Genomic DNA, 103,076 nt, shown 5'->3' on the forward strand with positions numbered 1-103,076 from the left:
CCACTTTAAGGATTCATGTTACCACTTTAAGGACTAATATTATTATTTTGAGGACTCATTTTTCCACTTTAAGGTAATTATATGCATGTCATACATTAACATATTGTAGAATTTCTATAATATATGATGAGGTTTAATTTAAGGAAGGAATAAAACATGTTACTTGTAAAAGTTAAAAAAAAAAAATTTAAAACATTAGAGCAAGTCCACCGGTCTGGTATTGACCGGGCAAAGGCATGGATTTCTGACGTGGTGACCGGGCATGTGGAGATTCATCCCTCCACCGGTTGGTTTTTGCCCAGCTATACTTTGCCTTTCGATGACCCAGGGCAAGAAAAAAGCCAACTGCATGACTAATTTCTTGACCCAGGGCATGACTAAAGCCAACTGACGACAGCGACTGAAAGCAGAAGCAGACAGAGAGCAGCAGACGCGTGGAGGCAACGCACCAATGAGAGAGGAGAAGACGCGCCGCAATTGCTGACCCCATCTGCAATTGGTTGTCGCCTAGCGATAAGAAATGGCGGAAGAGAAAGGCCACGTGGAACCTAGCCGTTGGGCAAATAGTAAATTTGAAAGCAACGGTCAAGTCATCTCAGCCGTCTGTTTCAATTAACTTGCAGATCTGACGGCAACCAATTAATATGTATATATATTAAATCAAACGGTAACAAAACGGTAAGAAAAAAAATTCTAAATTTTTTTCTATAAATACCTACAATTTTTTCTAACATCTCACACCCAAAAAATTTCAGTAAAATGAACAGTGAATTTAAATAGTGAAACCCACGATGAACAGTGAATTACGTGAACAGTAGTATAAACAGTGCTGTGAACAGTGACAGGGTGAACAGTGTTGGCCGGGCGAGAAAAACAACGGGTGCAAACCCATGTCCAGTGGCAGTGAATAGTAGCTTGACTGGTCGAATTCTTGACTTCTCGACTTTGCCTTTTCTTGACTACGGGTGGACTTGCTCTTAGTAAACTTTTATTAAATTTTTTTTTTTTAGCCCACCCCATTTTAAAAACCTAACTCCACTATATATATATGGTAACATTCTGGAAATATTTATAAAACTCTGAGCTCTTATTGGTAGTTCCAGAGATACATATGTATATATTAGAGCAAAATAAGATATTGCTCACCTATTCAAAAAAAAAAAAAAAAAAAAAGATATTGCTCACTTATTTGATTACCCTAATCAAATAGAAAACAATAAAACCCTTCCCTACCTAGCTAGTCACCGGTTTAGGGGTCATTTGTGTTTCATATTGACTTCCGGTGACGCCATTGCTACCGTTGCCGCCATCCTCTCCAGAGATCTCCTCCAAGGATCTGCCTTTGGTCTCGGTGACCAAGAACGTGAAGAAAAACCCTAACATGTTGGTGAACGCCAGGAACAACATAGCCTTCTTAATTTTGTTCTGGTTTCCATCCAAAGTATAGGTTTGCACCCCAAATGCACCAACCATCGCACCTGCCTTCCCGCACGCTGCGCTTATCGCGTGACACGTGGACCTCACCCTGGTCGGGAACAGCTCGGCGGGAAGCACAAACGTGGTGCTGTTGGGGCCAAAGTTGGCGAAGAAAAATGTCAAACCGTATAAAATGGCAAACCAGTACTTGTGGCCCTTGAGTTCAACATACTTGACCCCTATGATGAACATGAACAAGGACATCATGAAAAACCCGACGAGTTGGATTTTGAACCGTCCGAGCTTCTCAATGAGGAGGACGGTGACCCAGTAACCCGGAAAAGTTCCGAACATTGCAACTATAAACATGGCTTTGGAGGTTTGGAAGACTTCCATAAGAGCATTGACATTTTCAGCTTTGTCAGTGAGACCCATAAGAGGGAAGATATCCTTCTGAGTAAGGTTTTGGCTGTAGAATGCGATGTCCAACAAGAACCAAGTAGTCGTTGTTCCGATGAGATGCTTCCCGTGCCGCCTGAAGAACTCTCCGGAGAGCAAAGTGTACTCGTTTGCTGCTTTGAACTGCGCCACCTTGTCCTGTTCGGCTTGGATTTCGATCTCCAGGACCTGACCCATGTCAGTCGCTGCTTGCTTGGCGTTGCCTTCGATCAACGCCGTGTAACGCGCCGTTTCCGGCATTTTCATCCGCCAGTAAAACGTGACAATAGCCGGCAAAGCCCCGATCATGAGGACAATCCTCCACATGTAGTCGGCCTCCGGCTGCGTGGAGAACACGTCAGAATACTCTACAGGGGGTTTTGTTTTGAATGCAGGAGCGTCGTAGTAGTGGAGGAAGAGTGCTGAGAGTGTCATGGAAACCAAACCCGCAAAGATAATCCCTACTCCTTGCATGGCAAACACGGCCGCTATAAAAGCACCACGTGTTGATTTGTTGGCATATTCCGACATGATGGTGGCGGAGAGGGGATAATCTCCTCCGATGCCAAAACCAAGCCAAAACCTAAAGAAACAAAGTGTTGTCATCACGGAACCCGCTGTAGACCCGAAGGATAGGCCGGAGCAAATGGCGCAGAAGACCATCATGATGAGGGTGATGCCGTACACTTTCTTGCGGCCAAGCTTGTCTCCAAGGTAGCCAAAGAATAGTTGGCCCGATAGGGTTCCGACTAGGGCAACTCCGGTCACCAAGTTGTTGACGCTTACGGGGAGCTTTCCGGGCTTTCCGGTACTGGGGTCATAATAGTACAGTCGGCCGAGGAGTTTTGAAACGGTGGATATGCAGAAGAGGTCATAGGCGTCGGTGAAGAAGCCCATTCCGGCAATGACAATGGCCGTCATGTGGTACCATTGTGTTCGAGCAGTATCCAAAGCATTCAACACGGCAATCGCCATCTTGCTCTAGCTTGGTGCCTTGAATTCTAGTCTGTTTTGTGTTTATTATTTCATTGGTTTAGCTCCTGATCGACTCTATATATATTGTAGGAAGTGATTATGGATCATTATCAGCTAACACAACGAAGGACGTTTATACCTATGCTTCGGGGGAACTACAAGAAAATCTCAAAGGGTATCCCATCAAGGATATGCTGTGTATATACTTTGTGGGTGATTAGAAGCCTTATATTATGGTCTAATAAGTTAGTAACACCATCTGCTTGTTCCCTCAAATACAAATATACAATATATTAGCTGACAGCTAGCTATTTTACTATAGCTACAGATTGACCTTAACATTTCTCTGTTGACATGCAAGGGTAGTGAAATAAAAGGTTAATAATTGGTCGATCATTAATTGGATGGTGGTGACATACTAGGAGATGGAGTTTTATCTCGATCCTATTAGACAAACATATCGATCAGTTTCTGGGTCTTGTTTGTATGCTAGCAGTTAATATTAATTGGTCGAATCCCGGAATAACTTTAGGGTTTAGAAGCTAGCTTTCCTTTAGTTAAAATCATTTTTTGTTTCCTCCTAGTTTTGGCATGGGGTAACTATCTTGACATCACAGGGTAAGGTTTAATCGACCTTAATATGTCAATGTGAGTTTCATTTCGGAGATTCTTGTTGTGACAAGGTTTTGTCTTGTAGGTAATTTGCTCTTAATATTTTGGTCGAATATGCTTAATATATTCGCATATATCATTTAAACCTAGGTCTCATCCCCAAAGAACAAAGGTCATATTCCTTCATACTGATATAGGAGTTCTAATTTGAGCACTATGGACCTTTCACACTTCGTTGTCGTATGAAGTAAAAGGTCAATTAACTAAATAAGTAAGTGATTTTGATGCCTAATTCGGCTTTGAAATTTGTTAGGGCATTATCAATTTCTAGGGATGGTTGCCATCATAGATTGGTTCAGTTGGTAAGGTTGGAGCTAACAGATGGTGAGTTGGTGACACGCACCCTACTAGTTTTCAAGTCCCATTGCCAGCAATCTTGTGTTTGGTGAGTAATCTGTAAAATTTCTCTGTAAATCTTAGGTAGGTTAGGAGGGGAAGGTGCTTAGGAGAGGATCCTGATCCTATTTGCATATGTCATTCCTGATAAAGATTTGGAGTTTGTTCTGAGCCTCTGACCTTGGTGGTGGCGGTAGCCTCTCTCTCCTAAACTTTATGTAACCAAAAAAAAAAACACTAGGGATGGCTATTCAGGCCTCAGGCTTACACTTTTGCCTTTCTTTGGGCTTTAATCAAATGACATCCCTAAATAGCTCAAATGGAATGTAGTGTCAATGTCTGACTTATAGAAACTAACCCAGAACCAAAGGATGAGTGAGAGTAAGGTTCTAAATCTCTGCGATATTTCCGATATATCCCCCGATATCTCCTTTTTTCGACGGACCGATATATTTATGGGGGTAAATATCTTATCTGTCACCGTTTCTGCGAAATTTCTCCGACATCGTCAAATATCCCCGATATATTAGATATTTGCGATATATCCCGATAAAGTGAAGAAATATCTGTAAAATTTGAGGTAAAAATAAAAAAAAAACTCAGTAATTCTCTACAGACGGTTAAATAGTTAAATGTAATTCATCTTTTTCATTGATTTTATTTTATTAAGTGCAATGTTTATAAAACTATACAAAGGGCCCCAAATTGATCAGGGAAGGAAATTTCCTACCAATTTCCCATAGAAATTATTGGTGGGAGACTTGAATAATAATTTGGTCGTCAAGTTACTCTTTCTTGGTTGGTGATACATTTGTGGATGAGGTAACTTCTTATTGATGACAACCTTAAAAAATTTTGGGATTAGAAATGACTAATTTTCAAATGGTTAATGCAGATTGTATGCTTTAGAGATGCAAAGGAATCATTTGGGTCAACTATAGCAAGAAAAACAAAAGAAACCAGAAATACAGGTTTGTGGTATATCCGTATATGTATACATTAAAACACACACATACACACACATATAATTTCTTTAATAGAAAATGTTGATCTATTATAGCAGTAACTCATTGTAGTAGCTTTACAGCTGATTTGTGGACACAATGTGGGTATTCTGCACCAAACATGCAGAAAATTGCAATGTGTATTTTGGCACAAACGGCTTCTTCTTCTGCGTGTGAGAGAAATTGGAGTACATTTGCTATTATTCATACCAAGCAAAGGAACCGTTTGGCATATCAGAAGTTGGAAAAGCTTGTATACTGCTACTACAACATGAAGCTGAGGCTGCGAGATAAACAGGCAAAGAATAATGTGGTCAATGAAAACAACTATATAGATCTACTTCATGTTGCAAGCGAGCCGCTTCATAATGGCATTGATCCACTTCATGATTGGATTATGCCTGCACACCTCGATGATGAAGCTGGAAGACCTCTTCCATAAGTTGTAGAAACTGCAACTAATGCTGGAATCAATGTAGAGAGAATCTTATCTGAAGAAGTTGTTAAAAACCCAGAAGATAATTCAGATAGTGATGATGCGTGGGGTGGTACAGCAACTCCAGATAGTTCTGATGATGGTGGAGAGGGTGGAAGCGGAACAGGTGGTGGAGGTGAAAGATATGAATATGGACAATCTTCTGTGGATGGAGGATTCCAATTTACCTGTGAAGGTAATTTTGATCATGCCACCCAAGATGAAGACCACGGAGTGAGAACAGCTGGTCATGGTGCTCAAGAGAAGACCCGATATGGGAGAAGGACTAGAGGTGCAACTGATGATCAAAGTACCCCATCTGATGTTTCTTCAATTGCCTTAAGTTTTGACTTTATCAGTTTAGGCACAGAGCGCAGTGGGATCTCAAATGAATCTCATGAAGGCAACAATCAATTTGGTTATGATGCTTATGGATATAATCAATATGGAGAAGTATATGATCAGTCATCTAGTTGGGTTCATCCTTATTATCCCCTTATAGGGGAAACAGTCGGCAGCTCTAAAGAGATCTATAACTATCATGTTCATCACTACAATTCGCACTATATGGGTCATATGTCTTGGTCTGATTATTGCATTTTCGTAGACCAGCGAGCGGCTTTTCAACCGCCTAGAGTCTCTTTTTGGATGTAGATGAAGTTGACATTCATATGTATTTATATGTAGTTCTAAATTTCTAATAAATTGACTTTTTTCAAAAACGATATTTTCGTACACTGTATCCCCGATATATCCCCGATATATCCGATATCTCCCTTTTTCAAAGTACCGATAGATATGAAAATACCGATATTTAAAACCTTGAGTGAGACTAGGCTGAAGGTCCATAATGTAGTACTGTAATGACATAACATGTATAGAAACTGAAGGAGAAATTTTGAAAAATGACCAACTTTGAGGGTCCAAGATGATTTTTAACCTTCTTTTTTAAAACAGTTGAAAAATAACCACAAATAGATGGAAATGTCATACTTACCCTTAATGATCTCAAAATCTCCTCTTTCTCTTCCTCTTTTCTCTTTCCACGGTTCGTTCTCTTCTTCTCCTCTTTCTCCCCATTTTCCCGTTCCACTCTCTTCTTCTCCTCTTTCTCCTTCTTCACGTCTCTGCTACCTCCGCTTCTGTTTATGACGACTTTGTTCAATGCCTCAACACCCACCCAAACTCCTCAGCCACCAAGATAGTCATCCCCCAAAACAACCCTTCTTTCACTTCAACTCTCAGAGCCTACATCCGCAACGCTCGCTTCAACACCTCCACGACTCCCAAACCAGTCCTCATCCTCATGCCGACGACCGAGTCCCACGTCCAGGCCTCAAGATCGGAAAGTAAGGAAACACCCACTCTTGCTCTTTGATTTTACATTTCTTTTAAGTCATAATCTGGTTTTCACACTCGCAACTATATCTGTTCCCTTTTATTATCTTCATCTATTTTTCAACACTTATTGTCAGTTTACATTTCATTCTAGTAAGAGCAGTGGATGGCTGAAAGGGGAACATAATTAGTGCAAGAAATGACTATATCTTCTGACATGTTTTTAAGTTGTTCGTTCAAAGCTTTCTTCTTATAAGTCGTCTGTGGAAATCATTGCAGATGAGAGAAGCATTTCTGGAGAAGCATTTCATTTATTAATGTCAGAAGAATTTTTTTTTTAGTCCTCCTTACTTAAAAGAATTTCTGGAGAATTCCTAGAATGGCAGTGTAGACTCGAGATTGACTAGTGAACTCAACAATGTGCCGGCATTTGTTTGCGATTTTATGGTTCAGTGAGCCATTTGGAGAATCATAATATATGTGTCTGTGCATCTCCACACACTTTATGTATAGAAAAGAAAGCATTTTAGACAGAATCATGTGGTGTTTATGATTCTCATTAATATTCCAGATGCAAATATGTAATATCAAAATCAGTGCCAGCTTGGCGTGAACTTTCAGTACATGGCTTTTGATTATATTAGAAACTACCACCCTTACCTGGTTTGTTAATTGGTCTCCTACGGACACTGTGGTCCAATGCAATACCCATCAAACATATGCTTATCTTTCCCAATACATATAGTAACTATGGTGCATATTGATATACACAACAACCACAGAAGAGATAAATTAAAAAATACATGTAATCATACCTGGTTTATATCTCACTGATATGAATCAGTTTGTCCTCCATTGAGACATATTTGGATATTGTGCAGATAATAACAAGAATCGGAGCTGGGACTTGCCTTTGGTTCTTACTTATCTTGGTAATTACTTTGAATCATCTTTGCCTTTGCCTTTCTGCCAGAAAATCTGACACTCAATGATCTCCCAGAGCCCAAAATTTGTGTTCAGTTTAACCTAAGTAGCACTTGGTAAAACTTAAATCACTAGTCGTCATAAACAGAAGCGGAGGTAGCAGAGACGTGAAGAAGGAGAAAGAGGAGAAGAAGAGAGTGGAACGGGAAAATGGGGAGAAAGAGGAGAAGAAGAGAACGAACCGTGGAAAGAGAAAAGAGGAAGAGAAAGAGGAGATTTTGAGATCATTAAGAGTAAGTATGACATTTCCATCTATTTGTGGTTATTTTTCAACTGTTTTAAAAAAGAAGGTTAAAAATCATCTTGGACCCTCAAAGTTGGTCATTTTTCAAAATTTCTCAAACTGAAGCCCAGAACCAAAGGGCGAGTGAGACTAGGCCGAAGGTCCACACTGTAGTACTGTAATGCCAAAAAAAAAAAAGACATACTTTAAAGATTTCGATCTCAACTATTGATATAAAATCGAAGAATACACAACTACTAATTTCTCAGTCACACCTAGTGATCCGCTAAGAATTAACTACTAATACATAACACACATATAACAACATTATAATTTAGTGAATGGTTGTACACGGTGAATCATGACTAGACCAACACCATATAAACATAGAATTAAATCCTACTTGCTTGACTATTTAGTCGACATGCCACCTGTCAGTCTATCCCACACAATCGAAATCTCTAGAAAAGGCCACTCCGCTGATGTAGGATTTTCTCATACCAAAGCACGGCTGCGTTTGCATCCACTAATTCAGGAACTCCATCTTTACGGGGTTTGCATTAATGACTAATCAAAATCTCAACCAGACCTTTCAAACTTGACCTCTTGCTTCTGACCAACCTTAAAAAAAAAAAAAAAAAAAAAAAAAAACTCAAAACCTATACCTTTCTAAAATACTAATAATAAAAATCCAACCTAGACTATTTGAATAATAATAATAATAATAATAAAAGTACCATCTGGTGTGGTAAGGTTGGTCGACCAGCTAACATGAAACTCCACGTACAATGTGAATCCCAACTCCCACCAATTTGTAGCCAGCAAATTTGAGGGCTTTTGGGTTCGTGTCTCTGCGACGGGAGATTAGTCTGATTTTTATCTTTGTAGATCTCGTTCTGAATATTATCCAAGTGAGTGTGTTACTAACTCACTAATATCACCGAGGTGGCTTGTTACCTCATCCCTGATGAAAAAATACATTCGCGCATCTCGGGTTCGAATACTGGGTGGGCGTGTGTTACTATTTCGCTAACATAACCGAGATAATTTGTTACCTCACCCGATCAGAAATAATAATAATAATAAAATCGTTAATGGGGAAAATATATATTCCGTAGGTTTTAGGCGAAATAGTCTCTTCAAGAAGCGCGAACAAACGTGGCCCTCAGAATCACACACAGAAGCTCTCTGATTCGCCTTTCCCTCTCCGTCGCTCTGTTTCAGGTAAACCCTAACCTCTCTCTCTCTTCTCTTCTCCTCCATCAATCGGTGGGTAAACATTCTCGTTTTTTTTTTTTTTGCTTTCCAAAAATAACCGGTTTATTTTTAGGTCGGCGTGATCGGAATATTCTAGAGCCGAGCGAACATGGTGGAGTTGGAGAGGGCGCAGAATCCTTGGGTGAGTAGTAGTGACGAGCAGCAAATCGACCGAGTTGAAATCGACGGTAGAGATTTGTCCATCATGCCGGAGCTGTCGGTTTTGGACAGAGGCGACGCCGGATTCGCAAGGCCGGACGGCGAGAGGTGTAAAACGACGTCGGATTGGAAGCTAGGGGTTGCGGAGCGAGCTTTCTCGGCCGCCGGCGCCGCGTTTTTGTCTGCCATTATTGTTAATCCACTTGATGTGGCCAAGGTGTGTGTACATAGCTTTCGCTTTGGTTTTGGTGTTGCTAGGTTTCATTTCCGAGCGAAATGAAGCCATTGATAGTGTTCTAGGGTTTATGCTGTAGCAATTTGGAATTTTAGAACTGTGGAGTTTGTTAATATGATACAATTTTTGTTGTATATAGAAGAATGGTTAGCCTATTGGATTTTGTGTTAGTTGATGTAATAGTGATGCTTTTTCGCCAATTTTGTGAATAAAATTCGAATGTGATGATCGAATTCGGGGTAGTTTTGTTAAATGTGCTCTTAATGTTTAGCTTCTGGCTACTTACTGGTGGATTTGCAAGTCTTAGCTTTGCATTGAACTGTGTTCTTACTTTTTATGTTATTTAACAGACGAGGTTGCAAGCTCAGGCAGCTGGTGTGCCTTACTCGCATCCGCTAAGTAATATCACGAGTCGCATGGCTTTTTTCGGCCCTACCATGGTATGAACTCAATGCTTCTGTGTCATGGTTTACGTAGGCAATGAGAGATTTGGAAAACCTTTAATGTGGTTGCTTATATTGTTGTATACTATGCAAGCCTACACGAGGTTGCTTTATTTGCTTACTGTTTAGATGGATATTTCTGAAATTGTAATATGAGTGGAAATGAAATGGTGTCATACAGAGGTTGCGAATCTGTTTTGGTAGAGCATGCTGTTCGACCATGAGACAATGTGGTATTGCTCCATAGATTATCATATTATTCATGACTAGACACAAATAACTGAAGTTGCGGTTACTTGAACTAGCTTATAATTTCGAATTTAGTGGGACTAGAATTTAGGATAGTGGGGAGTTACAGATATGCATTGCGCCCAACATATGTAAGGCGTCTATTTCATTGCATGTGGTTGTTGTTTCTTCTTTAAGTCATTGTGGTTTGGTTTTCTAATACATATAAATGATACAGAGTTATTCATTACATGCTCTATAAATTTCTCCTTCTGTCATGGCATATTGGGGCTTTGATGTTTAACATATTCCTGTTCTCTGTCCAAGTTGAGGCAATTCATTTTGTTTTTCTTTATCTGTGCTCAGCTGTTTGCGGATCTAAGGTGTTCACCATCGTGCACACGTGCTGGAATTCATGGTACTGTATCAATATGCCCACCAGATTGTTTTCAGTACAAAGGCACACTGGATGTTTTCTACAAAATCATTCGACAGGTTGGTGGGTTTGTGTCGAGATTTACTTCTCATTGTGCAACTGTTCATTTAATTTCTGGTTATGTTGCTTTGTTATTCGCCTGCTCTACATTCTGTTCTCTAGTAATGCAAAAGGTCTGAAGTAGGGTTTTGTGTGCTGTTAAGATGCCAAGTTTATCTACTGCTTGTCTATCATTTGATTAGGAATTTGATATTGCAGGAAGGGTTTGCAAGGTTATGGAGAGGCACAAATGCAGGATTGGCACTGGCTATTCCAACAGTGGGTTTCTGAATTCATTCAGTTCTTAGTTCAGTTTCCATTCATTTCATTGATATTTCATTTATGTGACTCACCTTTTTGTTAATCAGGTGGGAATCTATCTACCATGCTATGACATATTTCGCAACTGGTTAGAAGAATTCACTGCCCATAATGCTCCCAGCACGAGTATATATGTTCCTTTAGTTGCTGGCTCTTTGGCACGCTCATTAGCTTGTGCAACTTGCTATCCTATTGAACTTGCTAGAACTCGCATGCAGGTAGTTTGGAGGCTTATACTTCATTCTATGTGTGATTTTGTTCTGGTTTCATAAATTAATTTGTTTTGTTGCCTTAGAAGTTGTTTCCTATTTGTTTGTTAGAATATGCTAAGAGCAGAGTGATGGTGGTTATTCATTCTTTTTTTAATTATTGTTTATTGAATATTATTAGGCATTTAAAGTGATACAAAATGGTGCAAAGCCTCCTGGTGTTTTGAGGACTCTATTGGATGTTGTCTCTCATGTCAAGACCACAAGTAATGCTGAAAGCAACTGTAAGTCCATTGTTTCTGATGATGATTTGAGTTTGGCATGATCTTCTTTTTGAATGGATAGCACTTCAGTACTCCTTTTCTTATTGTGTCTTCTGTATTACTCCAGAATAATGTCTGTGCAAGTTAAATGACTTTAATCTTCTTTTCATTTTAACAGTAAGAGGCTATCGTGTCCTCTGGACCGGCATGGGAGCACAACTTGCTCGTGATGTTCCCTACTCTGCAATCTGTTGGTCGACTCTCGAGCCAGTAAGGATTGACTCTTCTGATTGTTTTGACTGCATGGATGTTACTTGAATCTAACATATATTTTTATCCTGAACAGATCAGAAGAAGACTTCTTACTCTTGTGGGTGATGAAGCAAATGCAGTCAGTATCTTTGGGGCAAATTTTTCTGCTGGTTTTGTTGCAGGAACCATTGCGGCTGCAGCTACATGTCCATTGGATGTTGCAAAGACCCGAAGACAGATAGAGGTGTTTTCTTCTTTCTGTTCTGAATTTTTTTTTTCTACATATTATCTCGTCCTGCTTCTGAAAGTTTGAAAACCAAGAATGGTAAGAACACAAAATAAATGATTTCAATCTTTTTTTCAAACTTTTTCAAAAAATAGCAGTATCAGAGTGATGTCTTTTGTTGATGAGTAGCGTTCCTACCAAAAATTCTTGTTTAGTGCTGCTGTGCTTATTTGAATATGTTTACTCTATCTTATGTGTGTTCCTTTACTTTTGAAAACAAATTCAGAACGATCCAGTCAGGCAAATGAAAATGACGACAAGGCAAACACTAATGGAGGTTTGGAGGTATACATCTCATCTTAAAACTTTAGTGGTATGCATTATCATCATTTAGATCTTTCCTACTAACACACCTTATTATTTACTTGGCGCAGGGGTGGAGGACTAAAGGGACTATTCACAGGGGTCGGTCCTCGTGTTGGTCGTGCAGGTCCTTCAGTAGGGATTGTTGTTTCCTTCTATGAAGTCGTGAAGTATGCTCTTCATCAACGGTATGCAACTTCATGACAGGGGGATTCTGTGGTTTTTTTTTTCCTCCTGTTTTTGATCTTCGAAGGTGTCATTTGATGCGGTGTTTGGTGACTTAGGAAGGCCACCTACAAGTTTTGTAGATACAGTAGATTGAAGATGACAATTTTTCATCCTTTTTAGGCTGCAAGTGCAGGATGTAACCTTCTTTCCTACAGTTTTAGCTGTTCTTTACGTTGTTGCTCAATGACGAGCAAAGTTTTGTCCGTTTACATTGTTTCTTTGGGCCAACTTTATTCTGAGACTCGATCTCAGTTAATAAATTATGTCTGAAGGGACTAGATGAATCTTCAATTCAAATTTAATGACAATTTACACTGTTCTTTTTCTTTAACTCCTAAAGATCAGCTGAGTTTACATGATAATGTCTGACAGGCCCGAAGCATTTACTTTGTTGCTATTGAATTGTTCTTGAAATTAAATTGACATTCTTCGTTTGTTTGTATTGTGAATTTGTGAGAATCTTAATTCTTTTATTGTGAACATTTTGTTTCCAAGTCACTGTTGCAATTTAAGAACAAAGCTCCAAGACGGAATCTTTTTTTTCTCTGGTTGCCAAAAATCTATTCTGCAAAAGACAAGCTGGCCTGACCAGGAATAGTGTTGATGATCAATTCAAGTGAAGAAAAAGAAGCAAGCAAGGAGAACCAATTCAGTACTTTGATTTATTCAATCTGAAACTTCTGCCCAAAATAATGAATTTCTCCCTAGCATACACCAATCCAAAATGCTAATCCAAACGAATTTACAACCCCATTACGTCACACCCACCCTAAGGACCCAGTTATATGCATGTTCTTGCTTTAATATATAACTTGAATCATCGATCAGATGGATGGTTCAGTGGATCAGGTATGTGAGAACCAACGCCAGCAGCATTAGAATGTATGCTATCCCTTGGTCTATTGCCGTGCCTGCAATCACATAGCAAACATTTCCGGCAGGTTAACATCAACAGCGAAATCGACAATTTCGACCAAAACACAGAAGCCTAAACATGATTTCACTCGTAATGAAATGGGAAACATCTAAAACAACACCTCAGGCGTTTCTATTATCAAAAATGACGCTTCACATGTGAAATATCTAGAATTTCTTCTAGTTAAAGAATCAAGCTCCAAAAAGTTCTTAACTACTCATGCGATACATAATGGATTCATAATGCTCATTATGATTCAATATATGAACGTTTGCAGGGTATGAAATGTGCACATTTCATACGTTAAAAGTTGCATTCTATCAACAATTTTACAAGTACAAAACTAACAATCCAAGCTATTTCCGGAAGTTCCCCTAACTTAAACATCATACAGAAACATTTATTTTTCTCTAAGAAAAGCAAAGAAAGCTTACCATCGCTTGTCGGAGCCGGAGCCAGGCCGGTTGCATGAATCATGGGCAAAATGACGGCGAAAATGAGAGCAACGACGCCAACCATTCCGTTAAATGGTGCAGCATTAACAGCCATTTTTGTCCCTTCCTCTCTCCTTGTTACGTTAGAAGCTCTCTTCTTGGAAACAAGAAGAGCACGTAACGTAGAGAGAGAGAGGAAGAAGTTTAACAATTCAGAGACGAATGGCTTTTGATTTTTAGAGGTCGACAGGATGAGGGGGTTGAGGATGAAAACCACAAAGCTTTTATAGTACCAGAAATGGTGGTTAACCATGTAGGGTTAACCCGCATGTTTAGGGACGCATAAATCCATGTAACCCTTCAAATTTATTGTTTTTAATTTTTATTTTTCATTTTATTACAAAAATGGGTTTTCATGTTCTGTCTTTTTGGTCGGTGCTTGATTGCCAGTTATTGACAACATGGATTCTCTTATTGTGGTTCTGGAAGATGATGATTCTTCCTAATTATGAGTTGGAGTGGGCAGTGTTCTGTTCTTGTTCACAAACCACCTCTCTTTTAGAAGCAAATGCAAGGTGTTTATTTATAGCAGCAACAATAATCAAAGCATGACAGAGTTGATATATGGGGTCCTGAAATCCCCAATAATATCATCTTTTAGTGAGCATGAAGGAGGCCAAAGAAAAGCTCCCATGGCAAATTCTGCTGCACATTTCCGACAACTAGAAGGCGGTCCATCTCGATGAATTTTATCTAAGCAAACTCATCATTTCGTATATCAAATTTTGTGAGATTGGACTCCTGGAGATCAATAAGATCTATTTTTGCTGTATAACTAGGGGAGGAAACCCATCAGGGCATATATCTACATGTAGTATAACTAAAGTACGAATTTTAAAAGCATATATATACACATAAGACATTCATAGGAGTGATAGGACTATATAATACAAGTGACCTAATTTTTCTGATGTTCCTACTTGCATGTTTTATATACAAATCTGAAACCAAGAAGAGACACACTTGGCAACCAAAATGGAAACCCTTCTCTCATCTCTGATAGGACTTTCTGGCAGAGGTTTTGGGTTATATATGCATATCATTACGTTGGCAAGTTGCTTGCACCGTCAAGATGGCAGAAAGAGAGGATCCTCTTTGTTTTTGTAGATCTCAAATAGTTGCTTAGAGTAACGAGTCGCAAATGTTCTACATGTTTCAATGGCCTTGGGGTCATGCTCCTCCAACTCCTCTACGGTTTTTCTCAGATCACAATATGGGTCTCCATCAGTGAGAAAGCTAGCCAATTTAGAACCCCTGACAAAAGGGAGAGAACCAATTAGCAAAGAGTATGGGCTGAGAAAGGAATAGAATGCTATTATATAGTCCAAATATTCACTAATTCACATATCAACAACACGTAAAATGTTCCCTAAAGTATGCATTCATTGTACCTAGAAGCATCAAACTTGCTAAAGCCTCGAGAATTGGAGCAGAAAGCCTCCCTATACATCTTTTCCTCAGAAGTTTGCTGTCTATAAAGAGCACATACAGCTTTCATGCACAGCTCTGGATCCTTAGCAAATGCAGAAAGCATGTCTGCCTCATACTCCCACCTTGTGTTGTGATCTTTGTTCCTTTGAAATGTTGATAGAACCTCCTCTAAGTTCACATCATCATCTGACACACTATTTGACTCACTAGAAGCATCATTACTTTCTGAAACATCAGAGCTATGTACAATAAACCCACCCAAGCTTTCACCTTCACTTTCTGACCCAACCTCTTCGGGCTCATCTTCTTCAACACCCTTGTTTGGTCCTCGATCATTTTTAGTTTCACTTGTCTGACTTGAATTCCTTTGCGCCCGACCTCTTCCCCCACATTTTCTCAACCTAACTAAACGTCGCTTTGGAGAGGTAACACTAACATCATCAACCACAGAAGCAGTAGCAGTCTCTAAGCTGCCACTCACATCAGATCCTACTTGATCATGTATTCTTTTCTGAAGATGCATTCTCTTGACCGCATTGATAGGAACATTATCATCACTACTCTCAGAATGTTCATGTATTCTTTTCTGAAGATGCATTCTCTTGACTGCATTGATAGGAATATTATCATCACTGCTCTCAGAGTCACTGGTCACAACATTAGAAGCTCGTTTTCTTTTGGGTGTTGAGAAAGCCAGTAATTCCTCATTGTAATTATCGAGATCTTCCTGATCATGACTGTCAGTATGTGCCTGCTTTAAAAAGCTTTTGGTAGCCAGACCTCCTATTACAGAATCCGATGATATGCAAATCTTTCTGCTTCCCTGATTCTCAGTAGGCAAAACTTTTTGGTTATCGGCAATAGTAACTTCATCATCGCTGTCACTAATATCAATGACACTGAGAGAGAAAGGTCTGCCACCACCAGGCGTAGGAGGAGCCATCTTCTTGCAAGGACTCCTATCTTCCTTGAATTCCAGCTGTTTTCTTGCTCGACTAACGTTACCATATTCCATACCAGATCTCTTTTCTACCTTAGTACCACTGCGATGCTCATGAAGTGTAACATTAGGAGGTGTACCTGCCAAAACCAAGGTAATCGAAACAACTTTTTAAGGGACTATGCATTTTTTGAGCACAAATATATAATATGAGATATCTTCCAAGATCATGATGCTTTGCGTTAAGATCATGCATCAATTAAGAACTAATGATTAAACAGAAGCCTCCCTTCAAGAACACCAAAGATGGTAACACAGGAGATGTCAGGCGCCACATACTCAAAAATATGAGTCAAACCTAACCAATATCCACATTCGCTGCAGCTAATACCCATATTCATCTAGACTTTTGTCCAAAATTTGGTAATAACGCAAACACTAAGATATTTCCTCAAACCAATTTGTTCAGGACATCAGGGGACAAGACAACATATTAATATAGATTATTAGAGTACCCTAGTACATAAGTAACTTATACCTGCTTCTTGCAGATGGCAGATCCCTTTACCAGGGGAGTGATATGTAGAGCTAAGATCAATAACATTCACAGCTATATCTTTGCTCCTTGAACTTTCCATGCCAACTCCAACATTCAACCCATCCTCAAGTTCAATCCTTTCATTCGGTTGTGTTCTCCTGCTCGCTTCAACGGAATCCCCAGTTAAGTTCCACGGAAACTCCCCACCTTTCAAGACTAAATCCTTGTCCAACTTCAAGACCCACGTCTTCAATTCTTTGAACTTCTGCTTCCAAGCCTCAACCTCACTTTCAGCAGTCTTCTTCTCACACTCCAACACCTTGTTCTCAAGCATAAGCTGAAAGACCCCATCTCCCTCCAAGTTATCCTCATTAAAATCAACTATTATCTCCGTCCCATCTCCACCCCCATTAACTTGCCCCCTAATTTCATCACTTCCTCTCTTCAATGCCCTAATCTCTTCTTCCATAGCAAGCTTTTCGCCTTCCAAAGCCCGAAACTTATCCTCAAGAGCTTCATACTCACTCTTTCTCTTCACAATCTCCAACTCTAACTCCTCACACCTCTCTTCAGCTCTCCTCCTATTTTCTACCTCAGCCCCACAATCTTCCACCACCTCCATTTTACCCTAAACCCAATTCAAAAAACCCTACTCTCTAACATCAAGCATTTCAAAAACCCTAGCATTTCCCACTTCAAAATCACCTGGAAAATTCACTATTTATAAAAAAAAAAATTAAAAAAATCAAGCATATTAGTAAAAGCATCGATCTTGAATGTACCAAAAAATTAAAAAAAAAAAAAAAAAAGCATCAATCTTTGAAGCTAAAAAGAGAAGAATCATGTTCTTTCTTTTCTGGGAAACAAACCGGAGAAGCAGCAACTTACAGCAGAAAAAGTCCACCGTCGCCTCAAAACGTCGCCGTTTCAGTCGTTTTAGGGTTTTCTACTTTTCTTTTCTTAATCAGAGTTTGAGAGACAAAAGCCGCCGTATTTCGTTTTGGGGAAGAAATATAACTGCCGCCTGTTACCCGCCAAAAACCGCCACGTGTCAGCCATGTTCCTCAAAACGCAGCGTTTAAATGTAAAGTAAAACTGTGCGTTTCGCCTTTAGGCTATGACTCGTCTCCTTTCAGTTTTCAGTTTGCACAGAATGAAATTTCTCAAGCTTTTCCGGCAATGCTCCGTCATTACTAACCGGACGGGCCCAATTGCCTCAGTTCGGGTCGGGTTATTGGGTAATGCGGGGCCCAAAAGAGGGTTTTGCTCGAGCACAGAGGATTCGGAGCTGAAGGACTTGATGGAGTACATGGACTCACTCAAGAACTACGAGAAATCTGGGGTTCCGGTCGGGGCGGGTACGGATTCTGACGACGGGTTCGATCTGGGTCGGATGCGGACGTTGATGGAGCTTCTGGGTCGTCCTCATTTCAAGTTCAAGGTTCGAACTTTAACTCTAATTTCATTGCTTGAAGGGTTTAGGGTTTATGTTATAAAGTTATAGTCTTTTGGGTTTTGATTGCTCAAATTGCTTTACTTGCTTAAGACCCAAGAAAGAAATCCATGGATGGTATGAATTAGTTAGGAAAGTTTTTTTTTTTTTTTTTTTTTTTGGGGGGGGTGTGTGTTATGTTTGTGGGTTTTATATTGTGTAATTAACTAGAGTGACAGCAATTATAGGCGGTTCACATTGCCGGAACGAAAGGAAAAGGATCAACAGCTGCGTTTCTGTGCAACATTTTGAGGGCAGAAGGGTATTCAGTTGGTTGTTATACTAGGTGCGGTTTCATTCCTTTATGGCTGTGTTGATGTTACTGTTTTTGTTTGTTGCTATTCTGAGAAGAGGCTTTGTTTTGTGTGTATGCAGCCCACATATTCGAACTATCAGGGAGCGAATAACTTTGGGAAGGTCTGGTGAGCCGGTGTCGGCAAAGGCTTTGAATTCTCTGTTTCAAGAGAATAAGGAGACTCTGGATCGTGCAATGAAAGTTGAAAATGGATATATTAGTCACTTTGAGGTATGCCCTGTGTACAATGTGTTTTAAAAGTATTGATATGGTTGAGAAACTTTGTATATCTCCAATGTTATGTTCAGATATTATCAATGAGAATTCAATGTTTAGTATTTGCTGATGTGTTGTATATTAGGTTCTTACTGCTCTGGCATTCACACTATTTGCTAAAGAGAAGGTTGATATTGCAGTGATTGAGGTTATTCACTTTCCCTTCTGAGATATTTTTCTATCTATTTCCTTGTCATATGCAAATTGGTAGAAGGATATACTAAACAATTAAAAAAAGGTTATGATAGTACTAAGTTTATATACCTGAAATGAACAGGCTGGCTTGGGGGGTTCACGGGATGCAACTAATGTCATTCCTAGCTCTGGACTTGCCACATCGGTCATTACTACAATAGGAGAGGAACATTTGGGTGCACTTGGAGGTTCTTTGGAAAGCATTGCAATGGCGAAGTCTGGAATCATGAAACATGGCCGCCCAGTTAGGTGGTTCTGCCTTGGAGATTATTGTAGAAGTTGATGCCATGCACAAATAAGCTAATAGTGTTCCTGCATTGTGTTCCATCTAACATACTCTTATCTCCTATTTCATGTCACAAATATCATAATTCCCTTGGTAGGTCATATTGAATGATAGTAATCATATAATCCGTTCTCCTCTGTCATCATTCTCATTATTTCACGTTCATACTGCTGCTTATTTGTCATCAGACTGCTGTTGCCGACTGCAGGATATATACTTCTCTTTTTGATCATGTTAATTTTTTTGACTTTTTGAGTGGTATATATTTCAGGTGGTTTTGGGCGGTCCATTTCTTCCACATATTGAGTGCATTCTTCGTGATAAAGCTCTGTTGATGAGTTCTCCTGTAGTATTAGCGTCTGATACTAGAAATAGAAGCAAGATAAATGGTTTTAGCATGCATGATGGTAGACCCTTCCAATCTTGTGATATAGTGCTACAACTTGAGAGTGACTTAAAGCTGGTATGCATTTGAGTCATTATTTTAGGATATATCGAATCTTTCATTTTCATATCGGACTGTATTCTAAATGGTCATTATTTCAGTTATTCAGAGTTTTGTGATAACTTCTAGTTGTGGTATTCTTGCAGTCAATTGAATTATTGGATTTGAAACTATACATGCTTGGAAGTCACCAACTGCAGAATGCTGCAACTGCTACTTGTGCAGCACTATGTCTCCGAAACTTAGGTTAGTGATTAACTTTTTACTCTGCTCCTTCAAGCTTTAACGTAGCAATACTGGAAACCTACAGGTTTTATCTTATTAGTCAAAGAGCTTTCTTTTGCTGTAAGTCTAGTAATTTGCTTCAACATAGCATTCTGTTTAACAAACTATTTTGCTGTACGTCTAGTAATGTGCTTCAACATAGCATTCTGTTTAGCAGTAAATAGGATAGATTGCTTGTTACATACCTGTAGTTTTGCTGATTCACTTAAGTAGGATCATAAATTCTACAAGTCATCTTTACTTAGATTGAGTACTCATTAATGTAGTCATCTTTGAGTCAGCTTGCTCTATTTTGTCCATGTTACCTGAGTTCAGAGTCACTTCACTGTTATTGTACATAGTTGGTAGAATTACCCGGCTTGTTTTATTTGGTCATGGTCTTTGAGTTTAATCACTATTGCTTCGATGGTTACTTCAGGATGGAGAATTTCAGATGCATCCATTAGAACTGGTTTACAGCAGACACATCTTCTTGGAAGAAGTCAATTTCTAACATCGAAGGAAGCTCAGGCATTGGGATTGTATGGAGCAACAATATTGCTTGATGGAGGTTTGTTTTCCATTGAATGTTATTGTACATTCCCATTCGCATCTATGAATTATTTACTGTATGTACCATCAGAAAAAAGGTTATATAGAATATATTAAGGGTATTGCTGAAGGGATTTCAACATAAATGGTTATTTTGATTTTCTTATTTTGGATCTATTCTTTATGTACCAACATATAACAGCATCGCTAATAGTTTCCGAAATACTCTTCAGCCCACACCAAAGAATCTGCTAAAGCGCTGATGGACACTATAAAGATGACTTTCCCAGAGTCGCGATTGACTCTTGTGGTTGCAATGGCAAACGACAAAGATCATCTAGGTTTCGCAAGAGAGTTTCTTTCAGGTCCAGTTACTACTCGGTTACTTTTTCCAGTACTCCCCTTATGTCATAATGTTCAATGCGGACGAGTCAAAAAGATTAAACCTTCATATATAGATTTTAGGATAGCATACAAATCTAACAGACTTGGCCGCTTCTCTTCAGGTGGGCATCTAGAGGGTGTCCTCTGTACAGAAGCTAACATTGCTGGGGGGAAATCTCGGACAACTGCAGCGTCAGTGCTAAGAAATTGCTGGATCCAAGCTTCCAAAGAATTGGGCCTAGATATTGTTCATGATCAAATGACAGAATGTCAAAACTTTTCAATGGACCAATTAGTTGGCTTAAGCACGTCGGAAAAGAGACCATCATTGGCTGCTGTGCCTTCATTTCCGGATTCCATCAAGATTGCAAATCAGATTTCCAGAGGAAGAACTAGGGATCAATCTCATATTACTGTAATCACTGGCTCTCTACATATAGTTTCATTGACATTAGCCACCCTCAATAGAAAAGGTTTTGTCACTATGAACTAGCACGGTAAGATTTGAATTCTATTATTGCTTTCAATCCTTCTTTTACATTATCTACTAATTAAAAGCTTTTAGATTTCGCTTACATGCATGCATGCAGAATAGCTGCCACAGGAGGACCACATTTTGTTCAAATCAAGTGCACCATGCTACTTGTTAATAAATTTTCTGTTCAAATCATATGCTTCTCTTTGTCGAAAATTACTATTCTGCAGAAAAGCATGAGGATTTTCATTGGGTCATCATCCTCTATAATTAAATTTTGCATTATACATGTCAATGGCATGCACAATCATAGCCTTTGGGAGGAGGACCACATATTCAGATTGTTCAAAGTTCATGACATGTTGGTTAATTTTCTCTTCCATAATTATATTGTTTTGTTGTCAAATAAATTATTTCTTGAATCCCTTTTGCATGTCGCAATATAAATTATCCTGCAGGGAAGGATGAGACGGTTCATTCGGCTTATACGTTTTATTTTACTCTTTAATAGAATGGACCGTTTACGTCTGATCCATCAGTCTGCTGTGTCAAAACTTATAATTTCAGCAACTTATGTACTTCCAGTAAGTACTGGGATGCATGTATTTTGATGGATCGAAAGAGTGAGTTCTCAGATTTTAATGCCCGCACATATCAACAGGTTTCATAGGGATGGTAAACATATGACTATTACCAAATTCAATCTCCCAATATTCATGGTGAACTCATGAATTAAACTGTCATTCATTAATTCTATTTTCTGGATTCCGCCGGAGGAATAAAAAGGACAACGGAAACGTTACTATACCCCGATCTAAGCGTATCAAAGTTGAAAGCCGAGATAGCTCTCCATGGTTATATTTTGCCTACAGCCTATACTTCCACACACATTTTAGCTCGCCCAACTCGAGCTATATTCTCCCACACTTACCTTGTATTAATCACGAGACCCTTCAAGTGATCCTTCAACCTGGAAAACTAATTAATCTTAGATTAATGTTAAATAACTTATCAACAAGGACACTCGAACTGGATCATTATGCTGGAAAGTAGGAGGCTGCTGTTGTTACAGACATTCCGGTAGAACAGTTTGGAGCCAAGCGCCAACAGTCGGCATCAATTGACCTACAACCTGCATATCTCTCCTTCTCAGTCGTCGCCATCACAGAAAACACATAGAAAGCCCATGATTCGAATTTTTTGTTTTATGTAAGTATACAAATAAAAGAGGCAGCAACCCAACAATGGCATTCAAGGCTCATCTTCCTTCTGAGGGTTGATTAATATTGGATGTTTTAACACCAATGGAGGAATCCCCACATGCCCTCAATATCATTTTGAATCTCATGTCAGACCCAACTTTGTTAGCCATACGTACGTCCGAGAGGTAGATCACATTCATTTTTCTTAATTTAATTTTCATATTTCATCTAAGTATTTTGTAGAAAAACTTAAGCTCAAGAGCCTCAAATTAAAGGAGAAGGAATGGAGACAAATCAGACAATGATAGATCGATAGGAAGGATCTCCTCCTTACCTATCCAAGCCTTCACAAAAAACAAAAAAAAAATACAAAAAATCAGACAATGATAGATCGATCGATCGTGGATTCAAATATGTTTTGCAAGCAAAATAAAAGAATATATGTTTCTTAAAATAATAGCTAGCTAGCTAGCCATTGCACCATCTTGGCCTGACAAGTTGTGCTGGGTCCTAGACCAACCCTACCCCGACTGAGAATTTTGTTGCCCTAGCTAATAACTTTTATTATGTACCGGCCGGGATCGAGTTGGTTGCATTGCAGCTCGTTATAAATTAGTTTGTCTCAAAATCATCAATACAGTTAATCCAATATAAAAACAGTATTCCTTCTTGCGTGTCTCTATGTATGCAGCAATAAGAGAGAGAATGATGAGGATGGTTTCTCCACATGTTCATCGGAGACTTGTATCAATAATGCTGAGAATTTCATAATTATATTCAAAACTAAGAATGATATGGCATCTCATCGATTTCAAGATATAATGTTTTTTATTATATCATTTTTCCGTTTAGTTGCATCATTTCAATACCCTCGAATAAGGTCCATTTTCTAAAAGACTTGCATGACAATACTTATGATGAAGATGCTAAATTTGAGACATATAATTTGCTATATGCATGATTAAATTTGAAAACCCTAGTAAATTGAATTAAGAGAGTAGCATGGGAAGGGGGAGCTGCACCAAATTCTGGCACCCAACTGTTATGGGTCAGAGATGGGGACATGACCTCCCAAACATACAAGGGAATGGGGCACCAAGTCTAATGCCATATATATTTGCATTGTATTGCAATATTGCATTTCATTGTATAGAATCCAAGATCAATTTAAGGTCCCACCTTACGTCTGAATTCCGACATCCCATATCCATCGGATGGTGACCCACAACAATTCCATCCCAACAGGTTTGTACTACACCTCCCGGAGATCTCGAACTTCTTACTTAAATATGCAGCACTCTTTCCGGCGTAGCAGTAGATGGGAGAAAATGGGGGGATGTAAGGGTGTTGTGGTTATAACTTCATCATGATGACGACGACGAGGAGTTCATGGATCAAACAGGATCACACAGAAAACGAAAGAAAGGAAAAGAAAGTTGATAAGGTTCATCATGATGACGACGAGGACGACGACGAGTTCATGGATCAACAGGATTACACAGAAAACGAAAGAAAGGAAAAGAAAATTAATAAGGTTGGAGCTGTAATAAAGTCTGTCTCAGACATTTCGTGGGTGGTATTGAATGAGGTTTTCAGATTTGGAAGTGAATCAAGTTTGAGAAGAAGAGCTAGGTCCCATGGTATTTACTCTTAGCTATAGCTAGCAATATTCATTAACTTTGTCTTAAAATTTTGTTCTGCATTCTCATTCATTGATCTGTAAGGAGAGTGAAGGAGGGCTATAAATGATAAACAGTCGTAATAGTTCCGATCATATTCATTCATTTACCAAAACCAAAACTGCGCGCATAGTTTTTTGTATATCTAGATCTGGCTAAATCTATATGATACCTACCCAGAAAGCCACGCTTTTGTTTCTCTGGGAATTGAGCACAGAGAAATGAAAGAGTAGTACCGCGTCTAAGGGATCTATGCCTGTATGTGTGTCACTCTTAAGGTGGTTATGCGATAAATGCCAACCCGAAGTAATTTAAAGCAATAGGGTTTATGTTGCGAATATTAATGCTAGAAGAAACATGTGGTTGAATTATTGTAAATAGCTAGGCAGCTAGTAATATATCCGAATTTGTGGACTTCTACGGTTGTATAGGCTGCAGTCTGGTGTAGATTCTAGCTAGAAGCTAGCCTAGAAGCAGTGGCCGGGTACTATCATGCATATAGGAATTGCAGTCTTTTATAGACCATTATTGGAGGAGTAGACTGAGAAAGTTAAATTAGGTAGGCCAAGTAATACAACCAGTGCTCATAGTTTGGTTCTAGAATATACGTTACTCTACTACTTCAATGCTTCCTTCAAACCTTAATGACACAAGGTTGTTTGGTGTATAATTTACAGATCTTTAAAGATTTTTTATGCATAAGCCATTGTAATTAATAATCAAAAGATTACAAGCCTTAACCACATTGCTAGAGAGAACACGAGTTACCGGCCCCTATTATGTTCAATGCTTAATCACATTGTCGCAATACGCCGGTTACCACACTAGGAAAGAGACTAAACGGCTCTACATGAAAGCAACAAATTATGAAAATTATAGTACCAATATTAGCTATTGCTTATGATCCAACTAATTTTGAAACTAGGAGTGTACATACCATATCAAGATATATTCATATTCAAAACTACGAAAAAATTTAAATTTTGATAATATAATTGATGACAGAGAGAGGGAGGTTGTTGAGGGTGGTAAATATGAAAATTGATGTGTGATAACCTAGAATTGGACTGATATGGAGGGAAGTAAATGTGATAAAAACAAGTATAGATTATATGGTACACAAACACTACCTTCACTTTAAATGAAACGCGTACACTCCCATGCTTTTGCTAGCTAAACCAAAAATACGAGATACAATTTGCAATTACTCCCCTTAGGGTTTGTCACTCAACTGCACCAGTACTCCTCTCTGCTCGCTATTTGCCAAAACCAGCCACCATGAAAATATTGCAATTTGCAGCAGTAGCTTTAGTAATTCACACTGATCGAAGAGAGAGGGGAGAGAGAAAGGGAGGGATCCTCTAGTCTTTATCTAATAACTTGAAATTGATTTCATCGTAGGCACGGAGATGCCGTGGACCTGCAAATTGAAAGCACATACCTTTCATAATTTTCATATATTTTAAGCATGAAAGTCGTAAATATATAATAAATAACGGGAAACAAGTTGCAGAATCTGAGCAAGTAGTACCCTACCGGCCGTCGTCATCATCTTCATTTGAAACTCTATGGACCCCCGTCTCCTCATTCATTAATGTTCATTCATTCATTTCTACTGATCCTTTCTTGCTCAAACACATGTATTTCTAGAATTTGTCCCACATACAGATACTTCATACACTTAAAAGCCATAGTTAAGCATCATCCTGAATATACTTTGTATACATTGGAACCATAAATGGTGGGATGGGGTGCTTTTTGTGTGTGCTTGGTCGATCTCCTCCCACTTGTTTTCGACTGGGAGAGGATACCACACTCATCCGTTCAATCGCTTAATCCTCTGTTTGCTTTAAAAAGAAATTATTTATTTTTTGGTGTTTGGACCTTTTATGCGCCTAAAGATAGGTTAGTAGCGTTGGTTCCTAATTTGCACCCGTAATCAATGGCTCATCTACTTTGTTACTCAACCAAAACAGACAGAGTATCAAGTAGCTTTCTAATGTTGCTGGTAGCTAGGTTTTCGTCCGGCTAATGATCCTTGTTGGACGTACTATGAGTTTTAAGAATCTGTCCCATCAACGTTAGTGCAAAATAATTATTCAATTTAAGTTTCAGTGCTAGTCTCGATCTCCTAGATGATCCATGATGGTGATCTTGCATGATCGACAAACATATGCAGAAAGATATACAAGGGAAAAGGTAATATCTACATGGTTTTACTCCGTTTACAGCAAAGCAATAGCGATTGATGATCAGCTAGCTAGATCTGACTAAGAGTACTGTTGGTTTTTGGTACGGAGATTAGCAAAGAGGAGCATTCCCCAGTAGTAGTCATGGCAATGCTAGCTAGCTCTTCCTTTTCTTTTCTTTTTCTTTTTCTTTAAAGGTATTGCTAGCTCCTGTATTAACTATCAACTAGTAGAGAGGTCATCCATGGCATTCATGAATGCGTAATTGCGTCTTCACTTTCTCCGGCCCCTATAAATGAGTAGAACTGTAGAAGCCCTTAATTTATTCCTCCTCACTTTTTAGAATTTTCCCACTGTCACCTCTGATTCTGATGATCTTTAATCAAACATCAAACTTTTCAACTGCATGCATGATGCATCTAGCAGTGAAAACTATGAGAGGATTCAGAGCACCGACGTGCACTTAGATCAACATAAATGGACGGTTGGATAACATCAAATACACTTTATAGTTATTAAAAAAAATTACTATAAATATCAAGGACTGAAATACCTAATAATTAAGTGCTGGGTCATTTGTATCGCCAGTGCATAGAAGGATTTTCAATGAAAACCTAAGAAAATGAATGTATTCTAGACAAACCTAATAATGAACTAGGAAATGAAAGAAAATTTTACTAAATATACGCCTACACGTGGTGTTGAAAATATTACTATGGATTATTATGATTTTTTTATTTTTTATTTTTATTTTTATTTCGATTTGATCTCTCATTACAATTGACATGAATGTTGAACAAACTAGTAAACAACTCAAATTTGTAAATTATTGTTTACCATTTACAAAGTTAAATAATATAATTATTTTTTTCGAGAACTTTTATCATATATCTTGCAGTATTGAATGCTTCAAATTCTTTTATCATTAAATTTTTATTTTTCTTTACCAAATACAAAATGGTGAAAACACAACAAGTGTGCATTAGATTTCATTTTTGTAATTTTATACGTCAAGAGATAATTTGTACATTTATAAAGTATTAATTACCCTCTAATAATAAGTTTTTTTGTGCTTGAAAATAGTATATTAAGGGGATTGAGATTGACACCTATTTTGTTAAAATGAACAATTTTGCAATCGACATATGCATGGAGAGGGGGTGTGGTTTGAACAAAAGTGGGTGTCAATTTCACCCATATATTAAGGGTGCGGCTATTTCCACCCCACCATTTTCTTTGTTCACCCTACTTGTTCATTACACCCTACATTTTAATTTAAATTTAGTAATTGACTTATGTAACCCATTTCTATTTCCAATAACATCCTTATATGACATATCCAATTAAAAGAGATTTTTTTTAATGAAAATCTCGCATTTAATTTATATACAAATAAAAAAACTATAATATATTAAAGTTTCCTAACAAAATCATAATCTAATTTATTTCATTTTTTTTTAATTTTTTCTTTCTGCTTCAATGTTCATCTATTTCAATCTATGTCAAAAGATTAGTTAGTTAACAACTATGAACAATGAATCTTCTAGATTTTTCTTTCGTGTTTTAAATTTTTACTTTCGGTGTTCACAAAAGGTATTACAAAGATTTTGATGTAGTTAACATTAATGATTTTGTGAATTAAATAACGAATTCATGATGAAGAGGTAACAAAAAGACAAAAAAATAGTAATAAATGCAAATTTGGGTGGAGAAGATGAAGATTAATGTTATCCAATGAGAAATTAAGTAATCTTTCTATTTAATTCATTGGTTATTTATTTATTTTTCCTTACAAATTTGGATTTTAGAAAATTAATATACTTAGTAGTCATTTTACACTTTGGTAATATAGTCTTTCAATAGGGTGAACTAAGAAAATGATAGGATGGTAATAGACGCACCCGAAAAATGTCAAATAGAGTGTCCACTTCCAATTTTGTATCGGTAAAAATTCAAGCCACGTTAAATCTACATTCTCACATCTCTGTAGCTCTCTCTTTGTATATATATTTCTTCCAAGTCTTAATGTTCGCTCTCTATATCACACACAAACAGCTCCCCTCTTTTGTTTTTGAATTTTCTTGGGACTGTGTGCTCCACTGCCCTCTCTGATTCCTGATTCCTGTACAAGAAAGATCCCGGAGACAGTTATAATCCAACGGCTAAATTAAAAACCAACCAACAAAGTTCATCAAAAATAGGTGATGGTGATGGTTTAGTCCCTTTCACCAGAGTCCCTCTTATTTACTCCTTCTCGCATCCATCTCAATACACACTTTTCTTGATCTCGACAATTAACGTCATATCTCCCTAACTTTTCGTGCTATCCTTTCTAAGCTTTGGCCACTATGGATGATCATCTTTTGTCTGAATTTTTCGAAGAACACGATCACTGCTACGGTGGCGGCGATGCTAGCGGCTTGGCTCCCGGTGATGATCTTTTTAGCATATTGGAGAGCTTAGATGCAGGAGCACTCATGGATAGTTTTCCTCCGCCAACACCGTGCAATGAATTCGTGTTTAGCTCATCAAAAGAAGGAGGGATAGAAGTGTCACCGGAGCTCGAAACTTCACCAAAATCATCCAAGAGAGTGAAGCTTTCAAAAGAGGCTTCCCCCGGCGGGACAGGTTCTAATTCTGACGATGGACAGCAAAGGATGTCGCATATAACGGTGGAGCGCAACCGGAGGAAGCAAATGAACGAGCACTTGACAGTCTTACGCTCTCTCATGCCTTGTTTCTATGTCAAAAGAGTCCGTACTCACTACTTTTTCAGTTACAATACGTTTATTTACGTTGTGATGTTTAGAATTTCATAATTAAGAAGCGAAAAAGGGTCTATTTTCGGGTAGGCTTCCACAATAGCCTCACATATGTGGATGGACTTGTTTGAGTCATCCATCCTCTCTTATTTCCTTTTGAGCCTCGTTTTCCTTTCCGTCCCACTTTAATTAGTTTCTTTGTTTTTTTTTTTTTTTTGAATAAATTAGTTTCTTTGTTTTTAATATGTATTGATTGCAATTATGTTTGATAAAACAGGGGGATCAAGCATCAATTATTGGAGGGGTGGTTGACTACATCAATGAATTGCAGCAAGTTCTTCAATCACTAGAGGCCAAGAAGCAACGAAAGGCATACAGTGAAGTGTTAAGCCCTAGGCTACCAGTTTCAAGTAGTCCCAGATTACCTTCATCACCACTAGTACTTAGCCCTAGAAAACCCCCAATAAGTCCTTTAGCTAGTCCCAGAATCAGCTGCAGCAGCTTGCCTATTAGTCCAAGAACCCCACAGCCAACCAGCCCTTACAAGCCTCCCAGGACGACGTCGTTACAACAGTTGCAACAACCAGTATACCTCTCTAGTCCAACCATAACTGCAGCTAGCTCATCACTTGAACCATCTCCTTCAAATTCGTCTACTACTAATTTTCCCTCCGTTAATCATGTTATTGACAATCTCAATGAGCTTTTTGCCAATTCTAAGTCCGCCATTGCCCATGTGGAAGTGAAGTTTTCAGGTGCAAATGTTCTTTTAAACACGGTGTCTCCTCGGATACCAGGACAAGCTCTCAAAATCATTTCGGCTCTCGAAGATCTTTCCCTCGAGATTCTCCACGTCGAAATAAAGACGGAAGACAAAAAGTTGCTTAATTCCTTCACCATCAAGGTACTTATGTTAACCAATTGTTTTTATCACGTACTTTCTTTAGAAAACAGATTTCTGATGCTGAGAGAAAATTATAGAAAACTACTTCATCTTTAACCACTTAACATGCAGTACCTAAAATGAACATATTTGTGATTTAATTTTTTTTGTAATTATTTATCGATCATAGTGGCTCGATATACAGTGCATGTTTTAAAACTCTGTATAATACATCACAAACTGGTACACGTTTTGTTTGTGTCAGACACTCAGTACCTTCAACATATCTAGAAAAGAGTTCATCGTTTAATATACTGGTAATCAATAATGAAAATGATAGATACATGACACTCGCTCAGTACCTTCAACATATCTAGAAAAGAGTCCATCGTTTAATTTACTGGTAATCAATAGTGAAAATGATAAATACATGCATAGTGGGGACTCATCGTGAACTTCTAGTTTCTCTTCCTTGGTTAATTGGGAGGTACAGTATTAACTGTTTCCTTTTGAAGGTAATATATGATCTATTACTATCTCTGAATGCAGTAACTTCATTCCTCCCAGTTGTAAATAAAATTTGAGTTCTAGACATGCACTGTACTGATAAGGACCGTTGATTTTAAATGCTAGGGTCACTATGAAGTGCTGAAATCTATGTCTGCAGGCATTGATAGCTACTACGGATGAACTGTGATTAATAATAGTAGATTAATTGAATTGAGTTTGTTCTTTGCTAATGATTGGTAAATCTGCTTTTCTTTTTCTTGCCAGATTGGAATTGAATGCCAACTTAGTGCTGAGGAACTCGCTCACCAAATTCAGCAAACATTCCGCTAAGTACATTAGGGTTGAGGATATATAACCCTAACAACTACGTACTTCAATCTCAATCTCTGAAGTACTGGTGCTGCTAATAAAAGAGAATGTGGGAATTAGGCATATGCTTTAGTTTCTCACCATATTCTTATTAGTTTACGTACAATTGTAATTGTAGATCGTCATAAGTCATAATTAGTTTAGCTAGCTAGGGTAACCAATGTAATTTAGCATTCCTAATATCTAGTTTGATGTATGCATGCATATATATGCATTTCAAATTTCAATTCACAACATCTCCTCGGATCTGACCGGCCATTAATTTTTGTAACAATGGAGTGTAACAATTTCTCTTTCAGAAATTAATTTGAATAAGAGACAAGAACATGCAAGAAATATCTTCTTCGGATTACATATGTATTATATACTTCTTGAAAAACAGTTAATTTTTGTATTCGTACTATTGGAGAAAGAGGTTTGTCGACCATAATTAAACTTTTTGCCATGGATGACTCTAGTATACATTGGAAACCATTTAACCCATTTAGTGGACGGGGATTTCTTGTTATTAATCAATGAAAAGAAAAGTCTTCCTATTTTATTGTACCTTTTGTAACTTCAACCATCTGAAATACTTCATTGCATTCGGAATTTCGGATGCATGAGTAGTGATGTTGCATGTGATGATGTGAATATATAGTGAGCAATCGATAGAAAACCATTTTTCTTCTCCTTTTTTAATTACTATCTCCAAAATCACTAATTAAATTCATATGAGCAATGACTGCTCGATCGAAATGATCATTAGGACTTGTAAATCACAAGTTGATAGTTCTAACTCATAGCTAGTAGTAGCCAGGACCAAAACATATATAATAGGTGGGGATAGTAGTTAGGCAGCTGAGTGAGAGCATTGTTGTCGTTCTTGGGACCAATAATATTGGGTGCATGTCCTACAATTATTGGGTATATATAGGGGGTAGTTCTAAATTAAATGGCATAAATGATGGCAAACCTTCATGTAATATCCCTGCTAACCTAGCATGGCGAATATAGTCGTAGCTAGCTCATGATCACCTACAATTCTTAGCCAGACCAAACTCTAAGAATAGACATGCAAGAGACAGATCTAGCTGAGAGGGAGAGTGGGGGGCCAAAATTGCTTTTGTTACAAAATTCGTTGGTATATTGTGGACTTTTAGTATATCAATTAAGCGACATGTTTGACCCTATGAAACATATATAGATCGATGGACCACGGTAGCCCTCAACCAAATTCCTCTTTCTAACCATCTAGCTAAATTTCTTTTCTCATCTTTGCCTCTCAATTGTTGGATCATCTTGTAAATATCTAAAAAAAAAAAAACTGTAAGAACCACGGTGATAATCAAAAACAGGATTAAAGTTGATTAATTATTGCCAGTGGCGGAGCCAGAAACTTAGGGTTACTGGGGCACAAAAATAAAATAATAATATCTTAACACAAAAAATCTTGGAAAATAACAAGAAATTTGTGATCGAGTTAAGAGTTGATACATGTTGCAACTATACTTTTCTATTTTAAAGAGTTTTCCAAATCACCAAAAAGTAACAATTAGTGATGGAGCTAGAACTTCATCTTAGGTGGACTTTTAGAAATTGAAAAGAAAAAATTTAGAACTCAATTTATATATCAAAATAACCACGTGGTGTGGTGTGTTGGTCGAATGGCCTAGTCTGGAACCCCCAGGTCTAGCGTTCGAATCCCAGCTCCATCCCGTGGCCAGCAGATTTGAGGGACCCTTTGGGTTCGTGCGTCTGCGGTGCAGTGGATTAGTCTGGCTTTGCCAGGCTTTCGCCGCAATGTCGGTGCAGGTGTCCTGGCGCTGGGATACCACTACATGGGTGTGTGAGTTACTAACAACTAACCCGATCAAAAAAAAAAAAAAAATTATATATCAAAATTGTAATGAAATCCTATAAAAAAATTTGATAGAAATATTATAATCTAGAAATAAGATTAATTTAAGATAAGAATATTATAAAAATTATGTCAAGTTTATAATAGCAAGCAACTTGAAAAAATAATAATACTAATAATAATTAATTCTGCAAGCTCTAATTAAACCTTGGAAGAAAATGCAAGCTCTAATTAAACCTTGGAAGAAAAAAAAAATACTTAAGTTAGCAAGAATCAAACCCTAGACCTGCAATGTAGGTAAAAGGTGCCAGACCACTGCACTATGCAAGCCAATTGTATTACTTGCTAACTCTAACTGCTTATAAAATGAAAAGTTTACTAGTTCACAGGACCTAGTGTGCCCCTATGTGGCTCCGCCACTGATTATTGCTATGGACATGCCAAATCAAAGAAAAATTGTTAGAAGAAAATCTTTGACCTAGCGCTCTGCTAGGGTTTTGAGAAATTCTCTCCTTTGGGTACTATCTCTTGTATCTTCCCCGTTGATTTCTCAATGGTGGCCATAGCAGACTTAGGCATGTTCATCTTGTGTGTGTATGGTGCGATCAGTGTTGGCGACGGTCTACGTGATTCCGTTTTAAATGAAGGCATGGTCGATCTGATGGTTGTGGGTGAAGGGAATGCTTTTGGGGCTCCATACGAGATAAGTGGCTTGGGTGGTGGCTTCCGGATCCGATTCTGACGGGTCAGAGGCTTGTATGCACGATCGGCCAAGGCGATTAGAGGACTGGTGGTGCGACTAGAGTACTCGGCGGTGCCGGAGACGAGTCACATCGGCGATCGAAGGATTTCTGGCTGGATTTTTCTCTTGCTGCTGTTGGTGGTGTGAGAACGAGTTTAGCTTCATTTACTGGGCTCGAGTTCACGGTGTTAAAGATGGTTATGACGTTGCTCGTGGTGGTGGTGACGCGTATTGCGGCGGTGGTCGGAAGCTGGTGATGGATGAGGATCGAGGGCGACTTATCTCCATATGGGGCTGGACTTCTTCGATGGCGGCGGGATTTGCTACCTTCAGAGATCTGCAAGCTTCTGGGTGCAGTGGGGTGCCCCTAGTAATCATGGGGGTGTCCTTTGTAATTGCCATATGCGCTATAGCTTGGTGGGCTGGTGTTTACTGGTGGGTCTGCTGGGCTTGCCTAACTTTAGAGGGGATGGAAGGTGACTTGTCATCTTCCATTCCTAGTATTTAGTTTCTTTTTTCAGGTCACAAAAACCAGATGCTTTGAGGGATCATTTTAATTTACTGCTTCAGAGTTTCTTGGTTTTTGTTTGAAATAATGGTGCATGGACTTCCTAAAAGGTGGGTGTACTGGGGGTATATTGGGTTCTTGTTCTTGTTTTAAAATAGGAGTCTCATGGTAGTCTGAGAAACGATTCTTTCTGTCGACCCCATAGGGGTGTTTCGTTTTTGTACTGCTTGCTGAATCTATATAATGGGCTGACCTCTTTTTTTTTTTTTTTTTTGAAAAGAAAAGTTCATTGAATTAGCGATTGAAATCGCTTAAGAGGGCATCCCAATGGGGAGCATACAAAGGCCAAACAACAATAAGTAGAACAAACTAGAAGATGTACTACATCAATAAGTTGTTCTTGTACAATAAGGCTCAGTTCTGAAACTTTTCTAGAAGCACTAGCAAATTCTAAAGGTAAATCTTCATTATCCACAAGATAATTACCAACAACAGAACCATTGTCATGATCTTGAGAATTGTAGACCCAACAGTCAGAATTTGCGATTTAGGAATGCAAAAAATCGGCAGACCAATCAACTCTAGACTCGTCCCCGCTTTCACCACACTGCTCGCCAAGGCACACAATTGTGGTACTCACAGTGTGATTACACCGAGGCTCTTCATAGAATATAGAGATCATCACTCTACCAGAAATTAAGAACAACACACCCAAACAAGTAACACCTGTGACATTGAAAAGAAGATCTAGCAAACCTCCTGGATCCCAAATCCAAATCCCTGGAGACATCTGGGAGAAGCCATCTTCTGATCTGGACACCCATCTGCAAGCACTTGATCTGGGCACCCAAGCGATGCAGACTGCCAAACCTATCCAGATATGCACCTTTGCCGCCAACAGCGTCTGCGCCGCCAGTAGCATCCATAGCGCCACTATCCGCCTCAACCAGTCCATCTGAGTTCCGCCCCATCCGAACCGAAGACCATCCTTCAGTCGCGCTCTTCGTGGGCGTCCTCGCTAGCCAAAAGGAAGCCAAAAGAGATCTGCCATGGCAGATCCGTACCCATCAGGAAACCAACAAAAAGGAGAGGTCAACACACGTGATCGTTTTAGGAGATCGCAAAAGGGAGGAGCGCAACCGAGATCGTGCGCCAAGTGCTCGACACCGGTGACGGCGTTGCTAAGGTTTGCAAGAGCAAGAGCAAGAGACGACATCCCTTTTTAGAATTAAGTTTGTCTCACATGGGCTGACCTCTCTTGATCAAAAAAAAAAAAAAAAAAAAGCTTTTCATAGCAAATAGTCAGTTCTATTATTTTTTTTCTTTAATGAAACGTTACATTTTGCAAATGTCTTCCTAAGAGGTTATGAATGATTTAGTATGCAGATGATATATTAAATAATGTCATTTTATACATTACAAAATTTTCTAGATGGAATACGAATAACACAACAAGTCAACAAGTATTCAATTTAAGGCTTGTGTATACATGGGAAAGGCCTGTTAATACGCACGGATTGACTAAAACTTTTATAATTTGTACGTAATATGACAGCTCATTTGGAACATACCAATTTCAGCAAGATTGTATCATTTAGAGAATAGCTTGTCATTTGATTTTAGATCATAATTTTTTTTGTCCTTTGTTTTTTCTTTCTTGTCAATCTCGACGGAACAAGGATAATTTTTTGTGTGTCTTGATTCAAAAAGAAGAATGATATATAATAGTTCTGGTATGAACAATTAGAAAACCAAGGATGAATATCGATAATATTTTTGGTCCCAACAATTATACAATGAGGGACGAATATCTAAAATATGTTTAGTTTTTAACAAAAAGGTTATAAATATTAACAAAAAGTAAGAGCCCATAAATAATGTATTTCCTCGATATTAAGGCATGTTGATGGGTAGCTTGTGAATTTTTATGTTACTTAGAGCATCTTTAGCAATGATAGCCATTTTTGAGTCAAAATAGCTAAAAAGTCATTTTAGCTAGCCACGTTAGAAATAGGTCTGTATCAATGCTCTCTATTTTAGCTAATTTTGAGTTTATATTATTTTTCAAATGAAGATTAAATAGTTTAAATGTATTTATAAATTACATAAAATAACCCAAAAGGAATGCTTTAAATTATAGAGAGCCTCATCTCGCTCTCTATATTTAGGAGCGAGATAGCTAAAAGTTATAATAGAGAGTCATTTAGGAGTCTGGTGCAGCACTAAGCACTTGTGCAAATTTTGAACCAAATTGATAATCGCTAAGGATTAACTAAAGAAAACATGGCCAAATAGAGATCGAGGTTCCTGACCTAGCGCTCTGCTAGGGTTGAGAGCGGCCGCCCTCGCGGTTTGCTTCTGAAACTTCCTCCATGAATATGGAGGACTTGGGTGACTCCGGTGGCGTGGTGGGGATCTGGTGTAACGGCGAAGGTTGTTTGCCTCGTTTCTCTTCCTTGCGGCAGAGTTATTACTGTGATTCTCGAAGCCATTGGAGGATCGGATGGTGGAATAGCTTTCCAATTCTGGTGGTGGATAGGGGTAGTACGGTGGACGCGGTGGTGAGCAGGTCGAGCGGTTGTCAGCCAGCAATGGAGGCAGGGAACCTCGTCTCTGGTCGTGGTCGTGTACGGCGGATCTGGATTTGCGTCTGGAAGGTTGATATGGGCGGCATATGGAGGCGTGCGAAGGGCGACAGATCGCCGGATGTTGAGCCGATGGTCGGAAGCTTTTCTGGGCTGAAGACGCCGTGCGACGGCATGGTGCAGGCTGGTTTGAATATCCGGATTTGGGATCCGGGTCGGATCCATATTTGGGTCTGGATCACGGGTCGGGTTTGGGTTTGGACTTGGTACTGGGCCTGGATGTGGGCTTTGAGGTTGATTTTTATTTGGTTTTCATCTTTTTGTTTCATAGGTCACTTTGGTGGAAGATTGATCTATATTTGGCGTACTTTTTACGTGGAAGATGTTTGGATGGTCACATCACCAGTTATATTGTTAGAAGATTGCCCTTTAGTGGTCCGTCACACTATCGATAACTTAGGTGGAAGATTGTTCTCTTTTCGACGTAAGATGTACGAGGAATCTGCTTGGTCGGTCATACCACCGGTTGCTTTGATAGAAGATTGCCCTTTTATGGTCGGTCATACATTAGTAACTTTTCACATAGCACGGTTTACACCCGATGCGTCCTCAGATGCATTTTTGCATCCAATCGTATCTTTGTTAGGTTTTATGTTCATTGTTTTATTTTCGTACTTTTCATTTATGATGTAGTTTCTACATTTGTCTTTTGTAATCTTTCTTATTATTAATGGAGTTAACATTTATTCTCAAAAAAAAAAAAAAAGTCTAGTGCAGCTGCTAAAATATATAAAAAATTAAACATGCTCTCCAAAATAGCTAAGGAGCCAAAATAGAGAGTCTGCTAAAGATGCTATTAATAAGTTAATAATAACCATCCTACACTCATCAAATTAACGTACGGCCCGTTATTATACAATTAGGCTATTATGTACCGAAAATAAACTTCACATAATACAAACACATAACGTCACTTTACAAAATCTTATTAGATAAAATGATGTTGCTTGGATCCTAGATACAGCGTCATTTCATTTCATAGTTCATGACAAGAATATTTGGGGGGCAAGGCTGTCTATTGATTTCGCCTTGAGCCGCAGGAGGGAAATTTTATTTGAAAATAGAAATGTATGGAAAGTCAACACATGAAGAGCATGCATGGAAAGTCTCCAGAATCCATATATATAGATAAGGAAAACCGCGGCGAATTTATGATTTCCTATAAATTGTTGTTCTTTTTGGTAAGAAACGAAAATCCTTGAATGATGAAAAAAATAATAATTAAATGAGCTTCTAGAGAAAGAGAGTAGAAATATCCAAATTGGAATCTGCTAAAATGAATTTAATTTCTATTCATGATGAAGGTTTTCTACATTCCTTATTAATCCTTTGACGTAGAATGGAAGGCATATCTCACTCTTATCTAATTTATATGCCTCCTTTTTTCTTCTATAAAATGACTCACATTCCACCCTACTTCAAGTACTCCTGACTTTCTCATTTTCTTCTTCTGCCTGAATTTCTGTTCCCCCCCCCCCCCCCCTGTTGATTATGGAGGAGTTGGGTTCTATATGGACTACTACATATCAAGAGGTGAGCCAGTTATTTTTTGTTATATATGTGATGGTTTTGCTGTTACATCTCAATTCAATTTTTGTTCTTGGATTTTCTTCACTGTTCTTTCAATTTGTGTTTCAGTGCTTTAATATGAATGTAAGATTTTGTCATTGATAGATCTTCCCAATCTAACCGATTCACCACCATTAAGCTTTGTTGGTTTTAACATTCGATTTCTCCCTTATCTGATAAATACTACTAAGATTATCAAATTTATGATTATATATCTGCTGAGGTTTTCTTTTTTCTGCAAAGGCCTATGTGCTTCCATAATTTTGTAAGCATTTACAAGTCCTGGCTTTCATCTCATTAAGAGCTAGGGTTTTGTGAATGTAAATATTGTTTTCAAATTCTGACCAAATTGATATGTTTTCTGCAAGTGTCCTAGGCCAATATATCTTTAACTATCATCAATTAATTGAATCTTTGAGTAACACATACATATGAATTGTGGTATATATATATTGGTCAAAGCTTGTGATATGCCATGGCAACAATAAATTTAGTTTTATGGCCGATTGCTGATTTAGCAGTAGATTTTAATGGTGATTCATTCTTGTTTTGACCATTAATGGTGAATCTTTAATTTAATCTTTTTGCCCTCTTTCTCTTTTATTCAAATAAGTTCTTTTTATTTTTTATTTTTTTTTATTTAGGAATTTAATTCATTAACTTACTAGGTGTTTAAGATTCTTCAGAATCATTTGTTCTATTCAATTTTTTTTCTTTCAATTTTATGATCAAGTACTCGATGGAAAGTACCCTTTTATTATATTTTTTTTTTGAGAATGCCTTTTATTATATTTAACCAATTACTTGTTTGGAATTGACATGCAGAGCACTGACGAGTTAAAGAACGAGCTTATGTACTCCAGTCTTGAACTTGAATCAGTAAAATGCAAAGTTACCGAGAGTCAAGAAAATGTGACCAACTTGCTCAATCTGTTAGAGGTTGCATACAAAGAAAGAGATGAAGCCAGAGACCAGTTGAAGAAAATCTTTGAGAAGATGAACCCCAATTGTACTCCAATTGATCAACTGCCAAATCATGTAGTCCAGTCTGTTAGCCCCCAAATTTTGATGCCGACGACAAAAGAAAACTTAAGCTTAACTGAATCCAACAGTCCCTCTTCTGTTGATTCCTTATTCGATCATGCAGTTTCTTCACCAGAGTTTCCAAGCATCATTATGCCTGATTCAAGCACCATGGGTTTTGTTAATGTGAAGCAGCATAATGCGGTTCAACAATTTAATTTGGGCACTACTAATGTTACCATGAGTGCCCAAACTGATACAGCTTCTGAAATAGTTAACGATTTTGCTAAAGGAAAGACTTTACCTCAGAAAGGGAAACTCATGCAAGCTGTGAAGGAAGCTGGTCCATTGCTTCGGACGCTTCTTATTGCTGGTCCCCCATTGCCCCAGTGGCGAAACCCCCCTCCTCCTTTGCAGCAGCCTTTCAAAATCCCACCCGTTGCTCCGATCAACGGTTGTACTACAGCTTCTCCTCTAAGCTTTAATCAGAAACCATTTGCCATTTCAAATCCTACAACTAGCTATTTCAATGTGGCTCATACATCTTCAGCTGCCAATGCCATGTTGAGTTTCAACACTGTCCTTCCTTCTGCTGGTGTTTCATGCTTCAATAACTCAAGAATGATGGAGACTTCAAACTCTGGTTTCGACCACCAAATCCCATTTGCCAAGCGGCGAAGGCTTCAATGAAATTGTTAGCGAAAAACACTGAACAGCTTTCTTGGGGTTTAGGTTTTAGCTACTACTTTCAATTGGGCCAATTGGGCCTTGTTTCAAATGGTGTGTAGAACAATTCAAGGTGTAATAAAAGGGCCCTTCTTTCTTGGGGTGTGCCCCCAATTCACTTGTTGTAAAGGGCCTTTCTTTCTTGGAATGAATAAATATAGAAATTTGCTATTCAATTGGAAAAAGATTACACACATTTTAGTACTCTTTGCCTCTTTGGCACAACATATCCGCAACTACAAGCTAAAGCCTACGGTAGGGAATTAGAAAGTGCTTCCTTAATTAAGCACATTTGGAAGTCCTAATTTTGCTGCTTCTTCATTTTACAGCAAAAAAATACGACCTAGCTACCTCAAATGCTTTTACAAGCTAATTTGCTTCGATTTATATGTTACTTTTGGGAAGCTATGTGTAGGAGATTAGGGAAAAAATCCAGGATCATCAAAAGTGAAGTTGGGGTATAATATCTGATGATCAGCTTCAGCAAATGGAAAATCTAAACCAACAGTCGGAGAGTTGGAAGCTGAAGTAGCAGCTGAGATTATATCATGAGACTCGGCCGCAGCGCTGATCTGCAGATTTTGGTTACCACCAAAGTCCTGCTGAGACAGTACAGAGAAATAGTTTGTCCCAGAAGTTGAAGCAGTAGGCATAGTTAATGAAGGAGAAAAGTTCCCCACATAATTGTTGTTGTTGAATGAGGGAACTAATAATTCGCCACGACGATCATGACTAGTGTCTAGGCCTTCGGTTATGACCCTGAGGCCTTCAGGGAGGCTTAAGAGCATATTATGTTGAGGCTGCTGATTGATCTGTGGTGGTTCTGGTGTTTGATCAGGCAATGGTGACATTGGTTTTGGAGGAGGACTAGCTACGGAGGTGGAGGCTGCTTGAGTACAAGTGTGCCTTCCTCGGTAAGTAATTTCGAGGATCATTGGGTCCTCATCGGAGCGTTGCACTTGTTTTGTGGCCAAACAACCTTGAACATTTCGATGAGTGCATCTGTAATACCCTCTGCAACCCAACAGAAACACTAACTAATGTTAAGGGAAGAAACATAGATTAGTTTCGTATGAAGAACATGTTCTAAATATAGGTACCTCGGATATTTGGCTCCGAGGATGTCCTTTTGGCCATACTTCCTCCAGCTAAAGCCATCATCAAGAGGCCCTTCAAGCCCCATACCTGATGTTACTCTTACTTGTTTTGTCCACCTTGCCAGACCTTTCCTGCATCCATTTAGAAATTTAACATCGATCAGATTTACACAGCTATAATATGTCTTGTATGTACCAAGTTGACAAGGACTGTACGAAGCACATTTTTGTCCTTCGATCAAAAAAATTGAAATGAGGGCCGGGACTAACCTTTTTCTAGAGGGATCTTTGTGGTCATCGGAGTCTTCACTCCGAGGACTCCCATTTAGCGAAGGTGGGGAGTCAGCCATTCGAATCGTAACAACAGCCGTGGAAGCAGCTACTGTAAATGTAGGTTGTTGTTGGTGTAGTTGCTCTACTGCTACTGCCATTGGGGCTGAGCTGCAAGAATTGAGCATCGAAAGTGCCTTTTCGTAGGAAGATATGATCTTTTGGATCAGCATCTGGCGAGTTAACGCTGTTTGAGAGCTCGTGGAAGGATTCAAAGTTGATGTAGCATTGAGATGGATCTGGAGCTGCCTAGCAAGCTCCCTGCCACGTGTTAGCTCATTTACAATACCACTCTTTTGCTCCCAATTCACTCTCATGTCCATTTCTATATTATTAATTAGCAAGCTAGAGCATGGATTGTGCAATTTTGACCTCAGCTGACATAAACAAGCAGCAAACTAAGATCTGAATCTAGCTAAATCACGAAGGATTGGATGCTAAAATATGCATGCTAAGCATGATTTTGTGATGAAAGGGTCCAAAGGCAAGAAGGAAAAAGACTCGAAAGAATGGGAATTTAAGCCAAAATTGGAACTGGGTATTCAAAAGTTTCTACCTTTGAGGACTTGGAAGCAGTGTAATTGATTCAAAGTTGGAAAATTTCAAGTTTTCAAGAATGCCCAAATCACAGACAAAACTGAGTAACCCAATAAGGAAGAAAAAGAGGACAGAATACTGAGAATGGTGTTTTCTGTTTTGGGATGTTTTTGAAGCTTTTGAATTGGTAAAGGCTAAGACTTGAGGAAAGAGGAGAGGTGGTTATGGGGATTTAAGGGAAGGCTTTAGCTTGTATTTGAATGTTTAGAAAGTGAGGGAATGTAATTAAGAGAGAGATGAAGTTTGACTGAGAGAAAATCAAATCAAAATCCTAGTGGAGTTGATTTTCTTCATGAAGACCAGTCTTTGGTCATAGGAATTGGAAGGGGTTGTGAGATTTCATAGAGTAGTAAGAGGTCCAATTGCTGACCAATTCAGCCCCCCCCCCCCCCCCCCCCCCCCTCTCTGTCTCTCTCTCTTAAAAACTAGAGCTCCAATCAAAGCTACGTACACGCTACACATATGCAAAGATCAACAAGATTTCTGTATCTCGCTTTTTTATTTTAAGCAAGCAAAAGAAGAAAGTCAGCGAGATAGAGGCGGAGGAGGCCAAGAATCTTCAAACTCAGTTCCGCGTTATTACTACTAAGTACTATATATCCTCTACCAAATTTTATAGGGAGAAAGTGATGGCGTCACCCTAAAACCTTTGCTTACGTTCACGGCAGAAACTTGGGTTGGCTCTGCCCAAAACCCAATAATGAAAAACATGATCATTAATCGGTAATACAAAGAGTATTCGGTAGTATTTCATTTTCTAACGCGTAGAGACTCGAGCTTGGCTAAGGCGTCTTGAAACTTGAAAGTGGAAACATGCCGATATATGCATGCATGGTGCTTCGTTTATGATTTGAACATGTTTGAACTCTTATGGTCTCAGTTCTAACTTCTAAATAATAAGGTTCACAACAAACAAACCCACTCAGTTTTCTCAAAGTTAAAGCATATTTGAGAACTAATTGGGGCAGATAGAACCTAGATTCATGGGATATATTAGTCGATCGAGTTGAATTAACAAAGACCAAGTAGATTCTATCAATTAGTATATGTACGTTTTCTATGAGGTTTTGGTCTGATACATACATAAGCTACTCTCTGACGACATTATTTTAAGGTTTTGGAACCCTCATCCTCAGTCCAAGTCCTCCGAAATGAATTAACTATTTCCAACTAATTGGTAACGGGTAAAAAGAAACCCTAAAATATAAGGCCCCCGTCCCTTTCTTTTGTTAAAATAGCAAGAAGCTGTGAAGAAACTATGTATCGTGCATACGGCCCCGTTAGCCTTGCTTACATGGGCGTGGGTACTTGCATGACTAAAGACATAATTAGCCTCTCTTACATGGACGTATGTGATATCATTACCCTCGCTTTAATGATCATTGACGTGTACATCCTTAACCTCGTTCTTATGGGTGAGAGCAAGCATGTCAGTGTAGACATCGTTAGTTTCGCTTCCATGAACATGGGCTAACTTTTTAGATAGTTAAAAATCCAGCTGAGTATTATTTTGACATGATGATATAATTTGAGGGTGGCAATCTAGTTAAATAAACAGAAAACATAAGACCTTAAACAATTGTTTATCTCGGTATGTAATCCAATGAGGGTCTAGATTTTTCCTCAGTTGATAGGGACAAAGATCAAAACTACCCTATGGTCCTGATCGGTCTTAATAAACTCTGTTATATATATGAGAGTGATTTACCATACTTAACTACGAACAGAAAACTCGGTCTTAATAAACTTTGTTAATTTGGACCAGTTCAAAGTTCAAACTAAGTCGTTAACTTTCCATGTGGAAAGTGAAATAGCAAACTGGGACAATGGAAAAAAATTTCAAGGTAATGTAACAGCTGCAACATACTATATATATATATATAACCTTCTAGATGATATTGATATGTTGTTCTTGTCCATTCTACATAGTCAGTCCCAGTGGTTGACCGGCCGCGTGGAATTGAAACAAATAGCACGTACCAGTGGTCACAACATTGATCATTCTCCTTTCCTCCGACCAAATCAAAGAAATGATTTCTTTTCTAATTTGGAGACAGACAATAAGAACATTAATTGCTGGTTTGAGGGATTAATTAGAAGTCATTTGCACTAATACGTTTACATGATATATTGAAGTTTGTTCTCGTCAAAGTACTTCCTGGTTATGTTATGTGTCCAAATTAACTTGAAATTTTGAGACCCATATGACCATATGTATTACAACAAACTAAGGCATAAAAGAGATGGTACGAGTGTTTTCAAACATTGAATGTACGTAATATAAGACAACACTGCAGTTGTAATCACCCTCATATCTCATCCACTTAATTACAAATCAATTGCACTTATATATACCTTACTTTGACTTGATAATTCGATCCGTTTTAAAATTGAAATTTGCTCAGTCTCCCTCATACCTAATTCTAATCTTGCTATTAAAGATGCAAATGAGAAGTAACTAATTTCTACCAAATTGACTTTGTACAAAATAAGCTCTATTTACACAGAACCACTGCAAGTGGCCTTAGTGGTTCTTGACTAGTTGGGTGTGCTCCTCAACCTAGGTTCGAACTCCGAAGCTGTCAAAGTGGCCAGACACTGTGCTGCAATGCACAGTTGGAGCATTTCACATGCGCCGAAGGGGTTTATCTTGGGCCTAGGAAGCATTTGGGTTCCCCGTGACAAAGTAAAAAAAAAAAAAAAAAAAAAAAAAAAAAAAAAAAACTCTATTTACACAGAAGAATGAGTAAATATAGAGAGTTCATGATTCTAATATAGAATTCACTTCATTCTCATTCAATATCTTCATATACACAATTAATGTAATGTAAATTTAATAGCTGCTTATATCAGCCGGATCTTTAGTTGTAGTTTTTATTTTTGATATTAAAAGGGAAGTGTTAGTAAACATAGAAGACTATAAGAAATTATTCTCATCAATGAAATTATTCTTGATCCAACTAATGACATCTTTTTTTTCCTATAATATGAGACGTTCTCGATCTTGGCAATCTCGGCCACCAGGCCTTGCAAGTGTTGGACTCTCAACAGGCTAGGTGACGCAACCAAAATCAAGCCCAATTCTTAATCTTGGGCCTGTCATACCAGTCAAGTTTGGGCCATTTCTATATTCTATCAGTTGGCCCATTCAAAAACCTAACTTTGAAAATATTAAAAGTAGCACCCAAATTAACCTAAAAACAAAGAAACAAAGAAACAAGGTGACAAACATGCAGAAAAATTTTCAGTTTCAACCACCCCAGTAATTAGGTTATAAAAAAAAAATTATAAGGATTAAATTTTTTTTTTAAAGAAAAATTATAAGGATTAATTACCGAGGAGTTTTAAATACACACCCCTATTTTCTTAATACACACCCTACACTCAATACACCATCTATTTAATTTTTCATTCTAATATTAGACTAGATACACCACCCAAATGACCTAAAATACCCTTAATCTCTAAAACCATGAAATATCATATTATTTGACTTTATTAAGATTATTATTTAATATGATTATTATATATTAGTATATTGAGATTTCATAATTTTCTTTTACATATTTTCTTCTATTTTTTGCTGGAAATTTTGGCCTATCCCAACTCCATTACGACATCAATCAATTGGAATTTGAAAATATAAAATTTCGAACATTTGCAAGTCCTTCAAAATTTAAACTTTCAATATAGTCTGCAAAATTTACACTTTCATGCACTACATGTTCAATATGTTACGCAAGATGAAAACTAAAAACTGATAGGAAAAAAAAAACCCAAATGCTTTGCTTTATTACTCTACTCACTCTCACAACTTACTGGCTACCACCTCCAAAACGACGGTGGATCTCAATGAAATAGCTCTCGAGATTACGTTGAATTATATTCAATACAAGATGAAGAATACATATCTCAATTGAAGATTGTTGAACGAGGTCTTCAAATTCATGTCCATAGTCGAAATTCAGGTGATGAAATGCGGAGAAGAAAGATGTATTGCAACGTATAAGGTTTAGAAAAAGAGACATAGAAATGCGCGATTCAATTTTTTTTCTTCTTCTAATATATAGATGTCTATTTTGGTCATTTAACCTATTTATAAAATCTAATTTGAAATATAAAATAAAAGAGATGTGTATTAAGTAGTTAGGAGTGTGTATTTAAAACTTCTCTTAATTACCTAAAAAAAAAAAAAATGGAAAAAATGGAAATGAAGAAGAAGAAAAAGAAAATGTAATATTTTTTTTTTCAAACTTAATGGCTGTTATTGAGCAACGTAACCTCCACACTCAGCTAGGTCCCAATAACACAAATGCCACGTGTCAAAAACATAGTCCACTCGTTTACCAAAAATCCTCCCGTCCAAGAAGAAACCTCCACGCCGCACCTTCACACAGACTCTTCTCTGTTCGAGCACCACCCACGTCACCCTCCCTTACTCCAAAACCAGTCCTCTACAGTCTACGTGGGCAACTCCTCCCCGTCGGATCAACATACCAACAGTACGGACCGTCCGTATTTCGGAGTTTATTGTGGTCACCGTAATTCCCATATTTACGTGCCTTGTATTAAAGTCCCAAACTTTTGTGTACCAAAACAAAATAAGGAATCGAACTTTCATTTTCCTAGTCCCAGATTCTTCGAGATTTTCTTGGCGTCTGATCGAGCAGTTGGACATTGGTTAAGGTATGATTCTCTGCAACCGAGCTCTTGTTTGACATGAAGAAAGTCAGTTACGTTCTTGAACTTGTTCTTGATGAATGAATCAATAATGATCAGTAATGTTCTGAATGTTTGGTTTCTGTTACTGTAAGATTGTTATGTATTGTGTAGTTTGAATTATGAAGGATCTAAAGGGTTTTGAGGGTTTATGGTGGTGAAGACAATGAGAGTTTGGTTAACTGGGAGGTTTTGTATTGATCTGAACTTATATGAGTTGTGATTTAGAGTTTTGATGATCAGATAATAATAAAAAATGAAGATTTAATTTCTAAGCTGTGTGTTTTTGAAGTATCTATAGTGTTGTTGGACAAGGTTGAGCTTAAATGGGTGCATTTCTTTATGTTTTGTTGCAGAGTTTGTGTATAAATAAAGCTCTTGTTTAGCAATTAGAACTTTGCTGTGGGAATTGGCATGGGAGTTGTGACAGTTTCTAGCTCAGTTTCTAGGACTCCGTTAGGATTGAGCCCAAAATTGGCATCAAGTCAGAGATCAACGTTGAGAAAGCCATTGATTGTTGCCTTTAGAACAGATAAATCCAATAAGAACGCATTGGTTGCGCCTCAGGAGAAAGTACCTTTGCCAATAGAAACACGAAAGAAGGTCCAAAAACTAGGGAAAACTCGAAAGCTCCCCGAAAGTGTAAAAGCTGCATTGATAGAGGAGGCTCCTACTTGTAATTTGGAACTGGATTACAATGAAGCTGCTGCCAAGCTGGAAAACCTGTACAAGCGCAGCCCCGAGACTGAAGCTTCGGATTTGGAAAATGTAGATGGATTGATGATCAAGAGAAGTCGCAAAAGGAGGAAGAAGATCAGTGAAGTTGATGACAAAGTAGAGAAGACAAAAAGCGATGACATTGTGGTTGGGAGCAGGACAAAGAAGGCTAAAAGATTGAGTCTTGATAAAAGGGTTGCGTTGAAATGGAATAAGGACGAGAAAGTGGCTGCTCCAGTAGTTCGAAAGAGAAAAGATAGAAAGAGTGAGAATCAGATGATTGAGGAGCTTGTAAGGGAGTATTCGGCTTCAACTGATCTCGTCAGTTTCGACTGGAAAAAGATGAGGATTCCTCCAGTTCTTACTTCTTCTGAGCATACTTGGTTGTTCAAGCTAATGCAACCTATGAAGGTGAGTCTTCTCAATTTTCTAATTTGTGGCAACTGTGATTCTGAAATTTGGCTAGTCCATGTGTTTGTGTGTAGTATTTTGCTGCTGACTTATGTTACGTTGTCGTGATTCAGGCTCTTCTTCAAGTGAAAGAGACTCTGCAGAAAGATTTGGGAAGAGAACCAAATAAGGGTGAACTAGCTGAGGCGACAAGTATGAGTGTGGTTCAAGTGAAAAAACACTTGGAGGTTGGTCGAGCTGCAAGAAACAAACTCATCAAGGTATGTAATACTTAATTTGCTTACGTATTGGTTTTACTAATTTGGCTTGAAATGTGAAAAAGAGAAACTAACTGGTGATTGTTATTTTCACCTATTGCAGCATAATCTCCGGCTTGTGTTATTTGTCATTAACAAATACTTTCAAGACTTTGCAAATGGTCCAAAATTTCAAGACCTTTGTCAGGCAGGAGTGAAGGGACTTATCACGGCAATTGATCGCTTTGAACCACAAAGAAGATTCCGGCTTTCCACATATGGTCTTTTCTGGATCAGGCATGCCATCATACGTTCCATGACACTATCAAGCTTTACTCGTGTCTCCTTTGGCCTTGAGTCTGTAAGCTCTCTTGCTCCTTAAGTCCCTAAGCTATGTTACTGACATTTTTGTTCACAGTAGCATAGTGGTTGATATGAGTCCCTTGATAGTAATTGTAATGAGAAATATGTAGTAACATGCACCTGGTCTTTTATGCAGGTTAGGGCGGAAATCCAGAAAGCCAAGCTTGAAATGTTGGTTCAGCTTAAAAGAATGCCAACAGAGGACGAGATAATTGAAAAGGTTGGAATTTCCCCTGAGAGGTATCATGAAGTAATGAGGGCCTCAAAACCTGTCTTCTCTCTTCATTCAAGGCATTCAGTCACACAAGAGGAATTTATAAACGCTATTACTGATGTTGACGGCGTTGAAGGTGATAACCGGCGGAAACCTGCTCTTCTCAGGCTTGCTATCGATGATGTGGTAATTACTTTTTCCTCTTTGATCATTGTCCTTGGTTTTAGCATTTATATACTTTTAGAATTCTCAAAGTTCATAGGTACTCATTGGTACTGATTGTCAACTCTAGAGTCTAGAATTCAAAAGAGGCCTAGTCCCATTGTAGGGTAGGACTGTAGGAGAGGCTTAATAGTGTTCAAAACTTTAGATTTTCCTTCTCTGTTTGCCATATTATACTTCCCTTCATCGTAGTCATTAGTCAATAGTCAATACAATCCCATTCATGTGCTAACTAATACTTTTCGCTGGAAATTGTCTCCCAGCTTGATTCCCTGAAGCCAAAAGAAAGCTTGGTGATCAGGCAGAGATATGGCCTTGATGGCAAGGGTGACAGAACATTAGGGGAGATAGCTGGAAACTTGAACATTTCAAGAGAAATGGTTCGAAAGCATGAAGTTAAGGCCCTCATGAAGCTCAAGCATCCAGCTCGAGTAGACTATCTTCGCAGATACATAGTCTAAAGTAATCGGCACAGTACAATACGCTCACTCGCGGTTCTCCTTTAAAGTTTTCCAACTATGGTTTTATCTCTAATCGCCATCTCAATGATCCTGTATACTAGTCATTTGTACCATAGTCTAAAGTGATTGACAGAGTCAACATAGAAATCTCATACCCTCTAATTCTTACAGAATTGATGGTATGAGACATGAGATTCCCCATATATACCCATGTATATAATACATGAAATGTAATACTTATGGTCCATCTATATGACTATATTCCACACTTGTAGAAGAGCGCATTCAGTGCACTGAAAAGTATGAGACTTATGAGAGTTGTGAGTCTAGGCTTGGTACACCACAATGATCATGAACATTACCTTTGCCATTTAATTTTACAAGCTTTTTACGAAACAGTTGCTAAGAACTGCATTGAGAAACAAATCAATCACTGCACAAGAACAAAAGCCACATAAATCATGGAAAGGGAAGCCAACTAACCAAATCCATTGAAAGTTCTACGCGGAACAATTTTTGAGTTTTCTTTCTTATGCTTCCTTCGTTTCTCAGCAAACACCTCACAATGTCTCATTATCCAAAACCTCTCCAATTCTACTGCTGTTCGACCCGGAACCCGACCAGCTATTAAATCCCACCTGAAACCAAGAAAACGAAAACTTACATCATCTAAAATGTTTTGAACTCATGATTACTTCATATAGTGTCAGTCTTTCAGACATGATTACTTCATATGGTTTCAGACATTTTAAGCAACTAGTCAATGTCAGATAGTTTCACATGACTTTTAAAGCCCCAGATGTACTTCAGGTTCTGGTTTGTAATAACTTCAGGGGAAGTTGGTTACTTGATATTATAAATCAATTATTGAAGATCAACTCTGATGTTGACCAAAGGAACCAGGATCTTAAGTGCACATATGCAACCGTAAAAATTCAGGAATTTCAAAGACAAACTCTACCACTTTTGGCAGAAAGAAACACTCATGAAATAACAAATTGATCGAATTCTACAGGATCAAATCTATGACTATAGGTGAAAAATAAATAACAAAAAGTGAAATACATGCAAGAGCCTAAATTCTGGGTAAAGTGAAACACGTGAAAAATGGATTTGAATACTTCCATTTCATCCAGGAAAAGAAGGGAACGAAGTAACATTTTACACCAAATTAAAGGAAAAGGTGTATAGTAGTATCATGATTGTTTACCATCAAAAGAATATCCTTTTCTCACTCCTTACTATACCTTTCAAAAAAGACTGCTAAAAAGTTGTGGTAATCCCAATTCAAAGAGACTGAGGATCAATGTACATGTCAAATCATCGATATAAATAACCATGCATATTAGCAAACGATGAATCAATTACTAGTTATGTCTTCCTCCATTTCTAGATGTTTAAGCTCTAAAACAGTGACATTTTAGTGCTAAGAGAGCCTAAATACAAGATATCAAGATATCGAAACTAAGTACTACAGCAATAGCTAGCTTTAGAAATTTACCTTTCTCCGACAAGTCTATACATTCTATAGATGAGATCTTCTTCTTGTTCACTCATATGAATGAACTCCCATTCACTGCTAACAACCTCTGCATGCCAAACAAGGAAGTGAAAGTGTCAGTTTCCAAAAATCAGTGGAACTAAAGTTGAGTGGAGAAATCCAACTTATATGGAAATGGAGAAACTAATACCAACCTTCAGACTGATCAGAAGTAGTGATTTTGGGTCGCTTCCGATGACATCGGTCCATTTTTTGCAACAAACTTAGCGGTTATAAAGAAAGGAAAAAGGATTATGAGAAACCAGAAATATACAGCAGAAATGGGGTTAGGACAGCTTGAGGAGGACTGGAGGTGACAAGAGATGTGATAGAGATATATATAGTATTATACATATAGGTGTGCTATAGCTGAATCCAGCAGATAAATTAATAAAAGGGAATAATCCTTGAAGCAGATGCACAACCACAAAGTTTACAGATAGTATCAGACTACAAACACTGCCCAACAAACTAGAAAGTGCGACTGTTTGTGTGTTTGTTGACTCCTGCTTGCCTTTGTAGACTTGTAGTTTTTTTCGATTGAGTTGTAGACTTGTAGTTGAAAACACAGATATCAGAGGAAGCAAGAAAGAAAAAACAGATGGACAATGGCAACAAATAATAAACATATATAAGCAAAAAAGAATAATTTCCTGCAGCTTTATCCCAAAAGGATAATCTACCTCTTAACCTTTGTCAGCATATACATGCAATGTGAATAAGAAACAGTACTTTATCTTCTTTTACAGTGTAAAATGAGTCAATCATCTGGCTTGTACCATCATAAAAGGTAAGAATGCATTTTTCAAAAGACAACCTATAAGTTAAGAGCAGGGTAGTTATTTTTTATTCACGCTTGTATGTAATTATGTGACTATTACTCATAAATTAGTATTAACATGTCGCAAGAGAAACAAACTTATAATCGAATAATATGGTAATAGGTTACGGAAGAAAAAAAACCCACTAACTTATCGAGATCTTTATGATCATGAAGGGATATTTGTTCTTTTATCCATGCTAGATAAGGAAGGAAAAAATCTGCTAACTTATCGAGATCCTTATCATGATGGGATATCGGTTCTTTATTCATAGTAATATATAACAATGTATTGTGAAAGAAGTAAACACTTAATTGTTGATCGAGTTCCCAATGTTCTTCCTCCAAGTAATCTATGGTTTGGAAACAGCCACTTCAGCCAATAATCTTGGGTATTTCCGTCTTAGTGGTGATTATTTTCCTTTCTCAATCAACGTTCTGGACAGAGAGGGAAGATGAAGATACATGATGGAACTGTACGTCCATAAACTTCTTTCAGGTAATGATGACCTAGTAAGAGAAAGGAACCAAGATGCCTTGCTGTACAGCCATTTTCCAAGATATATTGCAATCAAAATCGCAGTCATCATTATATGAGCGAAAGGACGGTCCTAGGCTCCTAGCTCTTCAAAACTTATCTTTCTGGACAAAGAAAACATCAGGCAGAGTTGACCCTCAACAGCCCTCTTAATGATTAATTACCTGGCTCATTCTCATGAAGGGCCTATTGGTTAGTTCGTGTATACATTGTGTCCCTCGAATATGCCCAGTACATATATTGTTTCCCTCTGAATGTAAGCGTGTCCTTTGAAATTTTGGAATGATTACAGGCAGATAGTACCTACTTTTGTTTTTTTTTTTTTTTTTTTTGACTTTGTCAAGGGGAACCCAAAAACTTTCTAGGCCCAAGATAAACCCCTTCAGCGCATGAAATGTGAAATGCTCCAACTGTACATTGCAGCACAGTGTCTGCCCACTTTGACAGCTTCGGGGTTCGAACCTAGGTTGAGGAGCACATCCAACTAGGCAAGAACCACTAGGCCACTTGCAGTGGTTGCAGATAGTACCTACTTAATTACTCTCCCTCTGGAGTTTCAATCAATAGCTGTCGTATAATGCAATAAAACGTGAACAAATGCTTGGTAGCTCACTTTTAGATATTTTAAGCTCCAACCACTGAACAGTTCAGTGCTAAAAGAGCCTAAATAGTAGATATCAAGATTTGGAAACAAACTACAGCAGCTAGCTAGCTTTAGGGATTAACCTTTCTCCAACGAGCCTATACACTATAAATGCATGAGATCTTGTTCACTGATCATATGTATGATCTCCCATTCATTGCTAATAATAACCTCTAGAACAAACATGAAATGGAGATCGAAAATACTACCAACCTTCAGACTGATCAGAAGTAGTGATTTCGGGTTGCTTCTAACCAGATTGGTCCATGTTTTGCATTAACCTAGCTTGGCAATAAAAATTAATTGGAGGAGAAGGAATATGAGAAACCAGATATATGTGATGGAGGAGGTGATGAGAGAAATGATAGAAGGATAGAGAGGTGGTGGTGCGCTAGCTATTGCTGAATCGTTAGTATCAGAATACTACTACTACTACTACTACAGACGAGGATAGTTCATTTGCATGTAATGTGATGAAAAGCAATAGTAAATAGTGAATAAAGAACAATATTCCACATAGATCTAGACTCATATTAATTAGTAAATTGATACATGCAAAAAACATGATGAATGCTTTGATAGTTAACACTGTCATCATGATACTTCAGATCATCCATCCGTAATTTTTAACTGTAAATTGATATATAGTTCGTACTGTCATCTTCTCAAATTTTTTATGATGAATGCTTTGAAACAAACAAAAAACAAGTCGATTTGAGGGAAAGGAAAAAAAACAAAAGAGCACAAAATTTGGACCAGTAAATCAATAATGTATGAATGATATTTTCAAATTGTCCGAAATGTAGACCTGCGAAGATCACATGAGTTGCTAACATTTTCATGGGTCAAGCTAAACCATCATGAATCCTTGCTTAATAGTATTACCACCAAAAAGGAAAAAAAGAATATTGGTGTTAGAGCCCAACTCAGACAAGGGTGGGCCTAGAAGCAAAGGGAATTCTGCAACAAATTTGGGCCCTACAATAGGTAAATTCGCAAAAGTTAGATGAGAAAAGAAATGTTTTTTAAAATTTTCTGACACTAAGGAAATAAGAGAAACTACAGAGATAGGAATATGGCAGCTCACAGGTTGGCAAAACATGCTTTGATTGAATGAGAGGATAGATTCTGAAAGGAAGCAGGGGCACCATGGCTTACTGTAATTATGTTAGCGGATTGTACGAATTGATGTAATGAGACTTTTTACTTGCTTAGATCAAGCAGGGTTTTTAATGGGGTTATCTTCACACCCCGAGAGTTGTATTAATCATTATGTTATCAATAAACGTTTATCTTTGATAAAAAAAATAAAAATTCCCAAGTATCAGATTCTACATTTGAGTATTGATGGTTAGATAGGGCTCCGCCTATTATTCGTTATAGTTGAATGTAGTTTGGGATTTAGGTGTTATGTCTTCTCGCAGCGAAATTGTGCATCAATAAATAATAATATAGATGTGAGGATGAACCTCCTGGCTTGACTGGGTTCCAAACCTCATTCTGCAGCCTAAGCTAAAGAAAGCAACTATATAACACATTAACACATAACAAAGAAGAAAAGAAAAGGGCACATATCAAACAATAACAAATATCAGGGATTACCAAAGCACAAGAAGTAGACAACTAAACGTCAGCATAATCGATCATGAATCTAAGCGATTAAGTAATAAGCTTTCGCCTTCTGTAATAAGTATATCATTTCTGGAGGAAGAGTTTTGGCTCTTGAGCTAAGTTAGAAGACAATAATGTGCATATTTTGTCATTTCAGATGCATAAGTAGGTGTGATTACCCCTGCAGCAAGCAAAAGGGAAAACAAAAATATAGAGATTCCCCATAATCCTTTTTTTTTGAAACTTGGTTGCCCCCTACAGACTTGACAGTATATATATAAAGGAGAAATGAAGGTTTCTTTGTACATAAAAATACAAACAAAGGATCTTCTCAGCGAAAAAGTCTTGGGTAGGGGCTGCCACGTGGTCGGGCAGTGCGGCCCACCAATCAAAACTCAAAAAAAAATTCTTGTTTCAAAACTGTCCTCAATTTGTAAAATAAAATACTCAAAATACCCCCCCTGCTGGAGGGTGATTGGAGGGCCTCACTGCCCCACCACGTGGCAGCCCTACCTAAGACCTTCTCCTTCTCAGCTAGACAGCTAGACTATTAGTCTACAGTCTACTCAGTAAGAAACTAAGAACTAGGGAATAACCAAGTATAACAAGCTTAGTAGTTTTTCTCTCGTATTATTTTCCTTGGATGAAATGAAGGTTAGATTCAATTATTTCAAAATAATAGCATAACTTTGTCTCTTCATGCCAACTTGATTGATTTGATTCACACTTTCTTTGGTTGGTCTGATGCATCCTTTCTGTGTGGATAAGCTTCAGGGAGTGACATACTCATTTCCACTGCTAATGCCAACATAATTGATTTAATTAAAGCTTAATTTTCGAGAAGCATAGCGAAGCCACATGTTTGTTTTAGGCTTTTAGCAAAAAGTTTATGATTAAGATGATCTTAAGCAGCCAGCTAGCAATAGCATCACCTCTGATTGTTGCTTTGCATACACAAACCACTTTGCATCTTTCACATATCTTTTCAGTTTTGATACCCAACCCCTCAATCTTGGACGACAACATTTATTCATCACCTGGAAAGCAGAGCAGAGAACATAACATAAAGATTATTATCCAAAATGCCAAATTCTACTGCTTAAGAAGGCATCTTCTTGTTTCCAATTTCCAAGTCACTAGGACATGAATGTAGAAACCAGTTACTAAATGCTAATTACTAAGAAAAAGACATGATATACAAAAAGGGCTCCCTAGCCTACACTTTCTGAAAAACCTTCCGGTTCATGATAAACGCTGGGTTACGGTTGAGATTCTCATGTTTCAGAATTGACTATTCATATTGTTGATAGAATGTGTGTTTTATCAAAGTTGATCAGCCTTTTTAATTCATATCTACATATATCATGAATGAACAGGATATATCAATACATATGCTTGACACCACCAAAAGACTGCATTTGATCATATGTTTCTTTTCAGTAGAGAATATATTCTGAATTCTCAACTGATAATAGATTCATCATTTGCTGGAAACCACAAATTTTACAACTAAAACCACCAATCGATCGAGCATGAGAATCCAACTTTGGTTAGAGATCACGGAACTTGCATTTGATGGATTACAGCAACCCACTGACCACCCACTTCCTTGATCAATCAGCATTAATCAGCAAGTGGGTGTTCAAAACCATGCATTTGCCAACAGTTTTCACTATTCTCGTATATATTATTCAGAACTGTACATGCATATGACACATCACAACTGAAACCCAAACCCAGTGTTGGATTTTAGGAAATATTCTAATTACTATTAGAGAAAAAACAAATATGTGAATGGGGGACACTCAAAAGCATGATTAGCTTACCCCATAATCCACTAAACCAATCAATCCAGCTCCACCAAAATAATATAGCAAATGATTTCTGTCATCATTACCAAAAAAAGAAAAGAAAAAAAAAAACAATTTAAAGGGAGACAAAAGGATGCCTCCACTTTGAGCTTTGGATATAAGAATCATATATTTGACTCTGAAGGAATTAATTTCTCTGAAATTAAAATCCCTTCCCCATCGTTTTTATGTAGTTCAGAACCATGAGAAACCCACTTAACATTTAATTTGGAATAAAGATTATAGTCTTTTCTCGAAAGCAATCAATTCAAACATTTTAGTTGGAATAGTTTGGATTCCATAAGAAAAATTCTTCTTCACCTGCTTGTTCTAGTTAGAACCATTGGTGATGTATGATTCTGTGAATGGAATAATTAATGACTAGCTTATCATTTATTCATTTATGTTCTTTCAAAGAATAAATATCTGGGTGCAATTTAGTTGTGGTAAAATATCAACCATTATGCAGAAACACTTTCATTGGAATTCAACAAGATAATAGTCAATTTCTGATTTTTTTTTCTGAGAATAGCTAGTAGTCATTACTTTTTAAGAAAGTCAAGTGCAAGAATTATTTTTACTAAAACAGAGGATCCAATGACCAGCTCCTGTACTCAATTACCAATAGCTAGGTTCTGATTAGTTCCTAATTACAGATAATGGAAGCCATATCATCAAAGAAAACAGTAAGCAGCACTTCTAGTTATATATGGTTTAATTACTACTACGAGACGTACATCTATTGACAAAATAGGTGCATGTTTTAGAACGAAAAAAAGCAGAAGCCACTTAACTTAGCTTTTACTTTATATTGCATATGACATGAATTACCAAATCACTCCAAAAAAGTTGATGAAATCTGATAACATATTCTTTCAGTCACTAGAGAAACCACAAGAAATTAGCAATCCAGCTCATGTGTTGTTCTCCAATTAATCTCAATGTCAAAAACTAGGACACAAGTCTACAAGGATCGACGTCTGCTTTAAATAATTATATTGAAGAAACGAAAAAAGCTCTAAACTTGATAGTGCCAGTTATTTTCATCCACAAGTTCATATAGACACATGCAACATTTCTAGGACGTACTACTAGTCCTTGCAATTTTCTATATTCTCTTCTTATCTGCCTATATATACATATCTCTCAGTCTTAATTGTTTGTCTTCTATTTTTGTGTTAATATCAACCATTTTCTCAGGACGGAAAACATGGGAGAGAGGCTGCGATTGGCAACTGGGGTGATGGGTACTAATTAGTCATTCCTATGTTTAATTATTTCATTACAGATAGATTTCTAAATGACTAGATGTAGCGCGCAATAGGCTACCAGTTAATATACCATGTTAATTTGCCTGTTGTTCCCTTTCATGCAGGAAATGCTGCTTCTTTGTTGCTTTACTCGACTCCCATGTAATTTTGTCTACACACTGCTAATTTGATTTGATTTGATTTAATCCAGAGAAAATTTCATGATCAGTATTAATTACTTTATGATGTGCTTTGCAGATTGACTATGTCAAGGATCACAAGGAAGAAAAGTACAGAGGAGTTTTCATGTGTACCTTACATCACTGCATTGCTCAACTGTCTCCTTTATACTTGGTATGGATTGCCTGTTGTAAGCTGTGGCTGGGAAAACTTTCCAGTGGTTACCATCAATGGTCTAGGAATTCTTCTTGAGTTCTCATTCATTCTCATATACTTCTGGTTTGCTTCACCTACAAGAAAGGCAAGTTTAATGTTTCAGTGTATGGAACTTTCATGGTCAAGTATGTACGGTGCATGAAATCACTAATCAAATATGTACACATATGCAAGGGCGTGGACACAATAGGGCGAGAAGGGATCATTTGACCCTTCTCGGTTTTTGAAAATGCTTCCTGATTGGTTGTATTATTATAGACTTCTCCATAATATTATAAATATTATGTTGTTTAGACCCTTCTGACAAAAAAGACTAAAAAAATGGTTGAACAGTTTTAACTCATTTACCAATTATCCACATCTTGGACAATTGCACAGCTCAACTGCTCCACTATTCTTTTACTTACTTACTATATTTTATTCATTGATCAATTAATCAATGATCATCCCGTATTTTTTAACTTTGTTTCTTTCTTTCTCCTAGTCATCTTTCTATGCTTGTATATACATATAACCAAAGAGTTCATCTTGTCTTTTCCAATTTTCAGCGAGACTTAATCATAACTAGAGATTAAGCTTTTGTTTTAACTTGTTAATAACTTCAATTTAATTAAAAGAATTCTTTTAATTCTCTGCATAGTTCAGAAATTTTTACAGATTAATAAATTTAATTTATTTTACCATAAAAATCATAAAAAGTGATTTTCGAAACCGGATGCGAGATGTGTGGATGAATGACAGCTGATTACATATATTGAGAAAGATATATTTGATTGTATTGATAACGAAACCCCATTAATATATATCAAAATAAGAGCAATCGTCGTGAACAATTATAATTGGTTTAGAGGAATCTGTTATATTTGAGTATTGTAATAATTTATGATTTTTCTTTTATCAGAAGAATGATATATAAACTAATATATGCAATTTTATGTTATTTGATGAAATTTTATTTTTGTTTAATAATTGTTATCTGAATCTTGACCCTCCTAGTTCATGTTTCTGGCTACGCCACTGCACATATGTAATGTTATATGATCAGATCGTAGAATTCATTGATTGCAGATGAAGGTAATTGCAATTCTGATACCTGTTATGGTCATGTTCTGCATCACCGTTAGCATCTCAACCTTTGTTTTCCATGACCACCGTCATCGAAAGGAATTTGTTGGAAGTCTAGGGCTGGTGGCCTCTGTAACAATGTATGCTTCTCCACTGGTAGCTGTGGTAAGCTATTCTTGAACTCGATCACAGCTAGATTTAACGAATTATGAGTAATCGGTTTGTTTTGAAATTCATTTTTGTCAAAATCCTGCCTCAATCTTGTTACTTTAAAAAATTGCAGAAGCAAGTGATTGTAACAAAGAGTGTAGAATTCATGCCATTCTACTTGTCTTTCTTCTCATTCCTCTCTAGTTCACTTTGGATGGCATACGGACTACTGGGCCATGATCTCTTTCTTGCGGTTTGTATAATATTAATCTAAACCAGCTTTCTTTATAGTAACAAATAGAAGTATGAAAAGGAACTAACACAATATGGTATCAACTTGGCAGTCGCCTAATCTGGTTGGAAGCCCATTAGGAATATTTCAACTACTGCTCTACTGCAAGTACAGGAAAAGGGAAATGAAAACTGTGGAATCACCAAACAACTGGGATGTTGAAGAGAATGATGAAAAATCTAAACAGCTGCAGATTGTGATTAGTGAAAGTGCAAATGGCAAAAGTTGAAGAAAGTGTACTAAGGTTCAAATAGATTAATCCTCCATCTCTTTTTGTGCGTGTTTTGTCCAACAATTTAGGTCTCTAAGAATAATAGTTATATCTGAACCATTAACTACATAATAGCGGAGGGTTAAAATACTAGTCTGTCACCTCACCGGTATCAATAACTATCAGAGGAAACAGTGAAAGCAGCTAAAATGTAACTAAAGAGCTCTTTGTTGTAAAATAAATTTCTTATATATAGTGTGCCAATTGTGTAGTATCTTCAAAATTTAGTGAGAGAATTTTATTTTCTTGTCTATCCCCAAAACAATCAAAATTACCTTTTTAAAAAAGAGTTGACGTTACCTCGAAAATTGATGAATGCCAAAGCAAAACCAGAAGAGCAGTCTCTATATATAGCAGCATCAGCATAAAGAGTTATAGAAGTCAAGAAGAATACCTCAAATCATTTCTCCTGTGCATAAAGAGTTAACTTCGCTGAATATGTCCTGTGAACCTATTCAGCATTTACATATTCATTAGCAGGTTAGGTTCATGTATATCACAAACTCTATGCAGGTTAGCTCATGTACACTAGCCAAGTAATGAGAACCATGGAACTTAAACTATCAAACGAATTCTATGCTCAGGTAGAAACTAAACAATCAGTAAAGAAACTTATGAATCAAAAACCATGTATATCACAAAGGAATGTATAGAATAAACAGCTGTTGTGAATGTGGTCATAGAATATATGTTGCATAGATAGAACTAGAGTTTACTGTTGGCATATAAACAGAACCAAATTCAACAATAGAGTTCATATTTGCTGTCAGATGCTCCAAAGTTTTGTAAGTCATGGTACAATGAGGATGGTTAGTATCTTGTACAGCGAATTGATGAACTTGGAAATTCAGCCGAATCCAACTGCATCCAGGATCCTTTTTTGCTTTCAATTTTCTCAATCTGTTTCTAGCGTTGATCTTCTCCTCAAACTTCCCCTGTACAGCATATATGTTGGATAAAATTACATAAGCAGATACTGGCTTGGGATCCAAACTACACATTTTCTCAGCTACCTGCTCAGCAAGTTCTGTGTCCATCCACAGCCAACACGCATTGAGCATTGCTCCCCAGATAACCCCATCTGGTTCAATGGTCATTTCTTCAATAAAATCCATAGCTTCTTGTAGACGGCCAGACCGACCAAGAAGATCTACTATGCATGCACAGTGTTCCAAACTTGGGTTTATCCCATAACTTTTTTCCATTAAGTCATATATTCTCCTCCCTTCATTTACTAGGCCAGAATGATTGCAGGCAGACAGAACCCCAAAAACAGTAGCAGCATTAGGGATGAATCCTTGCTTTAACATTCTCTCAAACAACAAAACTGCCTCAGAGCCAAGCCCATGTTGTGCACACCCATTAATGAGAGCTGTCCAAGCTGCCACATTGGGTGAAGTAATGCTGTTAAAGGATGTTTCTGCATCAGTGATGCACCCGCATTTCGAATACATATCAATCAGAGAAGTTCCAACATACACATTCGATTCAAATGGTGTCTTGATCAACTGGGCATGGAGCACTTGTCCCAACTCAAGAGAACCAAGGCATGAACAGGCATGAAATAGAGCAGCGAATGTTGATCTTGTACGGTCTATTGATAATCTGCACATTGTCACATATAGTTCCAGAGCCTCCTCATGTTGCTGATTATGAATATAACCCGACATCATGGCACTCCATGTCACATGGTCTCTTTCCCCTTTCGTTTCTTCAAAAAGCTGTAAAGCCTTATCAATCTCACCATTCCTGGAGTACACAGAAATCATTGTATTGGAAGAAACTATAGTTCTGTGCTTCATACACTCAAATAACCTCTTTGCCTCATTGACTTGATCCCTCATCGCATAACCTTTAATCATCAAATTGTATGAAACTGAATCCTTCTCTTTCACTCCATCAAAAACTCTCTCTGCATCTGCAATCCTACCCATCGATACAAGCCCACCTATATATGCATTGGAAGCATTTAAACTCGGGTTCTCCATTCCTTCAAAAACTCTCTTGGCAAAGTCCACAGCTTGGCAATCACTATAAAACTCTATCAATCCAACACTAACAAATACATCAAAATCAACACCACATTTCACTGAAAGGCCATGAATAACCATCCCTACCCACAACACCCCCAGTTTCCCACAAGCCCTTACAACAGAGTCGAAAGTAAACTCATTCGGCACCACCTCACCACTCTCCCTCATCAACCCAAACAACTCCAACGCCCTCTCACACCCATCTTCCCTCTTCACATACCCCGAAATCAAACTACTCCACGCCGCAACATCCTTCTTCGGCATCCTCTCAAACAACTCCACAGCACTCTCCATCAAGTTACATTGCACATAACCAACCAGCATCACCCCCCACAACAACTCATTCCCCCCACGCAACTCCTCAAAAACCCGCTCAGCATCCCCGATTTTCAAACAGCTAGCGTAAAAACACAACAACGAACTCCCCAGAATCTCGAACCTCTCCAACCCGGACTTCACCACCAGACAATGCACCTCCATTCCCTCCCTCAAACACCCGGAACGCGCGCACGCTCCAAGCACTGATGTTACGGTGGAATCATTTGGTCCTACATTACCACCACGATGCATAGCCGAAACCAAAAACAGAGCGTCCCCGAATCTGCCCCACTTCGAGTACCCGGAAATCATGGTGTTCCATGAGACGACGGTTCGGTGGGGCATTTCGTCGAATAGTTTGCGAGCAATGTCGAGTTGGCCGGTTTTGCAGTGGCCGCTTATGGAAATGTTGGTGGAAACTATTGTGGGGAGGTCAGTTTTTGGTGGTTTGTAAAGGGTTGACAAGTGTTTGAGGTTTTGTTTCCATTGGGTTTGCTTCAGTGTTTTGAGTACCAGCATTTTCACGGAGGCGGCAACGATGGCTCGCGCTCGGTCCTTGCCGCTTAAACGCAGCGTTTCATTCCTCCCTTTTGTTTTTGTAATTTGTATGTAAAATTAGAAGGAAAACTAATTTTTTTTTTTTTTTATCAAAAGCAAAATTACGAAGCCCTCGGGTTAGACCAATTGCCCAAGTAATAAAGAGTTGAAAACTGAGTTCCCAAATCAGGAGTTTCTCTCAATGTATCACAAAAAAAAAAAAACAAAAGTAAAAGTTATATATTTTTTACCTTAATACGTTTTCTATTTTGGTTTGGTTTATCAATTTCTTAACCAATTTCCTTTCATTTCGATAGTGTACTGCCAAAAAATTTCAAATTGTTCTATTATTTTTTTTTTTTTTTTTTGAGGTAGGGCTAAAACGGCTGCCCTTAAGCCATAACCATTAATGAAACCATAGAATACAAGGGGGGGGGGGACATAAAGCCTAAACCCCAAATTATAAGAAGCCTTAAGAGAACATTCCGAAATAATATCAGAAGTCCCTACTAATATGGTGTATTCTATCACGCACCAATTAGCAAAGAGTGCACATCTGGCTACTCCATTTGCTTTACAAATTTGGCGACATACCGGAAAGATAATGCTCACGCGGAGCCATAATAGACTAATAATATCAACTTTCCCACTATGTTGTCACCGAAAAATAAATCCGGTGACACTTGGCTTCATTCTGCCACTAGGAGGCTGCAACCATTTGACAATGCAAGAAGTTTGCCGCCGCCCTAGGCCAGACAAGGCACGCAAGGTGCATAAACCGGGATAGCGTCCACCTCGCCCTACAAACCTAGAGTAGGACATTATTATGGGCATAAAGCCACCTAAAGACCCTGAAAAATAAATTAAAATAGATAAATAAACTGAAAAATAAATTGGGCCTAGAGCCAAAGCCCAGGCCCATATGATACCAAGCCCAAGCCTAAAAAGAGAAGTGCAGAAGCCACGACGCAGCCCTCTCGTCCTGCCGCCGACAGCTCCACCGCCGCCCCCTTGACGCCGTGCAAGGGCAGTCTGACCCTCCAACCGTCCAGTATCCCCACACCGGCAAGATGCGCCACCCCATCCCCAATCCGAGCAAAGCCGCCCGAACCCAACCGAAGCAAACGGATCCGAACGAAAATCAGAGGAACCCAGCGAATCCGCCCCCGGGTCTTCACCGCTAACAGACCGCCGATCCCGCCACCCCAAATCTAAACAACCACCAAAGAGTCTGCGCGCCACCCGAGGATAGATGGACTCCGATCCCACCTGCCTGCCCTCGCCAACGTCAGAGTCTGCAAATGATCGGGTTTGCGCCGTCATCCCCCTGCAACCTCTTCTCCGACTGGACCGTGCACAACCGGACACTCGGTCCCTTCTGTCCCGTCCGACGACGACGCCGAGAGGGCGCGCCGCCGGACATGCACTACTGCTACTTTACGTTTTCTCTTAGCTAGGGTAAAAGCTGGTTTAATCTTTTCAAATTGTTCTATTATAACTCATGAGAGATTCTCACATAAATATTCTGAGAATAAATTTTAGGTCCAAAGAAAAAAGTCCAGTCTAAGTGCATTCATATGGCACGAGAAGGAAATCAAATTTTGGTAAGATGGGATATGAATCGTAGTTTTGATTTCAAGTAATTGGTTTAGTGTGGACGATCATAAGATAGGGGCTAAACTCTCTAAGTCTGGCTGTTTGAGCTTATAATGACTAAGTTTGCTAGTATTTTATGAACTATTATTGATTATCTGAAGCTGCAGAATAAAGTGAAGGTGTTTATGATAATTTTAAGAATTTAAAATTAGTTTAAGCGGTGAGAAAATATTGAGAATTGATTTTTTTTTTTTTTTTTTGAATAAAGAGCTGGTGCGGCTGCCCTCAAGCCTTGATTAATGAAACTGTCAAATACAAGGAGGGGACATTGAGCCTAAACCCCTGATTACAATAAGCATCGAGAGTATTTTCTGAAATAATATCAGAAATCTCCACATGAGACTTGTATTTTAACAAGCACCAACTAGCAAAGAGTGCACAAATAGCTACTCCATTTGCTTTAATATAGCAGTGACATAGCGGAAAGATAACTCGATATGTAACCCGTTTACACCATAGCATAATTACCAGCTTTAGCACAGCTTTTCTCCTATGATGCCGCCGAACAGTAAATCCGACGACACTTAGTCTCATCCTGCCGCTAGGCGGTAGCGCCCATTTGACAAAACAAATAATTCGCCGCCAACCTAGAGCAAACAAGGCACATAGAGTGCATACACAGGCACATAGCCTGATTAGGCCTACACAATATATGTAGGATATTATTGCTGGCATAAAGAGCAACCAACCTAGACAACTGAAAAAAAATAAAAATTGTAAATAAATATAGAGCCACAGGCCAAGCCCAGGCCCAATACGCAGTAGGCCCAGCAAGGAACAAACAGGGACCTAGCCCAATACGACACCTCAGCCCCCAGAACGCCGCCGCCACCACAGTACCACCCTCACCGCGCCTCTGCCTGGTCCCTACCTCCGTCGAGAGCCCAGCCACCCCAACAGGCAGATCGCCAGCCGATCTGAACCCAGGTAGCCAAAACACGAGCAAAGAATATGAGCACCCAGAAACGCAGTTCGACACCCTGGCTGCAGCAACGCTAAACCACCATCTCCCCCCTCCGATCCACCTGTCCCCATCCATCCCTTGCCAAGCACTGCTGCCTATCCGTCCATCCAATCCACTCCACCTGAGATCCAATCGGATCCGATCGGGAGTGAGAGGTGCAATATCAACAGCGGCCCAATCTCGGCCGCCACCATCCATGCCATCGGGACGAAACATCACCACGAAGGCTAGAGCCCGTCCGGCTGCACGCGCCACGCGCCGACGAGGCCGGAGGCCCGCGCCGACGAGGGTACGCCGCTGGACGAGCAATTGGTTTTGACGAGGAAGCCCTAGTTCCAGAGAGAAAACGAGAGCCCCTTTGGTTATTTTTTGACGAAAATCCACTTTGAGAATTGAGTTATAATTAGGGGAAATGATCATTTACCCAATTTTAGCTTAAAAATTGCCCACTTACCCAAACACTCTAAGAGATTATTTCCCTATTACCCAATTAAGTATTTTTTTAATTTTTTTTTTGGGACAATTTTGCCCCCTCCTTCTTTGTCACTTAGAGAGAGAAGTGATAGGAGACTTTGCCGGACTCCGGTGACCAGTGGCCGGCCGCGGACTCTAATGACGGAATCCGACGACCGGTGACCGAAATCCCGAATCCGGGTACCGGACCGGTGACCGGATTCCGGCGTCTGATTTTATTACCCCCCAATAATACCCAGTAATCATATTATTGCCCAATAATCATATTATTGCCCCCCAATAATCATATTATTGCTCCTCAATAACAAGTTTATTGGGGATCAATAATTAGTGAAAAATGAAGATGTTTTTAATTTTGAATGTTTTAGTAGGTTTATCCAAATAAATAATCTTATTATTGCCCCCCAATAATCTTATTATTGTCCCCCAATAAAAACATTATTGTCCCCTAATAATATGATTATTGCCACCCAATAATGTGATTATTGCCCCAGTAGAAACATTATTGCCCCTCAATTAAGCATGCAAATACCAACAAAAAGCAAACCTCGTTGATCCAAACACTAACACCGCTTCAAATTTATTCCAAATTTATTCACAGACCATCCAATAAACCCTCATCACAATCCACTTCAAAAAAACTCAGAGCTAGAAGCCAAAATCAAAAATCAACTCTTCTTCGTCTTCCTCACATCGCATTCTCTCAAACTCCCACAGAGAGAATGCATCATCCCACAGAGAGAATCCATTTTCTCATCCATGATGCAATAGTTTTTTTTTTTTTTTCTTTCTGGGCTATCTGCCCTCATTTCACCAAAAAAAAATGAAGACCAATAATGGGGCCCAATAGTTATGCATCGTGGTAGGTTCCAACGTTCATCACTTTTCTCAGTTTGACTCTTAGTCTTCGCTACCTCACTGCCTCGTCGATTCCTAAATCTCTTCATCATTAAGCTTTCAGTAAAAACAAAACCACTTCCTTTATCAGCACCTCTCTTATCAGAACTTGCTCTAGACAGAGTCAGCGACAACTTGCTCCGACTTAGACTTGGTTGAGTCGCTAAACCGAGTTAGGACGGCACGCCGAGCAAAGAACTGATGACCGGAAATTTCCGATCCAGAATTCCAGATCTGTAGAGAGAGAGAGAGAGAGAGAGAGAGAGAGAGAACTCGGTTCAGGACGTCGAGCACAACGACGGAGATCAGACCAGTTTTTCGATTTGTTTTTGGCGAGGAGCCTGATCTCCATCGTCGCTTGCTTCTGCTATTCAATCGAACCAGACTCTAGGACGTCGATTTTCGAGGCTGATGGTGGTCGCTGAGTTGACTCAGCCGGGAAGGAAGAGAGAGAGAGAGAGAGAGAGAGTCTGAGAAGTGTTGAGAGAAAGAGAGAGAAATTGGTGAGGGGGAGGAGAGAGAAAATAGATCGAAGAGGGGAGGGGAGAGAGAGAGAGATGAGTGTAATTTATTAATTAAAGTGAGGGCAATACTGTCAATAGATGTTAGATTGGGTAAATGAGAGTAAAAAACTCTTGCTGGAATAAGTGGTCACGCCCCATAATTAAGTTCATTGTCACAATTTTATATGTAACTTGGCTCGGCCGATTAGATCCAACCGTTATAGGTCGAACCGAGCCGACGCATCCCATTGATTGAACCCTATCTTATATTTTAACAAAAAATGAAAAAATTCATTATAATTTGAATGTGACCAAAAATTGAGGACCAAAATGCATTAGAAAAATAAACTTGGAAACTCAGCTCCGATATGCCACGCGTCCAGCAGTCTATTATTAAAACCCCTTATACAAGCGGCCTCCATGCACGAAGCCACGCACCCTTTCAGATTTGCACAGTTTTGTTCTTGACTGGTTCTAGTCAGAAAATCAAACAAGAAACAACAAGAAATTGGTAGACACTTTCTTTACATTTCTGTACAAACTGAGGTCCAAGTTTCTCAGTCACTGAAAATCACACAGCTAAAATGGTGAAGCTGGCATCGGCGCGAGAGGCCCGAATGTACGGGCCGCGGCTGAGCCGGAACCGCGCCGAGTACATAAACGCTGGGCTCTATGTCTTCGCCACCGTGGTGCTGCTCGGCGGATTTGTGGCTGAGCTGTCGAAGGAGCCAACCTCGGGTCTTGTTCTTTTGCTCATAGGGTTTGCGCTGGTTTTTATAGTGAATTTGCACGATCTGTTGGCCCATCTGGCCGGGTTCGATTACCGGGTGAGGTTGATGGAGCTGGACTTGCAGCTTGCGCTCGTTGAGTTTGCGGTTCCGGTGGTGCAGGCTTTGGGGTCGCTTCTGTGGTTCTTGGCCATTCTTTTCCTCTTCATTCAGGTACGAACATGTTCATATCTAGCTAATAATATATATGTTGTGTGTGTTACATACAAGTAATTAAGTTCCATTACGGCATGTCGGCATTGAGCTAGTTTCTATTTAGTTTTGTATTCCCCTAAACTGATGGATTAGTATCAATTTAGTTTATGGATCACTATGAAATGCTAATAACACAAGAATCTTAAAGAAATTGTAATGAAATACACATATATAAAGGATTTGAGAAACTTTGATTGAGTTCAATGTGTTCGAATAAAAAAAAAGTGCAAACTTTTAGTAGGAGATATGAAGCTTCTAAGTGCATTTACTTTGCAACAAGATAAAGCTCAAATCTCTGCTCTGCTCCTCTTTGTTCATCCTTGTAACTAAAACAAAGAACATTGTGAGTTTTCTTCAATATTGATCATATTCTTAATGTTTGTACTTCGCATATATAAGTACGTGGTCATATATCTTTTAGAAAGTTTGATCTCTCTCGATCAGTTATCTTTGTTTCTGATCAAGTACCCAATAATGTCCGATCTTGTTTGTGGTCGGTTAAACTAGAAGATGACAGTTTGATGCTAATTGGACTACCGTATACTGCAATAATATTAGTTGTACTCGATCATCAGTGGTGACTTTTGATATAGTGTGCACAATTAACTGCAGGCTGAGAAAGGATATGGCTACTACAAGCTTGAGAAACATGCCATGAATATGCTTGTTGCTGGCCCTGTTTTATGGTTGCTTGGTTCAATCCACAACTCGTGTCAAATTTATGAGAGATCAGATGGACACGTCCAGATCTTGCAACAGAGTGTACAGATTCCATTTCTCATTGCTAGTGTATTGTTCATAATAGGCGCGGTTTCAAATATCCTTGAACAAGGAGGAGTAGTATATCATGGCCTGGAGCTATTGGTAAGTTAATTGCCACAAGTAATAAGTTCTTATTACTTATTAGGGTCCGTTTGGTCATGTGTGCTTCTGGGGGCGCTAAAGCACTTTTGGTAGCATTTGATGGAATTAGCTAAAAGTGTTTTATGGGTTATAGAAGCACATTTTAGTACTTTCAATGTGCATTTCCACTATCACTCGGTTCTCTGCACCAAAACATATGTGCGCCTATGGTAAAAGTACTACTCCCTGGCTACATGAGCACTGTTGAATGGACCCTTAGCTAGCTACTCCAGTTTTATGATTTGCAGGGTGGGACTTGGATATGGATGGGCATATTCGGTAGCGTATTGCTCCTTGTCGGAGGTTTGGCAAATGTGGTGAAGGTGTTCAAGATGCAACAGATGGATGACGGCGCCATCCTAAGGCTCGAGAAGTTGAGGGGAGGGGCACAGGAGCGACTCGTTCACGAAAGGGAAGGGCAGGTTCCTCTTATTCTAGAAGATCAAAGGAGGAGAAAAAGACAACTAGCCCAGCAGCAGCAGGAACCAAGTATCCATATTGCAGCACCACAGCCCACTCCTTATAAAGATGTTCTTGTTGGTCAAAGTTAATTGATTAGTAGTTAATGGTACGTTACTCTTGTGATCCAAAAGAACGTACTCAGTTTCAAACATGTCATTCAGTACATGCTGGTATTGATTAGCAACTGTTTCAGTCTTCGAGAAGATTTTGCAATACAGTACTCCTTATAGAACGAAACCCTTTGTTTTGAGGACCAGCGTGCCGATCAAACGTCGATCTTAAACCCAAATTTTTAGACTCTGAATGAAAGATTATTCGGTGTAATCTAAGTTAATTAATGTGGTGTATTACTTCACTTGAATTTTGCCGGCCATAAAGTCTGCTATGAGGATAGAGGCATAGAGCTAAGAAAAGCTCCAATGAACAATCTTTGATATTTGTGAAACTGAAGTCAAGTAACACTCGCATTATAAAATTCAAAGCCACTTATACCAACTATTTGATCATGATCATAAAAATTATTGGATGAAATTTCAAACTTATGATGTAATGCAAGAGAAGAGGCTTGTAGCTCTTGAAAATTTCATCCCACTTTTAAGATTTTTGAGATGTAATCACGTTAAACTGATTGTTTTTTGTAGTGTGCTCGATATATTGAACCGATTTAATGGCTATCTTCATAATTTTTAATATTTTGATGCACTTGCTGGCCCAGTTATTTTGGTCCAATTGAAGTTTGGACATGAAAATTATTTACATGTCAGTGATGAAGTTTTCATATTAATGAGAGAATCGATCATATCAAACAAAAGCCGATTGACGACTTTCGCACAAGATCCACCATTTGCAATTTGTTCTATCCGCTCAATTTAAGACTGTGTTTGTTTCCCAGAATCTGGGTATTGGGAAAGGAAAGTGTTTCATTTCCTGTGTTTGGGTTTGTTTCCCATAATCTGGGTATTGGAAAAGGAAAATGTTTCCTTTCCTGTGTTTGGGACATCCCAGGAAGGGAAACTGGTTCCCAAAGGAAAGGAAAAAGAGGAGGAAATTGGTTCCTCCCCTCCCCCTCAGGAACCACTTTCCCAATGGAAAGGAAAATGATTCATTTCCTTTCCACAAACCAAACACAGCCTAAGGGTTTGTTTTCATTTCTTCGAGCATATTCAATTCAACTAACATGAACAAGGAAAATGATGTATGTGTGCAATTCCATTTGTATATAACCGGAACACTCATTACATGCTAATGAAAGACTCAATGCTCGAGAAGAATAGGTTCATTTTTTCTTTATTTTTGTCTCTCTATTTGATTTGATTTGGGTCCAAGTTCCTGAAATTCAAGCTTAATTTAAGCTTTCTTTAAATCCAGAATCTAGATTTTACAAAGGAATTGAAGATTATCGAGATAAGATGAATTGACACTAGAACCTTCATTTTTTATTCTTCTCTCTTTTTGTTCTGTGCTAACGGTATTAACTGTTGTTAATAGTCTGATACGTGTCAAATTTTTATTCGTGAGACAGGGTTGGGACATAGAATCCGGGTTAAACCCGTTTTGTTTGACCCGACCCGCAAAAACACCCTACTAGTATCCCAGTCACACCTCCACTCTCTTCGTCCTTTCTCTCTCTTAAGCTTTACCCTAATTCTTGTGCTCGGTCTCAGCCTCAACGGCCCCGAACGGCGACGTTTTGGTTCGAAGAAGGAATCGCAAACACTCCAGAGCTCATCTCCTTCGGATTTCTCAGGTACCTAATTCTTCCCTAACCTTCAATCGCTTCCGATTCCGCATTCAGTTTTCTCCGAATTTCACTTTAATCTTCAACATGCATGCTTCTGTTGCCTATTGGATCTTGATATGAAATAGCTTTTGGTATTTAGCTTAGGTAAATACTTAGGGTTTAGGTTGAGAATTCGGATGAGTATTTGCCCTTAGTTTTATTTGAATACAGCAATATATGTGTGTGTAGAAGCATATAGAAGAGTATGAATGATTGAATGGTTAAAACGCCAGGGAGGGATTTTCCAGAAGAAAAAGAAGAGAGGAGGGGAATATTCGGTGTCGTAGAAATGGGTTGTGCAACATTGAACCTGGTTGGAGGTCCTTCTGTGCTGAAACTCAATGGAAAAACTCGAGGAATTAGCTCCCCGAAGCCGTTCCTATCCTTTGTGCGACCCATCCGTCCTGGCCGTATCAACGGGGTAGGCACTTCCCCTCTCACCTGTGGTGCGTACAAATCGCGGCCGTGCATTTCCCTTTGTGCCCGAACTAGTGCTGGTGCATGTGAAGAGGAGAGGGTGACGGTTTTGGTCATTGGTGGAGGGGGAAGGGAACATGCTCTTTGCTATGCGTTGAAGCGTTCCCCTACTTGTGATGCGGTTTTTTGTGCTCCTGGCAATGTTGGAATTTCCAACTCCGGGGTTGCCACTTGTATTTCGGACCTTGATATCTTTGATAGCTCGGCTGTGATTTCCTTCTGCCGCAAATGGGGTGTGGGGCTTGTTGTTGTTGGACCCGAGGCCCCTCTTGTTGCAGGTCTTGTGAATGATCTGCTTAAGGCTGGAATCCATGCTTTTGGCCCATCATCTGAGGCTGCTGCTTTGGAAGGATCCAAGAACTTTATGAAAACTTTGTGTGACAAGTATGGAATACCTACTGCTAAGTATCGAACATTTACAGACCCGTCTGCTGCAAAGGAATACATAAAAGAGCAAGGGGTACCTATTGTTGTTAAAGCAGATGGATTGGCTGCTGGAAAAGGAGTCATTGTTGCAATGACTTTGGATGAGGCTCTTGAAGCTGTTGATTCAATGCTTGTAAACGATGCTTTTGGTTCTGCAGGTTGTCGTGTAGTTATTGAGGAATATTTGGAGGGGGAAGAAGTGTCTTTCTTTGCGCTAGTCGATGGAGAGAATGCTATACCTCTGGAATCAGCTCAGGACCATAAACGGGTTGGGGATGGTGATACAGGACCTAATACTGGTGGAATGGGTGCATACTCACCTGCCCCCATCCTAACAAAAGAACTTCAAGATTTAGTCATGAAATCCATCATTTTCCCCACAGTGAAAGGAATGTCTGCAGAGGGCTGCAAGTTTGTTGGGGTTTTGTATGCTGGGCTCATGATTGAGAAGAAGTCTGGCTTACCTAAGCTAATTGAGTACAACGTGCGCTTTGGTGATCCAGAGTGTCAGGTTCTGATGGTTCGGTTGGAGTCTGATCTGGCACGAATTCTACTTGCTGCTTGTAAAGGGCAGCTAAGTGAAGTGTCTTTGAAGTGGTCGGCTGGGTCAGCGATGGTGGTTGTAATGGCGAGTAAAGGGTATCCGGGGCCATACGAGAAGGGAAGTGTGATTGCAAACCTTGATGAAGCAGAGAATGTTGCTCCATCTGTTGTTGTATTTCATGCTGGAACTGCATTGGATTCAGATGGCAACTTGATTGCTGTTGGGGGGCGTGTTCTTGGGGTGACTGCAAAGGGAAAAGATCTTAAAGAGGCACAGGAAAGGGCTTATCAAGGTGTTGAACAGATTAATTGGCCAGGAGGGTTTTACCGCCGTGATATTGGCTGGAGAGCCCTTGCTCTTCTGAAAAACAATTTTGTAACTAGTGGCTAGACTAAGTGAAAGTTTGTACTAGTGCCCATCATTAGAAGAGAAAATGAGAATTTCCATGTTCCTTATCAAATTTCGGATGTTTGACATTTAGCTTTTCTTCATAAGTAGTAACTAGTAACCTTGCTGTTTTAACTGTTGTCTCATCACTTAAAATACCTACCCAATTCTAGTTGTGTGGTGACGATACAATAATTACGCGTTTCAAAAAGGAAAAAAAATAATATTAAAAATTATGTAAGCATCAAATATTACCTATGCATATGTGGTTGAACAGATGTATACCATATATGTCAATATGTGTATATATGTTTGTATTGTTTGTGGAGGAGGAGATGAAAACTGGTAATCTGTATGTGGACTTGTGTGTAGTTTTGTGCAGTGTAAGCCTTACAGGGGTGTATGTCACTTATGCTTATGTTGTTTGGCTGGTGTATCTAATTAAGATGAAGCTGTATTCATTTTATGGTCTATGACAGAATCTAGTTTTGAAACGAATGTGATGGTCTGGGGGACTGAGTATTTATCAGGTGTTGTTTTGTAGGTGAAGGTTGGCTTCCGTAATGGCTTCCGTGTCCAGTCAGCCACAGTTCCGCTACACTCAGCCACCATCCAAGGTGCTCCATTTGAGGAACTTGCCGTGGGAGTGTACAGAGGAGGAATTGATTGAGCTGGGAAAGCCATTTGGTCAAGTTGTGAACACAAAGTGCAACGTCGGAGCAAACCGCAATCAGGCTTTTATTGAATTTGTGAGTGAAATAACTGTTTTTTGGTAAATTTTGCCTTCTTATCATATGCAATTTTTTTGGTTCTCATTTTCTTTAATATATCTTCAATGTTCGTAGGCAGAGTTAAATCAAGCTATTACGATGATATCGTATTATGCCTCATCGTCAGAACCTGCTCAAGTAAGGGGGAAAACTGTCTACCTACAGTACTCCAATAGGCAAGAAATAGTGAACAACAAAACTGCTGCAGATGTTGCTGGAAATGTACTCTTGGTAACAATTGAAGGTGCAGATGCACGGCTTGTCAGTATAGATGTTTTACACCTGGTAAGCAATTTGTTGGATTTTGTGTTTAGTTAAGGAGGTAAACTTATCAGTATATTAATGTTGGGATTAAGCTACTGCGTTAGGGTTGTAATTTGTGTGGTTCTGGGATGCTTTTGTTTGACATGAATGTGAATGGATCAGCAGGCCGATTTCAAGGAAAAATGTTCAATGGCAGCTTAGTGCATCGGGAGAAAGAGCGCATGTGTGTTTGTCTCCTTTCTCCTTCTCTTACCACTGCCTCTTTCCTCCCTACTCTTCCTCCTCATAATCCTAATCCTACGAGTCTTAATACTTTAGAATGTTTTCATTTCTTCTCTTTTGCACCTTCCTCATCCCGTTTTTATTTCTGCTTAGCTATTTGCTAGCATTTTTCCTGTCACTTTGTTACATCAGGCATAATTGTCTCATACTTTTGGGTTATACTGTAATGTATCTCAAGTCTTCTTTACTCCAAGTGTAAATATGACCAACATGGATAATTGGACTTTTTATGAAAAACTAGAATATATGCTTTAATAATATCAAATAAAAGATTAATGACATTTTTTTATTTCTCGACTCAACTGTAACAGCTGCTTTTAAAGATAACCTGTTTCTGCTATATGTTTTCACTGTTCCTGGAAAATTAATATTTAGGTCTATAATTAGTTTTCATTGTGATTTGTATAGGAATTACGTCTAAAGTTTGTTTGCAAGTTTGTGAGATATACAGTTTCTGCTTATCCTTCTGAAAGTTGGTCCAGTGATGCAGGTATTTTCAGCTTTTGGATTTGTGCACAAGATAACTACTTTTGAGAAGACAGCAGGATTCCAGGTCCCTATTCATTGTTTACTTCTAAAAGTTCTTAACTAACTTCCATGGGCCTTTGAAGACAATCTCATTTTGGATTTCTCTTTTCAGGCACTGGTCCAATTTTCAGATGCACAAATTGCCACTGATGCAAAAAATTCACTGGATGGAAGAAACATCCCTAGGTGAGTTATATTCATATTTTCATCATGATATTAATCTATGATTGTAATAGTCATTCATAGCATTGTGTAAATAAAGGCTAGACACCTGTAGGCTATCACCTATAGGTCACAAATGTTTTGTCAGAATTTACCCTGTAGGCTATAAATACAGCAACAGTGTTGGCTATATTGATTAGGTAGTACTGCAGTAGTCTTAAGTTTGGCCATTAGGTGGTCACACTTTTTCTGGAGTTGTATCTTTCTTAATTGGGGCAGATGTGCCTTGTAATGGTTTACTGACTTATGTTGCATTTGGTGTAGCTATCTGCTCCCTGATCATCTGGGACCTTGTAGTCTCAGGATAACATATTCTGGACACACAGATTTGAGTGTGAAATTTCAGAGTCACCGAAGCAGGTATTTACATGTTTGTATCACTTTGAAGTTTCTTTGGGAATAATACCTAATTTTAGTTTGCATCCTGCTGAACTTTTTTATGCTTATGCTACCTCTGTCTCTTTTATTTTATAATAACTTTACCACAAATTTAGAAAGCTGTTTTTGTTTTTTATTTTTATTTCTTATGCCTTCATCTCTGGTGAGCACTGTTCTCACTTGAGTCGAGACCTTTTTGTTGTTTCAGGGACTACACTAATCCTTACCTTCCTGTTGCTCCATCAGCCATAGATGGAAATGGTCAGGTAATGTAGTAAGAAAAACCAATTATTAGATCATACACTTCCGTACCATATGTGTAAGGCTGATGTATCACACTTCAACTATTCTCTTTTTATTATAGTGTGCTATCAAAGAAAAAAAAATATATATATATATATATATATATTCTCCTATGTATGCCATTTTTTTTTTCTTAGTTCGCCTGTAAAATTTCATTTAATATAAGTTTTCTTTACATAAACAACATAGATTAGCCACTTCCGGTCACTGGCATGATAGGTATTTCTATTAGTTGTTTGGGTACTTATCGAGGAGGAAAAAAGAATCTGGTGCTTTTTCTAGGAAATACTCGAGACTAATGCACACTAGAACATTTTCTAGAAATTCCTTGAGCAGATCATTCTGTCTTCTAATTTGTAATTTATAATTGCAGATAAGTGTGGGCTTGGATGGTAAAAAGCAAGAACCTGAGAGTAACGTTCTTCTTGCATCCATCGAGAACATGCAGTATGCCGTCACCTTGGATGTTCTGCACATGGTATAGCTAATCATATTTAACAATGGGCTCTTTTCTTAATTGACTAGATTTACTTGTTGGGAACTCATCTTTGATTTTCTATTCCTGCTGCTAGGTCTTCTCTGCTTTTGGGCCTGTCCAAAAGATCGCCATGTTTGATAAGAACGGGGGAGTTCAGGCTTTGATTCAGTATCCCGGTACCTTCCTATTTGACTTTTTTCATGGTTTTCAAAAATCAGAGGCCTAGTTCATCAACGGCTGATGAATAAACAACTGGATGTAAATATAGTGATAGGATGGTACTAATTCTGTTATGGCCTGCAGATGTTCAGACAGCTGTTGTTGCGAAGGAAGCCTTGGAGGGGCATTGCATTTATGATGGAGGGTTTTGCAAGCTCCACATCTCATATTCACGTCATACTGATCTCAGCATAAAGGTTAACAAATTTTTAGTTTGAAGATCTCTGTTTTCTGGGAACTCCATTAGTCACTCGCACTTGCATTGAAGAAGATTAGATGCCACTTCTCTTTATTTTTTGCTCATCACTTTTCCCATAATGTAGGTCTCCCTGTCTAATGTTCCCTCGTTAATATGCTAATTTCAGGTCAATAATGATAGGAGCAGAGACTATACAATTCCTAACATTCCAATGGTGAACTCACAACCCTCGATTCTGGGGCAACAGCCAGTTAACATGACGAGTCCGGCTGCTCCTCAATACGGTGGCGCTCAATTTGCTCCTACAGGTCAGGGGATGATGCCTCAACCTTCAGCAGGGTGGGGACCTACAGTTCCAGCAGTTCCTCAGTCCATGCCAATGCAGATGCCTAATCAACCTTACATGCCATCTGGAACAGTACCCTCCCAAATGGGTCCTGGCATGATGCCGGGTGGTGCACAGCAGCCGAATTTGCCCCCATATCACAATGGTCATGTGCAATAGCGTATCCTGTCGTGAATTTCACTGTCAAAGTTATCAGGTTGGTGAGCAATGGAACAAACCTCTGCATATATACAAGGAGCATCTGAAAGGGAGGAAGTGTCCATCTGCAGAAGCAACCTACTCGGGGAAAATGTCATAATCCCCATTTTCTCTTGAAATTTTGATAGTGAGATTAGTGACTCGAGTACTTAGTAGTCCTCTTCCTGTGTTGCTTAACCGTGGATATTCAATGCACTTTCAAATATTATCATTTGGTACATTTGATTTTGCGGCCTCAGAATTCGTTGTTGATAAATTGAATGCAGAGATCAATGCCGATGTCGATGGAATGTCACAGAATCAATCTTACCAAAAGAAAACCCAGCTTCCTTTTCATAAAGATGTAATATGCAATTAGAACTATATATAAACACTCTCTCAGCAATCAGGTATATACAACCAAAAATCAGTTGGAACAAAACCCAGGAATACAAGAGAATAGAACCTCAGACCTTTTTTCACTCTATTTTTTCATGCACGAAGAGTTGCAGAAACCTTTATGACAACTATGGTCCTTAAACTTCAACGGGAGTTTTGAAATATCATCTTGAAAAGAAAACAAAGCAAACAAAAATGAGACATGAATGTGGTGTTGCATGTGTGTGAAATGGAAGCATACTACTGCCAGTCTGTCTCCAAAACCTCCGAGATACGAAAGCTCGGAAGCTTCATCCATGGCTGCTCCCTGCCTCCATATGTTCTCAGCTTCAATTTTCAGAGCCGATCTATTGGTTCAGTGTGGTCCTGCACCGCAAGTCTCTCTGAGACATCACAAAGTGATTTGAGATTGCACTGAATCAAAGCTTCTACAAAGTAGCAGGTTTCATCCTTGGTGTTCCCCTCGGGCACATCAACTACAAATGACTCGATCACCACAGTCCCTGGTCTTCCATCAATGATCTCTGGATGCAGGGAAATGATTGAAGAGTAGTTCTGGGGAAAAAAGAATAATAATAATGAGAACTTGAAAGCTGAGTTAAGTAGATTAACAAAGCAATTTAACAGCTAGAAGCAAGCTCAAACTGTAACTCTTCTAACTAGGCGGAGCACTTGGTGCACATAGCGTGAGGTGGCATAGTTAGCCCCGGGGGGAGGGGGGATTCCTGAGCAGGCTTAAAGAACTTACATTAAAACGAGGAAACTCCAGTGACCAATGAAACTTCACTTTAAAATTTTAAGGAGATGATCTATTAAATTTAATCATATAAAATGAAGGAAAAGGGAAGAAATGGCTAGATCATAACAAGGAAGAGTCTCCATACCCTAAGTCTGTGATCTCCTCCGATTATTTTAATGCTAAGAAGATGCTCGTCATCATCAAGAAGCTCCAACCTCTCAGTACTAGTGGTGGCAGGAAGCCCAGATTTAACATCAACTTCTCTGAGACTTCCAATCTCAAGATTTCCCTGCACAACACACCTGCTCACGAATGGCTTGTACTTTTGGGGTTGATCAAACCGTCTTACTAATGACCAAACCTGAAAGAAACAGAATGTTCACATTAGCAAAAGACATAACCAAACCACACCAAAAAAACAACAGTAGTACCAGTAATTTTACTTGCCAAATCTTGACAAATGTAGCATTTGCATCCAATATTTATCAGTAAGACTTGTGTCAAATATTAGAATGAGGTGAGGATCTCTCTCTCTCAAAGCACCCTAATCCTCCATTTTGCTCGGAAACAAAATTTTCAGAAAGCTAGTAACACCTTAATCTCTCTCTCCTAATAAACCAAAACTCAAGTTAATGAATCTTCCAATTAACTTAAAGTAGCAAACTTTTCTCAAGTGGGATCACATAAAACAATCAAACTTCCCTTCTCGTCGTTTTTTCAACTAAATTCTCTCAGCAACCACCGATTGCCATGCTCTCCATTTCACACACCGATTCCCTAACCCCAAACTCCAACCCTGAATCTCTTTACCGACAAAAACCAATACATAAACACAAGCACACACATACCGACCTAACAATATGTTACATAATTCAATATCGCCGAAACACCAATCTCAGATCAGAACAAACACAATTAGACACACACCACCAAGCTTCTCGATTCCAAACAAATCACCTATAAATATTCAAATGCATATCCATACAAAACGAGATGTGAAATCGCCAATAAATATTCAAATGCATATGCGTAGAAAAAAAAAAAACCAGAGTCAGTAAAAGTAAGTACAAGATGAACAGGGGCCTTGATGTGCCTGACGAGCGTAGAGCTACACTGATGATCCTTCAGCTCGTGCCTATGGTGCCTCCTAATGTACTCATTAGCACCTCCTCCTCCTCCATTCTTATTACTCCCATTCATCTTCTCCTTCTTCTTCCTTCACTTCCTCTCTACACAACAACAACACGTTAAAAATCAACGAAAGTGAATCAAACTGCCAACCAATAAACTAATCATCGCCAGTATTTCACGCCAGAAATGAATGAGACCAATCTCCAAACTAAAGCATAGACCTTTAGCCAATCTCCAAACTAAAGCTTGTACCTTTAGCTTCAGCTCTGTTCCTGCGCTCTGGGATCACCACTGCAACAAACAACGAAAGTGGGTCAACTCAGTTCGAGTCGGTCAGAACTTGTGAGAGAGAGAGAGCGACCGCCATAGAAGAAGCACCTCAGGCCTCCCTATCATCCTCCTATCTCACCTTTAATACATTAATAATCAAAACATGACAACTCTTTATTAATCTGCAACTTGCAACCTATTTTTATGTCTCTAATCTCAAATAAATTAAATCGATTCTGATTTTCATGCTTAAATGCCCTTTTTATTCTGCCGTAACTACGACCATGCCATCGCTTGTCTTTTTCTTACTAATTTGTCTTTTTGTCTCTGTTATATTTACGCAATCTAATGGATTTATCGATCTTTTACAGTTATTCGAGTGGAGTTTATGTCAAACGATTAGTTTAGGTGTGAAGTACTGGCGATGATCATCATGACAATGATCTTATAGCTTTTAATTGGTAATTCTACTAAAGTTTTCAAATTTCGTAATTATCTTCATGATGACTATTGCAAACGCAATAAAATGAAATGAGCATTCAGCTTTCATAATTGTCTTTCTGGTGACTATTGCAAACGCAATAAAATAAAATGAGCATTCAACTTTCGTAATTGTCTTTTTGGTGACTATTGCAAACACAATCAAATGATATGAGCAATAAGCATGAAAAGGAACTGCCACAAAAATGAAACTAGACAGAACTTGAAGCACTCGCTTTTACTTCTATCCTGTTATGGAGCAGTGGTCGGAAGCTTCACTGTGAAGACAGGCGGTTTGGGATAGAGCCAATTAGATCCACAACTGAGATAGAGTCATTCTAAGAACCCAAAAGCTTGAAGGATTGATAAACATAACACTTTTTGAGATTTTATGTGAATTAATTTGTTACGAAAATGAAATTTTTGTTAATTTATTAAACGAAATACATTTCGTGCAATTGGCAAGGGGCAAATCTGTCTGTTGACATTGGAAGTCTTAATAATCAAATGACCCCCCCATTCAATTAATCTTTGATTGCTTAACTGTTCGGCTGGAGGAGTGATTTAATGGTCATAGACTCTGCCTTTATTTTTTTCAGTGGCCTATGGTGCCTAAAGAGTTGGGGTCGCATGGGGGCTTCAATGAATAATGGATAACACCCATGGTAGGTACATAAATATTATAGAATGCTTACCATTTTAGTGAAGCCTTTTATAATAAAAGTAAAACAAATATTTGTGGTTTCGTTTTGTTCATGTTTGTGTTTGTCTGTCTTTATTTAAACAGAACAAAAACAAAATCTTTGACAATAGTACAATTTTAACAAGGAAAAATTAGTATGAATCATAAAAAAGTTCATTAGAGATTTTGGTATTTTGTTAATTAGAACATATTTTAAATCTCATGTTTCATCAATAATGAGATTAAGAAACATGATAAATTGAATAGAAATTGGGCTTTGCATGATTTGACATGTGTGAAGGTGACATAGAAGCACATGTAGAATGTAATGGGAAAAATTGGAAAATCATTTAAAAAATTGAGTCTTAATTTTTGAGTTCCGTCGGTTTCAAAAGTGTTTAAAGATTATTATTGGAGGGTGAGAAATTAAGAACATGCGGTTTTGGGAAAAAATCGAGTGTCATAGCCCCACAGTTTTGAGTAGAAATTATGGTCTGAGAGTTCTTTTTTTTTTTTTTTTTATGAGAAAGTTACGATTACAATTTTTACAGAATCGAGACATGAACTATTATAGTTTATACTTTATAGTTTTTAATTTTTAATTTTGTTTGTTTCAATATTATAAATTACTAATTAGAGCTTAAGTAACATGAAAAAAATCAAAGGCCCAGGATGATACCAATGACTAATTAAAATGATGTTATGTAACATGAAATATTAATACATACATCTGGTGCCTTGTAGAATTTTTCTTCTGCCACTACCGAAAATTAATGTGCACGTACATTAATGTATCATCATAAATAAAATGAAATCGATAATTAGTTATTGTTACCTTCCTCTTGTATAGATTTTAAATTTTTACATCAAATTATCACCTTAACATAAATGGCTAAACTATCAAATCGGAAGAGGGTAAAGTGCATAAAGGAGCATATTTTATTAAACAAAGGAGTAAAAACCACACACCACATTTCTCTCTAACTCCAGAGGTGACAATTGAGAATCCCTCCTTAAAATACCCTAGCCACTAAACGCGAGAGCTAGAGGGAAATGTTTGAACCCAAAATGGGAGCCAAACAGGAAGCAAACCCTAGTTCGAAAACTTCAAAGTTTTGACGGCATGGAGGAGGTGGATGAGATGGTTGTCCGACTGGCTGCTTCTCTTGGACTGGCAGATGTGCGCAGGCCGGTGGATCTTCGGCCGGCTTGTGGAGAAGGTTTGAGGCGTTCGCAGACGTATCTGGTGGGGAAGTTGCTTACGGCTAGGGCTTTTAACAAAAGATCGTTCATGGGCATGTTCTGTCGTGCATGGAGATTGAATGGACGGTACACCGCTCAGGAACATGGAGACCGTTTTCTGTTCACCTTGACGGAGCCAACTGACCGCAACCGCATCCTTCGAGGTGGTCCTTGGGGATTTGATAGAGCTCCGGTTGTCCTAGCACCGTATGATGGGGTGGGAGCGATCAAGGATGTCCCGCTCTCTACACTAGCCTTCTGGATCAAGGTACGTGGGCTGCCACCAGACTTTCATACCGATCGGTGCTTGAGAAGAATTGGCAGTGCTTTGGGGTGGTATATGCAGAAAGACATAACAGAGTTTGGAGAGGGAAGGATTCGGATCCGAGTTGAGATGGATCTTTTGCAGCCTGTGGTTTTCCGACGGAGCTTCACGATGGATGATGGGATTGACATAGATCTGGATTTCTTCTTTGAAAACCTTTATGGAAGATGTCAAGATTGTGGTTTGATTACTCATGTGGGTTTACCATGTGCTGGGCCCGCCCTTGCCGGCGGAGGTCAGGAGTGAACAGTCGCCGGCACGGCGAAACCTTGATAGGGTGTTGAGCCGTGTGGATGGGTCTCCCCATGTTGGACCAATGATGTTTGGAGCACAGCCGAGTCCACAAGTTGGACTAGAGAGATTTCTGCCAGTAGCTAAACCAAAGGGGAGGAAGGAAATCAAGCGTAAGATTGTTACTGCCGGTGGTGAAGGAAGTTCTGGAGTCCGCAAGGCACCTGTGCCTGAGCTGGTGGAGACTGGCAGTGAACCATCTTCGGGAGGTCTAGGGCAGGAGCTGATTGACAGTGGTAGTTCTGTGGAGAAGGAGATGTTGGAGGCAGCTCCGAGTTGTGGTATGCGTCGGAAACGTGTGGATGAAGGGGATATATAGCTCTCCAAAGAAGCTGCGACTGAGTCTAGCAGTAGGTAGGACAAAATTGGATGCTATGACAATGGGATTGTGTCCTGTGAAGCTTATGAAGGAAGTATACAAGAAGAGGCCGGGAAGGCCAAAGGGGGCAAAGAATAAGGCAAAGGAGCTTAAGGTAGTGCATGCTTCCCCTATGAAGAAGTCACCGACAAAGAAGATCAAGACTCCTAGGAAGGAGGAGAAATTGGTGCATGGTTTACCGGAATTCACCGTGGTGGAAGCAGTTCATGGTTCCGACCCATCAAAGGGTAAGGAGCCAATAGTTGTTTGATAGGTTGATCCTAGTTACTATTGTCTATGCTGGTAGAGATACCTCTATGAGTCTTGTGGAAGTACTTAGTTTTTAGCGTACCACAATTGCGTACTCGGCGTGTGAGACTAGGTAGAATAGATTGCCTGCAAGGCGAGGTGTTTGTATGTGGCATAGGCTACTCAGAGCATAAGTGTCTTATTGGAGTATTCTTTGTACTATTTCTTAATCTATGAACGGAGCATACTCTTGGTATGTCTCAATTTTGATAAAAAAAAAAAAAAAAAAAACCACACGCCACAAACAAGAATGTGGCAAAATTTCTTCTAATGCTTTGTTATTTATACATCTAAAGCGAAAAATGAGTTAGATGATCCTCACTTGTGAATTGTTATATTTAATTAACAAGTACTATAATCGCTTAACGGTTGAATTCAGATGAAGGAACATCAATACTCTAGAGTACACTAAAACATCCCGCACTTGGTAGAAAGAAAAGCTAATGAACTTTTATTCCTATAATGTTTGGCCTGCTTGGGTTGGCTGCTAATAAACTCGGTTTTATATACTTCGATGTCGGTAGAAACTAGAATCTAAAGCGACTTCTTTTGACTTCCTGCAACTGATTGCATCGTTAATCTTAATCAATCACTATTTTACATGAAAATGATACAAACCATAAAGTATCATTGTTCACCTATATGTTATATCCAGGGAAAAAGAAAAAAGAGGTTCAATAGTCTTAATTAGTTCATACTGTTCACAGTTCAGATCGATCGTCTTGTTTCATAATCGCATATATACTTTATTGAGAGAACATGCATGAAATGTTAGATTCTTTAATTTTGAATTTTCTTCTAGCTCCATAGCAGCTGCTACACTATATTTAGGATAAAGTAGATAACTAATTATACGATTTTAGGAGAAATTAGCTGCAGCAGTTTAGGCCAATCCGTTATCCATGCATGCAGTGTGCAGGTGGGCTTCGTGCGTAACTGACACTTGTCATGTTTCAAAATTCCATGGAGTAATAGCTAGCTAGTACTTGTACTGGCAGAGAATCCATTTTTGCAAAAGTAGCTTGATCGATGGAGACCATTTCATTTTTGCATTATCGAGTAATACAAGCGAGGAATAATATGTTAATAGTGGAGATTTTTTCTTTTCCTTACATCAAAAGATGGAAAATTCCGTTGTAAGCAAAGTCAGTTAGCTTTGGTGTCAAGTGATTCACTATAAATATATGGGAAAAATGCACCAACAGTGTCCGGACACTGTGAGGACTGTCAAAATGATACCTGAACTTACAAAGTTATCAATATGATACCTGGACTCATTTTTTCATATCAATATCGTACCTACGACCAAATTCCGTCACGGAACCGTTAAATTTTGCACGTGCCACGCACGTGAGTAACTTAATGACGACAAAAAGACCGATTTACCCTCAAAAGTTTTTTTTTTTTTCTTTCTTTCTTTCTTTCTTTTTTTCTTTCTTTCTTTCTTTATTTCTTTCTTCTTCTCTCTCTCCTCTCACTCTCCTTCTCTCCTCGCCAACACCACCGCAACCAACACCAGACCACGGCCTCGCCGGACCTCTCCAAGGTCTTTCTCTTCTTCTCCACTCTCTTCTCTCTCAGTTTAAACATGTCTTCTTCACAAATCCGAACTCTTTTCCCAAATTACACACTGATTTTGACTTCATCTCCTACTTCAACAGGCTATTTGTCAATCAATGATGTTCGGGTCGACCCGAATTTCTCTTTGGACAATGGGTCGATGATGATATACACCATCGATCGGTTCTTTAACTTGTCTTTCTTGGAGGCTGATGAAGCTTCGACGCCGGCTCCGATTGCTAGAGTTTCGGGTCAGCCACACCGGTCTTTCGGGTCGGTTTCAGATCTGCTTAGGTCTGAAGGTTGTTCGATCATGGACGCGTTTCTTGATGCTCAAATGATTGGGTTCAACCAAAATACGGCGCTGATGGTTTTCATTGCCGTCAAAGACTACTCAAGGAACAACTCCGATTACTCAGTGATTTTCAGGGAGCACGTGGTCCAGAAGTTGCTGCCGACTTTTGAAGAAGGTTTATTATCAATTCGATCAAGATAGGTGACGTCCCTGTGCTCAATGATGTTCCAGTGGCCGATCAGGACCTGTACTAGAGCTTCTTTCTGGTTGTTGATGGCCTCAATCGCTTGCTGAGATCACAGCAGCAAATGGTGAGGCAAGAACAAGACCCAGTTGATCAAGAAGATGGTGGTGCTGATTTCATTGATGGGTCTGAGTAAATTAAGTTTCTTTTATCTCTATCTTGCTCTCTTAGTTCAATTTTGAGCTTTTTGTTCTGGATTTTGGCACAATTTTGTTGTTTGTTTTTCTTATCTTCTTATGAATGCAAGATTTTGTTTTGGTTTGTGTTTGGCGAGTGAATGAATGCAAGATTTTTTTTTGGTTGAACTGATCGAGAAAGGAAATGGGCTCGATGGGCGCGGCGGTGGTGTTGGTTGAACTGATCAACTGGTGTGGTCTGGTGTTGGTTGCGGTGGTGTTGGCGAGGAGAGAAGGAGAGTGAGAGGAGAGAGAGAGAAGAAGAAAGAAATAAATAAAGAAAGAAAGAAAAAAGAAAGAAATAAAGAAAGAAAGAAATAACTTTTGAGGGTAAATCGGTCTTTTTGTCGTAATTTAACGGTTCCGTGACGGAATTTGGTCGTAGGTACGATATTGATACGAAAAAATGAGTCCAGGTATCACATTGATAACTTTGTAAGTTCAGGTATCATTTTGACAGTCCTCACAGTGTCCGGACACTATTGGTGCATTTTTCCCTAAATATATTCACAAAGTTTGGTCTACTTAATAGGATGGAATTTTAATGGAAGAAAGCATGACGAGCAAAAAGCGTCATCGGATTATCATTACATGAAATATTACAAATTTACAGATTAGTTTATTGACTTTTGCTTATTATTACAAGTCGTGATGAAATTTCTGGTAGCCTCAAAATATAAATGTCAAAATTATATCTATAATATGTATAAAGGGTCGGAATTACGGGAGTGAGAGATGATCGAAATGTATATCTATATCGTTCTTTTATGCTCAATTTTAAAAACCATAAAACTTTAGTGACAATGCATGTGGAATAAAACTCTGTTAGGTACATCCAGCAAGGGTAAAACTATGGTATGTTAACATTTCTCATAGGGTTATTATCACAAATGGTACCTGAACTTATCCTCTATTTTATCGATGGTACCTGAACTTCAATTTTGATCACAACCAGTACCCGAACTTTTCGACTTCATTTTAAATGGTACCTAAAGCCACATTCGGTCACTATTCCGGCCAAAAAAGCCAAATCTAAAAAAAAAAAAAAAAAAAAAAATCAAGTTCAAGGCAAGTCTATTTCCAAAAAATCATCACTAATATATGATCGCAACCCTTAAAATCATCAAAATCATCACTATGATAGCCTCACATGCCATTTTTAGTCGGAATATTGACCGGAGGTGGCTTTAGGTACCATTTAAAATGAAATCAAAAAGTTCGGGTACTGGTTGTGATCAAAATTGAAGTTCAGGTACCATCGATAAGATTGAGGTATAGTTCAGGTACCATTTGTGATAATAACCCTTTCTCATACATCAACTATTTTTACCACTTTAAGGACTCATGTTACCACTTTGAGGACTAATATTACTATTTTGATGACTCATATGGTAAACTAAGAAAATTTACCACTTTAAGGACTCATGTTACCACTTTGAGGACTAATATTACTATTTTGAGGACTCATTTACCACTTTTAAGGCAATTGTATGCATGTCATACATTAACACATTATAAAATTTTCCCATCCAGCAATATATATGTTTACTTAATTCTAATAGAGCACGCGATTGTACCTGCAGCTAATGAAGATGGAGATTTACGCAAATTCATGTTCTTGTTTTCTTCGATCATTTATTTAAAATTACTGTTCAGTTTTTAAACCAAAAATTGAAGAAAAAATATCTGAAAAGGCTACACACAGAGCAGACTACTGTATGCAGTCCTGGATTCTAGGAATTATATATAAACTACACTAAAACACCAGTGGCTGAATGTGATCCGTACTTTCACAAAGTTTTAGAGTATCAATTCTATAATTTATTCTAATTATTATTAACGAGGAATTATTGGTATGAATCTGAATTATTTTAAGAAAAATTCAGCCTATAAGAACCTCAGCTTCAGTGGTTATCAGTAGTGCACGAAGGCTCCACTGAAAGCTGCATTAAGCCATAAAATATGCAGATCATCTGGTTATTGGTGCAAAGTGCATAGCTAGGTTTTGTTTCTTTAATCTGCACTTATGACGGATTGGTGGAGATTTAATTTGCCTCTGTACGATTTGTGTCAATCTTTATATCTAATCAGCTGTACAAGAAAAGTTTCAAATGCACTTTATTAATTTATTTGATGAATGTTATTATATTGAAGATATTTTCAGTTGAATAAGTTCTGTGTGACCTGTCAAACATTAAGAATATCGACCGATTCTACCGACAAGCATGGCAACGATCCACCATACAAATTGTCAAAAGAGCTCAAATAATGTTATGATACAAAGGAGTTGAAGTGTTGAACTGCATCTAATTATCTTATATGCTTTCAGTACCAAGCTACGTACGTACTAAATCTGTTTTACATAAGCTGTCATGAGTTAAACATTTTTTTAAGAAAAACAGTTTTCATGGAACACACAAACGTACAGAAAAAAAATAATTTCTTTTAGATCGATCAATTACTTTGATATAAGTTACAATTAATTTGCTATTATTTCGAAAGATTATACAGGACACTAAAAAACAATCTTGTTAATTTATAGAAACGAATTGCCAACAAAAAATTGAAATTACTTATTATTGGAGTTTGTATGTCCCGAGAGCTAGCTAGGGTTAAAGTTAAACTAGTGCGATTCATCATAAAAAGGGCTTCACTCAGTACTTATAATTAGTACCCAAATTGGAAAAAGTCAAACAACCAAAAGAGGAAGTAAAACAAAACTGAATCCTCATATGCACGGCACTCGAGTCTCTCCAACATCATGCTTTGATTTTTGGGTCAGAAGTCTATGGCATTAATCATCTTCAACATCATGCTCGACCAAACTGGGACTAATCAATAGTTTTGAATTATCCCTTATCGATCATATATACTTGGAATGGAAGCTATTGTTCTTGGCTACCTGGCTAAGCTTCCACATCCTAATATAGTAATATCCGATGACGTGCTTTCACAAATAGCTTGATAGCTTTACTACTCTAAAGTATCAATTCATTTAACAAAAAAGTTATCTTCCTAGCACCAGTGAAAAGAGCCTTTGAAGTTCTTCAAAATCTGTGCGCTACAACACATCTTATTTCATTGGTTTTTGATTTAATGCATCCACGTCCAATATGGTTCCTATAGTTCATTTAGCAGCCTAAGAAGGATCTGGCAAGTTGTCGGGAATGCAATACAGTTCCTATTTTTCTAATTTTTTTTTTTTAAATGTATTGAAATGGGAAAAAGAGTTTTGCCAATAAAACATGTTCGCCGGCCATGGATGTTTTCTATTAAAGTTTCGTAAAGAAAAAGAGGATTACTTCTAGCGGCCGAGTATCGTTTGATTGGTCAACCCGCAACATTCTCCTTTGCACGAGTGGAAAGAGCCTCCAAAATTCTTCAAAATTTGTGTGCCACCTATTTCATCGAAAGCTAGTAGCACGTTAAACGTAGTGATTCACTTTAACCATACAAAAACCGACCTTTAACATGTTGCTTCTATAGTTGGCAAGACAATTTTTACAGATCCTCATGTAAAAGTTTCTCATATTAATCCGGCCCAACCACTTCAAAGCCCAGACATAGATATAGTCCATCACATATTCACATTTCCCTCCCACTTTTTGTTATCACGTGCAATTTCAATTTCACTTTCCTTTCAATCTGAGTCGTTCCCTATCACCGGTTTTGTTTAGTTGGTAGTGGATCGTAGCAAAGGGAATGCTACTTTGCTCGAGCTGCCTAGTTTTTGTACAGAAGAAATGTTGAGATACGTCATACGTCTCAGATGCTTGCCCTCTCCTTAGGGTTTTGGTTTTAAGGGATGATTTAGTGCTTTTCAAGCATTCTCAAATTCTCCTGGAAGTGACAGGAAAGTGGAAACTTTTGGAGTGGTTGGCTTTGGTGAGCAACTTGGAAACTATCAAGGGGCAGTGGAGACGAGGAAATGGCACGACTAAGCATTTTGAGGTGTTGTTGACATCCAAAAGTCCCGGCTTCTATAATGTTTTGGAGAGAACCCTGGAGTCACTGCAAGCATTTGAGTCTTTTTCAAGTCGATCTCGGTGAAGTTGATGCATTGGCAATTGTGAACGCGCTGCCAAACATTAGTGCATATCGGCGATACAGTGTTGTCTGGAACGGGGTAGCGTTTTTACAATCATGCGGGGCTGCAAAGAGCTTGAGCGTTTTAGTGCCACGGATTGCGAAGGTTTTGAAGACGATGATGAAGAAATGTCCAAGCTTGCTTCCCACAGAGGTAATTTTGTATGGGAGGGTTGTGGATGCAATGACGAAAAACGTCATACTGTAGAAATTCCAGCCTCTTCCTCTGTTTCTGGCATAGCAAATTGCTAAGTTTGTTTTGGAGACGAAGAGGCCCAAGGCGTTATCTATAGAATCAATTTTTATTCCATCATTACGGGCCTAGATGCTAGGCTTAAAACAACGATCAGAATACTCATCCCATTGTGCACAAACTCATTGTTTATTCAAAAAAATATATATATATAAGAAAATTGTTTCTTTGTTTCAGTGTGGAATTTTAAAATGCTCACCAAGAAAGACAAGAAGCAGAATCAGTTAAAAACTCAAAAACTTGTTGAATATATCTTACAATGCCAAAAGGTGAATTAACGAAGTACGAAACACACATGTTCAAACCTCTTAATAACTAGTCTTATGCATCTATACGCTGAAACCCATAAAACTAAAAGCATGCATGGGTGCACAGCAATTTCACTGACCACAAAAACAACAGTGAAACTGTTTGCCTTTTTCTTCTTTTCGTTCCTTCCTCTATAACTCTACTTAACTATAAGGCTAGCTATAAAAAATAAACCAAGCTAGCCTCTTAATCTTCCTAATTCTTGAAAATTTATGTACCAAAACCTAGCAATTGGCCTTATGTGAATTCCCAGGACCCCAAATTTGAGCGAGTGACCTGCTCGAAGACGAGGCTTTTCTCCACCTTGCAAGGCGTAACAAGAAAGTCAACACTTCTGATGGATCGTGCAGAGAAAAAGCAGCTTTGGTGTCCTTTGGGATGGAAGACACGATTATTGGAAATCCCTGTCCTCTGGCTTCTATCACCTTGAAAGCATCTTCATCCGTTCGATCATCCCCGATGTACAATGGGAATACATCACCCGAATTACTGAATCCAAGAGTGTCAAGTAAATATTCAAGCGCATGACCTTTGTTCCATTCTATAGATGGTCGTATCTCCAGGACCTAAAATGATCACATGTAATTAATGTAAGAATGTAATATGTTTTCCTTACAAGGATGAAATAACTTGTGGATTATTTATGCTACCTTTTTACCCCGAGTTAGGTGAAAATCAGGATAGTTTTCAATCACAGACTTCACCTTTTCTTCTAATATGCCATAATCCTGCAGAGGGATATGAATATTAGCCAATTCTTATGTATAAGTGTGTAACATCCATAAAGATAACCGTGAGATGAGACACTAGGCTAAATATTTCTACCTCTTCCCGGACCTTCCGGTAATGCACAGAGATGCAGAATCTATTGTCCTCTACTCTTGCGCCTTCTATCTTTCTTGCTATTTCCTCCAACGCTATGCTTATCTGTCATGTCACAAACACTTGCATTAAGTTTGGTTGTTGAGTGAAGACTATTGCAATTGCAAGGAAATGATAGTTCCTTATATATGAGGTTAAGGCATATGTACTTAGTGAATCACTCTACAAATTTGTGGAGTATTTGACTTCAAGGCATATTTACCTCTTGGATTGCAGGCAGGAATCTTTTGGCAGGTTGAAAGAGCATGTCACCCTCCTGCAAGATTAACATTATTGCATATGTCATTGTTGGTAAACAAAAAAAAACTAAAGGTTGTTTAGGAAGGAGGCCAAAGAATATATTTAAACTTGGCATGTAGAGCACTGACCTTATCCAAGGCTGAGGCTGTGGCTGTGACGTGGTTCTTGGCATCACAGGGCTTTAGTGGCTTTGGAGGGACCATAATGTCCATCCCATGGCTGCCGGCATAATATACATTACTTAACTGTACAAATCCTTTTACCTGATCATGGCCAATTCAGAAAACGGTAATTTAGAGGGTGCTAAGTGAAAACCAAAACAGAGTCGACATCGTTTTCTAAGAGCTAGAGTATTTTTTATTAGTCATGGACTCATTACGTACCTTGTCTCTACTCCTCCCACTGATTACTGCTGTTGGAAAATATTTGGCAACTTCGCGTACTGCTGCACGCATCTGCCATGTAAATGGATAGTCAAATGGAGAATTCTGGGAGAGTACTAATCACTCTGTTAAGAAAATAATTAATACATATATCTACCTCATTGGACATGAAAGCATGATCCGGATCATCAACAATCGGTGAAAGGGTGCCGTCATAGTCTAAAAAGACAACAATCCTCTTCCCTTTTGCAGCTTTCATCATCCTATCAAATGAGCCTAGTGCAGAAGGGTGCTCCACCTAATTAAGTTCATTTCCAGAAAAGGATAATTAAATACCAAGAATTAAACAGGTTAGTATGGAATTATGGATAGAGAGAGAGAGAGAGCTTAGTCAAAATTAATGCGGGGCAATTTCTCAAACAAGATAGCTCGATTGATATCAACCAAGTAGAGTAACCAACTAAAGTAGTGCATATTTTTGTTTTTCATTTTATAAAGACAGGGAAGCAAGAAAATTGGACGTACCACCCATGAACTATAAGCTATATCTGATGAGGGGATAGGTGTATTAACAATGGTAGAAATATCATGCAGGTTTGAGGCTATTGATGCCAAGGAAAGATCACCACTGTTCTCGTCGTTCTTTACTACTTTTGTACTGATAGGTTGCATCTTTTGCTTATCAGATGTTGATGATCTCTGAAACCCCATTGCCTGGTTCAGCTTAGCAAAGTTCGTCATGGTCGTCGATCTAGTATCACAGAAACCAAAACAACAAATATACGTGTACTCAGTAACAAACAAATCGATAAAGATAGTGTAGATGATCAAGCTAAGATGTCAATGGATGTCGGCAGTACACCATTCTGCATATAATTTTCTTTAAAATAAAAATCATCCTTGTCTGTATAGTTCAATAAGTTTAAGTTTGAACCAAATCAAAATAATTTGTTAGTTCAACAAGTTCATGTGATTGGCTAAACAATAAGAGAGGTCTTTTCACTCAAGAAGCGACAAAGGTACTTTGGATCTAAACTGTATTCTTAATTGATTAGCTAGACTATATATTCAACCACAAAGAAAATAATAATGATAGCTAGCCAGACTAAGACTACTTTGAGGAATTAATTATACAAAAAAAATGTAACAGGTGTTGCAATTTATTTCAGACCGATAGCTCAAGATGATGAGGATATCACAAACACATACAAAAGATAAAGTCCTTTTCCAGATAGAACATCTTTTCACACGGAAGGTTTGACACAAGTGCTAGCAATAACAAAACAAGAACAGCAACAAGGGGGACCAATTTGATTAGTGGCCCGGTTAGTTAATTGGATTTGGTGACTAGACATTACATGTAAAATCTAATAGCACTTTGGCTAGCAATGGATTCATCTATCAAAGCTGATTCAGAATGACAAAGACAGATCACATACAGGAAAAGAAACCCTACATCAAACTCAATATATAATGTATATATGGTTGGCTTTTAACTAATTAACTAATGATCTACTACTTAACTAATTAAGACACTGATTAGTGCAGAACTAAAATATATACAAGTCGCCACTGGAGTGTCTTATCATGAGAATAACAGTGTGAATACCACAAACGTACATACATAGTCTACATCAATTATATATTCAATAGGGTAGCCATCATTCCGTTGAAAAATTAGGAAGATAATCAATTTTCTAGTGATTTAAACTAACCAATGATTCATGGTTTTCCACTATGACTGAAATAGTATATGTATATATTGCTGTCTTAATTAACCTATAAATCCACATGAAAGAACATGCATATGCGCATATGCATGCATGTTTAATAGAATATGATGGGTGGCTAAATTATTAGGATGCTAAATGTGTGGCTCTCAATCTTGTAAATGAAAGAAATCTAATCAGTGAATGAATTAGGATTATGGATATAGCAAGAACTCATGAAGTAGATGAATATGTTAACACAGAAACAAGATTCTTCATCACAAATCAAAACAGGACAAACTTTGCACCTACAGATGTAACAGATCACTCAGTGACTAAACAAAACACAGATGCTTCTAACGCCAAAATTCTTTGCCACAGAAGCAACAGAGGTTATTGGATGATTGATTGAGCAGATGAAACCACTGACAGAGTCTGTCGATTAAATCAATGGGAAACTAGCTCACAGAGCCCACTGATACACACACGTGTATCCTAAGAAGCCACTCATTGACCAGTCCTTTTTAAGACCAAAAAAAAAAAAAAAATACTTGACTCCCTGACTTTTCTTACCCAGAAAGTTCAGCTGTGTTGAAAATTTAGTAAACGATGGAATTGGCGCACAAGGATTAACTAATAGGTTGATTTGATTTAAACTTGTATGAAATAATATTGTAGAAAAAGTACAAGCAGACGAATCTAATGTCTTAGTTCCAGATGTGGTGGACCGATATGCAATGGACACGTATAGACATTTGGTATTACTACTTTAGACCAAAAGGAAAAGGGAACCTCAAAAAGATAGTAGCAGACATGCTGGATAGGACAAAGTGTCAAGTCCAACGAAAGTACAACGAAGTATAATCAAATGCTACCATTATATACACCTGATTCAACAGTATCACTATTGGGGTAATTTCGGTCCATAAAGTGAGTTTATCTTAAGAAGAAAAGTGTGTCCAAACAATTAAGCAATCAACGCATTCATAACACTTTCCAAGCCAGAGTGACACTACGACCCAATGAGAAAAACAGTGCTATTATTAATATATACGAACATATGACCTCTCGAAAATGATAAACTAGCTTAATACATTGATAGACTAACTTAAAAAGTAGTAAACTTCATGCATAGCGCTAAACCGAAAAATTCTATCACAACGTTACGTGCTCCAAATTTTTTTGTTTTTTTCTAAATTTCAAAACTTCAACAAAAGCAGAAATTAAATAGACATATAAAACATTTTGTTTTTGTTTTTGTTTTTGGATGAACAAATATAAAGGGAATTGAGATTATTGCATGCCAAAAAGCATAATTAGTAAAAAATGAGATGTGTATAATTCGGCAAAAAAAAAACGTACGTGTATTATTCGGTTAACCATATCTAACGATACAGTCAAATATTCGGTAAAAAAAAACGCAATACGACAAATTTTTAAGTTTGAATTATACTTGTATAATTTGACAAGTAGTAAAAAATACGGGTTTAAAAATACGGACATATAAAACACTATTTTTGTAAGAAATATACTCTCAACTTTTGGTTTTACTTTAAATCATTTCTGAAATGTAACAAAACATGAAGAAAATGATATGACACCAAAGTATAATGTAATCAGGCACTTGAATTAGAATACGCCATATTGAAGTGTTTTTTTTTTCAATTATACGCATATTGAAGTTTTATACGCATTTTAAATAACTATTGTTATAGTTTTTTTTTAACTATTGTTATAGTTTTACTACGTATAAAACGGATACGCTTAAACATGTATCGAACTCAATAATACGCAAAAAAACACCAAGTCTATAATTTCAATACGCGTATTGAAGTTTTTTTTTTTAATTATATGCATATTGAAGTTTTTTACACGTATTATACACGTTTTAACTAACTATGTCAAAAAGTAAAGCATATCAACTGTAATAAACTGTTTTTCAGGTACCGGTCATTTTACGAAAGAGACCGCAGATGGGCCCTACACCTAACTGAACTGATGAGTCGGTGGACTTTAGAATCTCCATCGTCCACGTGGCACCCGGCACCGACATTCAAACTGGCGGTTGATGCCTTGATCTGCGAAACCGTGACCCAGTTTTCTACGTTTACGGGTCAAGGTGGGCCTCCGGGCCCAGTCAACAAGTAGGCCCATCTATGGACACGTGTGGGTCTTGCTGAGGGGTCAAAGAGTCAAACCGCAGCGCGGTTCGAGGACTAGGGAAAGCCAGCCAAGGCGGCGCGTGATGTCACGCACACCACCTACAGTGGCGATTCCGCCTTACCTGCCTCGTGGGTCGCGTCAGGTGAGTTAAAACGACCAACAACCGCTTTTTGTTTTTCCACTAATATTAAACATTGAAAATAACCAACTCCCAAAACAAAAACAACAATAATAATAATAATAATCACAAAATTCGTGAAAATAAAAATGAAAAAAACCGATATGCCAGAATACAATAAAAAAATTCAGAAAAGAAAAGCAAACATGCAGGGAAGCGGTGATAGTAATGAAAATGATAATGAATTCATAGTTTTTTTTTTATTAAATTAAAAAGAAAAAGAAAAAAAAGACAATTATATATCGTTTTGCACAATCAATCCTACAGTGGAACTGTTTCTCTGTATAGAATTTGAGAAAAGAGAAGAGAATAAGTGACGAAAACTCACCGAGTGATGAAAGGTGAAGAAATCTGGGTTGCCCTAGAAAGCCAGAGGAGCTTCGATGGAGAAAGAGAGAGAGAGAGCTGAGAGAAAGCTTGTATATAATGTGAGGGGAGAGAGTTTCAGAGAGAAGGGGGAGAAGATGAAGGAGAAGAAAGGGGTTTTATTTATAGAGGGAAAGGGTGTAGAGGGTTTAGCCTGGAGGATACTTAGATGGTTGCCACTTGCCATGCTTGGTCTAATTTTTACAGAAAAAAAATTGCTTTGGAAATTAATATTTTCCATTTTCAGACGTCTTATTACGAAACTACCCTCCCTGCATAGTTTAGAATCTCGTTGGACTTGGTTAACTGCATGTCCCAAATTAGGCCCCCAAGTTAGTTGGTAATAGGATTCAGGATCTTTGAGAGTAGCAGTCTTGTCCCATCATCCAATTGTGTGTTCAACGTGTATAGTTTTAAAGGAATGTGAGGGTGTAATTCGATCATCCAATCTTGTGATATCACGTGTAAACTTTTAGAGCTATACAAAACGTTTCGACTATTAATTTTAACGATTGAAGAGATTTGATCAATATGATACTTTACTATTGTAATTTGATCTCATGCTAATGTTGACAAGTTTTTAATCGGAAACAATAGATGGCATATTTTAAACGAATCTTCCTTTAACTACCATAATCTCGTATAATCATTTGTTTTATTTTATCACGTGGTGATGATTGTTAACTGACATAATGTATTGATTGCAATGCATAAAAACCGAAAGAAAATCTTTAGTCGGACCGCCTGACTGACTTGTCATACTATCACTTGGATAAGTTTTAGGTGATGGTAATTCTATACTTTCAAAGGATAGGTACATAATTATATCAAATGTCCAATTTAGTAATTCAACCACCTGATATAAAATTTTTCCTAAAAAAATACATTCCATAAAAGGTAGTAAAGGCATTGCGCATAGTCATAATTACACACAAACCATGATTAATACAAACAGTTATGAAAAACAGAAAAAGGGAGAGAAAAAAGAACTTTGTGTTAACCTAGACTTTTACAAGAGTAATATACAAAATCCATTGTGATTAATGTCACGCAAGGAAAGTGCCACTAATTACTCACCATCCCCAATTCGCCTATCTAACCTAAACCAGTCTCAATGGAATCTCTAATCCCCATTTTCTACCTTAACCTAGCTCATCGATCCGTGAATCCCCAGATTTATTAATAAAACCAAACCCAGAACCAAAAAACCAAAACCAATTTAGGTAGATCCTATTATATATATATACACCAAATGTAGATTATTCCAAACCGAAAACAAGCACCGATCCAAATGCGAAATATGCAATATTATTAACCTGGTGGCTTAGTAGGTGTCGACACCGAGCTTAACCCCGAAGAAAAGCACAGATTAAAATACTAATATGACTAATATTCGGTGTGAAAATTACACAAACACCACCATGCAGATTCTATGTTTCTACCTGAGTTGCAGTGTTCTAGAAGGGAACTAACTGGAACCATGTATATAAAAATGTGTGTGTTTGGTCCTGGAATTTACGTAGGAAACTTCCTTCGACTTTTTGGAGGTAATTATATTGCATGGTCTTCGAGACACATGACATGAATTGTAAACAAATTGGAGGACTTTGTTCCATAAGATTCCCCGACGTTTCATGCAGGGAACCAAGTGTGTGTTTTCCACGAACGATCGAGCAGGTAATTAGAATATTTGAATGTTTGGATTTTCCTTTTGGTCTCAAACCGTGTTTGGACGAAATGGAAAACGGGAGAGACACGGTGTAAATTTTCGCCTCGGTTTATACTCCTAGTCTAGATGAGAGAGTTTGTCAATCATAATAAAACTGTGTTCAGATGTTCTTTTTCTATTTTGTTTTTGAATCGATGGCCAGAAGTACCAATAATTTTGTTTTTCATGTTTGGGGCAAGTGACAAAACAGACTCGAGCCCAAATCTAAGATGCAGCATGTTCATAGCATGGATCAAACAATTGGATGGTGCTGCAATATTTGAAACTGCAAGGTCTAGATCTGTACGCTTCCCTTTTGTAATGGTTCGTGATATGATTTACCTTCGCAATTGGTTGTAATTATACAAAGAAACAACAGATTGTGTTGAAGTAAAATTATAAACTCATATTCGTTAAGTCATAGATCTGTAACAAAATTCTTACGGCATCACAATTTTAATAACGCAGGGAGCTGCCAAAGACAGTGAATCTTCATTTTCCAAGCCACATGCTTACAAAAATGTCCATCTTCAGTTCTCAATTTCTCATACAAAAGTTGAGCATTCCCAAAACGACAAAATGGTAAAATCCACCTGCCAGCTAACTGCTAAACAATTGCGGCGCAAAAGAAGCAGCATGTACATTTGCAAAAGGATTGGCATAAGCATGAAGGCTTAACATACCAAAACACCAAAATGGTATAATCCACCTGCCAGATAACTACAAAACGTACTGTTGTGCATGTATCATCAGTTTCCTTGGCCAACTAGGTATGCACTATTGCCTACCCCCATTGGTTGTCCTCCGCTTTCTGAAATCTCCCTTTCTTCCATTCCTGCATCTACCTCTCTAGTCGAGGCACTTTGAAACACCTCTTCCTTTGTTTTGCCAACATTCTCTGCCATTGCTGCCTGATTATCTTCTGTTATCCCCTCGAGGAGGTGCAAAGGAATAGCTGCTGGATCCAATTCGAAGCAACCTTTTGGAGCATTATGAGCTTCTGCACCTGTAAGCAATTGACTGGGGACAATGTGCGAGAACCGAAACATCTCTTCTTTAGGAATCCTCCTAACTGCTTTAGGGTCCATGCACTTTTGGAACACTGTTCTGAAACCAGCAACCTTGATTAGTGGAAGAACAGACACACCGTGTTCCTCAGTAAAGTCTTCCAGCACTTCCACCATCTCATATTTGTTAATTACTTCATTGGGGGTATGCTGATTCCAATCAGGGGACCAATTTCTATATAGAGCCCAGACTTCCATCTTTCCAGGAAATATGCGAATCATTCCATGTGCAACTTTTTTCCAACAAACCTTCTTGCAGAAAGAATTTAAAGTTTTGGATGTTTGACGTTTGCCAGGCCTAAAATCCCCACAGGTTTTAGTGAAACCAGAACCTATCCAGTCCAATGAACCCAATTCAGAGTTGCTTCTTGAATTAAGCCAGCTGATGCACAATTTAAATGGCTTCCTGGAGATCACATTCTGAATACGAGCATAATAACGAGGCATCCCATCACCATCATATGTGGCCCAGACTTGTTCTGCTTGAAACGAACTTTCAGTTCGATCCAAATCAAAATTATGAAAATCAGGATCAGGAACATTAGTTAAGATTGACGACCTGGCATCGTCGCCATTATCACTGTTTTCCTCTGTCCCAGCATATACCACATTCTTCTGTTTCTTATCTACTTTCACCTCCTCTTGTTTCTTTGATGCAGTAGCTGAGCTCTGCTCCTTCAGAACCTTGGAAATATCAGTTCGTGCTTTCTTCATCAGCATATTTTGCATTTCATGATAGGATAACTCTCTCTTGCTGTTAGGCATATTATCTATGCTAGAGAAACCATAAATTCTTTTTGTGCCAACATTACCTGTACCTGATTCAGATACTCCTAAGTCAGCTCCAGCATTTCCTATGGCGATATTATTAGCCATGTATCCTTCGCAACCATTAAGATGTTTATCTTCAATTCTTTTCTTTTTGAATGAAGAATTCCCCATTAACTTTTGATTCCTCTCCCATTCAGCGATTGACTGTCTCTCCTCTCGCTGTCTCTTCACTTTCTCATTTGCCTGCTGAGCCACACTCACAGCTGCAGCACAACCTGATGCAACAGTGCTACCGCGACTAGTCATTTTGGAGAAAGAGCTCTGTTGGAAGGTTGCCTTATTCACTGATTTAGAAGCAAAAGACCCCTTATTTCCCAAATTTCGAGCTACGTCATTGTTTCTTCCAGAATTAAAAGGTCTACCACTAGCAGCACCGTGGCGTCTTGTAGTGTGATGTTCCTGGCAAGAAGAACTACTAGATGACTCGGAAACACCGGGAGGTGCAGCTGTTTCTATAGCACTAAACCCCTTCTGACATGCAGAGCACATGAGAGTTTGATTTAGATACATCCTGAGATACTGGTAATACGTCTTGCACAGATTGCAAATCGTCCAGAAAGTAGTAGGTGTTCCATATAAGTGCATGGGACCATGCTGCGCCGTAGCATGTGAAGTTACACTATTTGTAACATTTTGAAAGGCATTTGTACCAGGTTGTTCTGAAAGACCCCCAGAATGGGATGGAGCTCCCCGACGAGATTCTTCCAAGTTCCTATTGTGGTAATATGTTAGTCTCTCGTATTCTTCTCTCTTAGCCTTATCCGATAACAACTTCCACGCCTCAGAAACCAGCTTAAATGCGCCTTCTGCACCAGGAGACTTGTTTTTATCAGGATGAAGCCTGAGAGCCAACTTTATATACTGTTTCCTAATGAGTGCATACTTGGCATAAGGAATCACACCAAGTATTCCATACCAATCCGCATCTCCAATAGTTTTGTTTTCTCCACAGATATAAATATCTATTATTGTCAACAGTTGAGAGAGACCCTCAAGCTCAGGATACAACTTTTGAGCCTTCAAAGCAATCTTCTTTGCACTAGCATAATTTCTTTCTAGGAGCTTCCTCTCGGCAAGTTCTTTAGCCCTGACTGCCTCACTTTTATTGCAATCCATTCAGGAATCCAACTATTCTTTGGCACCAGTAAGCATATCAGATTCCACAAACTAAAGCAAATTCCTTCACAGAAAGAGGTCGTACCTAGAGATGTAATATACCTGATTCAGAGAGAAGAAAGTCCAAATAAATCTCTTCGAATCATGTTACATTTCTGTTAAAGACTTGCAAACATGACATACATATTAAACGCAACATCATTTGAAACTGAAATGTTAAACCCTCCCCCACAAATAAAAAACAAACTCAAGTCTTCGATATAGATCCTTAAAAGTCATTAACTCTGTGCTGCACTCCATCACATTGATTAGAAACCCACATCACTTCACCCGGCAGAATAAAAAATTGGAATATATCAGGCATGCATATTCATCAAGACACTTCAAACTACTCGAATCCTACTTCCGATTATACACTCAAGTTCAAGCATCTACTGCACTACTTAAAAGTTTTCAATCCTTGTGACATGCAATACATAACTGCAGTAAAACTTCATTACAAGAAATGATACATGTTTTGACCAGCTTCAATCACTGAAGCTTTCTATTGGTAATTCAAGTATGTTTTACCACACATTTGAGTTTGAAGTCAAATCCCAATTCAAAGATCACACCTTTCTATTCCAGAACCACATGCTCAGAATTCACCGACTGTAAAGACCCAAACTTTAAGACAATGGTTCACACTAAAATAACTTTTAAGGGTCAAATTTCACTAACACAGCCTAAAGTTATGAAATTTAGAACTGCAACAAAGAACCCTAGAGCTATGTAAGATTGAAATTGAACAAGGAAAACCAGATAAAGCATGAAACTTTGCAAAAAAGAATGGGAATTGAAGGTAAATAATAGTTACCCAAGGAGTCAGAAATGGGGTTGAACAAGTTTGAATCTGAGAGGACCATCACAGTAAAACTATTTGGCAAATGCTTCCATGTGAATCGGAGCTTTGAAAAGTCCGACTCAGAATTTTACAATTTTTGGGGAAAAAGTGAAAAATGGGTTCCGGTTATTGTGAATTTATAAGGAAAATTGACCAGGTGTCAATGCGTTTGGGCCAGTTGGGCCTTTTTTTTCACGGGCCGGGCCAACTTATTTGGAAATGCTTGTTTGAGGATTTGGGCTATGGGCAGACTGGCCCAATTCACTTCTATAGCTTCATATGTTTGGACGTGAAACTTGAAGCTTTTTTTTTTTTTTCAAATACAATAGGATTGACATAAGAGCAAGTTCACCCGTTGGGTCACCGGGTCACCTACTATTCACTGCTTTTTAGTGTATATTTTCATTCTCTGGGTCACGAAATACACTGTGCTCGTGACCCAGGGCACGAAATACACTGTGCAGGTCACCATGGTGACCCAGAACACTGTACCGGGTGACCCAGAGCACAAAATACACTGTGCTCGTGACCCAGGGCACAAAATTAACACTAAAAAGTAGTGAATAGTGGGTGACCTGGTAACCCAACGGGTGAACTTGCCCTAAGGGTGCGGCTATTGCCACCCTACCATATTCTTTGTTCACCATGCTTGCTAATTACACCCTACATTTTAATTTCTATTATTATATTTACTTATCTAACCCATTTCTCTTTCCATAAATATCCCTATATGACACCGTCCAATTAAAGAATATTTTTTTAATGAAAATCTCTCATTTAATTTATAGTTTTATAAACTACGTTAAAGATTTTAGGATTTGTGTACATTCTAAGAGGATGATGAAAAATAAGGCAGAGACAATTTCGACAGAGAACACTCGCACTGATATAATTCTTTTTTGAAAAAATTGGATTACTTTTGGAACGCAGCAACATTCTATATCATAA

The 103,076-nt window shown here is 38.4% G+C and overlaps 18 protein-coding genes and 1 long non-coding RNA gene across 25 annotated transcripts; 10 read left to right on the top strand and 9 right to left on the bottom strand.

Moving 5' to 3' along the window:
* Positions 1 to 1,028: 1,028 nt before the first annotated feature.
* Positions 1,029 to 2,884, bottom strand: LOC133716155 (low affinity inorganic phosphate transporter 4-like). Its single transcript, XM_062142883.1, has 2 exons — positions 1,186 to 2,884; positions 1,029 to 1,146 (listed from the first exon to the last, which is right to left on the bottom strand). Exon 1 carries the CDS (start codon positions 2,827 to 2,829, stop codon positions 1,234 to 1,236), a length of 1,596 nt encoding a protein of 531 aa, XP_061998867.1. The 5' UTR covers positions 2,830 to 2,884; the 3' UTR covers positions 1,029 to 1,146; positions 1,186 to 1,233.
* A 6,048-nt stretch (positions 2,885 to 8,932) lies between these two features.
* LOC133717611 (mitochondrial carrier protein MTM1) lies at positions 8,933 to 12,851 on the top strand. The gene is made up of 11 exons (XM_062144324.1): positions 8,933 to 9,085; positions 9,192 to 9,494; positions 9,863 to 9,952; positions 10,550 to 10,678; positions 10,878 to 10,937; positions 11,027 to 11,197; positions 11,370 to 11,472; positions 11,630 to 11,721; positions 11,798 to 11,947; positions 12,216 to 12,274; positions 12,364 to 12,851. The coding sequence occupies exons 2-11, from the start codon at positions 9,228 to 9,230 to the stop codon at positions 12,494 to 12,496; spliced, it is 1,254 nt and encodes a 417-aa protein (XP_062000308.1). The 5' UTR covers positions 8,933 to 9,085; positions 9,192 to 9,227; the 3' UTR covers positions 12,497 to 12,851.
* A 308-nt stretch (positions 12,852 to 13,159) lies between these two features.
* Positions 13,160 to 14,216, bottom strand: LOC133717612 (uncharacterized). The gene is made up of 2 exons (XR_009849808.1): positions 13,871 to 14,216; positions 13,160 to 13,431 (listed from the first exon to the last, which is right to left on the bottom strand). It is a non-coding gene; the product is annotated as an uncharacterized LOC133717612 (long non-coding RNA).
* A 458-nt stretch (positions 14,217 to 14,674) lies between these two features.
* LOC133714577 (uncharacterized) lies at positions 14,675 to 17,838 on the bottom strand. The gene is made up of 4 exons (XM_062140715.1): positions 17,728 to 17,838; positions 16,840 to 17,556; positions 15,322 to 16,441; positions 14,675 to 15,184 (listed from the first exon to the last, which is right to left on the bottom strand). Exons 2-4 carry the CDS (start codon positions 17,459 to 17,461, stop codon positions 14,998 to 15,000), a joined length of 1,929 nt encoding a protein of 642 aa, XP_061996699.1. The 5' UTR covers positions 17,462 to 17,556; positions 17,728 to 17,838; the 3' UTR covers positions 14,675 to 14,997.
* Positions 17,839 to 17,870: 32 nt separating this feature from the next.
* On the top strand, positions 17,871 to 21,847 carry LOC133714578 (dihydrofolate synthetase). 2 transcript variants are annotated; one of them, XM_062140717.1, is made up of 11 exons: positions 17,871 to 18,280; positions 18,520 to 18,617; positions 18,707 to 18,857; positions 18,988 to 19,050; positions 19,180 to 19,341; positions 19,655 to 19,846; positions 19,975 to 20,074; positions 20,532 to 20,663; positions 20,878 to 21,009; positions 21,151 to 21,525; positions 21,594 to 21,847. In XM_062140717.1, exons 1-10 carry the CDS (start codon positions 17,957 to 17,959, stop codon positions 21,519 to 21,521), a joined length of 1,725 nt encoding a protein of 574 aa, XP_061996701.1. In that variant the 5' UTR covers positions 17,871 to 17,956; the 3' UTR covers positions 21,522 to 21,525; positions 21,594 to 21,847. The 2 variants fall into 2 exon arrangements, with proteins under 2 accessions (XP_061996701.1, XP_061996700.1); XM_062140716.1 differs by lacking the exon at positions 21,594 to 21,847 and having other exon boundaries at positions 17,872 to 18,280; positions 21,151 to 21,566.
* A 6,778-nt stretch (positions 21,848 to 28,625) lies between these two features.
* Positions 28,626 to 31,421, top strand: LOC133717729 (transcription factor SPEECHLESS). Its single transcript, XM_062144448.1, has 3 exons — positions 28,626 to 29,326; positions 29,613 to 30,239; positions 30,993 to 31,421. The coding sequence occupies exons 1-3, from the start codon at positions 28,922 to 28,924 to the stop codon at positions 31,056 to 31,058; spliced, it is 1,098 nt and encodes a 365-aa protein (XP_062000432.1). The 5' UTR covers positions 28,626 to 28,921; the 3' UTR covers positions 31,059 to 31,421.
* Positions 31,422 to 39,246: 7,825 nt separating this feature from the next.
* LOC133718727 (uncharacterized) lies at positions 39,247 to 40,145 on the top strand. Its single transcript, XM_062145595.1, has one exon. It carries the CDS (start codon positions 39,254 to 39,256, stop codon positions 40,112 to 40,114), a length of 861 nt encoding a protein of 286 aa, XP_062001579.1. The 5' UTR covers positions 39,247 to 39,253; the 3' UTR covers positions 40,115 to 40,145.
* A 153-nt stretch (positions 40,146 to 40,298) lies between these two features.
* LOC133718726 (probable WRKY transcription factor 53) lies at positions 40,299 to 42,375 on the bottom strand. Its single transcript, XM_062145594.1, has 3 exons — positions 41,518 to 42,375; positions 41,251 to 41,379; positions 40,299 to 41,164 (listed from the first exon to the last, which is right to left on the bottom strand). The coding sequence occupies exons 1-3, from the start codon at positions 41,898 to 41,900 to the stop codon at positions 40,570 to 40,572; spliced, it is 1,107 nt and encodes a 368-aa protein (XP_062001578.1). The 5' UTR covers positions 41,901 to 42,375; the 3' UTR covers positions 40,299 to 40,569.
* A 4,337-nt stretch (positions 42,376 to 46,712) lies between these two features.
* Positions 46,713 to 49,844, top strand: LOC133714759 (RNA polymerase sigma factor sigE, chloroplastic/mitochondrial). 2 transcript variants are annotated; one of them, XM_062141013.1, is made up of 6 exons: positions 46,713 to 46,860; positions 47,250 to 48,021; positions 48,135 to 48,281; positions 48,382 to 48,618; positions 48,757 to 49,020; positions 49,320 to 49,844. In XM_062141013.1, exons 2-6 carry the CDS (start codon positions 47,308 to 47,310, stop codon positions 49,515 to 49,517), a joined length of 1,560 nt encoding a protein of 519 aa, XP_061996997.1. In that variant the 5' UTR covers positions 46,713 to 46,860; positions 47,250 to 47,307; the 3' UTR covers positions 49,518 to 49,844. The 2 variants fall into 2 exon arrangements, with proteins under 2 accessions (XP_061996997.1, XP_061996998.1); XM_062141014.1 differs by lacking the exon at positions 46,713 to 46,860 and adding an exon at positions 46,886 to 46,906.
* Positions 49,845 to 49,849: 5 nt separating this feature from the next.
* LOC133714760 (MYB-like transcription factor ETC3) lies at positions 49,850 to 51,653 on the bottom strand. The gene is made up of 4 exons (XM_062141015.1): positions 51,213 to 51,653; positions 51,019 to 51,106; positions 50,001 to 50,155; positions 49,850 to 49,926 (listed from the first exon to the last, which is right to left on the bottom strand). The coding sequence occupies exons 1-4, from the start codon at positions 51,265 to 51,267 to the stop codon at positions 49,895 to 49,897; spliced, it is 330 nt and encodes a 109-aa protein (XP_061996999.1). The 5' UTR covers positions 51,268 to 51,653; the 3' UTR covers positions 49,850 to 49,894.
* A 5,725-nt stretch (positions 51,654 to 57,378) lies between these two features.
* LOC133718535 (bidirectional sugar transporter SWEET3) lies at positions 57,379 to 60,157 on the top strand. The gene is made up of 6 exons (XM_062145391.1): positions 57,379 to 57,766; positions 57,895 to 57,931; positions 58,028 to 58,250; positions 59,234 to 59,395; positions 59,514 to 59,633; positions 59,725 to 60,157. The coding sequence occupies exons 1-6, from the start codon at positions 57,730 to 57,732 to the stop codon at positions 59,899 to 59,901; spliced, it is 756 nt and encodes a 251-aa protein (XP_062001375.1). The 5' UTR covers positions 57,379 to 57,729; the 3' UTR covers positions 59,902 to 60,157.
* A 35-nt stretch (positions 60,158 to 60,192) lies between these two features.
* LOC133718534 (putative pentatricopeptide repeat-containing protein At5g09950) lies at positions 60,193 to 62,885 on the bottom strand. The gene has a single exon (XM_062145390.1). It carries the CDS (start codon positions 62,811 to 62,813, stop codon positions 60,621 to 60,623), a length of 2,193 nt encoding a protein of 730 aa, XP_062001374.1. The 5' UTR covers positions 62,814 to 62,885; the 3' UTR covers positions 60,193 to 60,620.
* A 5,024-nt stretch (positions 62,886 to 67,909) lies between these two features.
* Positions 67,910 to 69,999, top strand: LOC133713423 (uncharacterized). Its single transcript, XM_062139444.1, has 3 exons — positions 67,910 to 68,266; positions 68,921 to 69,172; positions 69,460 to 69,999. Exons 1-3 carry the CDS (start codon positions 67,910 to 67,912, stop codon positions 69,760 to 69,762), a joined length of 912 nt encoding a protein of 303 aa, XP_061995428.1. The 3' UTR covers positions 69,763 to 69,999.
* A 1,283-nt stretch (positions 70,000 to 71,282) lies between these two features.
* On the top strand, positions 71,283 to 77,694 carry LOC133713421 (polypyrimidine tract-binding protein homolog 2). Of its 5 annotated transcripts, none has more exons than XM_062139440.1 (11): positions 71,283 to 71,420; positions 73,818 to 74,036; positions 74,133 to 74,342; positions 75,094 to 75,156; positions 75,244 to 75,317; positions 75,618 to 75,713; positions 75,940 to 75,997; positions 76,408 to 76,512; positions 76,607 to 76,688; positions 76,816 to 76,928; positions 77,097 to 77,694. In XM_062139440.1, exons 2-11 carry the CDS (start codon positions 73,851 to 73,853, stop codon positions 77,433 to 77,435), a joined length of 1,326 nt encoding a protein of 441 aa, XP_061995424.1. In that variant the 5' UTR covers positions 71,283 to 71,420; positions 73,818 to 73,850; the 3' UTR covers positions 77,436 to 77,694. The 5 variants fall into 5 exon arrangements, with proteins under 5 accessions (XP_061995424.1, XP_061995423.1, XP_061995425.1 ...); XM_062139439.1 differs by having other exon boundaries at positions 71,289 to 71,420; positions 73,832 to 74,036; XM_062139441.1 differs by lacking the exons at positions 71,283 to 71,420; positions 73,818 to 74,036 and adding an exon at positions 74,484 to 74,544 and having other exon boundaries at positions 74,195 to 74,342.
* On the top strand, positions 71,296 to 73,376 carry LOC133713420 (phosphoribosylamine--glycine ligase). The gene is made up of 2 exons (XM_062139438.1): positions 71,296 to 71,420; positions 71,687 to 73,376. Exon 2 carries the CDS (start codon positions 71,743 to 71,745, stop codon positions 73,288 to 73,290), a length of 1,548 nt encoding a protein of 515 aa, XP_061995422.1. The 5' UTR covers positions 71,296 to 71,420; positions 71,687 to 71,742; the 3' UTR covers positions 73,291 to 73,376.
* A 110-nt stretch (positions 77,695 to 77,804) lies between the features above and the next one.
* Positions 77,805 to 80,171, bottom strand: LOC133713424 (abscisic acid receptor PYL8). Its single transcript, XM_062139445.1, has 4 exons — positions 79,975 to 80,171; positions 79,660 to 79,820; positions 78,737 to 78,952; positions 77,805 to 78,407 (listed from the first exon to the last, which is right to left on the bottom strand). Exons 2-4 carry the CDS (start codon positions 79,789 to 79,791, stop codon positions 78,189 to 78,191), a joined length of 567 nt encoding a protein of 188 aa, XP_061995429.1. The 5' UTR covers positions 79,792 to 79,820; positions 79,975 to 80,171; the 3' UTR covers positions 77,805 to 78,188.
* A 2,106-nt stretch (positions 80,172 to 82,277) lies between these two features.
* On the top strand, positions 82,278 to 82,967 carry LOC133717003 (uncharacterized). Its single transcript, XM_062143625.1, has one exon. It carries the CDS (start codon positions 82,278 to 82,280, stop codon positions 82,965 to 82,967), a length of 690 nt encoding a protein of 229 aa, XP_061999609.1.
* Positions 82,968 to 90,499: 7,532 nt separating this feature from the next.
* On the bottom strand, positions 90,500 to 96,646 carry LOC133718104 (probable trehalose-phosphate phosphatase D). Its single transcript, XM_062144911.1, has 9 exons — positions 96,486 to 96,646; positions 92,633 to 92,858; positions 92,265 to 92,405; positions 92,108 to 92,179; positions 91,853 to 91,987; positions 91,687 to 91,740; positions 91,428 to 91,529; positions 91,253 to 91,330; positions 90,500 to 91,168 (listed from the first exon to the last, which is right to left on the bottom strand). The coding sequence occupies exons 2-9, from the start codon at positions 92,846 to 92,848 to the stop codon at positions 90,827 to 90,829; spliced, it is 1,140 nt and encodes a 379-aa protein (XP_062000895.1). The 5' UTR covers positions 92,849 to 92,858; positions 96,486 to 96,646; the 3' UTR covers positions 90,500 to 90,826.
* Positions 96,647 to 98,425: 1,779 nt separating this feature from the next.
* On the bottom strand, positions 98,426 to 101,252 carry LOC133718103 (uncharacterized). Its single transcript, XM_062144910.1, has one exon. It carries the CDS (start codon positions 101,243 to 101,245, stop codon positions 98,981 to 98,983), a length of 2,265 nt encoding a protein of 754 aa, XP_062000894.1. The 5' UTR covers positions 101,246 to 101,252; the 3' UTR covers positions 98,426 to 98,980.
* Positions 101,253 to 103,076: the final 1,824 nt, after the last annotated feature.

Source organism: Rosa rugosa, chromosome 6 (assembly GCF_958449725.1).
Source record: "Rosa rugosa chromosome 6, drRosRugo1.1, whole genome shotgun sequence".
Classification (NCBI taxonomy): Eukaryota; Viridiplantae; Streptophyta; class Magnoliopsida; order Rosales; family Rosaceae; genus Rosa; species Rosa rugosa.

Excerpts from the sequence above, each read along its gene's own strand:
- LOC133718103 (XM_062144910.1), bottom strand. The coding sequence starts at position 101,245 with ATGGATTGCAATAAAAGTGAGGCAGTCAGGGCTAAAGAACTTGCCGAG.
- LOC133714759 (XM_062141013.1), top strand. The coding sequence starts at position 47,308 with ATGGGAGTTGTGACAGTTTCTAGCTCAGTTTCTAGGACTCCGTTAGGA. Across the intron at positions 48,282-48,381 it reads CAAGAAACAAACTCATCAAG|CATAATCTCCGGCTTGTGTT; the intron begins GTATGTAATACT and ends CACCTATTGCAG. Across the intron at positions 48,619-48,756 it reads TCTCCTTTGGCCTTGAGTCT|GTTAGGGCGGAAATCCAGAA; the intron begins GTAAGCTCTCTT and ends TCTTTTATGCAG.
- LOC133713423 (XM_062139444.1), top strand. The coding sequence starts at position 67,910 with ATGGTGAAGCTGGCATCGGCGCGAGAGGCCCGAATGTACGGGCCGCGG. Across the intron at positions 68,267-68,920 it reads TTCTTTTCCTCTTCATTCAG|GCTGAGAAAGGATATGGCTA; the intron begins GTACGAACATGT and ends AATTAACTGCAG. Across the intron at positions 69,173-69,459 it reads ATCATGGCCTGGAGCTATTG|GGTGGGACTTGGATATGGAT; the intron begins GTAAGTTAATTG and ends TATGATTTGCAG.
- LOC133718104 (XM_062144911.1), bottom strand. The coding sequence starts at position 92,848 with ATGACGAACTTTGCTAAGCTGAACCAGGCAATGGGGTTTCAGAGATCA. Across the intron at positions 91,530-91,686 it reads TCCTGCCTGCAATCCAAGAG|ATAAGCATAGCGTTGGAGGA; the intron begins GTAAATATGCCT and ends GTGACATGACAG. Across the intron at positions 91,331-91,427 it reads ACCGGAAGGTCCGGGAAGAG|GATTATGGCATATTAGAAGA; the intron begins GTAGAAATATTT and ends ATCCCTCTGCAG.
- LOC133714578 (XM_062140717.1), top strand. The coding sequence starts at position 17,957 with ATGACTCGTCTCCTTTCAGTTTTCAGTTTGCACAGAATGAAATTTCTC. Across the intron at positions 19,847-19,974 it reads TTGAGAGTGACTTAAAGCTG|TCAATTGAATTATTGGATTT; the intron begins GTATGCATTTGA and ends GTATTCTTGCAG. Across the intron at positions 20,664-20,877 it reads AACAATATTGCTTGATGGAG|CCCACACCAAAGAATCTGCT; the intron begins GTTTGTTTTCCA and ends AATACTCTTCAG.
- LOC133717729 (XM_062144448.1), top strand. The coding sequence starts at position 28,922 with ATGGATGATCATCTTTTGTCTGAATTTTTCGAAGAACACGATCACTGC. Across the intron at positions 29,327-29,612 it reads CTTGTTTCTATGTCAAAAGA|GGGGATCAAGCATCAATTAT; the intron begins GTCCGTACTCAC and ends TTGATAAAACAG. Across the intron at positions 30,240-30,992 it reads TTAATTCCTTCACCATCAAG|ATTGGAATTGAATGCCAACT; the intron begins GTACTTATGTTA and ends TTTTCTTGCCAG.
- LOC133718726 (XM_062145594.1), bottom strand. The coding sequence starts at position 41,900 with ATGGACATGAGAGTGAATTGGGAGCAAAAGAGTGGTATTGTAAATGAG. Across the intron at positions 41,380-41,517 it reads AAAGATCCCTCTAGAAAAAG|GAAAGGTCTGGCAAGGTGGA; the intron begins GTTAGTCCCGGC and ends AAATGGATGCAG. Across the intron at positions 41,165-41,250 it reads CTCGGAGCCAAATATCCGAG|AGGGTATTACAGATGCACTC; the intron begins GTACCTATATTT and ends GTTGGGTTGCAG.
- LOC133714760 (XM_062141015.1), bottom strand. The coding sequence starts at position 51,267 with ATGGACCGATGTCATCGGAAGCGACCCAAAATCACTACTTCTGATCAG. Across the intron at positions 51,107-51,212 it reads TACTTCTGATCAGTCTGAAG|AGGTTGTTAGCAGTGAATGG; the intron begins GTTGGTATTAGT and ends TTTGGCATGCAG. Across the intron at positions 50,156-51,018 it reads TATAGACTTGTCGGAGAAAG|GTGGGATTTAATAGCTGGTC; the intron begins GTAAATTTCTAA and ends TCTTGGTTTCAG.
- LOC133716155 (XM_062142883.1), bottom strand. The coding sequence starts at position 2,829 with ATGGCGATTGCCGTGTTGAATGCTTTGGATACTGCTCGAACACAATGG.
- LOC133713421 (XM_062139440.1), top strand. The coding sequence starts at position 73,851 with ATGGCTTCCGTGTCCAGTCAGCCACAGTTCCGCTACACTCAGCCACCA. Across the intron at positions 74,037-74,132 it reads ATCAGGCTTTTATTGAATTT|GCAGAGTTAAATCAAGCTAT; the intron begins GTGAGTGAAATA and ends CAATGTTCGTAG. Across the intron at positions 75,157-75,243 it reads AGAAGACAGCAGGATTCCAG|GCACTGGTCCAATTTTCAGA; the intron begins GTCCCTATTCAT and ends TTCTCTTTTCAG.
- LOC133713424 (XM_062139445.1), bottom strand. The coding sequence starts at position 79,791 with ATGAATGGGAGTAATAAGAATGGAGGAGGAGGAGGTGCTAATGAGTAC. Across the intron at positions 78,953-79,659 it reads TCAAGGCCCCTGTTCATCTT|GTTTGGTCATTAGTAAGACG; the intron begins GTACTTACTTTT and ends TGTTTCTTTCAG. Across the intron at positions 78,408-78,736 it reads GAGGAGATCACAGACTTAGG|AACTACTCTTCAATCATTTC; the intron begins GTATGGAGACTC and ends TTTTTTCCCCAG.
- LOC133713420 (XM_062139438.1), top strand. The coding sequence starts at position 71,743 with ATGGGTTGTGCAACATTGAACCTGGTTGGAGGTCCTTCTGTGCTGAAA.
- LOC133717003 (XM_062143625.1), top strand. The coding sequence starts at position 82,278 with ATGGAGGAGGTGGATGAGATGGTTGTCCGACTGGCTGCTTCTCTTGGA.
- LOC133718534 (XM_062145390.1), bottom strand. The coding sequence starts at position 62,813 with ATGCTGGTACTCAAAACACTGAAGCAAACCCAATGGAAACAAAACCTC.
- LOC133717611 (XM_062144324.1), top strand. The coding sequence starts at position 9,228 with ATGGTGGAGTTGGAGAGGGCGCAGAATCCTTGGGTGAGTAGTAGTGAC. Across the intron at positions 11,198-11,369 it reads TTGCTAGAACTCGCATGCAG|GCATTTAAAGTGATACAAAA; the intron begins GTAGTTTGGAGG and ends GAATATTATTAG. Across the intron at positions 11,473-11,629 it reads AAGTAATGCTGAAAGCAACT|TAAGAGGCTATCGTGTCCTC; the intron begins GTAAGTCCATTG and ends TCATTTTAACAG.
- LOC133714577 (XM_062140715.1), bottom strand. The coding sequence starts at position 17,461 with ATGGAGGTGGTGGAAGATTGTGGGGCTGAGGTAGAAAATAGGAGGAGA. Across the intron at positions 16,442-16,839 it reads CTGCCATCTGCAAGAAGCAG|GTACACCTCCTAATGTTACA; the intron begins GTATAAGTTACT and ends TGGTTTTGGCAG. Across the intron at positions 15,185-15,321 it reads AGCAAGTTTGATGCTTCTAG|GGGTTCTAAATTGGCTAGCT; the intron begins GTACAATGAATG and ends CCCTTTTGTCAG.
- LOC133718727 (XM_062145595.1), top strand. The coding sequence starts at position 39,254 with ATGTACTCCAGTCTTGAACTTGAATCAGTAAAATGCAAAGTTACCGAG.
- LOC133718535 (XM_062145391.1), top strand. The coding sequence starts at position 57,730 with ATGGGAGAGAGGCTGCGATTGGCAACTGGGGTGATGG. Across the intron at positions 58,251-59,233 it reads TTGCTTCACCTACAAGAAAG|ATGAAGGTAATTGCAATTCT; the intron begins GCAAGTTTAATG and ends CATTGATTGCAG. Across the intron at positions 59,634-59,724 it reads GCCATGATCTCTTTCTTGCG|TCGCCTAATCTGGTTGGAAG; the intron begins GTTTGTATAATA and ends TCAACTTGGCAG.